Here is a 144,179-nt window from a genome sequence, read left to right on the forward strand (position 1 = left end):
GTCTCTCCGACTCATGATCCGACTTTCCTCAAGACTTTCTCATCCTAGGGTCTTCTCTGCCATTTTTAAGTCTTCTAAGGTTCTGTACTCGTCTATTTCTCTCAGAGCTGTGACGTGTTGGGTCTTTAATAGACGTTTTAGGGCTTTTCCCCAAATTTTCTTTTCAAAATTTGTTTGAATCCAATTTTGGGGTTTCTGGAAAAACTTCTTTAAAGGTTTTCTAACTCTTTTGCTCTCTCCTATGTGTGTTTATGCTCGCTTGGTTATTTCTTATTATGTTCAAGATTGTTCTTATTTCTTTACTAATTTTGCAAGATTCTTTTCTGTTCTTTGTTCACGTGCTAACTTAGGTCATTGCTTCTCACTCTTTGCTATGTATGTTTAAGTTCGTGCTTTGATTTTGTTTCACTTTACTAAGTTTCGTTGATATTCCTACTCAGCATGTTCTTGCCTACCTTTTGTCTTAAAACTCGTAGTTTCTCTTGCTTCTATTTGTGTATGTCTGCCTCTCTCAATGACTTTGAACGACTTCTCACCTCTGTTTCCATTTGAAACCCTAAAATTTGGGGGTTTCCCTTCGAGTAGATGGCACTAGGGTTTCACTTTGGAACCCTAGGTTTCCAGACTCGTTGTGAGCCTGGAACTGAATTCGGAATCCTACTTGCCTGTGATTCTAAAATTTTCATTGTTAAGCTTTTCTTTTGTTTGAACTGTATGCTTTATATATGAGGAAAAACTTCCCTTTCAAAGATTTCACCCAGAATTGATTTTCAAATCCCTTTAATCATGTTAGTGATTCATCACTGATTTCTTTCGATTAAATCCCTTTTACCCTACTAGCTGTTTATTTTGATCCTTTTGCGTGTAAAATCATAGGCTTGTGATGTTTTCCTTAAATACTTGATCTTGTGTATCGCTTCTGTGATTCTGTACCAACGTTTGAATTATTTTTTCCTTATTTACCTGAGGTTCTTTGTGATTACAATTGGATACGGGATCCTTTTGACTGATTTTCAAACTGATACCTTATTTTTACTTTATAAAGAACACTACTATTCCATCTTTACTTAATTATCAACTATGTACTTGACCTTATTTGTGCACTATATGGTTTTCTTACCTTAATCAAGCCTTAGTAAACTAATATTTTCCTCTTTATTCCATCTTGATTAGCCATTTGACCTAGACCCCTTAATTAAAGGAGTCTAGTTGTTTTAATTGATACTAATTGATTGGTTTATATGTTTGTGCACTCTTTGCCTGCCTTACTTGCTTTCAAAAACTATATAAGGACCTAGTCCTCCATATTTCTATCATCAATCAATTCTCAAAAATCATAAACACACGAAAATACACCAACTCACACACTGAACTCACTCTTTCTTGCAATACCGTTTTTCTGATCCTGCTTTGCTTGAGATTTTTGGAACTGCTGTCTGCAATTTGGCTTTTTCAAGGCTACTTTTGCTTACTTATTTTCTTTAAAACTGGTATGTCCTTTGTTTAAATATTCTGCCTCACCCCCTATGTGTTTACTTCACAGCTTCAAGCTTCTTGTTTACTTTATTGCTTATATGTTGTAATTTGTGCTTCATATCTCCTTTCTTTGCTTCTGTTTCTGTTATGAATCCTCTACCCATATTCCCTTGTATGTGCTGAGTTAAGTTCTTGGCCTGACAGTATCCTAATTACTGTCCAAGCCTTGGCTTAATCCACAATGGATTCTAACTCACAATGCTTGACTAGCAGGCTGCTCAGGGGTGTGCTAGCATCCCAATTGTTGGGCATGACCACTAGTTTGCCCTGTCTCTCTCTAATTCCCTTCCCCTTGTGCACTTACACCTATTCCTAGAATCTTAAGTTCTGCCCCTCTCTTTTGAGCCTTGCTTTGGGACCTTGAGTTCCCTCTGAATTTGGACATCTGAGAGCTGGCATTTCCACACTGCACTATGTTCTTGATTCTGAAATATGTTTGGGGTGTAAGCACTGCCCTGAGTCCCTTTGAGGCTCTTGGGAACTCTTACACACCCCAAATATGAGGAAGTCTTTTGGAAATCTGATCCTCGAAGTTGGTTTATCTCATATTATTGGACTTTCAGTCGGAATTAGGCTGATTAGATGTAGTTGGAATGTTCTGATGTAATTTTCACTTTCTCCCTCTTTCTGATTCATTCAAGTTGTAATAATTTGTAATAACTATGGGGTATATAGTAAAAATGGGGGGAGGGTTGCTTATTGTATGCACAAGGGTAGATATCATGCTCATTAGGTATTACTTTCTGCAAATTATGTCAAGTTCTGCATTCTCCAATACTTGTCATATAGAGATCCTGCCTTAGATCCTGCATTTATCATAAAAAATCATGTTTTAGATTCTGCATATATTTTATATAGAAAACCTGCCTATATGACTGCATAACCTCTGCATTTTTGCATTTAGAAAATTTGCCTATAGGACCTTTTACAATTCTGCATTTCAGCATCTAGAAAGCATGCCTATAGGTCTTTCAGTGTTTCTGCATGCCTATAGGTCTTTCAGTATTTCTGCATGTATACGCCACTAGGCAACCAACTTTAGGCTTAATAATAACCAATTAATTTAGAGATCATGTCTATAGGATTATTGCAACTGTTAAAATCAATGACACTTAGAAACCATGCCTATAAGATCAATTAATTAAATCAGCCTCGTTTTGAATCTAAAACCCATCTTAAAATCTGCAGATCTCTTTTACTAAAATCAGTAAAGTTTTTCCTTAAAATCGGTATACTTTGCATTATTAGATATCCTGTCTATAAGTTTCACCTAGGCAAGCTGGTAGGTAATTGATTAACTGTATCAGTTTTGATAACTACATCTAGTCAGGGCTAATTTCCTCATCTGGAAAATATGTGATAAATCAGTCTGTCCTACACTTTGCTTAATTAAAGACCCAATCAGTATTTGCAAGTCATGCTAAACAATTTGCTACTTTGAATGAGGAGGCCTACTTGAGCCTTAACTGCTATTTGCTCCCTTTTAGATGTTATTTGTTATTGCCTGTCGTTTAGCTTTTTTATCCTTTTAAAATTATGAAAAGCCCCAACTCCCTCCCCTTTAGGATTAGTAGTCTCAATGCCTCCGAGACTGATAGGATTGGAGCAGGTAATAGCATGCAATAAGTAACGATACCATTCCGCGCTTTAATGCCTTCACGGGGTGGGAAGGGTAGATATGGATATGATGACCGGTGCGCTAATATCATGTGCGACCCCTCTTCTGAGGAGTGATTGCTGGATATTGCATTGATGTGATCCATATTAATTATAAACCTAGGACCTCTCCCCCTTTATTTGCTTTTCTTGTAAAACTATTCAAGTCTTTTATAAATTTCTACCTCTTTACCTTTCTCAAGCTTCGATTTATTCGCAATGTTGTATGTGAACCCTTTCTATTTGAGCCCTTAATTACCTACTTGATTATGTGAAGTCACAATATGACATGGCCGGGAACCACACTAGTGGATCTTGAGGGGTGCCTAACACCTTCCCCTCGAGATAATTTCTAGTCTTTACCCAAACTCTGGTTCTTCAAACTCAAATCCTTTATAGTGTCCTAATGCACTTAATCATTAGGTGGCGACTCTTCAAATGCAAACCCAATTCCCAAAGGGAACGAGTTGTCCTCCCAAATGTCATAAACTCGATTTCGCGAGAAAAATGGGGCATCGACAGCATGGCGACTCTGCTGGGGATTTCTTTAGGCTTTTATCATTTCGTGTTATTTGTGACTTTATTGCTTTTATTTGCCTTTATTTAATGTCTTTATCTTTTCTTCTACGAAACTGACTTGGTTTTTGTTTCTTTTTCTTTAATGCTTTCTTTTACCGCTTTCCTTCAATACTATTGTAATTATGAGCAATTATTGTGATCATTACTTTATGAACGCGCAAATACGTGACAACTTGTTTCATTCTTGTAATTGCATATTCAACATCATATTCCACTCGTGCCAAACAAAATATCATAGCAACACTTATAATGAGTGGTTGCGCTCTTCCGATATCATCACCCCCTAAATTTGGCAAAGGCATATTTGCGGTAAAACCAGTCGATCAGCGGTGCAGTCGACGGTTCTGTGCCTTTCCCTCTTGAGTTGTCTGCTCACGGGTACCAGTCTAATACCCCATAGAAACCTTACTCTGTTTAACTGTGCATGCATCATGGTCAAACCTAGTCGAGTTAGTTATGTTGTCCACGTAATGACTCTTTAAGATAGCCCTGTCCAAAGTCCACTGTGTTTCCTTGGAACCCAAACGGACACTACCACGTCTATGCATTTATTTGGAGAACTAAATACTTCTTATGCTAATTATTGATTTAAATAGTCGAGTCTAGCGGGGGATAAGGGCCTAACACTTTGTTTTGCAGAAAATGAGGCACGAAGTCCCTAGATTCGGCATGGTAACCAACATTCACTCAAGGTTGCTAAGCTGGTGGGAAGACCTTCACTCTAGTGATCAGATTCTCGTCCGCAAATATTTGGGAAATTTGCCTTCTCTTTTGGAAATCCAACCCGACAACAAAATCATAGAGGCTGCAACTTTATTCTAGGATAGCGACAGATCTATGTTTTGCTTCGGGAACCTTGAAATGACACCTCTGCTCGAGGAAATAGGAGGGTTAGCTGGTATTCCTTGGGAGACTCCGGGTTTGCTTATGCCAGAAAATCGCAAGGGTAGGGGTTTCCTCAAGATGACGGGACTAAAGAAAAACCCAGACTTGACCTGTTTGAAGGACTCTTACATTCCTTTCGACTATCTGTACGAGAGGTACGACCATAGCAAGTCCTATCGCACTTACCCAGATGAATTTGCCCTCACCTCATTGGGGCATATCCACATAAGAGTCTTCGTCTTTATGTTCTGTTTTTTGGGGATGATAGTATTTCCTATGAAGAAGGCTAGGATCCATACCAGACTAGCCATGGTCACCAAGACTCTAATGGAAGGTATTGGCGGGCAGCCTTTCAGCATAGTACCAATGATTGTCGCAGAGATATACCGAGCCTTGAAAAACTGTCAACAAGGGGCCAATCACTTTGAGGGTTGTAACTTACTACTCCAACTTTGGCTCATGGAGCACCTCCAAAAGGGTAAATATCGGCAAGAGATTTTGCGCAGAGACTGGGATGATCATATCGCCTTCCATCAGCCAAGGCGAATGAACTATATGCCTAACATGTTTGTTCAACCAGAAGATGCTAAAGGGTGGGTAGAGTTGTTTGAAAATCTGAAGGAAGACCAAGTGCGGTGGATGTTCGAGTGGTTCCCTACTGAAGAGTTCATTGTCTGATCTCGGGATGCATCATTTCTTATACTCATCGGTCTAAGGGTAACTTATCCTTATGTCCCTCTCCGAGTCATGAGGCAGGCAATGAGAAAGCAGGTTATACCAAGGGTCGACAAGATGAGTCACTTCAAGGCTGACTTTCAAGATGACGATAGCCCTCACAAGTGCCAGGCTCAGCACATGTGGCACTACAAAATCATCCTGAGAAAAGATTCCATAGAACCAGATAGGTATCATACTGGTTATACCCCATACTATCCAAGTTGGTTGGAAGACGATCATAGTGTGTTAGGACAACCCGAGTTTGTTCGAGGTCACAGGATCATCGATGAAAAGGCTAAAGTACAGGTTAAGTATAACCAATTGCGCAAGAGGATTCGAGAGTGCGAAAGTGAACATCGGGAAATTCAAGAAGCACATCAAAAGTTGATTGAAGAATGGAAATATATGGTTGTCAGCGCCAATAAACGACTGGGGTATTTGGAGCGGGGTTTGGTGGATTGGAAAGGAATTTCATCCAGAAGAGCGAAAACTGCCAGAATGCTGAGGGAAACGAAGGAGGACACTTGGCTAGAGCCTACTTGCTGTTGGGACTACGTGAGCTGGTGAAGCTGTTCGATGGAGTTAAAGATGCCAATTATGGGGAAGGTCCTTCTGGGACCAAGTAGTTAGAGTCTTTTCTTTTCCTTTAAAATGTAATAAGGTCAATGGCCATTAGTGACATTTTATTTTCTGCAATTTTAGTGTCGTTTTGGGATTTATCTTATTTTTATCATTAAAATGAGGCATTTAGCATTATAAGTTCTCCAAACTATTTGTCGTTAGGCCTACCTCGGGCACAACGAGGCACCAAAATTAGGACACGATTTATATTATTGCACTATGTGCTTAAATCGTTATGACATTTTCTTCTCATAATCCACACCAACTTGTTACCTTGTTTTGTTTTTACTTTTGTTTTATTCCCCTCCCCAAAAGGTTAGTTCGTGCACTCTGGCATCATCATCCTACTCCACAAGATCCAAGGGCCCTCCACCTCCTCCTCCTCTGAGTCCTATCAGAAACAAGAACAGAAGGAAAATAGAAGATTTGAACAACTCGGCCGAAAGGGTAGAGGTTCCTCAGGGTATTCAGGTTTTCAAAGAAAGTGTCGCGTAGCTTGAACATAAGTTATTGAAATTTCAGGAAGAACTGGACCAAGTTCGGAACTTGGCAAACTTATCATTTTCCCTCACTACCCCAGATGTCAACTTTCCCAATGCTCAAAATCCCGCACCTCCACAAAACATCCTAAAACCACAGAAACAACCCGCTCCCCATCAACACTGCAACACATGTCACACTTCAAACAACACCCCACTACTCATTCCTGAAACACTAAACTCTACAAATGATCATCCCCACAACACCCCCATCTATGTGGAAACCATACCACACTATACTCAACCTATTTCAAGCACACCAGAGTCTGATGATGAAGACTCTCTTATCAGGAACCTGGCCGCAGAACTCAAGAAGATGACTAGCCGAGTCCAGGGTGTTGAAGGAAACAAAGGTATCGAGGGGCTGAATTACGAGAACCTTTGTATTCAGCCAGATGTCGAACTGCCCGAGGGGTACAAACCTCCCAAGTTCGAGATGTTTGATGGCACAGGGGATCCCAGAATTCATTTGAGAACCTACTGCGACAAGCTGTTTGGGGTAGGAAAGGATGAAAAGATTCGCATGAAGCTCTTTATGAGAAGTCTGAAAGGGGATGCTCTATCTTGGTACATCAGCCAAGACCCCAAGAAGTGGACGAATTGGGTAGGTATGGCATCCGATTTCATGGACAGGTTCAGATTCAATACGGAGAATGTGCTAGATGTATTCTATATCCGGAATTTGAAGAAGAAACCTACAGAGACATTCTGCGAGTATGCTACTTGTTGGGGATCAGGGGAGGCTAAGGTCAGGCCGGCCTTAGAAGAAGAACAGATGAACAGGTTTTTCATTCGAGCTCAGGACCCACAATATTATGAGAGGTTGATACTGATTGAAGGCCAGAAATTCTCCGACATTATCAAGCTAGGAGAAAGGATAGAGGAAGGCATTAAAAGTGGTATGGTCACTAACTTTGAAGCATTTCAGGCCACCAACAAGGCTCTACAGTCTGGTGGCGCATCCAAGAAAAGGGATGTGAGTGCCTTGATGGTTGCACAGAGAACAAAATTCCCAATAAAATACCAAACCTACCCAATATCGCCTCTCACATATCAACCTACCCCGAATTACCAAGCACCCTCGCCTTCCTACCAAGCTCCACCGCCTACTTACCAATCATGTCCACCACCCACATATCAACCTACCTCACCAAGATATTCCCAGCCCACACCCGTCTACCAAGCCTATAATGCTCAGCCCTCTCACTATCAATCACCTCCTACCCACCAAAACTTCCCTAGACCACGACCTAACTTCGACCGTAGACCTCCCAAACAATACACCGCCATCGCCGAACCAATCGAACAGCTGTATGAAAGGCTCAAAGCTGCTGGTTATGTCACCCTTATCCCTGCCATAACTCCAGAAAATCCTTCCCATTGGGTCAACCCGAACAAAATATGTGCATACCATTCCGGCATGAAGGGGCATACCATTGATGAATGCCGCTATCTAAAGGATAAAATCCAAGATTTAATTGATAACAAGATCATCGTGGCAAAGGACATGCTCCTAATGTTCACAATAACCCTCTGCCTGACCACAAGGGTGGAGGCATTCACGTTATCGAAATAGAAGATGATTGGGACCCCAAAGGATCGATTGGATTGATTGCTGAGGGTAACGAGCCAAAAAAACCAACAACCACACTTAATCCAATTGTTGTCCAGATCCAGCCTTCCGGGGACGATGAAGTAAACATGTCTATACCACTTGAGTTCGAAGCACCTTCTTCTGCAAAGGCGCCCGGACCAATTGAGGTCGAGTTTGGATCCCCGAAAGCACCTGTGCCATTTGAAGTTACTGTGTTACCTCCCAAAACAAGGGTACCTATTCTTTTAGCAATGTCAGCCATAGAACCGTTCCATACGAAGGCCATCCCTTGGGATTACACCGCCGAGGCGAGAAGGAAAGGGAAAACCAAATCTGGAGAAGCAATTGCGGCACAGGGTATGACCAGAACCCGCAGGGTTTATACTCCAAACCATCTAGCTAAATCCAGTAAGCAAGTCTCTGGATGACCAACCGTCACTGAAAATGGGCATGATGACCTCTGGAGGAAGATACAAGCAAAGGAGTACTCAGTCATCGATCAGTTGAACAAGACGCCAGCTCAGATCACCATTTTAGCCCTGTCGCAAAACTCTGATGCACATAAGAACGCCTTATTGAAAGTGTTGAGCGAGGCATATGTGCCCAGTAACATAACTGGAGGAAAAATGGCGAACATGGTAGGACAAGTGTTGGAGAGTCATAAAATCACTTTTCACGAAGATGAGCTGCCACCAGAAGGGCTAAGCCACAATAAAGCATTGCACATCACTGTGCAATGCGAAGATTACTTCATCACCAGGATTCTGATTGATGGAGGGTCCAGCCTCAATATTTGTCCATTGGTGACTCTCGGAACATTGGGAAAGAGCATGCATGAGATCAAGGATGGGGTCATCAACGTCAAAGCTTTTGATGGTTCCCAAAGGTCCACTATTGGGGGAATCAGTTTGTGTCTGCAAATGGGACCGACTTGGTTCGACGTTGATTTTCAGGTGATAGACATCCGAACATCTTACAACTTGCTATTGGGACGGCCCTGGATTCATGCAGTCGGTACTGTAGCATCAACCATACATCAAGCAGTGAAATTTGAATGGAATCACCAAGAGGTAATTATTCATGGCGACGGTAGAAATCCCATATACAGTCGCCAGACCATCCCGGCAATAGGAGGAAGAAGGAAAATATGTGAAGAAACCACCACCACGTCGAGCGGGTCAACGCCATGGACAATGATAAATGATGGGACAATAAGATTGAAAGCATACTGAATTGGTGTGGATACGAGCCTGGCAAGGGACTCGGCAAAAACCTCCAAGGAATCGCCAAACCCATCAAGCTGAAGAAACATGGTACCACTTTTGGCTTGGGATATGAATACACCTGGAAAGAGTTTAATGAATGGTCCCCACTATGGCGCAGTCCCTACTACCCACTGGAGCATCCGATACCTCACCTAAAGCAGACTTTCCAGCCAGCTGATGTCATATATGGATCAGAAGAAGAGGAAGCGTTGGCGGCAATAAGGAATTTGTTTTTGGAGGATGACAATATGGACTGATGTGTCATTTTTGAGGAGGAAGGAGAGGAAGGCCCTTCCATACAAGCTGTGAGCCAAGAAGCACGCCTAAATAATTGGTCCTTCAGAACCACCAGAGCCCGGAGAGCTTCGGGGTAGCAAGGCTGAACAAAGCACCATGCATTACCTTTTACTTTTTTGCTAGTTGATTTTCTTTCCATATTTTCTTTAAAGAACTCTAATGTTCAAAACAATTATGAAATTTATCAAAGCATTTCAATTTCTTATAAATATCGCTCTTACTATTTTTCTATCATTTACTTTATTTACACAGCACTATTATTACATATCTTGATGAACCGACGATTGTGACATGCAACGAGACAATGCAACAAATGGACATAGACTCAGAAGAGGATGATATACCAGAAGAGGTCGTTAAAGATGTTGAGGATTTTGAGAATAGACCTAAGTCTAACTTGGACGAAACTGAGGTTGTCAACTTGGGGGATACAGAAAATGTCAAGGAAACGCGCATCAGTGTTCATCTGTCACCATCAGAAAAGAAAGAGTACGCGAAATTCCTAAGGGAATATGAGGACATATTCGCCTGGTCATATGATGATATGACCGGTCTTAGTACATCTATTGTGGCTCACAAATTGTCGATAGATCCGACATGTCCACCGGTAAAACAGAAGCTCAGAAAGTTCAAACCTGACATGAGTTTGAAAATCAAGGAAGAAGTTACCAAGCAGGTCAAAGCCAAGGTTCTTAGGGTAGTAGAGTATCCGACATGGTTAGCCAACATCGTGCCAGTACCGAAGAAGGACGGGAAGGTTAGAGTTTGTGTTGATTACCGGGATCTCAACCGGGCCAGTCGAAAAGATGACTTCCTCTTGCCAAACATACACATCATGATTGACAACTACGCTAAGCACGAGCTGCAGTCATTTGTTGATTGTTTTGCTGGATACCATTTGATATGGATCGACGAGGAGGACGCGGAGAAAACGCCTTTCATTACACCGTGGGGAATGTATTATTACAAGATGATGATGTTTGGGTTAAAGAATGCTGGGGCCACCTACATGAGGGCCATGACTACTATTTTCCATGACATGATACACAAGGAGATCGAGGTGTATGTAGACGATGTCATCATCAAATCTAAGAAAGCCATTGACCATAGGGAAGATATGAGGAAATTCTTCAACAGACTGAGAATGTACAATCTAAAACTGAATCCCGCCAAGTGTGCGTTCGGGGCCCCTGCTGGAAAGTTACTTAGGTTCATCGTAAGCCGCCGAGGAATAGAACTGGATCCATCAAAGGTTAAGGCCATTTAAGAATTGACACCGCCAAAGAACAAGAAAGAGGTTATGAGTTTCTTGGGGAGACTCAATTACATCAGTCGGTTCATAGATCAATCCACTATCATTTATGAGCCAATCTTTAAGATATTGAAGAAAGATGCTGCTGCTAAATGGACAGATGATTGTCAGAGAGCCTTCGACAGAATCAAGGATTACCTATCAACGCTGCCAGTTCTGGTTCCGCCCGAACCGGGTAGACCGCTATTGCTCTACCTTGCAGTATTGGATAGAGCATTCGGTTGTGTTCTAGGGAAACATGACGAAACAGGGAGAAAAGAGCAAGCCATTTATTACCTCAGCAAGAAGTTCACCCCGTATGAGGCTCAGTATTCTCTATTAGAGCGCACTTGTTGTGCTTTGACTTTGGTAGCTTAGAAGTTGAGGCATTATTTCTATGCCTATACCACTTATCTCATATCAAGAATGGATCCGCTGAAGTATATCTTCCAGAAGCCCATGCCCACTGGCAAGCTAGTCAAGTGGCAAATCCTGCTAAGTGAATTCAACATTGTCTACGTAACCCAGAAGGCAATCAAAGGACAAGCATTGGCAGATCATCTTGCTGAAAATCCCGTGGATGGAGAATACGAGCCTCTAAAGACATATTTTCTTGATGAAAAGATATCTTCCATAGGAGAAGATATTGCAGAATCCTATGACGGTTGGAGAATGTTTTTTGATGGAGCAGCAAATTTCAAAGGAGTTGGCATAGGAGCAGTCCTAGTATCGGAAATCGGCCAGCATTATCCGGTATCTGCCAAACTCAGGTTCTCGTGCACCAACAACATGGCCGAATACGAAGCCTGCATCTTAGGGCTCAAGCTGGCCATTGATATGAACATTCAAGAGTTACTAGTGATCGGAGATTCAGACTTGCTCATACATTAGGTCCGAGAAGAATGGGCAACCAAGAACACCAAGATACTCCCTTATCTGCACCATGTACGGGAGTTGAGGAAGAGATTCACAAAGACGGAATTCCAGCATGTTCCCAAAGTCCAGAATGAGTTTGCCGACGCATTGGCTACCTTATCATCTATGATTCAGCATCCAGATAAGAACTTCATAGATCCTATTCCGGTAAAAATTCATGATCGGCCAGCCTATTGCGCTCATGTCGAGGAAGAAGCAGACGAAAAACCGTGGTTCTATGACATCAAGGAGTATTTAACAATATGAGAGTATCCAGAACTTGCAAATGCTACTCAGAAGCGCACACTTCGGAGGTTATCTAACTACTTCTTTCAAAGCAGAGGAATCCTGTATATGAGAACTCTTGATTTAGGACTACTAAGGTGTGTCGACGCAAAGGAAGCATCTAAACTGTTAGAAGAGGTCCATGCAGGGACCTGAGGTCCACATATAAATGGTTTTGTCTTAGCAAAGAAGATACTCTGGGCAGGATATTTTTGGATGACTATGGAAACAGACTGCATCCAGTATGTCCAAAAGTGCCATCGTTGTCAGATACATGCAGACATGATAAAAGTGCCTCCAAATGAGCTTACTGCAACAAGCTCGTCATGGTCATTCGCCGCTTGGGGAATGGATGTTATCGGACATATCGAGCATGCCGCATCAAGCGGGCATAGGTTCATTCTAGTAGCAATTGATTATTTCACCAAATGGGTTGAAATAGCGTCATATAAGGCAGTGACCAAGAAAGTCATGGCAGACTTTGTTCGCGACCGTATCGTTTGTCGGTTCGGCATCCCAGAGTCAATCATTACTGATAATGGTTCCAATCTCAACAAGTGATCTGATGAAAGCAATGTATGAAACATTCAAGATCAAACACAAGAACTCTACAGCCTACATACCTCAGATGAATGGAGCTGTAGAAGCGGCCAACAAAAATATCAAGAAGATACTAAGGAAATGATAGAAAAGCATAAGCAATGGCACGAAAAGCTATCATTCGCTCTATTGGGATACCGTACCACAGTTCGCACATCAATTGGGGAAACTCCTTATATGCTGGTTTATGATATAGAAGCGGTCATTCCTTCTGAGGTAGAAATTCCCTCCTTAAGAATCATACAGGAAGCAGAACTTGACGACGCAGAATAGGTAAAAAGTCGCTACGAGCAGTTAGCTCTTATAGATGGGAAAAGAATGAATGTAGTTTGCCATGGTTAACTTTATCATAACCGAATGTCTAGAGCCTTCAACAAATCAGTCAAGGCAAGAAAGTTTACACCGGGGCAGCTGGTATTGAAGAAAATATTCTTGCATCAAGATGAAGCCAAAGGGAAATTCTCTCCCAATTGGCAAGGTCCGTATATGGTTCATCGGGTTCTAACCGGAGGATCCTTCATACTCGCAGAAATGGACGGAGAAGTCTGGCTGAAGCCAATCAATTCAGATGTAGTGAAGCGATACTCTGTGTATCCATTTATGATTTCTTTATGATGTAATTTGAACTACGCTTGACCTTATTCTTGTTTAAGAGGGGATACGTAGGCAGCCCTATGGGTTCGGTCACAAATCAATGAAATTTTCATTTCCCCCGCCATTGGAAACCGGGGCAGAATTTTGAGGAGGACCTTTAAAATTCTGAAGTTGATTTTCAGCCAGTCATTGCACGCAGCCGTCAGAAGCACCATCCCAGTAAACTGGGGCAGAATTTTGAGGAGGACCCTCAAAATTCCGGAGCGAGAGAGGTTGCAATGTCTTGAACCGCGTCGCAGTCATCGGTTCATCTAAAGAGAACTATTTTCAACTATGTATTCATATTACATTTTTACTAAATCATGCATGTCTACTATCAAATTGCTTTGTTTAGCGATGCTACCCCAATGATACACAACGCCAAGCATGACGAGCAAAGTCCATGGGCATACGAACTAACCTTCCCCTCTTTTATAAAACTCACGATTTTTTCTTTGGATGCAGGCACCCAAGACATAAAATCATCATATACGATTACACACTCATACTTTTTTAGGAATACAGCTCTCAAAATCATCACATATTTACAATTGCTATCCGTACGCGACATCCCCTGCAGCCGCAATATAGCAATCAGCTATCAGCTGTCACCTGTCAGCTAAGAGATTTCATTACTATTCGCCTTTTATTTTCTGCATTGCATTAGGCTACCTTTCTGCCTTTCGAGACTAAGCATTGTCTCTATCTGCATTTCTTGTATTGTATAAGGCTACCTTTCTGCCTTCCGAGACTAAGCATTGTCTCCATCTGCATTTCTTGCATTGCATAAGGCTACCTTTCTGCCTTCCAAGAGACTAAGTATTGTCTCTATCTGCATTTCTTGCATTGCATAAGGTTACCTTTCTGCGTTCCGAGACTAAGCATTGTCTCCATCTACATTTCTCTACATTGCATAAGGCTACCTTTCTGCTTTCCGAGACTAAGCTCTGTCTCCATCTTGCATGGCTGAAATATCGCCACCTTATATTGCATGGTTGAAATATCGCCACCTTTATTCAAACCGTGCACCGGCTAAAATATCGCCACTTTATCTTTCTTGCACGACTGAAATAATGCCACCTTTTATTTACATTTTGCATCGGCTGAAAGATCGCCGCCTTTTATTTAAATCTTGCATCGGCTGAAAGATCGCCACATTCTGAATTTCATGGGCTGAAAGATTGCTAAATTTTCCAAAGGCGCCACTGTTCGGAGGCACCATTTTCATAGCCCGAGAACGCCGTGCCATGGCCTGAGGACCTCATTTTACCTTTTGCATATCATTATTCAAAGGCATTATGGTTCGGAGGCATCATCCCCATAGCCCGAGAATGTCATTTCATAGCCTGCAAATCCTTTATCGTACGCTTCATGGCTCAGGACGTCATGGTCTGAGGACGTGATCCTAACCGTCCAAAGGCAGCATTCATGGTCCAATGGGAACTTGCATCACGTTTAAATTTATGCACAATATATGTTTGTATTGCTCACTTGCAGGTACGCCGGTTATCAATGGCCGTCTCAGTAGGAGCGATCCCGCTCCAGTTCCCGCAGCCCATCAGACTTCAACCATCCTTCTCAACCCGAATATCTCGTCCGTTATTGTAAAATCCCCATCGGCATATTCCGCTGATGGATCCTGAACTACATATGACATAATTCCTGTAAAACCAGGGATATGTAAGCAGCTCAGGAACCAGGGCTCAGTCAAGACCTTTCAAATCGTTTCCTTCGGTCAGAATTGGCCATCATATCTTTACCCGACAACTCTTTCATCCTTTTCAGGTAAAGAGGGGCAGCTGTTGATACCCAATTTTTCCCTATGTATTTTTTACACTCAAAATGCTTTCAAGATAGCATGTGTATACATATATAAGAATACCCAAGAGTTTTGGTATTTTTTCCCCAATTTTTTTAAGATTCTTAAAATCAATTTATTATCTATTTTAACAATACAAAATCCAATATTTATTTCCAAAATTATTATTTTGGTGAATAATTTATTTCCATCCTTATATTTACACCAAAATATAATTAATATGATTTTTGCATATTTTTACAAATTTATTTGATATTTTTAAAGCTAAATTGCATAAAATTGCAATTATAGCCTATATTACGATTAATAGCGTTTTGCAATTATAAAATCATTCCCAGTATTTTTAGATTAATTTTTTATATTATTAATTAGTTCAGCACTTTTAATTTGTTTTTAAAATCATTTTAACTATTCTATATAAATTAAAAAAAGGAGAAATTGGTTATTTAACACATAGCCACTGTAATTTCAATTCTAGCCCAAAATTAAACCCCAATGCCACCCAATTAAACGACCCAATTTCATTTTTTTACCCGACCCCTTGACCCAATTGCTAAACCCATCCGATTTTTCTTTTAAATCCTGGCCGTTGATCATTTTTGATCAACGGCCATAACCTATCCTTTCCTTTTTTAATCCCTAACCCCCTAACCCTAGTTCATTTACCCAAAGACAGCCGCCTCCAAACTCCCTTCATCTCCCAAAACCTCTCTAGCCCTCCGAAACCCTAACCCTATTCCATCGATCTTTGTCTCATTCCCACCGAAATCCATGGCAACCCTGGCCATAGGTGGCCTGTGCTCACTCTCCCTCACCACTAACTTAAGTTACTCGAAGATTGGAGGCCTGACTTCCATGGTCTCCTTTAGATCTGTCTCAGATCTGCAAGATCCATGGCCTCTCCGGCCATTTTCCGGCATGTTCGAAGCAATATGAGTCTCTCCGACTCATGATCCGACTTTCCTCAAGACTTTCTCATCCTAGGGTCTTCTCTGCCATTTTTAAGTCTTCTAAGGTTCTGTACTCGTCTATTTCTCTCAGAGCTGTGACGTGTTGGGTCTTTAATAGACGTTTTAGGGCTTTTCCCCAAATTTTCTTTTCAAAATTTGTTTGAATCCAATTTTGGGGTTTCTGGAAAAACTTCTTTAAAGGTTTTCTAACTCTTTTGCTCTCTCCTATGTGTGTTTATGCTCGCTTGGTTATTTCTTATTATGTTCAAGATTGTTCTTATTTCTTTACTAATTTTGCAAGATTCTTTTCTGTTCTTTGTTCACGTGCTAACTTAGGTCATTGCTTCTCACTCTTTGCTATGTATGTTTAAGTTCGTGCTTTGATTTTGTTTCACTTTACTAAGTTTCGTTGATATTCCTACTCAGCATGTTCTTGCCTACCTTTTGTCTTAAAACTCGTAGTTTCTCTTGCTTCTATTTGTGTATGTCTGCCTCTCTCAATGACTTTGAACGACTTCTCACCTCTGTTTCCATTTGAAACCCTAAAATTTGGGGGTTTCCCTTCGAGTAGATGGCACTAGGGTTTCACTTTGGAACCCTAGGTTTCCAGACTCGTTGTGAGCCTGGAACTGAATTCGGAATCCTACTTGCCTGTGATTCTAAAATTTTCATTGTTAAGCTTTTCTTTTGTTTGAACTGTATGCTTTATATATGAGGAAAAACTTCCCTTTCAAAGATTTCACCCAGAATTGATTTTCAAATCCCTTTAATCATGTTAGTGATTCATCACTGATTTCTTTCGATTAAATCCCTTTTACCCTACTAGCTGTTTATTTTGATCCTTTTGCGTGTAAAATCATAGGCTTGTGATGTTTTCCTTAAATACTTGATCTTGTGTATCGCTTCTGTGATTCTGTACCAACGTTTGAATTATTTTTTCCTTATTTACCTGAGGTTCTTTGTGATTACAATTGGATACGGGATCCTTTTGACTGATTTTCAAACTGATACCTTATTTTTACTTTATAAAGAACACTACTATTCCATCTTTACTTAATTATCAACTATGTACTTGACCTTATTTGTGCACTATATGGTTTTCTTACCTTAATCAAGCCTTAGTAAACTAATATTTTCCTCTTTATTCCATCTTGATTAGCCATTTGACCTAGACCCCTTAATTAAAGGAGTCTAGTTGTTTTAATTGATACTAATTGATTGGTTTATATGTTTGTGCACTCTTTGCCTGCCTTACTTGCTTTCAAAAACTATATAAGGACCTAGTCCTCCATATTTCTATCATCAATCAATTCTCAAAAATCATAAACACACGAAAATACACCAACTCACACACTGAACTCACTCTTTCTTGCAATACCGTTTTTCTGATCCTGCTTTGCTTGAGATTTTTGGAACTGCTGTCTGCAATTTGGCTTTTTCAAGGCTACTTTTGCTTACTTATTTTCTTTAAAACTGGTATGTCCTTTGTTTAAATATTCTGCCTCACCCCCTATGTGTTTACTTCACAGCTTCAAGCTTCTTGTTTACTTTATTGCTTATATGCTGTAATTTGTGCTTCATATCTCCTTTCTTTGCTTCTGTTTCTGTTATGAATCCTCTACCCATATTCCCTTGTATGTGCTGAGTTAAGTTCTTGGCCTGACAGTATCCTAATTACTGTCCAAGCCTTGGCTTAATCCACAATGGATTCTAACTCACAATGCTTGACTAGCAGGCTGCTCAGGGGTGTGCTAGCATCCCAATTGTTGGGCATGACCACTAGTTTGCCCTGTCTCTCTCTAATTCCCTTCCCCTTGTGCACTTACACCTATTCCTAGAATCTTAAGTTCTGCCCCTCTCTTTTGAGCCTTGCTTTGGGACCTTGAGTTCCCTCTGAATTTGGACATCTGAGAGCTGGCATTTCCACACTGCACTATGTTCTTGATTCTGAAATATGTTTGGGGTGTAAGCACTGCCCTGAGTCCCTTTGAGGCTCTTGGGAACTCTTACACACCCCAAATATGAGGAAGTCTTTTGGAAATCTGATCCTCGAAGTTGGTTTATCTCATATTATTGGACTTTCAGTCGGAATTAGGCTGATTAGATGTAGTTGGAATGTTCTGATGTAATTTTCACTTTCTCCCTCTTTCTGATTCATTCAAGTTGTAATAATTTGTAATAACTATGGGGTATATAGTAAAAATGGGGGGAGGGTTGCTTATTGTATGCACAAGGGTAGATATCATGCTCATTAGGTATTACTTTCTGCAAATTATGTCAAGTTCTGCATTCTCCAATACTTGTCATATAGAGATCCTGCCTTAGATCCTGCATTTATCATAAAAAATCATGTTTTAGATTCTGCATATATTTTATATAGAAAACCTGCCTATATGACTGCATAACCTCTGCATTTTTGCATTTAGAAAATTTGCCTATAGGACCTTTTACAATTCTGCATTTCAGCATCTAGAAAGCATGCCTATAGGTCTTTCAGTGTTTCTGCATGCCTATAGGTCTTTCAGTATTTCTGCATGTATACGCCACTAGGCAACCAACTTTAGGCTTAATAATAACCAATTAATTTAGAGATCATGTCTATAGGATTATTGCAACTGTTAAAATCAATGACACTTAGAAACCATGCCTATAAGATCAATTAATTAAATCAGCCTCGTTTTGAATCTAAAACCCATCTTAAAATCTGCAGATCTCTTTTACTAAAATCAGTAAAGTTTTTCCTTAAAATCGGTATACTTTGCATTATTAGATATCCTGTCTATAAGTTTCACCTAGGCAAGCTGGTAGGTAATTGATTAACTGTATCAGTTTTGATAACTACATCTAGTCAGGGCTAATTTCCTCATCTGGAAAATATGTGATAAATCAGTCTGTCCTACACTTTGCTTAATTAAAGACCCAATCAGTATTTGCAAGTCATGCTAAACAATTTGCTACTTTGAATGAGGAGGCCTACTTGAGCCTTAACTGCTATTTGCTCCCTTTTAGATGTTATTTGTTATTGCCTGTCGTTTAGCTTTTTTATCCTTTTAAAATTATGAAAAGCCCCAACTCCCTCCCCTTTAGGATTAGTAGTCTCAATGCCTCCGAGACTGATAGGATTGGAGCAGGTAATAGCATGCAATAAGTAACGATACCATTCCGCGCTTTAATGCCTTCACGGGGTGGGAAGGGTAGATATGGATATGATGACCGGTGCGCTAATATCATGTGCGACCCCTCTTCTGAGGAGTGATTGCTGGATATTGCATTGATGTGATCCATATTAATTATAAACCTAGGACCTCTCCCCCTTTATTTGCTTTTCTTGTAAAACTATTCAAGTCTTTTATAAATTTCTACCTCTTTACCTTTCTCAAGCTTCGATTTATTCGCAATGTTGTATGTGAACCCTTTCTATTTGAGCCCTTAATTACCTACTTGATTATGTGAAGTCACAATATGACATGGCCGGGAACCACACTAGTGGATCTTGAGGGGTGCCTAACACCTTCCCCTCGAGATAATTTCTAGTCTTTACCCAAACTCTGGTTCTTCAAACTCAAATCCTTTATAGTGTCCTAATGCACTTAATCATTAGGTGGCGACTCTTCAAATGCAAACCCAATTCCCAAAGGGAACGAGTTGTCCTCCCAAATGTCATAAACTCGATTTCGCGAGAAAAATGGGGCATCGACAGCATGGCGACTCTGCTGGGGATTTCTTTAGGCTTTTATCATTTCGTGTTATTTGTGACTTTATTGCTTTTATTTGCCTTTATTTAATGTCTTTATCTTTTCTTCTACGAAACTGACTTGGTTTTTGTTTCTTTTTCTTTAATGCTTTCTTTTACCGCTTTCCTTCAATACTATTGTAATTATGAGCAATTATTGTGATCATTACTTTATGAACGCGCAAATACGTGACAACTTGTTTCATTCTTGTAATTGCATATTCAACATCATATTCCACTCGTGCCAAACAAAATATCATAGCAACACTTATAATGAGTGGTTGCGCTCTTCCGATATCATCACCCCCTAAATTTGGCAAAGGCATATTTGCGGTAAAACCAGTCGATCAGCGGTGCAGTCGACGGTTCTGTGCCTTTCCCTCTTGAGTTGTCTGCTCACGGGTACCAGTCTAATACCCCATAGAAACCTTACTCTGTTTAACTGTGCATGCATCATGGTCAAACCTAGTCGAGTTAGTTATGTTGTCCACGTAATGACTCTTTAAGATAGCCCTGTCCAAAGTCCACTGTGTTTCCTTGGAACCCAAACGGACACTACCACGTCTATGCATTTATTTGGAGAACTAAATACTTCTTATGCTAATTATTGATTTAAATAGTCGAGTCTAGCGGGGGATAAGGGCCTAACACTTTGTTTTGCAGAAAATGAGGCACGAAGTCCCTAGATTCGGCATGGTAACCAACATTCACTCAAGGTTGCTAAGCTGGTGGGAAGACCTTCACTCTAGTGATCAGATTCTCGTCCGCAAATATTTGGGAAATTTGCCTTCTCTTTTGGAAATCCAACCCGACAACAAAATCATAGAGGCTGCAACTTTATTCTAGGATAGCGACAGATCTATGTTTTGCTTCGGGAACCTTGAAATGACACCTCTGCTCGAGGAAATAGGAGGGTTAGCTGGTATTCCTTGGGAGACTCCGGGTTTGCTTATGCCAAAAAATCGCAAGGGTAGGGGTTTCCTCAAGATGACGGGACTAAAGAAAAACCCAGACTTGACCTGTTTGAAGGACTCTTACATTCCTTTCGACTATCTGTACGAGAGGTACGACCATAGCAAGTCCTATCGCACTTACCCAGATGAATTTGCCCTCACCTCATTGGGGCATATCCACATAAGAGTCTTCGTCTTTATGTTCTGTTTTTTGGGGATGATAGTATTTCCTATGAAGAAGGCTAGGATCCATACCAGACTAGCCATGGTCACCAAGACTCTAATGGAAGGTATTGGCGGGCAGCCTTTCAGCATAGTACCAATGATTGTCGCAGAGATATACCGAGCCTTGAAAAACTGTCAACAAGGGGCCAATCACTTTGAGGGTTGTAACTTACTACTCCAACTTTGGCTCATGGAGCACCTCCAAAAGGGTAAATATCGGCAAGAGATTTTGCGCAGAGACTGGGATGATCATATCGCCTTCCATCAGCCAAGGCGAATGAACTATATGCCTAACATGTTTGTTCAACCAGAAGATGCTAAAGGGTGGGTAGAGTTGTTTGAAAATCTGAAGGAAGACCAAGTGCGGTGGATGTTCGAGTGGTTCCCTACTGAAGAGTTCATTGTCCGATCTCGGGATGCATCATTTCTTATACTCATCGGTCTAAGGGTAACTTATCCTTATGTCCCTCTCCGAGTCATGAGGCAGGCAATGAGAAAGCAGGTTATACCAAGGGTCGACAAGATGAGTCACTTCAAGGCTGACTTTCAAGATGACGATAGCCCTCACAAGTGCCAGGCTCAGCACATGTGGCACTACAAAATCATCCTGAGAAAAGATTCCATAGAACCAGATAGGTATCATACTGGTTATACCCCATACTATCCAAGTTGGTTGGAAGACGATCATAGTGTGTTAGGACAACCCGAGTTTGTTCGAGGTCACAGGATCATCGATGAAAAGGCTAAAGTACAGGTTAAGTATAACCAATTGCGCAAGAGGATTCGAGAGTGCGAAAGTGAACATCGGGAAATTCAAGAAGCACATCAAAAGTTGATTGAAGAATGGAAATATATGGTTGTCAGCGCCAATAAACGACTGGGGTATTTGGAGCGGGGTTTGGTGGATTGGAAAGGAATTTCATCCAGAAGAGCGAAAACTGCCAGAATGCTGAGGGAAACGAAGGAGGACACTTGGCTAGAGCCTACTTGCTGTTGGGACTACGTGAGCTGGTGAAGCTGTTCGATGGAGTTAAAGATGCCAATTATGGGGAAGGTCCTTCTGGGACCAAGTAGTTAGAGTCTTTTCTTTTCCTTTAAAATGTAATAAGGTCAATGGCCATTAGTGACATTTTATTTTCTGCAATTTTAGTGTCGTTTTGGGATTTATCTTATTTTTATCATTAAAATGAGGCATTTAGCATTATAAGTTCTCCAAACTATTTGTCGTTAGGCCTACCTCGGGCACAACGAGGCACCAAAATTAGGACACGATTTATATTATTGCACTATGTGCTTAAATCGTTATGACATTTTCTTCTCATAATCCACACCAACTTGTTACCTTGTTTTGTTTTTACTTTTGTTTTATTCCCCTCCCCAAAAGGTTAGTTCGTGCACTCTGGCATCATCATCCTACTCCACAAGATCCAAGGGCCCTCCACCTCCTCCTCCTCTGAGTCCTATCAGAAACAAGAACAGAAGGAAAATAGAAGATTTGAACAACTCGGCCGAAAGGGTAGAGGTTCCTCAGGGTATTCAGGTTTTCAAAGAAAGTGTCGCGTAGCTTGAACATAAGTTATTGAAATTTCAGGAAGAACTGGACCAAGTTCGGAACTTGGCAAACTTATCATTTTCCCTCACTACCCCAGATGTCAACTTTCCCAATGCTCAAAATCCCGCACCTCCACAAAACATCCTAAAACCACAGAAACAACCCGCTCCCCATCAACACTGCAACACATGTCACACTTCAAACAACACCCCACTACTCATTCCTGAAACACTAAACTCTACAAATGATCATCCCCACAACACCCCCATCTATGTGGAAACCATACCACACTATACTCAACCTATTTCAAGCACACCAGAGTCTGATGATGAAGACTCTCTTATCAGGAACCTGGCCGCAGAACTCAAGAAGATGACTAGCCGAGTCCAGGGTGTTGAAGGAAACAAAGGTATCGAGGGGCTGAATTACGAGAACCTTTGTATTCAGCCAGATGTCGAACTGCCCGAGGGGTACAAACCTCCCAAGTTCGAGATGTTTGATGGCACAGGGGATCCCAGAATTCATTTGAGAACCTACTGCGACAAGCTGTTTGGGGTAGGAAAGGATGAAAAGATTCGCATGAAGCTCTTTATGAGAAGTCTGAAAGGGGATGCTCTATCTTGGTACATCAGCCAAGACCCCAAGAAGTGGACGAATTGGGTAGGTATGGCATCCGATTTCATGGACAGGTTCAGATTCAATACGGAGAATGTGCTAGATGTATTCTATATCCGGAATTTGAAGAAGAAACCTACAGAGACATTCTGCGAGTATGCTACTTGTTGGGGATCAGGGGAGGCTAAGGTCAGGCCGGCCTTAGAAGAAGAACAGATGAACAGGTTTTTCATTCGAGCTCAGGACCCACAATATTATGAGAGGTTGATACTGATTGAAGGCCAGAAATTCTCCGACATTATCAAGCTAGGAGAAAGGATAGAGGAAGGCATTAAAAGTGGTATGGTCACTAACTTTGAAGCATTTCAGGCCACCAACAAGGCTCTACAGTCTGGTGGCGCATCCAAGAAAAGGGATGTGAGTGCCTTGATGGTTGCACAGAGAACAAAATTCCCAATAAAATACCAAACCTACCCAATATCGCCTCTCACATATCAACCTACCCCGAATTACCAAGCACCCTCGCCTTCCTACCAAGCTCCACCGCCTACTTACCAATCATGTCCACCACCCACATATCAACCTACCTCACCAAGATATTCCCAGCCCACACCCGTCTACCAAGCCTATAATGCTCAGCCCTCTCACTATCAATCACCTCCTACCCACCAAAACTTCCCTAGACCACGACCTAACTTCGACCGTAGACCTCCCAAACAATACACCGCCATCGCCGAACCAATCGAACAGCTGTATGAAAGGCTCAAAGCTGCTGGTTATGTCACCCTTATCCCTGCCATAACTCCAGAAAATCCTTCCCATTGGGTCAACCCGAACAAAATATGTGCATACCATTCCGGCATGAAGGGGCATACCATTGATGAATGCCGCTATCTAAAGGATAAAATCCAAGATTTAATTGATAACAAGATCATCGTGGCAAAGGACATGCTCCTAATGTTCACAATAACCCTCTGCCTGACCACAAGGGTGGAGGCATTCACGTTATCGAAATAGAAGATGATTGGGACCCCAAAGGATCGATTGGATTGATTGCTGAGGGTAACGAGCCAAAAAAACCAACAACCACACTTAATCCAATTGTTGTCCAGATCCAGCCTTCCGGGGACGATGAAGTAAACATGTCTATACCACTTGAGTTCGAAGCACCTTCTTCTGCAAAGGCGCCCGGACCAATTGAGGTCGAGTTTGGATCCCCGAAAGCACCTGTGCCATTTGAAGTTACTGTGTTACCTCCCAAAACAAGGGTACCTATTCTTTTAGCAATGTCAGCCATAGAACCGTTCCATACGAAGGCCATCCCTTGGGATTACACCGCCGAGGCGAGAAGGAAAGGGAAAACCAAATCTGGAGAAGCAATTGCGGCACAGGGTATGACCAGAACCCGCAGGGTTTATACTCCAAACCATCTAGCTAAATCCAGTAAGCAAGTCTCTGGATGACCAACCGTCACTGAAAATGGGCATGATGACCTCTGGAGGAAGATACAAGCAAAGGAGTACTCAGTCATCGATCAGTTGAACAAGACGCCAGCTCAGATCACCATTTTAGCCCTGTCGCAAAACTCTGATGCACATAAGAACGCCTTATTGAAAGTGTTGAGCGAGGCATATGTGCCCAGTAACATAACTGGAGGAAAAATGGCGAACATGGTAGGACAAGTGTTGGAGAGTCATAAAATCACTTTTCACGAAGATGAGCTGCCACCAGAAGGGCTAAGCCACAATAAAGCATTGCACATCACTGTGCAATGCGAAGATTACTTCATCACCAGGATTCTGATTGATGGAGGGTCCAGCCTCAATATTTGTCCATTGGTGACTCTCGGAACATTGGGAAAGAGCATGCATGAGATCAAGGATGGGGTCATCAACGTCAAAGCTTTTGATGGTTCCCAAAGGTCCACTATTGGGGGAATCAGTTTGTGTCTGCAAATGGGACCGACTTGGTTCGACGTTGATTTTCAGGTGATAGACATCCGAACATCTTACAACTTGCTATTGGGACGGCCCTGGATTCATGCAGTCGGTACTGTAGCATCAACCATACATCAAGCAGTGAAATTTGAATGGAATCACCAAGAGGTAATTATTCATGGCGACGGTAGAAATCCCATATACAGTCGCCAGACCATCCCGGCAATAGGAGGAAGAAGGAAAATATGTGAAGAAACCACCACCACGTCGAGCGGGTCAACGCCATGGACAATGATAAATGATGGGACAATAAGATTGAAAGCATACTGAATTGGTGTGGATACGAGCCTGGCAAGGGACTCGGCAAAAACCTCCAAGGAATCGCCAAACCCATCAAGCTGAAGAAACATGGTACCACTTTTGGCTTGGGATATGAATACACCTGGAAAGAGTTTAATGAATGGTCCCCACTATGGCGCAGTCCCTACTACCCACTGGAGCATCCGATACCTCACCTAAAGCAGACTTTCCAGCCAGCTGATGTCATATATGGATCAGAAGAAGAGGAAGCGTTGGCGGCAATAAGGAATTTGTTTTTGGAGGATGACAATATGGACTGATGTGTCATTTTTGAGGAGGAAGGAGAGGAAGGCCCTTCCATACAAGCTGTGAGCCAAGAAGCACGCCTAAATAATTGGTCCTTCAGAACCACCAGAGCCCGGAGAGCTTCGGGGTAGCAAGGCTGAACAAAGCACCATGCATTACCTTTTACTTTTTTGCTAGTTGATTTTCTTTCCATATTTTCTTTAAAGAACTCTAATGTTCAAAACAATTATGAAATTTATCAAAGCATTTCAATTTCTTATAAATATCGCTCTTACTATTTTTCTATCATTTACTTTATTTACACAGCACTATTATTACATATCTTGATGAACCGACGATTGTGACATGCAACGAGACAATGCAACAAATGGACATAGACTCAGAAGAGGATGATATACCAGAAGAGGTCGTTAAAGATGTTGAGGATTTTGAGAATAGACCTAAGTCTAACTTGGACGAAACTGAGGTTGTCAACTTGGGGGATACAGAAAATGTCAAGGAAACGCGCATCAGTGTTCATCTGTCACCATCAGAAAAGAAAGAGTACGCGAAATTCCTAAGGGAATATGAGGACATATTCGCCTGGTCATATGATGATATGACCGGTCTTAGTACATCTATTGTGGCTCACAAATTGTCGATAGATCCGACATGTCCACCGGTAAAACAGAAGCTCAGAAAGTTCAAACCTGACATGAGTTTGAAAATCAAGGAAGAAGTTACCAAGCAGGTCAAAGCCAAGGTTCTTAGGGTAGTAGAGTATCCGACATGGTTAGCCAACATCGTGCCAGTACCGAAGAAGGACGGGAAGGTTAGAGTTTGTGTTGATTACCGGGATCTCAACCGGGCCAGTCGAAAAGATGACTTCCTCTTGCCAAACATACACATCATGATTGACAACTACGCTAAGCACGAGCTGCAGTCATTTGTTGATTGTTTTGCTGGATACCATTTGATATGGATCGACGAGGAGGACGCGGAGAAAACGCCTTTCATTACACCGTGGGGAATGTATTATTACAAGATGATGATGTTTGGGTTAAAGAATGCTGGGGCCACCTACATGAGGGCCATGACTACTATTTTCCATGACATGATACACAAGGAGATCGAGGTGTATGTAGACGATGTCATCATCAAATCTAAGAAAGCCATTGACCATAGGGAAGATATGAGGAAATTCTTCAACAGACTGAGAATGTACAATCTAAAACTGAATCCCGCCAAGTGTGCGTTCGGGGCCCCTGCTGGAAAGTTACTTAGGTTCATCGTAAGCCGCCGAGGAATAGAACTGGATCCATCAAAGGTTAAGGCCATTTAAGAATTGACACCGCCAAAGAACAAGAAAGAGGTTATGAGTTTCTTGGGGAGACTCAATTACATCAGTCGGTTCATAGATCAATCCACTATCATTTATGAGCCAATCTTTAAGATATTGAAGAAAGATGCTGCTGCTAAATGGACAGATGATTGTCAGAGAGCCTTCGACAGAATCAAGGATTACCTATCAACGCTGCCAGTTCTGGTTCCGCCCGAACCGGGTAGACCGCTATTGCTCTACCTTGCAGTATTGGATAGAGCATTCGGTTGTGTTCTAGGGAAACATGACGAAACAGGGAGAAAAGAGCAAGCCATTTATTACCTCAGCAAGAAGTTCACCCCGTATGAGGCTCAGTATTCTCTATTAGAGCGCACTTGTTGTGCTTTGACTTTGGTAGTTTAGAAGTTGAGGCATTATTTCTATGCCTATACCACTTATCTCATATCAAGAATGGATCCGCTGAAGTATATCTTCCAGAAGCCCATGCCCACTGGCAAGCTAGTCAAGTGGCAAATCCTGCTAAGTGAATTCAACATTGTCTACGTAACCCAGAAGGCAATCAAAGGACAAGCATTGGCAGATCATCTTGCTGAAAATCCCGTGGATGGAGAATACGAGCCTCTAAAGACATATTTTCTTGATGAAAAGATATCTTCCATAGGAGAAGATATTGCAGAATCCTATGACGGTTGGAGAATGTTTTTTGATGGAGCAGCAAATTTCAAAGGAGTTGGCATAGGAGCAGTCCTAGTATCGGAAATCGGCCAGCATTATCCGGTATCTGCCAAACTCAGGTTCTCGTGCACCAACAACATGGCCGAATACGAAGCCTGCATCTTAGGGCTCAAGCTGGCCATTGATATGAACATTCAAGAGTTACTAGTGATCGGAGATTCAGACTTGCTCATACATTAGGTCCGAGAAGAATGGGCAACCAAGAACACCAAGATACTCCCTTATCTGCACCATGTACGGGAGTTGAGGAAGAGATTCACAAAGACGGAATTCCAGCATGTTCCCAAAGTCCAGAATGAGTTTGCCGACGCATTGGCTACCTTATCATCTATGATTCAGCATCCAGATAAGAACTTCATAGATCCTATTCCGGTAAAAATTCATGATCGGCCAGCCTATTGCGCTCATGTCGAGGAAGAAGCAGACGAAAAACCGTGGTTCTATGACATCAAGGAGTATTTAACAATATGAGAGTATCCAGAACTTGCAAATGCTACTCAGAAGCGCACACTTCGGAGGTTATCTAACTACTTCTTTCAAAGCAGAGGAATCCTGTATATGAGAACTCTTGATTTAGGACTACTAAGGTGTGTCGACGCAAAGGAAGCATCTAAACTGTTAGAAGAGGTCCATGCAGGGACCTGAGGTCCACATATAAATGGTTTTGTCTTAGCAAAGAAGATACTCTGGGCAGGATATTTTTGGATGACTATGGAAACAGACTGCATCCAGTATGTCCAAAAGTGCCATCGTTGTCAGATACATGCAGACATGATAAAAGTGCCTCCAAATGAGCTTACTGCAACAAGCTCGTCATGGTCATTCGCCGCTTGGGGAATGGATGTTATCGGACATATCGAGCATGCCGCATCAAGCGGGCATAGGTTCATTCTAGTAGCAATTGATTATTTCACCAAATGGGTTGAAATAGCGTCATATAAGGCAGTGACCAAGAAAGTCATGGCAGACTTTGTTCGCGACCGTATCGTTTGTCGGTTCGGCATCCCAGAGTCAATCATTACTGATAATGGTTCCAATCTCAACAAGTGATCTGATGAAAGCAATGTATGAAACATTCAAGATCAAACACAAGAACTCTACAGCCTACATACCTCAGATGAATGGAGCTGTAGAAGCGGCCAACAAAAATATCAAGAAGATACTAAGGAAATGATAGAAAAGCATAAGCAATGGCACGAAAAGCTATCATTCGCTCTATTGGGATACCGTACCACAGTTCGCACATCAATTGGGGAAACTCCTTATATGCTGGTTTATGATATAGAAGCGGTCATTCCTTCTGAGGTAGAAATTCCCTCCTTAAGAATCATACAGGAAGCAGAACTTGACGACGCAGAATAGGTAAAAAGTCGCTACGAGCAGTTAGCTCTTATAGATGGGAAAAGAATGAATGTAGTTTGCCATGGTTAACTTTATCATAACCGAATGTCTAGAGCCTTCAACAAATCAGTCAAGGCAAGAAAGTTTACACCGGGGCAGCTGGTATTGAAGAAAATATTCTTGCATCAAGATGAAGCCAAAGGGAAATTCTCTCCCAATTGGCAAGGTCCGTATATGGTTCATCGGGTTCTAACCGGAGGATCCTTCATACTCGCAGAAATGGACGGAGAAGTCTGGCTGAAGCCAATCAATTCAGATGTAGTGAAGCGATACTCTGTGTATCCATTTATGATTTCTTTATGATGTAATTTGAACTACGCTTGACCTTATTCTTGTTTAAGAGGGGATACGTAGGCAGCCCTATGGGTTCGGTCACAAATCAATGAAATTTTCATTTCCCCCGCCATTGGAAACCGGGGCAGAATTTTGAGGAGGACCTTTAAAATTCTGAAGTTGATTTTCAGCCAGTCATTGCACGCAGCCGTCAGAAGCACCATCCCAGTAAACTGGGGCAGAATTTTGAGGAGGACCCTCAAAATTCCGGAGCGAGAGAGGTTGCAATGTCTTGAACCGCATCGCAGTCATCGGTTCATCTAAAGAGAACTATTTTCAACTATGTATTCATATTACATTTTTACTAAATCATGCATGTCTACTATCAAATTGCTTTGTTTAGCGATGCTACCCCAATGATACACAACGCCAAGCATGACGAGCAAAGTCCATGGGCATACGAACTAACCTTCCCCTCTTTTATAAAACTCACGATTTTTTCTTTGGATGCAGGCACCCAAGACATAAAATCATCATATACGATTACACACTCATACTTTTTTAGGAATACAGCTCTCAAAATCATCACATATTTACAATTGCTATCCGTACGCGACATCCCCTGCAGCCGCAATATAGCAATCAGCTATCAGCTGTCACCTGTCAGCTAAGAGATTTCATTACTATTCGCCTTTTATTTTCTGCATTGCATTAGGCTACCTTTCTGCCTTTCGAGACTAAGCATTGTCTCTATCTGCATTTCTTGTATTGTATAAGGCTACCTTTCTGCCTTCCGAGACTAAGCATTGTCTCCATCTGCATTTCTTGCATTGCATAAGGCTACCTTTCTGCCTTCCAAGAGACTAAGTATTGTCTCTATCTGCATTTCTTGCATTGCATAAGGTTACCTTTCTGCGTTCCGAGACTAAGCATTGTCTCCATCTACATTTCTCTACATTGCATAAGGCTACCTTTCTGCTTTCCGAGACTAAGCTCTGTCTCCATCTTGCATGGCTGAAATATCGCCACCTTATATTGCATGGTTGAAATATCGCCACCTTTATTCAAACCGTGCACCGGCTAAAATATCGCCACTTTATCTTTCTTGCACGACTGAAATAATGCCACCTTTTATTTACATTTTGCATCGGCTGAAAGATCGCCGCCTTTTATTTAAATCTTGCATCGGCTGAAAGATCGCCACATTCTGAATTTCATGGGCTGAAAGATTGCTAAATTTTCCAAAGGCGCCACTGTTCGGAGGCACCATTTTCATAGCCCGAGAACGCCGTGCCATGGCCTGAGGACCTCATTTTACCTTTTGCATATCATTATTCAAAGGCATTATGGTTCGGAGGCATCATCCCCATAGCCCGAGAATGTCATTTCATAGCCTGCAAATCCTTTATCGTACGCTTCATGGCTCAGGACGTCATGGTCTGAGGACGTGATCCTAACCGTCCAAAGGCAGCATTCATGGTCCAATGGGAACTTGCATCACGTTTAAATTTATGCACAATATATGTTTGTATTGCTCACTTGCAGGTACGCCGGTTATCAATGGTCGTCTCAGTAGGAGCGATCCCGCTCCAGTTCCCGCAGCCCATCAGACTTCAACCATCCTTCTCAACCCGAATATCTCGTCCGTTATTGTAAAATCCCCATCGGCATATTCCGCTGATGGATCCTGAACTACATATGACATAATTCCTGTAAAACCAGGGATATGTAAGCAGCTCAGGAACCAGGGCTCAGTCAAGACCTTTCAAATCGTTTCCTTCGGTCAGAATTGGCCATCATATCTTTACCCGACAACTCTTTCATCCTTTTCAGGTAAAGAGGGGCAGCTGTTGATACCCAATTTTTCCCTATGTATTTTTTACACTCAAAATGCTTTCAAGATAGCATGTGTATACATATATAAGAATACCCAAGAGTTTTGGTATTTTTTCCCCAATTTTTTTAAGATTCTTAAAATCAATTTATTATCTATTTTAACAATACAAAATCCAATATTTATTTCCAAAATTATTATTTTGGTGAATAATTTATTTCCATCCTTATATTTACACCAAAATATAATTAATATGATTTTTGCATATTTTTACAAATTTATTTGATATTTTTAAAGCTAAATTGCATAAAATTGCAATTATAGCCTATATTACGATTAATAGCGTTTTGCAATTATAAAATCATTCCCAGTATTTTTAGATTAATTTTTTATATTATTAATTAGTTCAGCACTTTTAATTTGTTTTTAAAATCATTTTAACTATTCTATATAAATTAAAAAAAGGAGAAATTGGTTATTTAACACATAGCCACTGTAATTTCAATTCTAGCCCAAAATTAAACCCCAATGCCACCCAATTAAATGACCCAATTTCATTTTTTACCCGACCCCTTGATCCAATTGCTAAACTCGTCCGGTTTTTCTTTTAAATCCTGGTCGTTGATCATTTTTTATCAACGGCCATAACCTATCCTTTCCTTTTTAATCCCTAACCCCCTAACCCTAGTTCATTTACCCAAAGACAGCCGCCTCTAAACTCCCTTCGTCTCCTAAAACCTCTCTAGCCCTCTGAAACCCTATCCATATTCCACTGATCTCCGTCTCATTCCCACCGGAATCCATGGCAACCCTGGCCATAGCTGGCCTGTGCTCACTCTACCTCACCACTAACTTAAGCTATTCGAAGATTGGAGGCCTGACTTCCATGGTCTCCTTTAGATCTGTCTCAGATCTGCAAGATCCATGGCCTCTCCGGCTATTTTCCGACATGTTCGAAGCAATGTGAGTCTCTCCGACTCAGGATCCGACTTTCCTCAAGACCTTCTCATCCTAGGGTCTTCTCTGCCATTTTTAAGCCTTCTAAGGTTCTGTACTCGTCTATTTCTCTCAGATCTGTGACGTGTTGGGTCTTTAATAGACGTTTTAGGGCTTTTCCCCAAATTTTCTTTTCAAAATTTGTTCGAATCCAATTTTAGGGTTTCTGGAAAAACTTCTTTAAAGGTTTTCTCACTCTTTTGCTCTCTCCTATGTGTGTTTATGCTCGCTTGTTTATTTCTTATTATGTTCAAGATTGTTCTCTTATTTCTTACTGATTTTGCAAGATTCTTTTATGTTCTTTGTTTACGTGCTAACTTAGGTCATTGCTTCTCACTCTTTGCTATGTATGTTTAAGTTTGTGCTTTGATTTTGTTTCACTTTACTAAGTTTCGTTGATATTCCTGCTCAGCATGTTCTTGCCTACCTTTTGTCTTAAAACTCATAGTTTCTCTTACTTCTGTTTGTGTATGTCTGCCTCTCTCAATGACTTTGAACGATTTCTCACCTCTGTTTCTATTTGAAACCCTAAAATTTGGGGGTTTTCCTTCGAGTAGATGGCACTAGGGTTTCACTTTGGAACCCTAGGTTTCCAGACTCGCTGTGAGCTTGGAACTGAATTCGGAATCCTACTTGCCTGTGATTCTAAAATTTTCATTGTTAAGCTTTTCTATTGTTTGAACGGTATGCTTTATATATGAGGAAAAACTTCCCTTTCAAAGATTTCACCCAGAATTGATTTTGAAATCCCTTTAATCATGCTAGTGATTCATCACTGATTTCTTTCGATTAAATCCCTCTTACCCTACTAGCTGTTTATTTTGATCCTTTTGCGTGTAAAATCCTAGGCTTGTGATGTCTTCCTTAAATACTTGGTCTTGTGTATCTCTTATATGATTCTGTACCAACGTTTGAATTATTTTTTCCTTATTTACCTGAGGTTCTTTATGATTACAATTGGATCTGGGATCCTTTTGACTGATTTTCAAACTGATACCTTAATTTTTACTTTATAAAGAACACAACTATTCCATCTTTACTTAATTACCAACTATGTACTTGACCTTATTTGTGCACTATATGGTTTTCTTACCTTAATCAAGCCTTAGTAAACTGATTTTTTCCTCCTTATTCCATCTTGATTAGCCGTTTGACCTAGACCATTTAATTAAAGGAGTCTAGTTGTCTTAATTGATACTAATTGATTGGTTTCTATGTTTGTGCACTCTTTTCCTACCTTACTTGCTTTCAAAAACTATATAAGGACCTAGTCCTCCATATTTCTATCATCAATCAATTCTCAGAAATCAGAAACACACGAAAATACACCAACTCACACACTGAACTCACTCTTTCTTGCACTACCGTTTTCTGATCTTGCTTTGCTTGAGATTTTTGGAACTGCTGTCTGCAATTTGGATTTTTCAAGGCTACTTTTGCTTACTTATTTTCTTTAAAACTGGTATGTCCTTTGTTTAAATATTCTGCCTCACCCCCTATGTGTTTACTTCACAGCTTCAAGCTTCTTGTTTACTTTATTGCTTATATGCTGTAATTTGTGCTTCATATCTCCTTTCTTTGCTTCTGTTTCTGTTATGAATCCTCTACCCTTATTCCCTTCTATGTGCTGAGTTAAGCTCTTGGCCTGACAGTATCCTAATTACTGTCCAAGCCTTGACTTAATCCACAATGGATCCTAACTCACAATGCTTGACTAGTAGGCTGCTCAGGGGTGTGCTAGCATCCCAATTGTTGGGCATAACCACTAGCTTGCCCTGTCTCTCTCTAATTCCCTTCCCCCTTGTGCACTTACACCTATTCCTAGAATCTTAAGTTCTGCCCCTCTCTTTTGAGCCTTGCTTTGGGACCTTGAGTTCCCTCTGAACTTGGACATCTGAGAGCTGGCATTTCCACACTGCACTATAATCTTGATTCTGAAATGTGTTTGGGGTGTAAGCACTGCCCTGAGTCCCTTTGAGGCTCTTAGGAACTCTTACACACCCCAAATATGAGGAAGTCTTTTGGAAATCTGATCCTGGAAGTTGGTTTATCTCATATTATTGGACTTTGAGTCGGAATTAGGCTAATTAGATGTAGTTGGAATGTTCTGATGTAATTTTCACTTTCTCCCTCTTTCTGATTCATTCAGGTTGTAATAATTTGTAATAACTATGGGGTATATAGTAAAAATGGGGGGAGGGTTACTTATTGTATGCACAAGGGTAGATATCATGCTCATTAGGTATTACTTTCTGCAAATTATGTCAAGTTCTGCATTCTCCAATACTTTTCATATAGAGATCCTGCCTTAGATCCTACATTTGTCATAAAAAATTATGTTTTAGATTCTGCATATATTTTATATAGAAAATCTGCCTATATGACTGCATAACCTCTGCATTTTTGCATTTAGAAAATCTGCCTATAGGACCTTTTACAATTCTGCATTTCAGCATCTAGAAAGCATGCCTATAGGTCTTTCAGTGTTTCTGCATGCCTATAGGTCTTTCAGTATTTCTGCATGTATACACCACTAGGCAACCAACTTTAGGCTTAATAATAACCAATTAATTTAGAGATCATGTCTATAGGATTATTGCAACTGTTAAAATCAATGACACTTAGAAATTATGCCTATAGGATCAATTAATTGAATCAGCCTCGTTTTGAATCTAAAACCCATCTTAAAATTTGCAGATCCCTTTTACTAAAATCAGTAAAGCTTTTCCTTAAAATCGGTATACTTTGCATTATTAGATATCTTGTCTATAAGTTTCACCTAGGCAAGCTGGTAGGTAATTGATTAACTGTATCAGTTTTGATAACTACATCTAGTCAGGGCTAATTTCCTCATCTGGAAAATATGTGATAAATCAGCCTGTCCTACACTTTGCTTAATTAAAGACCCAATCAGTATTTGCAAGTCATGCTAAACAATTTGCTACTTTGAATGAGGAGGCCTACTTGAGCCTTAACTGCTATTTGCTCCCTTTTAGATGTTATTTGTTATTGCTTGTCGCCTAAATTTTTTATCCTTTTAAAATACTGAAAAGCCTCAACTCCCTCCCCTTTAGGATTAATAGTCTCAATGCCTCCGAGACAGATAGGATTGGGGCGGGTAATAGCATGCAATAAGTAACGATACCATTCCGCGCTTTAATGCCTTAACGGGGTGGGAAGGGTAGATATGGATATGATGACTGGTGCGCTAATATCATGTGTGACCCCTCTTATGAGGAGTGATTGCTGGATATTGCATTGACATGATCCATATTAATTATAAACCTATGACCTCTCCCCCTTTATTTGCTTTTCTTGTAAAACTATTCAAGTCTTTTATAAATGTTTGCCTCTTTACCTTTCTCAAGCTTCGATTTATTCGCAATGTTGTATGTGAACCCTTTCTATTTGAGCCCTTAATTGCCTACTTTATTATGTAAAGTCACAATATGACATGGCCGGGAACCACACTAGTGGATCTTTTGGGGTGGCTAACACCTTCCCCTCGAGATGATTTCTAACCTTTACCCAAACTCTGGTTCTTCAAACTTAAACCCTTTATAGTGTCCTAATGCACTAAATCATTAGGTTGCGACTTTTCAAATGCAAACCCAATTCCCAAAAGGAATGAGTTGTCCTCCCAAATGTAATAAACCCAATTTCGCGAGAAAAAAGGGGCATTGACAAGCGTCCCCAAGCAAAAAGGGACGCCAGTACGAGTAATGTACCGAGTATGTAAGGCACATAGATAAGTACATAACAGACATGGAAGAAATATGGGGTAAATGAATCAACCTGGAAGTCTCTATAATTCTATAAATTATGAAATATTTATAGTATCATGCATATGTGTATGAATGTCATGTTGTGAATAGGTACATGTGTTCATAACATCATCAAGCCTCTGAGGGCATCCCATCATATCATTTCGGCCACTGTGGGCAAATCACCAACGTTACCAGCTGATTAGGTGGTGATGTGTATATAACGCCATAACCTTTCCCATATCCCATATATATATATACGCGTATATAACGCCATCCGGTCATGGGTCAATATGCATGTATAAATGCATGAAATGCTTATGAAATACGTTAATAAAATCTCTCTGTCTGTCATAAGACCATTATGCCTCTAATGCATATCATGAAATAAACTTTACCAACTTACGTATTTTTGAGACCCATGAACAAATGATAAAATAATATGACACATGGGAGAATAAGAATATAGACATCTCTAGCATTTCTACGAACAGAGTAAGTTATGGAAGTTGTGCATTTGCTCGTTTTGTTCGTGTCGTACAGAGCATGCCAAAAAGAAAGAAGGGATAGCCTAAACATACCTGAACCAATTCTCTTGACAATCCCTTTAACACATGTTGATTGCTACAACACATAATGGCAAGATCGTAGTGAAGAAAAATTCATATGATATTCTTGAGAAAGATTGCACCGCACTTCTTTAGAATCGCAAAACCTTACGCTTTGAAGTTTTGATCACCTTGCAAATATTAGCATCTTGCTAAATTCATGAACCATATTACTGATAAAGAATGAGATACTTATTTTCAAGAATGGAAATGACCGTACCCTTTTGTGGATCTTTGATAACACTTCTCCACCCAAAATGATATAATGTAGTTATCACTTAAGATAGTGCCACTTTTTCCAAGTGAGTTAAGAGTAATCACATATAAGATGTATTGCTGCCACGTAAATCTTCAAGACTTATCCAAAATATATGAGGTAATTACCAATTTCTTTATTAACTTGGTAATTCCTCACTAATCAATAATTAATCAATTACCAGCATATTTGAGAATTATTTCAAATTACATAAAATGATAGTCACTTTTAATTACACTTTATACACCTTACTACCATGGCCATGGGGTACCTTGTATGGTACTAGTCCATAAATACCGGATATTTTAGCTCGGACCGTATTTTATCCCAAAATGCCATACTTCGACGAAAATCTTTTTCTTCAATTTGCTTACCTTTTCACCTTCACGAATTTACTCATTACTTGTTTGAAATAGCATAATATTCTTATAATCTTAAAGTAATCTCATTCCTGAACTTACGTCGATTAACTTACGATGAAACTTTAACGTACGAAAAATGCGGGATGTAATATCTCATTTTCGAGATTTCACCAATTTGCTTATGGCATACTTTATGTATGAAAACATGAGGTGTAACATCATTCCCCCCTTTGGAACATTCGTCCTCGAATGCTAACTGATGCACTTATCATTATCATAACTTATAGCTCTTGCGAATACTTTAATACTCTTCTTGCTATTTAGGCAAGTGTTCTGTGAATGAATCCCAAAGGCCAGGGCATTCCCCCCTTTAAGACTCTTTCTCACACTACGACTTGTAGTCGGACTCCTTCTAATCTCGTAACTGTTGCTACCTTCTATCATGCGACCTTTACGACTCTAACTTTGTATGTGCGCCTATACGACTCTTTTCTTCTCTCCCCTCCAACTTTTAGCCAATCTCTAGGCTTCACTTTGTGAACATATACAAAGTTATGTCAAGTTGTCCATCTGGGCGTCATTAGCTTTACTACATCTAAGTAGGCCATACTATACCATAATTCTTACTTCGATTTATCGTTACTGAGGTCTGCAACCAACTCCAAGTTACTCTCGTTGCTTATCCTTAAGACTGATGGTCTAATCTCATCTCATGTTGAACTTTCATCCATCTATTTTTGATTCACCTTATGGTTGATTCATCATCTACCATCGATAACTTTATCTCTTATGTAATACCGCCGCTAGGGCTCACGTCTCATCGGGGACATCCGGAGTAATTAGATTGATCCATCTAGCGGTGATACTATACTTCCATAACCGTACTTTATAGTATCCCAATGTCACTCACTTTATATGGGTATTTTAGCCCCTTACAATTCATGCAATGCACTTCAAGTCATTACTCAATCGAAGTTCCAAACGTCATTCTTTATCTATCACAATTACACTCTTATTCCACTACTAGGGCTTCTATCTCATCTAAATGCTACTAGTCTTAGACTCCTTTGAGTTTATTCTGGCTATACTGAGCCTTCTATAACTTAGAGAATCCATCAACTCTCTTATTTTAACTGGATTAACCTCGAGAACTTATTCATTCTTGTCACCTTCTCACTCATCATTTCTTGTTCTTACTCTTGTCTTCCTAAAACCTTGTCGCTTTATCATACTTTAGCTTGCGACCTACATATATCCATTTATAATGCTCGCAATCTTGCTTTACCATAGATTTCCTTGTATTATTCTAGAACATCAAGCGAGACATCTCATCGTCCCTATTTCTTCTTTACTTTCTTGGCTATATCTCTCGGTACCTAGAAACCATAGGCTGGAAAATATACCATTGATGATGATGCTATCGTTCCTGGATACTGAATACCTGTGCTTCTAGCATTCTATCCGAAGTATGGACTATTCACACCCTTCTGCATTTGAGTATCTCGTACGTTGTTCACCTTTACCTTACTTACCTTAAAATCTCGCACCACATCTTGTATCTCTTTCATAACCTTCCTTCCACATAGGTATGATTCACATCCAGAACTTGGAGCTTTATTACAATACTACAATCCAGTAGGAGCTTCATACTAACTTCTTAAGAGGCTGTTACTTTTCTAACTGGCTTTATCGAAGAGCTGTTATAGACTATGGTTGTTGTACTATCTCTCTTGTACCTTTGATATTAAGGTTGGACCTGCAATGTTCTCGACCACGATTTCAATAATTTTCTAGGTCCAATAATCAGACTCTTGATTTAATTAGTTGATGTAACTCTTTTGTTTCCTCTTCCCTTTGATCAACCTTCGTGTAGGCTTAAGCTATCTTCCGAGTTGCGGCCCATGGTATTAGTTATTACTTTAGTCCTGCATGGACGCTATAGAATATCCAGGATATAATCTTCTAACAACTCAATTCTTTGTTTATAACCTGGACTCAATTCTTCCTTTTAACTTATACCAGAGTTTTCTACGGCTGATCATTAATCGAATAATTCCTTTCGTTCCATTTTAGCTTTCTTTAATTGCAAGTTCTGCCACTGTGTTGCGTGCATACTTGGCTTATCTTTTTTCCCACGCATGCCGGAATTTTCGTGCAACTCATATAATCTCGAATAGTACTTTTGATTTACTTCTCGTTCATTAGCCACGATAGGGGTCACTTTCTTATGGAGTGAATACTTTTTGTAGTGAGACTATTATTACACGGCCATTTCCTCTTTAGGGCATTGTGCTTAGGTTGAAGTTTTTTTCCTATTTTCTCAACTAGTCTTTTATTGTAGTACTTAGGGAGGACCCTCTGACTCTTGTAAAGCTGCAAACTTATTACGTTGTATGCTCGACGGATTTTTTAATGTCCTTCCTCGCCTATAATTATCCGTAATACTTACCTCAACGTTCTTGTACTTGTAAGGTTGCTTCTGAACTGATATTTCGACTATCTTTCCAATGGCGTTCTCTTTTATTTCCGTAATACTCATACGGTACCTTTTTAACTTCCTCAATTCTTATATGAATATATCTCAAGCATTACAATGTCATAACTGCGAGACTGGATTCCCTATGTTGGGTTCCCTACGTTTATCTTGCACTGATATGTTGACTCGTCTATAACTTCATATTCAACCATAACTAGGCTCTTCCTAATTCAATTACTAACTATTCGTTGGCTCATTCTCATATCAATATTCTGCGTAATCTTTCTTGGGTTATTTCCTTGTCTTAACTTATCTCTTGCACTGGATCCTTATTTATCAATAACATTCCGGGCAGGAATCCTTACTTCCTTTCTTTGACGTCGCATTTGCATAATGTTCTGGAATCGTAGCATATCTGTAGGATGTGAATAAGTTCAATTTCATCCCTTTCTCATATTTATCGCGTTCCTTTCTTCACCACTCCATAGTTACTAGAACTACTTAATTTTAACTTAATAACACATCACTCCATATTCCCCCCTTTAAGGAAGTACTAAGATTTAACGCTACGACGATCTATCTATAAATGTTTTACCTCTTCATCATTGGCATCTTCTCACATTATCGATGACCCTTACTCGCCTTGCGGTAATCCTTCTATACCAAGGATAACGAAATTCCTTACTGTCACACCTCCTTTTTCCGACCCCGCGAAGGGCGTAGGAGTTTTTTCCAATTAAAGGACAATCGAAACGGGATTTATTTATTTATTTCAGAGTCGCCACTTGGGAGATTTAGGGTGTCCCAAGTCACCAATTTTAATCCCGAATCGAGAAAAAGAATGACTCCATATTACAGTCTGCGTACCAGAAATCCGGATAAGGAATTCTGTTAACCCGGGAGAAGGTGTTAGGCATTCCCGAGTTCCGTGGTTCTAGCACGGTCGCTCAATTGTCATATTTGGCTTATTTATCTGATTTTAATACAATTATGAACCGATGTGCCAATTTTAACTTTTTATCCCTTTATTATTATTATTATTTATTTAAAAAAAAAGAATTGTGAACATCGTTTAAAACATGTCTTTGGATTACGTCACATGAAATGCACCCGCAATCCGGAACACATTTTTATTCAATGTTTTAGGATTTAGATTTGGGTTGCATGAAATGCGCATCCGAGTTTAAGAAGGTAAAATTAATTAAATCGCGCCTAAAGAGTCTAGCGCGTCATTATCTTTGGGGAAGGAAGTGAAATTCACTAAACAATACATCCCAAATTCTAAGTAATTTTTTTAAAATAATTAAATAAATAAATGATATTGGAGAATCCTGTAAATTTTTGTATTATTTACATCTATTTATTTTTAGCGAAATTCTTCCTTATTTTAAGAATATCCTTTAATGACTACCTTTTTATTATTACTAAGTTTGTCTATAAATATAAAATCAATATCTACATTCTTGAAAATAACATATTAAATAGAAGAGAAAAACAAATATTAACAGAAAGTAATAAAAATTATAATCATAAATACAACATGGAATTGTCAAAAAATAAAATAAAAAAAAAACTAATTATCCCATAGTTGGATTAAAATTCAAATTGTTAGTAAGACTTAAGCTTATTGAAACTAATTATTTACAAATACTGAAAATTGAAAGAAAAAAAAAACTTGATTACTAAATCATATTTCTAAAAAATTAAACAATTTAACCTTAACTAACTTTGTTTTAATTCACATCATGTCCTAATACTTGATTCACAAACTAATTCATGCTTTAACTGAAATTAACTACATGATTCCGATTAACTTATCGTTGACAAAAAACCTTATGAATAAGGAACTTAGTCAATTTTTGCCAAACTGATTCAATAACGCCATTTTTTACGTTATTTCTTCTATTTTTATTATTAAACAGTTTTAATTAGTAATCAGGCTTAAATATATTTCCTAATAATCTGGTTAAGGCGTTATTTAATATGTCGCTATAATATGCCTAGTTATGCCAAATGACAGTGATTTACAGAATGATAATACATGAATAACCTAAATACAATACAAAAAAAAATTAAACTAAATTAAAAATTTAACACTCCATTCTTCATTTCAGCTTACAAAATGCCAAAATTACAGTTGTGTACCTCATATTGTCAATATAAGAAGAAGAAAGTCAGCAACGTAATACGTAACACAACAACAGCAACAATAACCAGCAATAACCAGTCAACGAAAATCCCAGTGACAGATTTGAAAAATTCAAAATAAAATCCAGGAATGCCGAAAATAACGGACAGAAACCAAGGGAAATTTTCAGATTTTTGAAAGGCTAGTTAATCTTCAACCCTTAATTTCTACACATGTATACCAGAATATTTATCAGGTGTGTACTACTTTCTCTTCTAATTTTCAACTTTTTTTTTTATTTTCTTTGTAGGTTTTTTTCTTTTCTTGAGAGTTTCAATGTTTTTCGGAATAAATGTTCAACTCCTTTTTTTCTCTAATCTCTCTTTTTTTTTGTCCGTGTGTCCCTATATCTGATTTCAAGACTTCTACTTATATCCCATCTCATAAATTTTTTAATCAATTAAAATCAACCCATTTTCTCTACCAAACCCATTATCTTCCCACTCATCCCATTACATTAAATAAACATATCACACCATCCCATTATATTTTGTCCCCCATGCCTAACATAAAATAATGCAAGATTCCCCCCACTAAATTTTGTCTTGTTCCCCCTTTATATTAAAAAATCATATCACAACCCACCCCATTTCATTTTGTCCCCCATGCTTCAAATAAACAATTACAAAATGTACAATTCCTAAACTACCCATCCGACCCTATTACAAATTACTATTTTACCCCCGAAAGTACTATAAATTACCAAACTACCCATCAGCTATAACACATCAATTAATCAAACTTAACCAAAATATAGACAATATGATTAATTTCTAACAATGTTCAAACAACAAATTTCATGAACATGAATTCTTCAACATTTCAACAACAAATCACATGAACATGATTTCTTCAACATTTCAACAACAAATCACATGAATACAAATTGAACAACAAAGAACAACTAAAATTTGATTGAACAATATTTTAGCAACAAACAATCCTATTTTCGGATTCAACAACAACAACAAACAAGTATATTTAGATTTCTAAATTCAATCATATTGAACTTAAAATCCACTCTAACAACATTACAACAAACAATTCTTATATTAAACTTTAAACAAGATTATGAGACCAATTCAAGAAATAATCACAAATGGTAAACAAGAAATCAAACTATAAACATTTCGGATTCAAAATCAAACAAACATAATATGAACATGAATTAAATCTAAAAATAAAAACGACGGATTCAAATGACTAAAACCAACATACTTCCCTTATTACAACTAAATTCTTTTAGGCAAATGACAAAACAAAAACTAAGAAGAAACAATTATGAATTTAAACTTGAACTTAACAATATTAACAATTTCCGGAAAATACATCAAATACATGAAACAAATTGAAGAAACAATTAATTAAATTTCAATTTGAATCTAACAAATATTAAACTAACAAATATTCACTTAAACAATAATACAAACATGAAATAAACATGAAAACAACTAATTAAACTTCTATTTTGAAATCTGAAAATTAATTTTAACAAAGCACATGAACATGAACAAACTAGAAAAACGATTTCAACGATGAACAACGAACAAAACAAAAATCAAATATTTAACGATTTTAACTTTGAGAAATATAAAAACGAAAATGGACAAAATAAAATTCAAAACTACTAACCGGATTGAAACGACGAACGACTAACCAACGACGAACTCGAACTTAGTCTTCAACGAAAACCCACCTTCCTTTAAACTCGACGAACTCACAACGACAAACGACGACCTCGACGGATTGAAACTGAGGAACGACGAACAGCAGCCATGAGAGCTCGAGCTCGAGCTATAATCAATGGCGACGACGAAGGGCAAAGCAGCAACAAAAACCATGGTAACCACGCTGCTCAACTGTAGCAAGAAGACCACTGTAGCAGCGGCGAAGAAACTGGAAGGAGAGCAGCAGCGACGGAGGAGCTGACCACGCTGCTCAACTGTAGCAGCAACACTACTGTAGCAGCGGCGAAGAAGCTGGAACTGGAAGGGAAGCAGCAGCGACATGGAGAAGAAGACGACGCAACAGTGAAGCAATTCGTCGAAGGTTGCTTGGTTGAAGGAGGAAGGCGACGCAACAATGTGTGTGTGTGTCGTGAGAGTGACGGGGTGAGGGGAAGGGCTGGAGGGGTCTGTTTGGTGGTGAGGATGGAGGGGAGGCCATGGTTGGGGTCTTGGTGTTTTGCTTGAGGAAGAAGAAGAAGAGAGATAGAGAGGGGGGGCGGGTAGTTAGTATAGTTTTTAGGGTTTTTTTTTCATTTTTTTTTGTTTTCTTTTGTTTTATTTTTTGAAATGCAAGATAATAGGGTGTTGGGTTATGGACCGGGTTAACCCAGTTCGAAATGGGCTGGGTCGTAGGGAAGATTGGGCCATTTTTTGGGCATGTGGCTTGAAATTGAAGACGAGGCTCAATTCCGACTTTCTTTATATTTTCGCTCTCTTTTCTTCTTTTATTTTTCTAAAACTAAATTATAAAAATACTTAAACTATTATTAAGAACTAAATTAAGTTATAAAAGCGCAAATTAATTCCCAATAACAATTAACGCACAATTAAGTATTAATTAAGCATAAAATTGTATATTTGGACATTAAATGCTAAAAATGCAAACGATGCCTATTTTTGTAATTTTTAATTTTTGTAAAACAAATTTAATTACTATCAATTGTAGAATTAAATCCTACATGCAAAATGCGACATATTTTTGTATTTTTTATTAATTTAGCAAATAAACAAGCACAGACAAATACAAATAATTATTCAAAATATCACAAAATATCACAAAATTGCACACCAAAGAAAAATCATTTTATTTTTGAATTTTTTGGGAGTAATTCTCACATAGGGCAAAAATCATGTGCTTACACTTACTCGCGAGGGTGACACTTAGTGTAATTGGAACACATAGTCCCGTAAGCTTAACTTTGCTCACATTGCTTGCTTTAGGGAAGCGTCATCCTGAATTACCATTCTCTGAATTTCTCATGAATCTTCTTTTATTCTCCATTCTATTATCGCTGGAGCAAAATCTAAAATTCTTATGATGCCGACTATTATCAATCACTCAGTCCATAATTCATGTTTAGTTTATCATGTTCACCAGCCCATACTGATTTCTATCATTCTGAGGTCTAACATTTCCTTCTGGTAGTTGCGTTGGAGTCCCAAACCTATTTCTCAAAATGAGGGTATACTTTATAGCTTATACTCTTTTGTTGTCTCAAGGCATGTCACCACTCGTATTTTCCTTCTTGAGTATATACTCTTTAATACTGTCATCTTTTTGATCTACAGTTGTCATCCATGTATCATATCTTACTCATATTGCTTCATTTACTCTATTCTTATTTCCCGCTAACATTTATGTCTATCACTTTATTCTGAACTCGAACAAGACATTCTTTTACTATTAGCTCCCCTTGCTTTATCTACTAGCCCTTCGGGTTGTCTAACATTCTTTCTCTACTAGGGACGGGAGCCACACTAAAGTAATATTTATCCGTTCAAGGCTTCTAGTGCCTATCCTTGTAGTACTCATATCCAGCTGTACTATTTTAGAGTGCACCATGTGGGTCTCTCACGAGAAAATCTATTAGCACATTTGTAATATCCTTCGGAAATATCAACTAACACAAACAATCCATTCATTATTTTGGGTTACTCTAACCCCAACCAGAGTAATTAGATTGATCCATCTAAGGGTGATACTATACTTTCATAACCGTACTTTATCGTGTCCCAATGTCATTCACTTTATATGGGTATTTTAGCCCCTTACAATCATGCAATCCTCTTCAAGTCATTACTCAATCGAAGGCCCAAACGTCATTCTTTATCTATCACAATTACGCCCTTATTCCACTACCAGGGCAGCATTCCATCTCTTCTAAATGCTACTAGTCTTAGACTCATTTGAGTTTATTCTGGCTATACTGAGGCTTCTATAACTTAGAGAATCCATCAGTTCTCTTATTTTCATGGGATTAACCCCGAGAACTTATTCATTCTTGTCACCTTCTCACTCATCATTTCTTGTTCTTACTCTTGTCTTCCTAAAACCTTGTCGCTTTATCATACTTTAGCTTGCGACCTACATATATCCATTTATAATGCTCGCAATCTTGCTTTACCATAGATTTCCTTGTATTATTCTAGAACACCAAGCGAGAGATCTCATCGTCCCTATTTCTTCTTTACTCTCTTGGCTAGATCTCTCGGTACCTAGAAACCATAGGGTGGAAAATATACCATTGATGATGATGCTATCATTCCTGGATACTGAATACATATGCTTTTAGCCTTCTATCCGAAGTATGGACTATTCATACCCTTCTGCATTTGAGTATCTCATACGTTGTTCACCTTTACCTTACTTACCTTAAAATCTCGCACCACATCTTGTATCTCTTTCATAACCTCCCTTCCACATAGGTATGATTCACATCCAGAACTTAGAGCTTTATTATAATACTACAATCCAGTGGGAGGTTCATACTGACTTCTTAAGAGGCTGTTATTTTTCTAACTGGATTTATCGAAGAGCTGTTATAGACTATAGTTGTTGTACTATCTCTATTGTACCTCTGATATTAAGGTTGGACCTGCAATGTTCTTGACCACGATTTCTATAATTTTCTAGGTCCAATAATTAGACTCTTGATTTAATTGATGTAACTCTTTAGTTTCTTCTTCCCTTTGATCAACCTTCGTGTAGGCTTAAGTTATCTTCCGATCTGCGGCCCATGGTATTAGCTATTACTTTAGTCGTGCATGGACACTATAGAATATCCAGGATATAATCTTCTAACAACTCAATTCTTTGTTTATAACCTGGACTCAATTCTTCCTTTTAACTTATACTGGAGTTTCTACGACTGATCATTAATCGAATAATTCCTTTCGTTCCATTTTAGCTTTCTTTAATTGCAAGTTCTTCCACTATGTTGCGTGCATACTTGGCTTATCTTTTTTCCCATGCATGTCAGAATTTTCGTGCAACTCATATGATCTCGAATAGTACTTTTGATTTACTTCTCGTTCATTAGCCACGATAGGGGCCACTTTCTTATGGAGTGAATACAATTTTGTAGTGAGACTATTATTACACGGCCATTTCCTCTTTAGGGCACCGTGCTTAGGTTGAAGCTTTCTTCCTTATTTTCTTAACTAGTCTTTCATTGTAGTACTTAGGGAGGACCCTTTGACTCTTGTAAAGCTGCGAACTTATTACGTTGTATGCTCAACAGAATTTTTGATGTCCTTCCTTGCCTATAATTATTCGTAATTACTTACCTCCATGCTCTTGTACTTGTAAGGTTGCTTCTAAAATGATATTTCGACTATCTTTCCAGTGGCGTTCTCTTTTATTTCGGTAATACTCATACGATACCTTTTTAACTTCACCAATTATTATATGAATATATCTCAAGTATTACAATGTCATAACTACGAGACTGGATTCCCTATGTTGGGGCGTTTATCTTGCATTGATATGTTGACTCATGTGTAACCTCCTATTTAGCCATAACTAGGCTCTTCCTGAATCGTTTACTAGCTATTCGTTGGCCCATTCTCATATCAATATTCTGCGTACTGGATCCTTATTTATCAATAACATTCCGGGCAGGAATCCTTACTTCCTTTTTTGACGTCGCATTTGCATAATGTTCTAGCATCGTAACATATCTGTATGATGTGAATAAGTTCAATTTCATCCCTTTTCTCATATTTATCGCGTTCCTTTCTTTACCACTCCATAGTTACTAGAACTACTTAATTTTGACTTAATACCACATCACTCCATATTCCCCCTTTAAGGGAAGTACTAAGATTTAACGCTACGACGATCTATCTATTGATGTTTTACCTCTTCATCATTGGCACCTTCTCACATTATCGATGACCCTTACTCGCCTTGCGATAATCCTTCTATACCAAGGATAATGAAATTCCTTACTCCCGAGGGTGACACTTAGTATAACTGGAACACATAGTCCCTTAAGCTTAACTTTGCTCACATTGCTTGCTTTAAGGAAGCGTCTTCCTGAATTGCCATTCTCTAAATTTCTCATGAATCTTCTTCTATTCTCCATTCTATTATCGCCGGAGCAAAATCTGATATTCTTATGATGCCGACTATTATCAATCACTCAGTCCATAATTCATGTTTAGTTTATCATGTTCACCAGCCCATACTGATTTCTATCATTATGAGGTCTAACATTTCCTTCTGGTAGTTGCGTTAGAGTCTCAAACTTATTTCTCGAAATGAGGGTATGACTTTATGGCCTATACTCTTTTGTTGTCTCAAGGCATGTCACCTCTCGTATTTTCCTTCTTGAGTATAGGCTCTTTAATACTGTCATCTTTTTTATCTACGGTTGTCATCCATGTATTATATCTTACTCATAATGCTTCATTTACTCTCTTCTTATTTTCCGCTAACATTTATGTCTATCACTTTATTCTGAAAACTCGAACAAGACATCCTTTTACTTTTAGTTCCCCTTACTTCATCTACTAGCCCTTTAGGTTGTCTAACATTCTTTCTCTACTAGGGACGGGAGCCACACTAAAGTAATATTTATCCTTCAAGGCTTCTAGTGCCTATTCTTGTAGTACTCATATCCAGCTGTACTATTTTAGAGTGCACCATCTGGGTGTCTCACAAGGAGATCTATTAGTACCTTTGTAACATCCTTCGGAAATATCAACTAATGCAAACAATTCATTCATTATTTGGGCTACTCTAACCCCTGTCGGATCCTGATATCCGTCCTTCTCTTATACTACTTCTGTTAGCCCCCATTGGGCATAAATGAGACGGGTGTGGCCAATTACACATACCTCTGTTATTGTTGAAGGTAACTCAAAAGGCTTATATTCCTCTGCATGAATTGTAAATACCGACAATCTTCATTAACTGGGCGCCTCGTACCCTTCTTCGTCTTGCTTTTTTTTTCTTGTTGAAACTTGTATCCATCTTTTGAATCTCTTTATTGCCTTTCACCATAGGGGTGGATAGATATTCCTGCCTTAAGGCTCCTTATCAAAAGACTTACCCGTCTTAGTACACCCATGTTCTGATGGAAACTCCATATTTATCCAATATAAGAATGATACAAAATCGAGTTCCTCTGACTCAGCTCTTCCACAGCTATATCTCTTACCAACCGTATTTTTGGATATAGGCATTATCGTATTATGAATAATATAGAGTTTAGGAAATTGAGTTCTTACAAATGAGCTCTACCACATGATCTAGAGTAAGGAGAAAGAGTGACAGTCCTAAATGCTCTGTTGCCTCCTCCTTATAAGTGTGGTGCACGACACACCCATAAATAAGACTCTACTAAACATGGCTTGTAGACTCCCTAGGATAGAACTGCTCTAATATCACTTTTGTTACGATCCAAATAGATGGGTTGCGACGGGCACCCAATACCTTACTCAGTCGGGTACCAACGTAACGAATCTTTCATATTATTTTATCATAGGTAAGTGAACTGGAGTAAAGCATGAGTGAATATAAACTTATACATATGATAAGACCCAAATAACCATTCGTGTACTGAATATAGGCTGATAAGGCCATACAATCTTTTACGTACATGACATTTGTTTACAAGCCTCTAAGAATACATAATTTTCATAAAGATCACGAAAAAGGGATGCCAGTACGAATAATGTACCGAGTATGTAAGGCACATAAATAAGTACATAACAGACATGGAAGAAATATAGGGTAAATGACTCAACCTGTAAGTCTGTATAATTTTATAAATCATAAAATACTTATAGTGTCATGCATATGCGTATGAATGTCATTCCATGAATAGGTACATGTGTTCATAACATCATCAAGCCTCCGAGGGCATCCCATCATATCATCTCGTCCACTGTGGGAAAATCATCAAATCATATACCAACTGATTAGGTGGTGGTGCGTATATAACGCCATAACCTTTCCCATATCCCATATGCATATATATATATATATATATATATATATATATATATATATATATATATACACACACACATATATATATATATGCGTATATAACGTCATCTGGTCATGGGTCAATGTACATGTATAAATGCATGAAATGCATATGAAATACATTAATAAAATCTCTCGGTCCGTCATAAGACCATTATGCCTCTAATTCATATCATGAAATAAACTTTACCAACTTACGTATTTTTGATACCCATGAACAGATGAGGAACTCTGGCTCTAGTTGATCCCAATTATCAATAGATCCCGCCTAGAGGTTTGTATACCAATCAAAAGCATTTCCTTTTAGCAAGTGGACAAACTATTTGACGAGGTAATCTCCATAAGTCCCAGCGTTGTTGCATGTCTCAACGAAGTGCGCCATATGTTGCTTTGGATTGCCTTTACCATCAAACTGTTAAAATTTTGGAGGTTGATAGCCAGCAAACATCTTCAATATATCGATCCTTGTAGTGTACGTCTTTGCGTATGTAAGGGAGGGCTTGACAACAACTTCATACTTATTATTAATAGTTACTTCAATGAACTCCTTCAGTTGATCGATTGGAATCATCCCTTCAGATGAGACAGGGATAGCCTAAGCGGAAGCTACTCGTCTTGGGGGAGAATCAATCTCTGGAACTTCTGGGAGCTTGCTAGGTGCATGGGTGGATTCTTCTTCCATCAAGGTTCCTACCTTGTTTGTTATCTTGTCAATTCTAGCATCTTGATTTTGCATGCACTTGGTCAAGCCAGTGATTGCTTCCGTCAAGTTTGCCAATTGCTCCTCCACATATGAAGAGTTTGTCATAATGGCTTGCATGATTGTTGTGGGCGATAGAGAGTAACATGGATTGTCACATAGATTGATCCTCGATTGGCTCACGTTATATTGTGTAAGTAGGGATGATCCATCACTTGAAGCATTATCATCTTCCTTTATAACAGAGTTCTTGGATCTGGAGAGGTCAAGCAGAGCAAAAGTTTTCTTAATCTTTTCAGCAATATCGCTTCCTCCTTCAGGTGTGTTTGTGGAAGATCTTGCTCCTTTTGAGATTGAAGATCCGACTAAAAGGGTTGATGCGGACGGCATTTGGAGTGCTTGTTGTCCTAAAGAGAGTGCCTTGCTCCTTGTAGTTGTTCCAAAGCTTCCAAATGTAACGTTGAGGATACTTTCCACATCAACATAAAACCTAGAATAAGCAGTCTTGGTGGAAGTTGATCTGGAGTTAACCTTCTTTGAAGCCATTTCGATGTTCTTGAACTTTGGTGATTGAAAAGTTGAGATGAGAGGTAGAGATTGTCCCACTAGGCGTGGCAAAATTTGTAGACAATAAATTTGCGTCGAGAAAATAAAATCAAGACCGAAAAATATTGCAACACATTATTTGATTTCAAATAATATGAGTGTACAATCTCTATGAATCATCTGATTCTTTTTTTCAATAGTAAATAAATTCAAGGGTCTTTGAGCTTGATCTTGAATCTATATTTGCTGCCACGAACGTTGATCTTGAATTTAACTAGCCGAACTTTGATTTGAACTCGTATTTCTTGAACCTTGATTTGTTCTTCGTTTTGAGCTTAAGCTTGATTGCTTGAACTTGAACTTGATTTGTTCTTCGTTCTTGAGCTCGAACTTGATTTGCTCTTCGTTCTTTAGTTTGAACTTGATTGCTTGAACTTGAACTTGATTGTTTGAAGTAGGGCTATGCATGGATCAGATTGGATCGGATTTAGCACATTTCAGATTCGGATTCGGATTCTAAAAAATGCAATCTGAATCCGATCCGAATTAATATCGGATCGGATCGGATTTTAAACTTTGGATCGGATCAAATTTTTGAATTTTCGAATCAGATTATTATGCCTCAAAACTGCAAACTCATATGTATATTTTCTTTGTAAAAGAGACAATACAGTAAGAAAAATTTACGTTTATGCAATTATGAAAGTATTATGGTGCCAATATAGCTAAATCCAATAATTGCAAAGGTAATAACTTGGAGGAAGACGTAAAGGAAGTACCGACTATTCGAAATTAAAGTTTAGTATACATGCCCTAATAATTTCGAATTTTGGATCAGATTAAAATTATACCAATCTGAATCCGATCCGAAACTCGAAATTTTTTATAAACACAATATGAAATCCAATCCAATCCAAAATCCGAATTCCGAAATTGAACGGATCGGTTCGGATTTCGGATATCCGATCCAAATGAACAACCCTAGTTTGAAGCTTGAAACTTGTGGAGGAATTTGCAGCATTTGATCCACGAGCTCTTTCTTGCTTCTTGTTATAACTTCTGGTGTCTTTTATGGGTTATGAAGACCCCTATTTTTAGTTGTGGGAGGGAAGGGTTATGATAAGAACAAACTCTTTCCGACCAATCAAACTGAAGTGTGACAAGGCCGCATTTGATTGGCCAAAACATGTCACTTGCACATGTGGCACATTTTCATTGGCCTTTTAATTTAGCTTGGCATGCCTTGTCATTTTGACACATGGCACGATCCTATTGGCTCTTTTGTTTGACTTGGCGTGCTACGTCATTTTTCATGTGGCACCAAAACTGGGCCTCTAGGAAGATGACTTCTTGGGCTCAATGAAGTGAGCTCATTGTCTGTAGCCCAATGAATTTTAAATGCCTACAGGTATATTATCATATTCTATGAATAAATAATTATAAATCTTGAATCCTTTTAAAATCGAAAGGTTTTTGTTATAACTCATAAATACGTTCTTGTGATTTGAATATCAATATTACAAGATATTACTATTAACAAATGATTAGTAAGTATGAGATAATTAGCGAAACAAGTACGAAGTGGTTTTTGAAAGATGAAAAACAGTAAGTGAAAGAAAAATATAAAGAAAAAATGATCAAATTTATCTATGAACTTTTTGAAATAATATAAATATATCATTCGTTAATCCATATATATATCTATATCTATCTATCTATATCTATATTATTATAAAAGCACAAATGTTAAAAGCTAAATGTTGAGTGACTAAAATATCCTTGAAATTTTGAGAGACTTTTGTGCCCTTAAAAAGTTAAAGTATTTATTTACTTAATAATTTAAAGGTGGATATAATTGTAATAAAATATTAATGGAACTCTTTTCCGATTTAAAGTCAAGTTAGCAGTAACTAAATACCTATAAAGCTGCTAGAGAATTGCTTCCTTCTAATTGTAACGTGAATCAAATATATCTCTATAATGTATCAAATTGTCGATTCCGCCAAAGTTAATGTGATTAGAGATTCCGCCAACAAGCACTTCGCTGGAGATGTTATCTAATACTATTGAGATTTTGTTTTGTGAAACTTTATGAAACTTTCTCTTTTCCTTTTTCTTAATTCGAATTATATTTACAATATAATGAGATATAAACTTATTGTAACGAGATAAGCCAAAAACTTCTATAAAAGAAGTTATTATTCTACAAGCTCCATCATAAATTTTTTGAAGAGTATTAATCATAAGTTGTCTATGGACTGTGGGAGAATGAAGGAGTATTATTAGTTCTCTATTGTTTTTTCTTTTTTGAAATTGAGGAATATTTTTATATTTCGTCGTATAAATGAATTACACGTTAACTGGTTTGAAAAAATTCTAGGGTGATGGAAATTTTTGATAAGAAATTGGGCATATATTGCTTGGTTTTGCTTTATTATTACTGAATTATGAATACTTTTAAATTGATTTTGCATAATATTGTTCTTTCATCAACGCGTAAATCTTTTATTGTCCGTTTCTGATTCACAGACGAGGGTTGTAATCTTAAAATATGGTACTATAACTCTCTATATGCATTGAAGGTTACCTATAAAACACAACTAAAAAAGAGATCGCTATAGGATTCGTTATGGCTCCAACTTTGAGAAGGTAAATTATTCTTCCTTAGATTCGTTAGGGTTCCAGCTTTGAGAGAAGGTAAACATTGTTAGTTTATAATTTAAGCTAACTTTCATTTTTCATCTTGCTTTTGTAATTATTATAATTTTGTTTTCTACATGTTGATTGGGATAGTCTGTGCTCTTTATGAAACGTTTATATATTGAGTTTTCTTACGAGCCAACGAGGTACAAACAAAATATACATGTTTACATGTATAATAATAAACGTTTCACTATAAATCGTGAATACAACAAAAAAATCTTGCATATCAAGAGTAAAAATTATTTTGCAGCTTTGTCTTTTTTATTATAGGTCCTTGAAGAATGGCAATGAAATCATATTTGGAGAAAAAATGTATCCCTATAAGTAAAATTTTTGGCAATCTGATTTTCTTTTGTACAATCAAACAAATGTATGTTTAAAATATTATTGATGATTAAGAATTAATAATATGTAAATATAAATTTGTAAAATTAAAATAGGATAGCGTGCAATCCTAAAACAAAAGATAAGGACATGTATTTTGATCTTGAGATATGACTTGTAAATACCTAAATCATTTAAGGCTTTAACTTTTTGTTTTGGTTAAACGTTTAAACTGTATTAACCAAGTAAAAATATTTACATCCGCTAGTTCTTTTGGACTCCAGAACTAGACCTATCTACATAGCTATCTGACTAATCAGTTAACAAAATTCCTATCACAATTACATTGTCCTATATGAGCTAAGGAAAATTCTTCAACTTTTCTAACTCTTTATGCCACTTTGTTTCTCCTTGCCCTGCTATATATGTAATTCCATCACAATTTCTTTGATTCTCTGATTACTGACAACTATTTCCCCTTGAAATCTTCTTTTGTTTCTCTCTACCCAGAAATGATACACCATTGCTGTGAATAGGAATATCAATATTTCCCCTCGAGTTTTATTAGCAGTCCTTCTTCTCAACCATTCAATTTCTTCTTCCCAGCTTCCAATCTGATGCTTCTCATTGAGCCATTATAGCAGTATAGCCCATATTGTTCTGGCAGAGTCACATCCAAACCATATATGCTCCAGTGACTCATCTTCCTTTGTTGCACATAGTACACATTCCTTTGCTACTGTTATTCCCCATCTCTCAAGTCGATCAACTGTAGCTAGTTTCCTGTGTACTGCTAGCCACAGTATGAATCTGTGTTTTGGTATTGCCTTTGATCCAGTTAATACTTTTTTCCACAAGCTTTTCTGGAATTGAGGTCTCATAGCATTATATAACTTTTTAATGCTAAATTTGCCATTTCTATAGTACCTGTGTAAGTCAGCACTTGTATACTTTTCCAGAAACCAATATCTGATATCAAAAATCTTACTAACAAGCCAACATGCTTGTTTAGGAGTATCCATCCTCATGTTGTCTTGCCCTTTGATATAGTAGCTATGTATCCATTGTATCCAAAGAGTATCCTTCTTTTCACTAACAACCCATAGAAGTTTACACAATGCAGCTTTGTTTCATATATGAATGTCCAGTACATTTAACCCACCTGCTGAGAAAGGCATACACACTGTATCCCATGCAATTAGAGCTCTTCTTGATGGCTCACCCCTTCCTGTCCATAGAAAAGTTCTACAAGCTGAAATTATTAGCTTGGAAATTTTCTTTGGCAGTAAGAACACTTGTGCCCAATAAGTCTGCATTTCAAAGATAACAATTTTCAGCAATTGGAGCCTTCCACTGTATGATAGTAGCTTAGCAGTCCAGCAGTTGATCCTAGCTGTAATCTTCTCAATCAATGGCATACATTGTTGAACTGTCAGCTTCTTAGAGGATAGTGGTACTCCAAGATATTTGAATGGCAGTTCCCCGAATGAAAATTGCATCTCTTCCAGAATCATCTCTTTGAACTCCTTTGTAACACCTGCAATGTATAAAACACTTTTCTCCATGTTAGCTTTCAGGCCTGAAACTTCTGAGAAATGATTGAAACTATCTATCAGCAATTTGATGTATACCTTATCTTCTCTACAACACATAATAAGATCATCTGCAAAGCATATATGAGTAATGTTATTTCTGAAATACTTTGGGTGATAGTTAAAGTCAGGATTGTCCTTCAGCTTCTTCAATACCCTACTCAGATATTCCATCACTAATACAAAGAGGTAAGGAGACATTGGATCTCCTTGTCTTAGCCCATTTTTTCCTTGAAATTTAGCTGTTAACCCTCCAATTAGAATCAATGAGTAACTGACAGTAGAAACACAATTCATTTTTAGCTCTATAAACTTGGCAGGCATACCATACTCCATCAAAACCATTCTTAGAAAAGGCCATTCTACTGAGTCATATGCTTTCCTTATGTCCACCTTTATACAACATCTTGGTGAAACTCCCTTCTGAGTATATCCCTTAACCAGCTCATGTGCAATAATAACATTATCAAGTATGTTTCTCCCTTCTATAAAAGCTGACTGAAAAGGTCCTACAATTGAGTCCACTACCAGCTTCAATTTTGCTGTGAGAATCTTGGATATGATCTTGTACACTGTAGTGCAGCAGGCAATAGGTCGAAACTCTTTGATAGAGTTTGGGCTAGCAACCTTAGGTACTAGTGTAATTGTTGTACAATTAACACTCTTACGCAGCTTCCCAGTGTTGAAGAATTCTTGTACAGCTTGCTTGACTTCTCCTCCAATTATGTGCCAGTATTCTTTGAAAACTCTACTGGAAAGCCATCTATCCCTGGTGCTTTTTTATTTGGTTGCTCTTTCACTGCCATATCAATCTCTTATGTAGTTACTGGGGCAATAAGCAATTGTTGTTACTCTTTTGTAAGGCAGTGTCCATCTCTAGTTGTTGTAATATTAATACAGTGGATCTCCCTTGCTGAAGTGCCAAGTAAGCTTTGGAAGAAGCTTATGAATTCTTGTTCAATCTGCTTTGGTTCTGACACTCTCCTCCCTTGTTCATTACATATAGATGAAATTTTGTTCCTTGCCTGCCTATTTTTTAGCTGAGCATGAAAGAATTTAGAATTTCTATCTCATGCTTTTATCCACACTGCTCTGGACTTTTTTCTGAGTACCTGTTCATTCACCCCTTCCCATTTTTCAGTCTGTATAATCAACTCTCTTTCCTGCTCAATCAACTGTTGGTTGAGAGGATCATCATCTAGCTTTCTTTGAGTATTCTGCAGCTCCATTCTTAGGTTACCCAGCTTTTTCTCTAATGAGTTCATCTCCTTGTTCATCTGCCTGGTTCTATTCTACAGTCTTTGTAGCTTAGTCCACACATAGTACATAGTATACCCCTCAATTGTTTGGTTCCAGATCTCATTCACACTGTCTTTACACTCCTTTTTATATAGCAGGACATTGTAAATCCTAAAAGGCCGTTGTAAATGATTCTTTACCACTTCAGTGTTAATCACAATAGGTGAGTGGTCAGAAATCCCTAGCAGTTCATATATAGCTTCAAGGCTGCTATACTTTGTAAGCCAAGAGGCATTTCCAAACACCCAATCTATATTGCTATAGATTCTATCTCCTACATCCCTTTTATTGCACCATGACCATTGGCAGCTTTTTCTATTCAATTGCCCCACTCCAATGTCTCTTATACAGTCTTGAAAATCCACTAATTTAGCCTGATGTATAGGTTGCCCATTTATTCTATCATTAACAGACAGAACACTATTAAAATCTCCTATGACCAACCAAGCCTCATGCATTGTACTTTGAATCTGCCTTAGTTGATCCCATAGCTCCCTCCTTTCATAAACTTTGTTCTTTCCATATACAAAAGTGATGTGACATGAGAATTGTGACCCTATTTCCTTCACTTGGCAATAGATCAATTGAGTAGTAATCATCATCATTTGGACCTAGACCATACTGTCCTTCCAAAATAACCATAACCTCCCAATAGGACTTATATGCTCATCTGAAAACACTTGCCAATCCCTACAAAACTTACTTTTTACTTTGCTAACACTTCTAGGCTTTATCTTTGTCTCAAGTCAACCTAGTAAAGTAATTTTATGTTTCAGCAGAAAGGCCTTGAGTTCTCTCTGCTTGTAGGGCTTGTTCAGCCCTCTTATATCCTTGATCATGGTGGATTTTCCTCATTGAGGTCAATCCCTTCAGTCACATTTGTAGTGTTGCAAACCTCTTGTATTCTCAGAGAGCTATATTTATTAGTCATTAGCAGCTTCTCTATCTCATTGTCATTTAGGGTTCTCTTATTTTGCATCTGTACTTTCATCTTCTGCTTACCTTTAGATCTTTGTTGTGGCTGGAATGCCTCTTCTTTTCAGCATTTTGTTCTGTATTCTCCTGCTCTTCCTATTGCTTTTGCAGCTTCTCACTTGTCTCTCCATTCTGTTCTTTCCCTGTCTCCTGTTGTGCTATTTTTCCTTTCTCAACAATTTGTGCTATTTCTGATTGTTCAGCAGTAGTATTTTTTACTTTCTATTGTGTTTTCCTCTTCTGTTGCTTGAATGGTTTCCCTTGTTTTTGTTGTTTCTCCTCCTTGGGCTGCTGCTTTTCTGTTGGTACCTTCTCACAGTTGAATTCATGTTATCCTATTTGGAAACACACTCTACAGAACGAAGGTCTCCATTCATAGTCTGGGATTTGCTCCATAACTTTGCCATCTGCCTCCTCAATTAGCATTCTGTCCGGTAATTCCTGAGAGACATCCATTTCAATTAACATTCTCGCATAGGATATTCTATCTCCTTCTGTCGTTAATCTATCAGAACATATAAGTTTCCCTATATAGCTTGCTATTCGACCTAGATTTTCCTTTGTCCAATATTCAACTGGTAACCCTGGAAATAGCACCCAAATTGGGACATTTCGAGTCATTTCTTTACTCATCTGAAACCTAGGTACCCATTGTTTCAATATCATAGGTCGATTATGAAATGTGTATGGTCCTCTTTGAATAACTTTGTTCTTATCATCTTCATATTCAAATATGAAAACAAAGTATCCATCGTCATGAAGAAATACATGCGGAGTTGCTACAAAGTTCCACACACCATATACGAATTTGAGCATTTCTTTGAAGGATGGATTTCCTCCCAGTACATACCCAATTAGTGCTGCTTGCCATTTCTGGGTTTTCTCCGCCACCTCAACTTGATTCAGATGAACTACCTTTACTCCTTCTTTGATAATTGGGGGATAGTACTCCAATTGCATCCCATGTTGTTGAAATCTGTTGCCTTGAACCACCTCAGCTAGTGTCGCCTTTGTTTCCTCCTGGTTTGAGTGTTGATTTGAGAACGTGAGCTTCCTAGTTGTTGTGTTGTTATCTACCTCTACTGGTTGAGGCTTCACCATTATAGCACACTTTGAAACTTGCATGACAGTTGGTGCACTTCCCATTCCAGTCATCCAGTGTACTAATTGCATTTGACTTACTGATTGTTGGATCCCAGACTTCAGTGTTACCATTCTTTCTCCGTCTGTCGCCTCCGGTTTAGCTGGCGGTGCCATTGTCTATGATTTCTATCTAGTCATCGTGATGTGCGTACGTTAGCTATCCCTACGTAACGTGCGCCTTCAGAGAGAGCATGACCTTATTTCTTAGGTACTAAGGCTTTGACTAACTTAAACTATTGCGTCACAAAGAATATTAAATATTGTTGCCTTTTTTTTGGTATACAAAAGATATTCGTGCAAGGCACGGACATAGAGACTAGTTATTATAAAAGCACGAATACAATGCTGGTTGACAGAAACGTCCTTATAATATTGTACTTAATAACTCACCGTGAAAGGACATTTCGAGTCATTTCTTTACTCATCTGAAACCTAGGTATCCATTGTTTCAATATCATAGGTCGATTATGAAATGTGTATGGTCCTCTTTGAATAACTTTGTTCTTATCATCTTCATATTCAAATCTGAAAACAAAGTATCCATCGTCATGAAGAAATACATGCGGAGTTGCTACGAAGTTCCACACACCATATACGAATTTGAGCATTTCTTTGAAGGATGAATTTCCTCCCAGTACATACCCAATTAGTGCTGCTTGCCATTTCTGGGTTTTCTCCGCCACCTCAACTTGATTCAGATGAACTACCTTTACTCCTTCTTTGATAATTGGGGGATAGTACTCCAATTGCATCCCATGTTGTTGAGATCTGTTGCCTTGAATCACCTCAGCTAGTGTCGCCTTTGTTTCCTCCTGGTTTGAGTGTTGATTTGAGAACGTGAGCTTCCTAGCTGCTGTGTTGTTATCTACCTCTACTGGTTGAGGCTTCTCCATTCCAGCACACTTTGAAACTTGCATGACAGTTGGTGCACTTCCCATTTCAGTCATCCAGTGTACTAATTGCATTTGACTTACTGATTGTGGGATCCCCGACTTCAGTGTTACCATTCTTTATCCGTCCGTCGCCTCCGATTTAGCTGGCGGTGCCATTGTCTATGATTTCCATATAGTCATCGTGATGTGCGTACGTTAGCTATCCCTGCGTAATGTGCACCTTCAGAGAGAGCATGACCTTATTTCTTAGGTACTAAGGCTTTAACTAACTTAAACTATTGCGTCACAAAGAATATTAAATATTGTTGCCTTTTTTTTTGGTATACAAAAGATATTCGTGCAAGGCACGGACATAGAGACTAGTTATTATAAAAGCACGAATACAATGCTGGTTGACAGAAACGTCCTTATAATATTATACTTAATAACTCACCGTGAAAGGACACAACCAAAATATTGTACCTTAGCCCATGAATAAACCTATTATTTTTTTATCTATGTTTGACAGTAAAAATTGCACTGGGCGCCTTATTTGGTCACCCCCATTTAATCTATACCCATTTTTTTAAAAAGTTTTAACTTGCACCCACTTTTTAAACAAATTCAACCCCTTTTTGTCCTCCTCATTCGTTTCTTCTTCCTATTCTTCTTCTTCTTCTTCTTCTTCTTCTTCTTCTTCTTCTTCTTCTTCTTCTTCTTCTTCTTCTTCTTCTTCTTCTTTCTGTTGTTGGTGCTGCTATGAAACTTTAGTTCATGGGATGATTGGCATAAATATGTTTATCAGATTATTTAAAAATAAATTATAAATAATTACATAAGTTAGTAGACAATAATTTGTGAATATTTCCACGTATGTAAGTTAGTAGACAATGATAATTCTGTTTTTTCACGTTTATTGTTTCCAAAATTTATGATTTAGATATTGTTGGCAATCTGATTATTTATCTAGTATGTTAGAAAGCTTTTTAAAAAACTTCAGCTTATATAGTACTGAAGTTTTTACAAATAAACTAAATAGCTTCATCATCTTCTGCTGAAGTTTTTGAAAAAACTTTATGACAAAACTAATGAATCCAGGACAAAAAAACTTCAGCTTTTAGTGCTGAAGTTTTTACAAATGAACTAAATAACTTCAACATCTTCTACTGAAATTTTTGAAAAAGTTTATCCAGGACAAAAAAACTTCAGCTTATTTAGTGCTGAAGTTTTTATTAATGAACTAAATAACTTCAGCATCTTCTGCTGAAGTTTTTGAAAAAACTTAATGACAAAACTAATGAATCCAGGACCAAAAAACTTCAACTTATTTATTGCAATTACAAATAAAAACTTCAGCAAATAGAGAACAAAACTTTAGCTACTATGCTTAAGTTCATCAATTACAAACAAAAACTTCAGCAAATAGAGAATAAAACTTCAGCTACTATGCTTAAGTTCAACAATTACAAACAAAAACTTCAGCACACTTGGTTCGGCACGTTTGCTACTTCAGGTCCGTCTACTAGAATGCTGAAGTTTGCGTGATTGCCTTTGCTACTTCAGCCCCGTATACTGAAGTTACGCGAAAAAGTGAGTACGCTTGCAATTTTTTTTGCAAAGAAGGCACAAGTTAAAATGTGACCCAAAAGTGGGTATAGATGCAAATGCTCCTTTTTGACAATATACGTTAGCCCATGTGTAATCCTATACATGTTAGGCGGCCATATTACATTTTGGAAATAAACCTACTTCTTTTGGACTACATATGTCTATAATTCAATTTATGTTTGAACAACAACGATGAAAAGTACCCATATTAATTTGAATAATTTGATCTCCTCCTCTTAATAGTGTTGAACCATATTCATAAAATAACTCCATATCTCATATTAATTTAATTATTTGATCTCCTTTCTCTTTTTATAACAATGTTGGAGGATAAAAGTATTTTTGAAATAACTCATATTCCATAAAATTTATAAAGTCTAGACTTTGACTAATATTTAGTACGTTGAAACTAATTAAAATTCAAAATACTATATCTCTAATATCTCTCCAAAATATCCAAGAATTTTTCCTTTTCAACTTTGTATATTTTTTTTAATCTCCAAAAAGGTGGTGTTTTCATATTCATATTTTTAAAGCTATTTTTTAGTGTTGAATCTTGACCAAAGCAAGCATGATAGTACGTTCCTTTAACGTTTTAATCTTTTTATTTTTTATTTTGTTGTTGTTGTTGTTAAATTTTTGTTTTAAACCTTAAGAGAATAAAGTAATGTCTTTAATGCATGTTTGCTGGTACTTTTATATCTTGGACATATTGTAAAATTCTAAGTTGTAGGGACATTATATGAGCCCGTTTGGATTGACTTAAAAAAAGTAGTTTTTCAGTAGAAATAAATTTTAAGCCAAAAAACAATAAGTTAGGATTGCCCAACTTATTGTTTTTGACTTGTTTTAAGCAGTTTTTTAATTTATTTTAAGCATTTTTTAGTTTTGCCAAACACTGAAAAAAAACTTTAAAAAACTTAAAAGCTGATTTGACCAGCTTAAAAGTGAGAATAACAATTTTTCTTATCCCATTTTCTTAATTGATGTTGAAGGGTCAACTGAGAGCGTGGGATTCAAGGTACTCCTAGAAGAAAATTATGGTAACTTTAATTTTTTGTTCTAGATGTTATATGGTGTTATTTTAGTACACAAAGTATTGGTTCTTCATATATAGTATACTCTTGTGTTGATACTGATTTTTTTGGAGAAAAATTTCGCTTATGATATGGATGGCTATGTTAATAAAATACTACTAATATAAGATAAACTATCGAGTTTGTCCTCACATCATATTTTATGAGTTGTTATCTACATTCTACTCTTTTTATTTGATAATTATTGAAATTGTACTTAAACTATTAAAGCATCAAGAGTGAATAGTTTCAATGTCAAGGAAAAGTAGAAGATCTTTCGAATTTTATTAGTGCCACTTTGTTTTAAATGACGTAATAGCACATTTAAGAATGAATACCCATACGAATAAAGGGAAGAAGCCCTGCCAAAAATAATTACAAATTGATTTTATAATTTACCTGCACTTATCAGCAACGTAAGTTGTGAGGATGCACTATTTGTGCAAACTATAGAAAAGCTTAATTAGAAATTAAAAAAGGACTAACTCTTTTGCATAAGAGGATATTTTCGAGAAAAAAATGATGCATACGACTTGGACGTGACCTTCAGTTGTCTTTAGAATCCAACAACTACAATCACCAAATTACATGCAACGAGATTATTGTCTATATATACTCACACATATTAATGTAGTTTACGACATAACTACAATTCACTTAACTATAATTAATTTGAGCAAATATCCTGACATAATATACACGTAAAAATTTGTTACTACAATCAACAATATAGTAGTTTTATAGGAAACTTAATGAAATATTTTGTTTTGAAGGCTGATATCAGCTTTAGCTACAACTTCTTACAAAGAATATTTTTTTTAGTCTTTTTTTTCTATATAATTTTTGCAATAGTTTTGGGGTCATATACGTGACATAAAAACTACTAATTAATTACATGGTAACACGTGGCAACCTTAGGCACTACTCAAATATTTTTTATGTTACTTAGATCCAACTAATGCTCTACGTACTAGTACTTTTGTAACTTGAAAGGCACACTTGACTCAACTATTAATGGAGGTATATTTTAGACAATTTTCCCATTGTTCATAGGCAATTTTCCTTCTCCGTAGTTAATGTAAAGTCCAGTTATATCTCCTATTTTCATCTTGACTTTTGACATTTGTAGTAATTTTAAAGCGTCACGCCGTCGTTGTCCTCGAGAAAACGTCCTCTATCAGGCAGGCGGCAGCAACAACAGCGACACGTATTCTCTCTTTTACTCTTCTTCCTGGGTACTCAGTTGAAACTCTCCCTCAATTTGTTTCGCCGAGCATTATAACAGCTACATATACAAAAAAAAGCCTACACAAATGTCGCAGGATCAATCCTTGGAACAGAATTCTGGGTTCATGTCCATCGACAAGTTGGATCGAATGGCTAATTGGGTGGGGACAAGCGTGGCATCGGCGTTCTTCGCCTCTCTTGAACGCTGCTCCTGCATCCACCTTAGCACCGCTCAAGACGACGGCGATGAATATGATGACGAGGATGAGGCCAAGGATCGCCCTCTTATGCTCAACAAACCCCTCTCTCACGATCACTCTTCTTCCATCACCATTAAGCTTCCTTCTTCTTGATTTACTTATGTGTTTGCTACTTGTGTAAAGATGAAAAAAGAATACCTTTTTTTTTCTGTGCTTTTTTTGCTTGTAAATAATTGATGGGCGTGTGGTAATGTCTGGCATGGTTTTGTAAATTGTGACAAAATTTGAAGACGTAAAGTTTGTTTTCTATGTTACGAGCTTGTTGTTTCTGTAACTATTTGTGTTCTGTAGTGGACCTCTTAGTAGGGTTCAAATTCAGATGAAGATCTCACCATCTATCAGAGAAAAAAGAATGAAAGTATCTTCATGCCCTAATTCGTGTTACGGCAATAGAATCACCAATTAACTTGAGTTTAATTATGGTGGAACTAAAAGGAGCTGGATTGCGGAAATAGTAGCTGATTCATCATGGTTTGTTATGTTGCTAATACCAGATAATACATGATTCATCATGGTTTGTTATGTTGCAATACCTAGATATATTGCGTTCTGTAACATTAAAATTATATTGACCACGGGGCTTCAATGATGTTGAAAAAGTATCATACCTCTTAGATTTATAAATTTAAATGCAGTGTAGCATGTATGCTGGGGGTGGGCCAAACGGTCAACCTGATAAAAAGAATGGCATAAAATGAAGTAACTCCTTTGTAAGAGATCACATTTTTAAAAATAGATTTGGTTAACCATATTTTTCATGTTTACTCGGTGAGTGATGCTGTAATTTTGGAGGATCAACGATGAGCTACTACTGTTTGTAGTGGCGGTTTTCACTTTGTAGATTAATCTTCTGTTCAAGGTGGCCTTTGATTTCTTGCTGCTTTTGAGATATTGTTACAGAATGTATTTCGTTGAATTCTAAGCACGCCCTTCTTCAATCCCTGTGACTTTAGTAACCTCATAAAAATCCTTTACCTCTATTGCCAACATAGATAATGCGACTTCTCAATTATTGGCTGTAGCCAAGGTTAAGAGGATTTTGCATATCAGTAACTTTGTTGGGAAGTCCTGTAGCCACGCACAAAATGAAGCTTAGACTTATTGATATTCAGCATTCTGGATTTAGAGTCTTGCTGATTGATTTGTTCCTCTGTCAACAAACAGTTCATGTTGCTTCCTTTATGAAGCTTATCTCTTAACTCCTTTGTAGTTCTCCATATCTTCTTTGCTCCCAAAATATTTTAACTGGTTTCTTTGATCAGGAATATTTTTACTGTTTTCACCCCTGCATTGGATAAATTAATGAGCATTCTTGAGTTTAATAAGCTGATTTAAGCAACTACTCTTCATGCTTAATCAAATTTTCTATGGGTTCTATGATCAGAACTAGACCCCAGATAAGCATGCATACTACCCAACAGAATGTGTAATGCTTATGCTTTATGGGGATAAAGTGTGACTGCAACTTTGTCATCTTTTGGCATACATCAATCTGATGATATTTGAGGATTGACCTCTTCAACTGTGGCAACTCCACTTTGTGACAACCAACCTTTCAGTTTCTAGCATGTTCGATGAGGATTGCAATAACCAAGTTGCTCTATGCAATTAGGAACCGCTTTTTGGATGATAAGCTTGTATCATGAATTGGTAGCATTATAGATTCTCTAGAGTCAATGGATAAGAATGGTTGGTTGGTTAGTAAACACTAATTTTTACTTACATTTTTGGGTGGTTGAGTGTCAGGGAGTGTTCTCACTTCTCTGCGCTTATGCAGTTGCTATCTTGTGGATTTTCATTTAGTTTTACTTTTCCCAACAGGTATGGAAGGCTTCCAAGACCAGGATTAATGTGCCCTGTCAGGCATAAAATTTAGAATGAACGAAACGCTAACCATAAAGTTTAGATAACATGTCTTTCTGGCACTAGGATGGATAGGATCATAGGAGATTCACTACTAACAGTGTTACTAGTTGAAAGAAAAGCAAATTATGTCTAGTATGTCAAGTAACTGGACCTTCGTTGATTGAATTACAGTGACAGTTTTGTGAAATCCTTCAAATGTTATGACTCTATTCTATGATTCTTTTTGTCTTCTTGAGCTGAAGGTCTTTCGGAAACGCCCTCTCTACTCCTTCGGGTAGCGGTAAGGTCTGCGTACACACTACTCTCCCCAGACCCCACTAGTGGGATTTTAATGGGCCGTTGTTGTTGTTGTAGCAGAGAAAACATTTGTAACTTGCAGAGAGGTAAAATCAGTTTCTATCTCATATGATTCTTAGATAAATGATTCTTGACATTGTCATCGCTTCTGTACTTGAGATAATTAGCTCGAGTTCATAAGATATGTTTGCTTTGGTTTTGCCCAAAACTTTTCTATCTAATCGTAATTCTCCCTTGTTTCCTCTTTGAATTCATTCATTTTGTGATCATGTCTGCTAAGTACTACTACCAGAGATTATATTATTATATGCTTTACTAAAATCGAAGTGCTATTTGTTAGAGTAAGTGTAGTAAAGGCTTGAGATGAGAATGATCCTGTTCCAGTATCATGGATCACAATGCAGGTTTAGCATAGTCCACATCAAGAACTAGCAACTACAAAGGAGCAACTAGACAGGTATGCAAAAGTCTGACTGATTTATTATTTGAATGCTCACATTAACAATAAAAAATAAAAAAACCATTTGGCTTTCCCATCTCCAGTAATGCTGCCATTGATCCACAGTTAATGGTAGATCTTATTACTGTGAAATGCTGTACTTTTCACTCTCTATTGATAAAAGTCCAGTTACTAATACCAGTTATGTTGCTAATACCAGATAATACATGATTCATCATGGTTTGTTATGTTGCCACTCAAAAACCAAACCACCACCCCACACTTTTGCATAATTTCAATACCATTCAAGTGCTTATGGGAGGTAAATGGGTTCAAACAGATGTCCATTCAAACAATTGGGTAAGGTTCGCAATATGGTTGACAAGGAAACAGGCTTATAGGCTCAACGGAGTTGATTACGATGTATTACATTTAGGTGGGTTTACTTTATATGTCTGGCTCAACAAAGAATTGTCTATATCACTTCTAAGACTGAATGAAACTACTATTTCGCTTTGCAAACACACGGGGCAAGTTCTAGGCATCAAATGTAAAGCATGGAATACAGTATATCTCACACACACATGGCACATGACTCACTCCAGATTGGCTTATCAAGACACTCTCGTCTGAGTACTCAAGTCAGTGACAAACATACAATTTAAGGCACTTTAGCAAGAATCAACCATTGAGACTAAGCGTTACACTCTAGTATCTATACTTTTCAGGTGTATCAACGCAAAGGGTTTCTCTTCGATTTCAGCTCGTGGCCCATCAATACTAACTAAAAAGTAAAAAAACAAAAACAAAAACTACCTATACCCGGTTCAAGCTAAACCCTTGGAAAAGAATCGTGGCCCAAAGAAAAACCAAGGGGGAATTACTACACTACCTAAAAAAAAATTTGGTCTTTTCTCTAGACTTACTTCCCTCAAGAAAATTGTCTAAAGGATCCGTCATCAGGAAGAGTCTCCATATTCCCTTTTTTTTAGTTGAATATCGACTTAGTCCCTCAAGAACCCCGTCGAGAGAGATCCGTCGTCGAGACCAGTCAACTTACCTACTTTAAACTTACCTAAATTAACTATCACTCAAACCACAAAAACAAAAAAAATCAAGAAGAAGAAAACATCAAACAACAATTTGTTACATGTACATACACACATTGAAGTATCCCCCACCTCACACTTAAAAGGTAAGTCATGTCCTCATGGCATAAAAATTATCGGAGACGGTGTCTGGGTTCAAGTTGCAAGCACGACCCAGAGCTCTCAACCAACCTAAGATTTTCTTCTCCGACTTTACCTGCCGGTCAGCCACCGCGTCAACACGGGCACCCAAATCAATGACTGAGGTACGCAACCCAGCCACCTCCTGCTCCAAAGCAGTGAAACGGGAAACTCGAGCAGCTCCAGAAGGTGTTGCAGTCCCAGATGGTGCTACAGCTGCTGCAAATTGCTCATGGGCCTGTGGCTCGGCCCCCCTCCTGCTCAGCCTCCTCATCCTCCAAGTCATCAGAGTCACTACTATCCTCACCAGCTGCCGCCAGCTCCTTACCAGTGGTTACTTTGTCTGCTCGAAACTTGCGGTCATTTTGGTACTAGCCCATCCACAGCCAGATTTTCGGGCACCCGAGCTTCCCTGCAAAGTTTAGTAACCAAAGAAGGGAAAAATAACCCATACTTTTTGACTGGACAGCGGGTGAACATCTCCTCATGAATCAATCCGGCCACGTCGAAGTTGTGACCATTAATGAAGCACCAAATCAAAGTTGCTTGGGGGCCATTTACCTCCGTAGTGTTGGATGACGAAATCAGACGGTTGTTGATAAGATACAACCAACACTTCCCTTCAAAGGTTAGTGCCGAGGAGTGAAACTTCTCACCATACTTCATCCAGACCACCTCCTTTTCAGGTACACAGATCATCTCAAAGAACCTCGCCCACTGCGTGTCAGATCGGCTATACCCCTTATAATATTCATCATAATGATCCACCAGAGGGGGCAGCTGATACGTCGTCCGAATAGCCTCAATAGAGGCATTCACTGCCTTTCTGCGCACCGTGACTACGCCATCGACATGCTCCTTCACATTGGCGTAAAATTCTCTAACCATCATTACATTGCCCTCGCCCGACTCGTCAATGAAAGTTTACAGCCCCCGCCTCACCAGCTCAGTGTACATGTGAAGGTAGCCCAGCTGGACCGATCCTATATCAATTCCCTTTTCCAGTATCGGCTTTTTAGAAGCCTTATCCGCAAAGCGGTCCTGAGCCTTGGCGGAGACAAATCTGTTACTATCAAAGGGGCGGGCATGGGCTGCCCCGCGTGCCTTGAACGAGCCAGCTTGGCTGCTAGAAGAGGCACCTGTGGCACGACGTTTCCGAGATGGAGCCATAGTGCCTGAAAAACGAGAGCACATTAGCACAACCCAACACAAAATTGTGACGCAATGCGGTTACTCAGACTTCACACGCATACGTGGTCACAACTACACAATTACGTTCACTGAGGCCTTTCCACAAACACCTTGTGGGCATTAGGCACTCACGCGCCATTTCACACATGTTAGAACCTCAACACCACTATAATATCCACCAAAATCACATACCAAGTGAGTCTACACTCCACCAATCTTACCACTCACAAACACTACAACCTATGTTACCAATTTTACTAATAAAAAAAAGAAAAACAACTACAAAAATGCAACACTACAAACCAAGAAATTCTGATAAAAAATTGAAAGAAAAAGGAAAAATGGAACAAGGAACACATACCTGCAGTAATAGATTGTGGGAAGAAGAGAAGAAAGAGAAGAAAGTGGGGGGGATGTGTCTTGAGACTTGGGGAAATTGAGGGTGGTAATTTTTGAAGAAGATAGGAGTTGAAGAAGAAGGGGGGTCGTTGAAGAAGAAGAGGTTAGGGTTGGGGAGGGTTTGCTGATTTGTTTTGATTTGGGCGTTGGGTTTGGGATTAAAGAGGGGGGATGGGGTTATTAGAAGGGGGGGGGGGTAATTTAGGCTACATTAAAAAAAGTAACATAAAAAAAAATACAACACAAAACTCACAGATGTGGGCGGTACTAGCGCATTCGCGCTAGCCCAGGCATAACACAAGCCTATAAACGCGGCCACTAGCGCGATCGTGCTAGTAGCGCGTTCAATAGCGCGGTCGCGCTAATATTTTTGAGCTGAGGTAGAATACTTGCCCATATGCGCGGCCTGTAGCGCGGGCGTGCTCCTAGGCATAATTTTTTTCATGTTTTTCACCTGTTCTTACCACTTCTGATGGCCTTATCACCCGCCCATTGTCACCTGCATTGGTTAGCATTTCCTAAAAACTCACAATTAACAACTACTACTATCGTTGGGTTGCCTTCCAACCAGTACCTTAGTTAATGTCGTGGCATGATGATTACAACAATTCAATGGGTTGCCTCCCATGCAACGCCTGATTTAACGTCGCGGCACGACGCATGCTCGCAGCATCACTCCTCATTCACGTACTAGGGCTCTTCCAATATCTCCCTGTCCCCTTTCTCGTTTGCCATTCCAAGATAATGTTTCAACCTCTGAGCATTCACTGTGAACTTATTCGTCCCATCCTCTAATTCAATTTCAACAGCTCCACTTGGGAACATTTGCACCACTCTGAAGGATCCTGACCATCGGGACTTCAACTTACCCGGAAACAATCTCAATCTGGAGTTGTATAACAACACTAGCTCTCCGGATTTGAAGTTTCGGTCCACGATGTGCTTGTCATGCATCAATTTCATCCGTTATTTTGTATAATCTAGCACTCTTGAATGCCTGAAACCTGAATTCCTCTAGCTCATGTAACCCAGTGACTGTTAGTGCCTGTTGTCTCCATATCCAAGTTCAACTGCCGCAATGCCCAAAGTGCTTTGTGCTCAAGCTCTACCGGGAGGTGGCATGCCTTTTCAAACACCAACTTGTACGGTGACATACCAATTGGAGTTTTGAAGGCTGTGCGGTACGCCCACAATACATCATCCAGCTTCTTTGCCCAATCAGTCCTTGTTGCATTCACTGTTTTTGTAAGGACACTTTTAATCTCCCCGTTGGACACTTCAACTTACCCGCTCGCCTGTGGGTGGTACAGGGTGGTCACCTTATGATGAACTCCATACTTTTCCAGCAGCCGTGCGAACGCTCTATTGCAGAAATGGGTTCTGCCATCACTGAGTATAGCTCTTGGGGTGCCAAAAAGTGTGAAAATGTTCTTCTTCAGAATGCCTGTTACCCCTTTAGCATCATTGGTCGGGAGAGCCACTGCTTCGACTCACTTGGAGACGTCGTCAACTGCTACCAATATGTACTTGTTACCATACGAGCTGACAAATGGCCCCATGAAGTCGATCCCCCACATGTCAAAAACCTCCACGTCTTGAATTATGGTCATTGGCATCTCGTGTCTGCAATATATGTTGTTGTCCTTTGGCATTCATCCCAACTTTTGACCCAAGCATAGGCATCCTTGAACAGAGTTGGCCAAGACAAGCCCGACTCCAACACCTTAGTTGTTGTCCGACCTCCAAAGTGTCCACCATATGGTGAAGCATGGCAAGCCTACAAAACAGAATCTTGATCTTTCTTGGGGATACACCGTCGGATCATGTTATCTACACATATTTTAAATAATAAAGGTTCAGCCCAATAATAAGATCGACAATCACGAAAGAACTTTTTCTGAGGAGAGTTCGGTACAATACCACTTGCTAAATAATTAGCAATGTCAGCATACCACGGTGCCTCCTCCATTGTCATTGCTAGTAACTGTTCATCCGGGAATGTCTCTGTGATATCCTCAACCTCTACCTTCTTTTCAGCTCCTTCCAACCTTGAGAGGTGCTCCGCTACTTGGTTCTCTGTCCCTTTTCTGTCACGTATTTCCAGATCGAATTCTTGTAACAGAAGAACCCAGTGAATCAAGCGTGACTTTGACTCCTTTTCTATCAGGTACCTAATTGCTGCATGGTCAGTGTAAATAATAACTTTCGAGCCAATCAAGTATGACCTGAATTTGTTGAATGCAAAAACGACAACCAACTTCTCCTTTTCCGTCACGGTGTAATTGAGTTGTGCACCACTTAGCGTTCTGCTTGCATAGTAAATCGGGTGCATCAGTTTATCCTTTTGCTGCCCCAAGACTGCTCCTATAGCATAGTCACTTGCGTCGCACATGAGCTCAAACGGTTGCTCCCAGTTGGGTGCAACAATGATGGGTGCAGTCACCAATCTATTCTTCAACTCCTCAAATGCCAACCTGCAATCATTAGAAAACACAAGGGGTGATCCTTTTCAAGGAGTTTGCATAACGGGTTAGGCCTGATTCCTGAAATATATCAAAAGACTGTAAACTTTAACTTTTATGCTACAACTAGTACTTATTTGGAACCTGAATTGAGGAAAAAGATTGCATTTATAACATCTATGTTAGAATTCTAATTATGTCAGGTCTTAGTTTTCTTGACAAAGGTGCCAAAACTGGGTGCGCGCCTAAGAAGCTAGACATGTAATCAAGGCAATCTAATGGCTTTTCTGAATACGAATCAATTTGCCTAATGATGAGGAGTCAGCATTTTGCAGTGTGCGATGTGGAAAGGACTAAAGGAACATATTTGGAACGAGCAGCAATTGCTTCCTTTTTTGTTACTAAATGGGTAGAATAATGGGGATGATAAATCAACATTCATGTTTTCCATATGAGCCTAACCAATGTTGACATGAAAATCAGCCATCTTTTCTTGGTGTATGCCCGAATACTTATTCTCATCTTAATTGTGCTTATATATCATATTATGGGTAACATCAATTTTCAATATTATTGGGACTTTGTTGAAATTAAAAACTTATACTACTGGATCCTGAAAATTTTCATAGGCATATGGTGGCACCACAGAAGGTAGCGGTTTGGGTGGTGTGTTTGATTCACTTGTTAGCCATCTAACAAATGCACATACTAATTTTCTTCAAAAATGGGATCAGTTGATTGACTTGGAGGCTAAAGAAGATGAGGTACAATACATTGTCGACTGTAAATTAAGAAATCACTTCATGGCAATTGAATATCTCTTTGCTTGTTAATTTTTTTTTCCAGGTTGTAAAGAAAGAAATTTGGAGTTCACAAAGTTCAAAGAATGACCTTTACGCTCCTTACTTATCTTCTCTTGTCCTTGATACATCAGAACAAACCACACCAACAAACTTTTGCAAAGGAAATCAATTTACTTATCACTTTGTACATCGAGATTGGACTTCCTTGGGCACTCACCAACAGGATGGAGATGCTCTTAATAGTTATGATTTTCCTATGAAAAAGTTTGAATCCTCGCTTAGGAATGGGGATTATGTGGTATTCTTCTTTCTCATATTCTTTTTGTTTTATGCACTCCTGAATGTTCTATTTTCACAGCAATCAGCTGAAGCAAGAATTACTTGTCCATAGGTGTAAATCTGCCTGCCTCCAAGAGAACAGTAGTGAGACAGAGCAGTTATATGCATCTATAGCAAACTGCATGATCCTGTCCCTGTGAAATATAGTAATCGGATGGCTTGAACTAATGGTTCAGTTAGTTATTTTGGTGAAGTAATGAAGCTTCTTAGAATTCAATGAATCAACTATGCCTTGATCCTGAATTAGTTGTGGTCAGCTACAGGAATCCTCTTATTCATTCCACTCTATCTAAGAACACATGCCTTGGTGGCTCTGGGATCATCCCACAAATTTAGTAATTCTCTACTAGCGTCAAACCCTCGGGCTTTACTTGGGTTTGGGACCACTAGGCTTCGTGAAGCTCATAGAGGACAGGGAGTTCTCACTATTCAATAACAAAAAAAAAAGAATAATAGTCAATTATTTTCTGAAAAAATGGCGTAATTTCTGATTTATCTTGGGCCATGGCTTATGTTTGTATAAGTTGCCTGCAAATAGAGTAATTTCTAGTTTTGTTGAGCCTCTCAATAGCTGAATTGTTTGTTTCGTTCCTGCACTTTCAGCTCACAGTAGTGTGTGAGTTGTGATCATTTGAATTGAAAGTGCTGTCTTATAAGCGCAATATGTTTGGTTCTATTCATGGTCATAAGCAATTGACGGTATGACAATATAAATTTTAAACTATTCAGATATTGAGCACTGAACCTGGTGGTATACTAATAGCTACTGGAGTTGTTGTAGATATGAGTTGCTCTCGCATCTCGGTGAGTATTAGATCTTTATTTGGTATTAATTCTTCAATGCAAGGAGTTATTACTTTATAGTGTTTGTCATTGCTGCAAAATGCCTAGAATGCACGGATATAACTTAGTTTCAGTTCCTTCTTTTCATTCTCCTTAGGTGGAGCAACCCGAACTTTTCAAATAATCTCATTTGTTCCAATGAAAAGTAGGAAACTTATATTTCTCGTCTGCCAATTATCTTCGTTAATGCTGTTAGATCTCACTTTGGTCCCTTTCAACAGCTGAAAAGCTTTTGCCTTTCTTTAATAGATAAGGTAGCTCCAAACTATATAAGTAGATGATATAAGAATGAAATAGTTTGATTTGTTGAGACAAAACAGAACAAGAGCCCTGACCATTAACAAAACTAAAGCTTCACATGGCTCTTCCTTTTTATCCCACTTTCAAAAGAAAAACTACTTCAGGACCTGGAAAGCATTTTCCAAAATGAAAAGTTAAAGAAGTCCATACACGGAAGTCTTCTAAACCAGTGTTCGTCTTAAGAAATAATTACAACTAAAGCATACTAGTGTTTAGCTTACTGTATTTAGCTAGGGCTAAAGCATTCTTTTGTTAATATATCTATATCTATACAAGATTTTACGACCTAACCTGTCTATCTTATCATAGTATTGTTTTCAAGTAGTAGAGGTCCATTGTCACTCATTCTGAAGTGAGCCAGGCTACATTCCCTTGTATGTCTTTGATTTTCAAAAAAAAATATTTGTTGATTTGTCTAATTCTTTATGATAATTCTGGCACTAATTAACAAGTTTGGAATATAAAATGCCCTGGGTACTCCTTTTGATTTTGGGTCCAATAATATGTAAAAGGAAAAAGCCTGCGCAGATTTTAACTTGTAATATTTGCTTTCATAATTCAGGTATCTCTTTCCAAACGCTTAAGGCTTCCAGGTAGCAGCCGGACTTCACAGGCACAAGATCTTCATCAGCAGTTGTGGCGAATTCATAAAGATGAGTTTATGGGTTCATTTGCAATTATGAGGTATTCAAATTTTTTCATGCGTTATTATCTCCATCTGAAGTACATATATTTGTCCAAGCTTAATTTGCTCCTGCTTTGATTTTGAAGATTCAACCTCATACAACTATTTCTGCAAAATGAGCAGAGTTCTCATCTGAGGAAGATGATAGTTGATCTGGAGGTGAATGCTCTACTTATGTATGAAATTTGATTTGCAGCTCCTCAGCCACAGCCCTCTTTAATGAATGAGAAGAAAATCTTAACTGTGAAATTCTGCAGGTGCCTAGGTTTGATAGTGGATGTCAATTTAGTCAAGACCCCGCCATCTCATACATTTGGTCGGAGAAAAACTTGAATGACGATCAGCGCCGAGCCATACTTAAGGTGAAGAGTTATTGAAACTCTCTATAATTGGGTTTATATCTGCACCTGCAAATCAGAAGCATTGTGAATTATCAGAATCTTAATTGGATAAACCAGATACAAAGCAAAACTTACAGCATTCGAGTTGTCAGAACTCTCAGCCATATCAAACTGTCAGAATTGTATTGTGAATTATCAGAACAGCATCATATATAATTGTCACTACTGCAGATACTTACGGCAAAGGATTATGCGCTGATACTAGGAATGCCAGGGACAGGCAAAACATCCACTATGGTCTATGCTGTGAAGGCACTGTTGATGAGAGGTTCATCCATTTTGCTTACCTCCTATACAAACTCAGCTGTTGATAATCTGCTTCTCAAACTGAAGGCTCAGGTCATCTCCATCCTTGATGCTTCTATTAGAAACTTATTGTTTTGATCTTTATTTAACTACTATGCTGTATCTCAAAAACTTAGAAGGTATAAGCTGTGGAACTGGTGTCAACATAGTATAAAATTCTTGCTTTAAATAGTCTTGGGAAAGCTAGATTTAGCAAACTGAAGAAATCTATATTCGGTGCAAGGTACGCATAGGAGTTGATGTGTAGCATTAGATGAAACTGGTTGATTTAAGAAGGGCCTACTATGACAACTACATTCCCTAGCTGCTTCTACTGGTATTAGTATTACATCATTAATTTCCTCTTTATCCTTCAATCATTTAGAAGCTACATACATTTTTTATTTTACTACCTCCAAACTCCTGAAATAAATTCCAGCATAAAGCTGCTTGGTGGTGACTCCATCGAATAAAATCCTTTTTGAATCACCAAATTGTCACATTCATTGAAATCCCTTCCCCCACTTGTGAGAATTTGTTGCATATGTAATGTGGTTAGTGAATGGGCGTTAAGGAGGATCTCCACCTGCCATTTGAAGCTCTGCTGGAAGTATGTGCTCTCGCATGGAGTAAAGGGTTGAAGGACCATCAAGGAATTGGATATCCCTTTAAAAAGGGTGGAAGACCTTTTTAGATGCGAAATTCTTCGTTTTTTTTATCACGTGCTTCCCATTGGTCAATGACCAACCAAGGTGCTCTATACTTCACTACTTGTAAGGCGTGACGTATGATTCATTGACTTTTAATTTAATAAAAGAAGATATTCAAAATGCGAATGTCTAGCTATTTAATGGATAAGGGGATAGATTATAGCTGTTCAGCTTAACTCAGTGCAATCTTGTAGAAAGAACAACTCAAACTTAGGCATTCAACTGTTAAATATAAACCCTAAACCTATATTTTTAAAATATATAATTAATAACAACCTTTAAAGTTTAAACTGTTTTGTAACTTGAAGCATTTTCAAGGAAAACTAACAAATGCCTATCAGAAATTCTAAACAAGGGATATCTTGAGTCCAAATTGATAAACACAAGTCATTTACTTCGAACTTTGATTCCTCCATATTGTAGATCATGTATAACTTGGTCTCACCATGAAAAGTTTTAGATAGCGCTGTTAAGCTGTTGATGAATTAGTAGACAAGCTATTCTGATATATGTTAGTGGGGCTTAGGCGAAGGGGAAAACAAATCCAATCTATTAGCTTCATGGCAGAAAACCAAAATTCTATCCTTATAATCCTTGTCCTAACATACATTTAGATCAAATCCAGAGCCTGCTGATTTCTAAGGTAAAAAATAACGCAACTACCTCTTCGTGTATAAATGTATCAAGTTAAAGATCCTTCTTTTTATCCATTTAGATATTCAACTATATGCAGCCTCTCTGCAAGTAAAATGAAGCTGATTGACTGACATGCAAGCGTTATCGAGGAAAATCTCTCTTTTCTTCTTCCTCTAAGGGCATGATTTTCTGAAATGTCCTGCTAGGAATGATTTCTCGACATGCTTCACCTACATATTACGGAGTATCATTTATTTTTCCTAGTGCTTTCATTCTCTGGTATGCTTCTGCTGATTGGCACTGCCAACCACAAGACACAAGTAATGTAGTGCTTTTACATTTACATACAAATCCTACTGCATTACCACTTCAGTGGACATTGGGACTAACATATATACTGTTGCAGGGTATAGATTTTATTCGTATTGGAAGATATGAGGTTGTACACGAGGAAGTTCGAGAGAATTGCTTATCAAGTTGGTTTCTGGTAACTTTGTCAAAGAGTTTGCTTCATGATTGGCCCACAGAATACTAATTTACTGCTGGACTTTCTCCTACAGTGATGGACACTCATGGTCTTGAAGAGATAAAGCAAAGGATAGAGCAAAGCAAAGTTGTTGCTGTTACGTGTTTGGGGATAACTAGCCCATTGCTTTCAAACAAGAGATTTGATGTGTATATCATGGATGAAGCCGGACAAACTACGTTGCCGGGTAAGTTTCTATAGTTTATGTTGTAGTGAAGCATTTGAACATTTTGTTGAATAGAGGTCTTGAATGAGGTTAAACTTGTCAAAGTTGCTATTGCTGATTGCAATTGTTCTATATATCTCAATTAACTATGTTTGTATTTTTTTGATAAGGTAAAGTTTTATTAATGAAGGTACCAAGATGGTAGAGTTACACCAGACCAAAAACTGCCATAATACTTATCAACTACAAACCAGCTATCTCCTCCAAGAAATCTATGTATTATTCTAGATTTTCAATAACACTCCTTTTACACCAAAAAAAACAAATTCAAAAGACATCTATTTTTAATCCTGGATACATGCTGTCTTATCCTTTCAAAGAACTCTGTTTCTCTCCAACCACATTGTCCATAAGACACAGGGGGATTGTTCTCCACACTGCCTGCTGACTTCTTGCTACTTGTTGATGTTGCCATGTCTCCAGCAGACTTGATACATTTTGTGGCATAACCCATTTGATACCATACAAACCAAGGAATAGCTCCCAACACTGTCTTGCCACTTTGCAATGAATGAGGAGATGATCGACTGTTTCTAATTCTCCTTCACACATATAGCATCTATTAATTAAAATAGTTCCTCTCTTCTGTAGATTATCCTGACTTAAACAAGCTTCCTTTGCTGCCACCCACCCAAAACATGCTGCTTTAACAGGAGCTTTTGATTTCCTTATTGCTTTCCATGGCCAATCAGATTCATACCTCCCTTGTTGCTTCTGTAAAAGAGTATAACCTCTGCTAACTATGAATTTCCCATCATTACTTGCTGCCCAAATCATTGAATCTCTCCTATTGCCCTCCAAACTGACACTGTCCAGCAATTGCATTAACTGAGCGAATTAATTTACTTCCCAGTCATTAAGGCCCCTCCTGAAGATCAACTGCCAGCCATTACTTGAGTAAAAGCCTGCTACCTTCCCATTGTTGTCAGAGAAGCAGTGATATAAAACTGGAAATTGTGATTTGAGACTTTCATTCCCCATCCATACACCAGTCCAGAATTGGATATTTTTACCATTCCCCAGCTTCAACTTTACAAACTGACTACATTCCATAGATTACTGATAGTGCTCCAAAGTCCCCCTTTGGAAGAGGATTGGACTGCATGAGGAGTCCAAAAATCTTTCCTGCCATGTTTGACATCTATGAGTTGTTTCCATAACCTATTGCTTTCATCGTTATATCTCCAAAGCCACTTAAATAATAGGCTTTTGTTGTGCAGCCTTAAATTCCTTACCCCCAAAACAATCTCTTTTGCTTTTCCGTTTCTGTGTTTTTAGAGCTAGTTATTTTTATGAACTACATTTGTCACCAGATGACAAGTCCTTACTTGAAAAACAAATGACAATATTAGATTTACAATCCAGGTATCATTGGGACCATTGACATTTGCATCAAAATTTGTTCTAGTTGGGGATCATTACCAATTACCACCACTCGTCCAGGTAATCTTGATTCTCTCTGCGTTGAGCTCCAATGCTTGTGTAACTTGTGATACCAAAACTTCGAACTGTTTCCATATTAGAGTGCAGAGGCTAGAGAAAATGGAATGGCAGTAAGCCTGTTCTGCAGACTCTCAGAAGCTCATCCCCAAGCAATTTGTCACTTTGCAAAGCCAGGTATCTTCAAATTTCAATAAGATGTTTCTTTCCACCTCTGAAGTTCGTTTGGGTTAATATAGTTGCCACTACTATGCTACAACTTGCAGTACCGCATGTGTGCAGCCATAATGGAATTATCAAATGCCTTGATATATGGTCACAGATTGCGATGTGGTTCTTCTCAAGTAGAAAAAGCCAAAATCAAGTACACAGCATTGCCATCTGGACCTACGTGGATAAAGGAGGTAATAGTCAGTGATTACATTGCTTCCAAGTACAATGCTGCTTTATTTTAGTAATGATCCAAACATAAGAGGCCTGCCCAGCTAGAAAAAATGATCTTAGGATGGAAAATAGATGTCGCTTCCAAGTATGATACTACTTTATTCTATATATTCCAAACTATAGAGGACTGCACCTTCTATAAAGAGATTGATGCCTGGATGGACAATACACCTGGTGAAACTTGTCCATTTCTTGAGCACTCATAAGTTCTTCCCTGTATATAAGTTAAACGTTTGAGCTGCTGGTTCATTTCCGCAAAGTTAATTCCGGCAATAAACCACTCAAATCTGCACTTTCTACTTGCTTCTCAAGGAGCAAGTCTGCTCATATTTTCATGTCATAACCACAGTGATGCTTTTTCTTCTTAGAGTGATTTACGCTTTCATTTATATATACTTTTCCGATGTACTTATTTAGGTATATGCACTCAAATTAAAGAGGTGTCGTGTAAAACCTAGTGCACTTTTTAGTTTTTAGTGTTTCCGTTTGGTAACTAGACACAATATAAGACATCTTTTGCCTGTCCGTTCTTTTCTGTCCGGACCCTCGAGAAAATAGAAAAATCCAGTTTCTAACTGAAGCTCTACTACTTGTGAATTCTGAGGTTTTTTATTGGTTGATCTAATAGGTTTAGACTACTGAGGAAAAAGTCAAAAACAGAATAGCCTAAGGCCATCTCCAACGCTAGCACTATTTTTTGCACCAAATTTCACACTAAAATGGTGTAACACCAAATTTACTCCAACCATTACACCATTTTTTACACCAAATCTTCTCTCTCTTCTATATTATATTATTATCTTCTATTTACTTTTCATTTTTTATTTCCTTCAAACTAATACTATCTTTTTTCTTTTTTCCATATTCATTATATATAATTCACATTCCCCACTTATATAATCATTTATTACAAAATTATTTTAAAGGATAAATTAACAAAAAGTGAAATCATTGATAAAAGATAATTAAATAAATATTACATCAGTCAAATTTAATTTAAGTACCACATAAATATTTAAGTTTCGCCTCTATTCTCCCATAAATGCTCGATTAATGTATTACGAAGTGCGAAATGCGCATCTTTATCCTTAATTTTTTTGTGTCGAGTTAATGGTTATATTTCTTTTTATACAATTATAATAATAATAAAATTAACTTATAATTTTATATAAATATAATATATATAAAAATTAATATATCAAAAAATAGGATATAAAATTAAAATTATAAAGATCTTAATATAAAAGTTAATTATATACACAATATATGATAAATAAAAAGTCCAAAAATAAAAAAATTGAATAAAATAATATTAAACCAAATATAGAGTGATGAATAGTGTTGCACCAAATTTGGTGCAACACTATTCATGCTCTATAATAGTGCAAAAAATGGTGTTGCATTGGAGCAAAAAAAACACCATTTCTTGCACCAAATTTGGATTTGGTGCAAGATTTAGAGTGGCGTTGGAGATGCCCTAAACACATGTTCTTCACTACCCTTGTATTAATGAGACCGAATTGTTGGTTGATCTCTTGTGTTTCAAAAAGTATAATTTGTCTACCTGCTGTCCAAAGTTTCTCATTGCACAATCTTAAAGGTCCTTAGAAAGGATGATTCTTACCATAGTAATGATTCATACAAAGTTGTACATAACTGACAAGGAGGAGTTCAACTTTGTATACAAAGGTAGTGATGGGAATGTAGGAAAACAGTAGGAGAAATTTTACAAGGGAGAAATTTAGTGCAGTTACTTGGTGTGATCATTATCTGACAAGGATGATCTCATCTTAAGCAGTTATATTCCTTCCAGAAAAATATGTTGTATGACTTGTGAGGGTTAATACCCCAACTGCTTGTCGTCTTATTCTGTGAAATAACCTGGTATGATCTGTCTTGACAGGCTTTGAATCCAGACAGACCTGTCGTCTTTATAAACACAGGTCAGGCGAATTTCCATCTCAAATCAAATTATGCAGGCTTGTCAAATGCAGTTTAAACGTTCTTGTCCTAAGCTGTTGACTTATCTGTTTTTCCAAACTAGATTTGTTGCTTGCATTTGAAACAAATGACCGTAAAGCTGTAAATAACCCAATGGAAGCAAATATCATTGCTGAGGTATGAATGCCTCTTGCTTCTTCCATGAATGTTAATGACCATTGGCATCGGATCACAAGAAATATATTAAGCTGTAATTTCTGTATAATGATTTTGGCCTACAGATAGTGCGTAGGTTGTTGAGCAGAGGTATATTGGAGGAAGATATAGGCATCATTACACCCTACAACTCTCAGGCAGATCTTATCCGGCAATCTGTTTCCACATCAGTGGAGATACATACCATTGATAAATACCAGGTAATATATGTTGATGTAATTACATCCTTGAAAAACATCTTAAATTTGCAACTTTTCTTATTTTTAAAAAAGACAGCTCCTTTTTGGCAGGGTAGTAGAAGGGGAAAGGAAATCACTAGACCAGCCTTACTAGAAACATATCTGTCTATGGTTATTCTCTGACACGTTTGTAATTGTCAACTATACACATAGGCGACCTAGTACGGTTTTGAACTATAGGGTCCTGAATGCCAGCTGGAAGTAGAGAGCAGAAAAATGGTTGGCTTTCCGTTTCTGAAACAGAAGTTCAAGAAGCCTAAAACTTCTCAATACCGTAGCCCAGAACAAGAAGTCTAATCCCTCGCATCTCACAATGCTACTTCAGAGACACTTATGTTCACCTGACTTTGCCTAGAAAAAAGCCCTAAGTCCTTGTCCAGTTGTTCGTTATCTATCCTCAACCGTTTAGGATTATATATGCCATCTATTAGCCCCACGAAGCTCGTTTGGCAATTCACGAATGATCCAATCTACACGATTGTTTGCTTTTAGAATCATTTTCTGTGGCTCATGGTGGTCTTGCAGTTACATCAAATTACTTGATTAATTAGGTAGAAAGGACTAAGAGATCGGTACATTCCCTAATTGTTCTAATGTAATCTACTCTTTGCAGGGAAGGGATAAAGATTGCATTCTGCTATCCTTCGTAAGGTCAAGTGAAAATCCAAGAAACTATGTTTCTTCATTGCTTGGAGACTGGCACAGGATTAACGTGGCTCTTACACGTGCTAAGGTTTAGATACTGTTCCTTGAGACATTTGACTGAAAATTTTGCTCTATTTGAGACCTTATGAAGTTACTCAGATTATATAGAATAATGTACTTACTCTTTTGATTGAACAGAAGAAGTTGATAATGGTAGGTTCATGCATTACACTGTCAAGCGTGCCTCTGCTAAAACTTCTCATAGAAAAGGTGGAAGAACAAGGTGGCATTTTGAGCGTTTCCAAGAAGGATATTCATAAACCGGAATTGAAGAGATGTTCCAACCTGAGATGATGGTGATGGTAAAGATGTGCCCCCCCCCCCCCCCTTCCCCCAATTTTGCTATATCTTAAATTATTGCTAAATCCAGCCCTTTTAGGGGTTGCATTTTTGTATTCTAATGCAAATGTAAATATTAATCTCTGCGACACCAAGCCATCCACTCTTGTGTGAATAATAGTAAAAGTTCCTGGGTGAAATGAAATTGTTCAAGGTTAAACTTCACATTTCACGAATGTCTGTATATGAGGTATCAGATTGCAATTCCAATGCTGGTAAAAAATGCTAGAACGTTTTACATTGGGTGACCTTTCATCAGTAACCGAATTGGCAGGCATTGGTAAATATAGCCAATTTTAATTTGCACCTTCAATTTCGCTGCATTATGTTGTCATAATCCAACGAGCAATTTTGTTCGTAAAATAAATAAAGGACTAACCATAAAAGCAATCTCTTTATTGCATTTAGCCAATGAAGTGAAAAATGGTATTATTAGATGTAATGAGAATTCTCGAATTGATTTACAGGAGGTGCCGTCATCATGTTTAGAAAGGTCAAGGTAAGAATGAATATCACACGTTTCACACTTCGCATTCTACACTCACGCAGAAAATTGGAAGCAAGATAAGTTCCCACTGGTATAATCAGATCTCTCTAAAACAGAATTTGAAATTTAAGTGTTATTTAATTATTATAGACAAAATTTTCCAAAGAATCAATTTTTTTATTTTTTTTAAAACTTATAGTAAAAGATATAAAAAAATTACTTAGATTTAAGACCTCTAAAGATAAGCGTATTTCACTAAATAAAAACTGGAGAAATCTAATATATTATTAACAAGTGCATATTGATGTAATTTTCTTTGTCAAAATTGGTGCTGTATTGAATATTCAAAATATATGTGGCTTTATGACAACAGAGCATTAGTAGTGCTTTCTTTATTATGAAAATAAATGACAATTAACATAAGTGAAAACAATAATTTCAATTAATATTTGAGCAAAAGTTATTATAGAGGGATAATTTTACATAGAGTGTACTGTTAAAATGATAGTTGTTATAGATAAAAAGGTTATTATAACACCCCCACCCCCTCCCCCCCCCCAAAAAAAATTAACTGTTAATAGCGGAATGTTATTATAAAGTTGTTATAGAAGTCTTGAGTCTGCTCCAAAAATTGGTTTATTTCCCCTGAAGTGCAATCGAAATGTAGTTTCTGAAGTAAAATCACCGAAAGCAGATACAAAAACACTGCCATAGCTTTATCACAGCCTTCCTCCACAGAAAGGATTTTTTGGAGTAAGTGGACATTCACATGCTTGCTGCATACAGAGTTCATGTACAGTTGAAATAGCTGCTTAAGTTGGCATGCGTTGTAGTTTTGTCGAGAGCAAAACTCACCAATATTTGCACAAGTGACCTATTTGTGTACGAGATATTTGCAGATACCCAACAAAATAATCAAGTCTCTGTAATCAAATTCATTGCCCATTGTAAAAGCAATTTTGGGCTAGTCTAGTTAACAGACAAAACTTCGTATAGTATAATCAACAAAGGAAATAAAAGAAAATGAGTTGGAAAAAGAAACAAAAAGAAAACAAAGTTTTTAACCAAATATCCTACCTAAAGCTCTCAGTTCGCTTCTCCTTATAGCAGGCTCTCGCAGAAAATGTTGGACAGGGCTTCTCAAACTCTTGAATTCACTGTTGGCTCTCTTCAAAAGGAATAATCTCCTCAGTAACATTTATTATTTCCTCAACTTCAACTTCCTTTGCCTCGTATTCCTCCTCTTCGTCACTGGCTTCTCCATCACGCAACTTCTCCCTCTCCATTTTCTCCTCTTCGTGCAGCCGCTTCCACTCGTTAATCCATGCTTCCCATTCTTCTTTCAACTTCTTCCGCTTTTCACGATCTTGCTCACTCAATTGCAATGAAACATCCTGATCCTCTGCCTCATACTTCTTGCTGTATCTCTTCAAGTTCTTAGCGATCTCTTCCTCTTTCTCCTTGCTCAAGAAAGATGGTGGCCTGGGGCGCCACAAATACTGCAGCAAACAAGAAGCATTTGCTATATTGATGAGTATCCAGTAGGTCATGTAATGAATATAAGCATGTTCCTTCCAAAAAACAGGCGTAGCCAAGCAGAGCATACAACCACATAGCAAATACGAGACAACAGGGAAATTGCGTCAAATATACATTAGCAGCATTCGAAAGATAACAGAAAATCAGTAATTGCCCGTTCTGCGACTGCATAGTAAAAGCTGCAGCGAACCCTTAGTACTGAGATTACACAAGTCCTAGAACATCAACTAACACAAAACCAGCCCTAGAGCATCAAATATAGCATGTAAGAAACGCATATCCGCGGGGAGAGGGGGGGCTAAGGATCAGTAACCATCCCAAACATATAGTAACAATTTAGGAGGCAGAATAATTCGAGCAGTGTGACCAAGTCGCTTATAGGCCAAAGTAGGAACAAGTACAGCGAACAATGTATGGAAAGACTGTTACCTGGAAGAAATGATCCTTAAGTATCCTATACAACAACTTTCCATTGAAAGACCAAATGTTGAATCCATTTTCCATCTCATGAACTGAGGTAACAGATGTTGCTACATACCTTGAAATGCCCAATAAAGCAAAAGTATAAGAACCAAAATAGGAAGGTGTTTCAGGGCAAAACTAATGAAAGAGCAAATTCAATACCTTCCAGTAGGATCCCATTCAACATCTGTGGCCATAAAATGCTCAGCAGATGCCATGGTTTCAAGCTCATCAACATCAAAGAATTCCAACTGCCCATTGAAACCTTTCAGTCCAGCCAAAATAAGGAAGCGGCCTCCAGGTGACCAGTAGAGAGCATTAGCCTGCTTTCCCTTAAGAGTTGTCAGCTTTGAAACACGGCCCGTGTTAGTGCCAGACCGCACGGAGTAGAAACTGATGTCTGGCCTAGGGTTGTCGCCATGGATAACAGCAAATCTGTGACCCTTTGGCTCCCAGGCAAATGCAATGATTTTGTCGTTCTTGTTGTCAAGCTCCAAAACCTCAATCGGAATGTCCCGTTCTTTGATTCTGAACAGCTCAAAACCAGTGTAAGTGCTTTTCTTAGTCTTCGTGTACCGGTCAACTTTGACAGCAAGGTAGTCTCCATTGCTTTGCCAATACATTTTGCAATCACTAACACTGAAGAGATTCTTCTGCCTCAACTCCTCTTTGCTTGGGATTTGCACAAGACTGACCTGTCAATTTAATACAGGTTTAATTCAAATGCAAATACAAGTAGTTCCTCCAAATTAGTGATGACTTGCATAAAAGTTTTAGCACAAACCCTGGCAGGTTGATTTCCGCATTCAGGAACAAAAAGTGCAAGAATTGGATCTGCTGGCGACCAGCTAAAATCCATAACATTTTCAACCTTGATAGATTTCTTGTCAATAAGAGAGAAAGTCTCTGTTTCATAAACAGAGATGACATTCTTTCCTATTCTTGCAAAGTACTTGTCTTCTTTACCACCACTCCACCTGAAATCATCTCAAAAAGAAAGTTAAGAAAGTATTCCAGCCCCACTTTTCATTATATTTCTGACGAATCGTGTATGCACTCAAGCATGCAAGAGTTTGCAAATGTTAGGTATAACTTTAACAACAGGTAGCAGAGAAGGATAGAAAGCATCTCTTACAATAGGATCAAATCTCACCTAAAAACTGGCCACGACACACCAGTAACACCTCCAGTTCCTCCAACTGCAAATTCATCGGCACTTCCCTTGAAATCTCTCATCACTTTCCCAGTTCTCACATCAAAAATATTTAGCACAACCCTCTGAAAGAAAACTATATTAGAGACAATCCAGTATGGCCACAATCAGATACACAAACACAATAAAGCTCAGACTTACATGAGTGTCACGGGGGTTACTTGGTTCGTGGCTGCTGTATGTCACCAGATATCTCTCACCAGGGGAGAAATCAATCAGCTTTACCTGAATTTAAAGCCAGCAGAGGTAAGTCACAAAAACCTGCAAAGGTTCATTAGAAAATAAACAGAAACTAACCTGTGGATGTGCATAGCGCATCAGACGGTTGAAAGTGGTGGCACCACCCCAAATTGCAGCACCTTGTCTGTGAACTGTTGCCAAATACGTTCCCAGAGGGGACCATTGAACAAAACTCTCAGTCCAGAACTGCACTCAAAGGACATCGTTAGCAAAAGTTTAGTAATTACCCATCTTCATAAAAGAAAAAAATATCTTTTAAAGAAATAGTTTCTGTGCAAGACCCATTTCGAATTCTGAAAATATGAGACACTAAACAGTACCAAAAAACCCCATGAATGGATAGCTAAATGAGCACAAAGAGGAAATAAGTTCACTTACAGAACGTTTGTAAACAAGCTCAGGCTTCAACTGTCTTGCATCATTCCAGAGGACCTCTGTGTCATTGCCAGCCCGAATTACAAACTGGTCTCGAGCTTTCTCATCAGTAAGCCACTGTTGCAGATTCTCCTGCCAGGATACAAACATCTCAATGTTAGCAGATGAATGAAAAGCTAATATTTAAGACACAGTGCTCGCCGGAGAAAAAAACAGCTGATGAAGAGCCTAACCCCGGGAACATAAGGCTTGATCTCTGGTGGAGCCCACTCATCGGGAACTTTCAGGAATTTCTCAATGTCATCAAACATGTTAACAGCAAATATATGCGACCTATCTAACTTGTATCCATGTGTCTTCTCCTTACTCAGCTCAGCTTCCTAAAGCAGAAAAACATAGCAACATGACACTGGTTAACATCTTCCACAATTCAGTTACAAGTCTCACACATTGTCTAAAGAAATGAGATACATTGTAGCTGCTAAGGAGAAAAAAATTGGAGTACCTGAGGAGTATTATACTCGATGAAGCAGTACCCAAGGGTTTTCTGAGTCTCAGGATCAACAGGCATCCAGAGACCATCCTCCTTAATAACACCAAGTTGGCTGTAAATTTTCCGAACTACTCCTTCCAACTTCTCAAATTTCTCTTTAGGCACCACAGGAAGATTGTCCACCACCAGTATGTTCCCAAAACCAGCATCAAACTCCAAGGGGTCCTCCTCCATTAAGTCATCATCATCACTGATAATATCCAAATAACATACAAATTCAAAACCAAAGGAAAAACTACAAAACCCATTTTCATGGTATATGAACCAAAGAGAATTTAAACTCTACAAACCCTTTCTTTATCGGTATGAACCAAAACCACAATTACAAACCAAAAGAAACGAAACCAAGCAGAAACACATAAAAATTCATATATAAATTAAGGTATTACCAGTGTCTGAAAATACAAATGGAGATGTCAAATCCCCAATAGAGACGCTAAAAATATCTTATCAACATATGAACAGAACGCAAGGAGAATGCAAAAACACATAAAAATCCATATATAAATCAAGATTTTTTAAATGGTAATGGATCTATAACTCAACATATTCAAGACTCGCAAATGCAAAACTCAACATATTCAAAATCCAACAACAACAACAACAATCCAGTGAAATAGCACAAGTGAGGTCTGGGGAGGTTAATGAGTACGCAAAACCCAAGAAAACGCTAAAAGTCTAATCTTCACAACATATTAACAAGCCTTGCACACTCAATAGAAGAACATTGACAAAATCCAAACTTCACATCATAGAAAAGAATCCCAAACATATACGTCCATAAAAAATTTAACATATTGAACTGAATATAAACATAAAATAAAACTAACAAACTCAAAAACCCAACAAAACACTAGAAATTTCTAATCTTCAAAGCATATGAACCAAACAATAAACTCAAACTCAAAAAAAAATAAAAAGACCCAGACTTTACAGCAAAGAAAGGAAACCCATAAGCATCACCACATAAAAAGCGCATATATAAATCATAAAAATGCAGAAACACAAAAAAAAGAAAGAAGGGAAAGTCAAGATTTAAGACCTGGGTATGCCACAATCTTCACCAGGAGGAAGATGGATGGAGTCAAGATCGATTTGGGAAAGTTCCACACCAATCCTAGCGGCTATGGCTGTGATTTCTCCCATAGACGTAACGTCCGCCATGATTGGAACTCTCATAGCCACCTTTGAAGCTGAAAGCAGAAGTGTGAGCTTAGCGATAGAGGCAATGTGCACGCATACGGGTTTTTCTGTAGCTCTTATTTAGGGGTGTACGTGAGGCGGTTTGGTTCGGTTTTTTATTAAACCAAAATCAAACCAATTATGTCGGTTTACTAAATTGATAATCAAATCAAACCAACATAAACTCGGTTTTTTCGGTTTCGGTTTTTGTCGGTTTCTTCGGTTTATTTTCGGTTTTCCTTTTTAGTTATATTATGCTTGGCAAGAGAACCTTTTAACATTAAGCAGTGACAAGATGTAAGTGCAATATTTCAGGACCCAAATTTAACCAAGCATACCATTCACAATATTTTAAGAGTTGTTCTACTACTGCAAAAAGAGATCACAAGATGCCTCGTCAATGCTACTGAAGCCCAATGGGCAGAGTACTCCTATATAATACAACACCTAGTAAGTTTTAATTACCACCTTCCATTTAGTATCCCAGGTTCTGCAGGAATGTTCATACACTGTTCACAATCTAAGATAACAATTATACCCAAATTTAAAGGGACAAAATAAAATAATTGGTTTAATCAAATACTTTAGCTTACCAAATTGTAATCGAGCAGTAAGGCAAATATGTGATTATAAACTTGAACAGTGGCTCGGAATTGCAAAGAAGGAACCTGGCGGCTGGCGTACACCCCTAAGTGGATGGAAGGGTTTTCACTATTGGGGTTTTTTTGATTTTGGAGTTGGTACATGGAAAGATACGGGAGAGTGAAGACTAAAGATTGAAGACATTTCCTATTTTATTATCTTTTCTTATTGGGTTTTAGTTTGGGCTTCAAATTTAGGTTGTGTAGTTAGAAATTAGAATATAGAATCTATTAAGTGGATAGTAAATTTACAAGCCCACATAGAAATAATATCTCAAGACATTAAAAACTATAAAATAATTTAGAAAATACTTACAAATTTGATTTATATATATATAATGTCGGTTTGGTTTAGATTCGGTTTGACTTAATTTTTATTAATACCAAATCAAAAGTGATCGGTTTTTTATTTTCCAACACCAAACCAACCCAACCAAAAGTGATCGGTTTTTTATTTTCCAACACCAAACCAACCCAACCAAACCACAAGTCGGTTTTTTCTTCGGTTTGACTTGGTTCGTCGGTTCGGTTTGGCTTGACGGTTTGGCTTGTACACCCCTACTCTTATTGGGGTTATGTTGTTCTTTTATTTTTTTTAATTCCGGGTAATTGGGTCGGCTAGGGCGGATCTCCCATTGGATCTTTTTTGAAGAATTAATCAAAATAATTGCTTATCCAATAATCTATCTATATATATAAATATATAAAGCTGGGAATTAGCAAGCTTATGTGCCATCCCTATATGGCCACTTTCATATTTATTTATTTTCTGGTTTTTTGAGATTTTTTTCTAATTTTAATACAAAAAAATCATTTACTACCTAAAACTAATAACAAAACTGATGAGGCTTATGGATGGGGAGATTTTAGTTATGGAATATACAAAAAAGTGTAATTATTATTTTCTTATGAAGAGAATTCAATTATGGAATATAAAAAGACAAAAATTAATTAATTAAATTGTAATCGGTGTTTTAAAAGGCGAGGCGTTTTGTATTTGTCTCAGCAGGGGCGGGCACACCTTGTACGAAGGGGTTCAATTAAACCCGCTTCATCAGAAAAATTCATTATTTTTACTTGTGAATTTCAGCAAAAAATACATAAAAGGGATAAATACTAAGACTTGAACCCACTTGGCACAAACAGAAGTTGCACAGCAACGGTCAAGCGGGTTCAAAGTAAGTCTAGAGTTGCCAGTTAGAACCCCCACTAAAACGTTGTATTGAAGCATCATTTCTTTTTAGTTTTGCTCCTAAACGTATATTTTTGAATACACATTTGAATTCATTGTCCACTTCATCATTTCTATTATAATATAATTGTAGAAGTATATTATTTTGCTTATTGTTGCTTTGTTGTTCCTTTTCTTGTCCTTGTTTTTCTACTTCTTATGATTCCTTGCTATTCTTATTAAACTTCATTTTAGTTCAAAAAAACTTAAAGCTTTCCACAAAGTGAATTTTGGTTCTCTTTCTCGTAAGTATTGCTAAAAGAATGCGAGTGCTTTATTGAAATTACTTGTAATCTTTTAATTTAATTTAGTTTAGATTATATTAAAATTGTTAATTTGTGTTATATTCAAAATTTTATTTTGGCGTACAATATCTTTTTCTTTAATAATTTTGCATTTGTTAGTTTAGTTTGAAAAACTTGTTTGCCGTGTTTTGTTTGTAACTTTGTACGTTATATTTCTTAGAGTTATAATACGATGTTTAAGTTGGTTAAACACTTTTTGGTTAAAATTGCTAAATTTTCTAAGATAAATTTGTTAATTTATATAGATAAATTTCAAACATTTAAATCAAATAGACTTCTTCTTTTTTTTAAAATAAAAATTTCCCGAACTTTCAAAAAAAAAAATACTTCCTCCGTTCCAATTTATGTGAACCTGTTTGACTGGGCACGGAGTTTAAGAAAAAATGAAGACTTTTGGAACTATGGTCCTAAACAAGTCAAAAAGGGATCCAGAGTATTTATGTGGTTATAAAAGCTTCTTATTAAATGTAGAATTATAAGTTTAAGCTAAATTATTTTCAAATTTAGAAAGGGGTCATTCTTTTTTAAACGGACCAAAAAGAAAATAGGTTCACATAAAGTGAAACTGGGAAAGTATACGACTTCATTTTGAAGTCATGTCATGGACAAAAAAAGAGCATTGTGCAAATGGTGTTTATTGGTGCACTTATACAATTGACTATCGTGATTCCACACTGAATCCGCTTGTACAAAATTCTGGGTCCTCCACTGTGTCTCACCGGGGCGTAAGCCCCATGGATATTTAATTTTTAATATTTTATAAAATAATATAATTATAAAAAATATTATTAAATAGGTAAAATTGCATAAAATATTTAAAAAAACTATAAATAAGTGATATAATATATATATATATATATAAATCCCATATTATCTAATGAAATTATATAGAAGTCCCAAATAAAGTGAAATTACATATAAATCCCAAATAATTATATATAAGTGAAATCCCATATTATCGAATGAAATTAAAAATCCCAAATAAATAAGTGAAATTATATATAAATCTAATCAATACATATAAAAGCACGCATACATATAATCCTATATTATATTTTGAAAAAGAGCAAGAGAAGCACTGAACTTAAAAAACTAATTACTTACATATTTACAAACTAACAGTGAAATATAAAAAGAGAGGAAAGTAATGAGTTCAAAATAATAAAGTTTTTACATGGAGGAAGGAACAAACCTGTTGAATTTGACTTACGGAGAAGAATGAAGTTTTATGTTGCAAAAAAGTGATAAATCATTGCTCTTGGTAGAGGCAGACTAGCGGAAAGAATTAGGAAAGACTTCTAATTTAGGGCTTTTAGTAATATTAAAAAGTTTACTTTTAAATTTAATGTTTTTAATTCCTTTTTAAAAAGATGTCTCTTGCGCTTACGCCTCAACCAAAAAACTCGCCCGGGCGTACGCCTTACAGGACTTTCACCCCCACCATCCCCTTGGGGCATTTTTGGTACGCCTCGCCCCGGGGCTCGCCCCAGGAACGCCTTTTAAAACACTGATTCTAATTGAAGTGCATATTGTTTGTACAAGCTGCCATATGGCAGTTCATAATATGAGATGTAATTGTGACATGCTACATCATCCATCAGTTGCCTCGCCCGTTCCTTCTTATTTATTTACTAATTATGCTAATAAAGAAAGCAATGAAGAGTTGTATTAGTTAGGGATATCAATGGATATTCGAAAACCAACCGAACTGAACCGTACCGAACCGATTTTTAGGTTTCGATTTTTATATAAATCTATAACGACACCGATAATTAGGGTAGGTTTTTTATTTTATAAAAATAAACCGAAAAAATACCTAACCGTACAGAATAAATTTTACATGTGAAAAATATATTTATATAGTAAGTTTAAAAATAATAATGCATTAAACTTTTTTTTGGGCCTTGGAATTATGAAAAGTGTTACAAACCAACAAGTAATTAAACTCAAAATATTAATTCCTAAAACCTATTATGTTACTTCTACTTAAACTAACTTATTTCACGTATCTTAGCAAGACATAAAATATTCTAGCGATTATGAGTAGCAAACTACAATGTAATGAATATGTTTCGTTTCATATAATTCAGATTTAGCTTTTTGAATATGTAATCTTCTATAAACTTTATTCTTGAGTCTTAACTTTGTTAATATCTTTTCACTCGTATAATTTATATTTTCTTTGCTTTTGCTTGGTTTCTTTTACGCTGTTATAGAATAATTGATGAATCTATACTCTAGCCATCTTTCATTTTTTTAATTCATCACCATTGAAACAGTAAAAATTTCTAGAGAGTTTTGTTATGTCCTATAGAAGAACATATGTTATTGCATTCTACTTCAACTGGTGAATTTACATAATATTTAAAAAAAATACCGAAAATTAACCGAACCGTACCGATACCGAAGAGAAACCGATATGATTGGGATGGTTTCGAAAAGTCTAATTTTGGTAATATATAATAGAATAACAGAAAATTGGTATGATACTAATTTTATAAAATAACCGGCCGAACCGAACCATTGACACCCCTAGTATTAGTGATAATGAAGAGGGATAAAAAAATAGTGAAGAGTCACAATAAATAGTAACGGCCTTGCTTTTTTGGCTCATATAAGCCCCTTTACTTTGCTGCCTCCAACAATGCGAAGCATATACAAATTAGGTCATCGAAGGTATTTAGCTTTTCTTTATTTTATATTTTCCATTTTCACCTAAATTATGGTTTACCTAAGTTTTTGAAGCCCTAATGTCCCTAAAGTTATAACTATTCAACTTTTTTCCTTCTATAATTATTTATTTACTTCTTTGAATATGCATTTGTTAAAAGAAATAACTATAGAGATGACTCCTCTCCATTATTAAAGTCTCATTTTTTCAATATCTTTTGGGAAGAAAATGGAGCCGAAAAGCTGCCAAGGAGAGTATGTAAAACAATGGTAGATCCCCTAGCTTATCATTTTCGGCAAATATTTGTGAGAATTGAATATTTGAACATCATTAGATTTTGTGCTCCTGATTGTTGTTAAATATCAACATCATTTTCTATCAATAATGTTTATTAGTCATATGTGATATTAAAAAAATATATTGCTTTCAATGCTGAGAGTTTGTGCTTCTCAAGCTGAAGGAACAAATATTGACGGGCACAAATATGATAACCACCAGGTAAAAAGTCATGGCCAATTAGAACTTCTCCATAAAAAATCCACATAAATAATGCAATGCAGAAGAAATTCAAAGGTCAATTTGGGAGGAGAAATGGTTAATATTTGATGCAAAAAGATGAACTAGTATATGTGAATATTTCTAATGTATTTGTAGCCGATGGTCAATTTTGATATCCGTTTGTTATATTTTTTCTGTGGCATGTTATGAATATTTGACTTGTATGTAAATTCAAACAAAAACTTGAATAGATGATTCTTTTGGGTTTATTATGATGAATTTACTTGATACTTACTTAGTAGTATTAATTTACCTTTAGCATAGTATGCATTCTAAGTTTGAATCATATATACGCATAAAGAGGAATCTTAAAGATGATTTTATTTGGCCATATGGGAATTTAAACAGAAGATATTTTTTTTTATTTCTTTTTTTTGTGTGTTTTTATCATGATGGTTATCTGCATGATATTTTTTCCTGACATTTTATAGAAGCTGAATTTTGGGCACATTATGGACCTTGGAAGCTTATTTTATGTATCCTACTATCTTAGATTTATGAAGGATTAGGCATCGAAATTATCACGGCCCGCATTTCCCACCCTCGGGAGTCGTGATGACGCCTACTAATGAGAGATAGGCAAGCCAAACTTTAACTAACTGCTAACCTTTTTCATATTACTTCTTTTTAGCAACCATGGAACGACAATATAATAAAAGCGAAACTTTAAGAACTAAAGTGTAAGTCATCAATTATAATCAAACTGCGTCTATTACAACTTCAAAACTCAATACCCCAAAATCTGGTGTCACAGTATCACAGACCGTCTAAGAGTCACTAAATACAAAGTCCGAAGGAAATACACAAAACTGTTTATGAACAAGAGTAAGGGAAACATGGATGGGATAGAGGGGGACGCCAGGGCCTGCGGACGCCTGCAGGTCTACCTTGGGTCTCCGAGTGGACTGAAGGAAGCCTTCCAACTAATGTCCGAAAGCTGCTTCGGGATCTGCACACAGTGCAGAGTGTAGTACCAGCACAACTGACCCCATGTGCTGGTAAGTGTTTAGCCTAACCTCGGTGAAGTAGTGACGAGACTAGGACTAGACCAACAAATAAACCTGTGCAGTTTAAATATATACAGCGAAACATGAAATACAGAAATAGTCTAACAATGTGGGAAAGGGAACATGCTGTGGGGAGGTAATAGTTTTGAATAAAAGCAACAAGTAAGGATAGAAACAACATAACTCGAATACAAATGAGAAATCAGTAAAACAATAGTGGCACGACACCATCTTTCGTGCTTTTACTCTCGTCCTCACCAAAATAATACACGACATCACCCTTCTTACTTTACACTCTTACCTCACAAACAACAATGCAAGGCATCACCCTTCGTGATTTATCATTCTTTCTCACCCAAACAACAATCACAAACAGTGGGGCGAGAGAATAGACAAGATTAAAATAAGAATCCCGGCAAAGGAACAACAATTAATAATATCAACCTCCCGGCAAGGGAACAATTTATACCTCTTTCTTTTTCTTTCACTTTTATTTCATAACTTACTCTAACACTTGAGCCAATGCTCCAAGGGTTCGATCAACCCACTTGTTTTCACAATTTCATAATATAACTTGAGCTATTGCTCCTCGATGTTCAAGAACCACAATTACTTCATTAACTTTCCACAACAAGTAAACATCATCTTTAAGGCATAGATTATTCAACAAAATCATGAAGTTCACATTATAAGACTCACGGTCATGCTAGATACCAACGTATAGATACTCGTCACCATGCCTATACGTCGTACTCATAATTAGCACATAACAAATAAGACTCACTCCTGATCCCTCAAGCTAAGGTTAGACCAAACACTTACCTCGATGCCTTGAACATCACTCAAGTCTAAATTATAGCTTTACCTCTTGATTCCACCACCAATCCGCTCAAATCTAGTCACAAGTTACTTAATTACATTAATAAATGCTAAGTGAATCAACCCCAATGCATGAAAATAAGTTTTTCCAAGTTTCACCCAAAAAGGTCAAAAATGCCCCCGGGCCCACGTGGTCGAAACTCGAGATTCGGATCAAAACCCGATTACCCATTCCCCCACGAATCCAAATACATAATTTGTTTTGAAATCGGATCTCAAATTGAGGTCCAACTCCCCAATTTTTAGAAACCCTAGGTTCTACCCAAAGCACTCAATTTTCCTCCATGAAAATCTTTGATTTGAAGTTGAAATCATGTTAAAAGATGTTAAGGAGTGAAGGAAATGAGTTATAAATCACTTACCAATCGTTTTGGAGAAGAAAGGTTGTTTGGAAAATCGCCTCTTATGTTTTGGGGTTTTGAAAAGTGTAAAATAACTGAAATTTCCGTTTATTTGTACCCCTTTGAAACCCCCTGTGCGGACCGCACAAAAAGGACCGCGGCCGCACAGGCTTACCTAAAGACCTGCAATTCAGTTCCCTGTGCGGACCACACAAAGATGACTGCAGTTGCACAACCTCTACCGCGGACCGCACTAAGGCGACCGCGGCCGCGCTGGCCCCTCCGCGGTCGCACGCGATTTCTCGCGGACCGCATCAACGGGTTCAAAGACTTGTAATATTTTCTGAACCCGCAACATCTGATCTTTTAAATCTAAGGCATCCCGGAACCTACTCGAAACTCACCCGAGCCCTCAAAACTCCAACCCAAGTATGCACACTACCTCAAAACACATCTTACGAACATATTCGTGTGATCAAATCACCAATATAACCTCATGAACATCGAATTAAGCCTCAAGATCAATGAAATTTCTCAAGATTCCTTTAAACATCAAATTTCCCAATTAGGGTCTGGATCACGTCAAACGACGTCCATTTTTATCAAACTTCGTAGAAACTACTCAAATCACAAATAAGACGTGTACCTGGCATCAGAACCAAAATACGGGCCTGATACCATCACTTTCTAATCTGTTTTCATTTCAAGTTTCCTTAAATAATTTCAGAAAACAATTTCACTTAAAAAATTCATTTCTCGGGCTTGGGACCTCGGAATTCGATTTCGGCCATACGCTCAAGTCCCATATTTTCCTACGAACCCTTCGGGATCGTCATATCACGGGTCCGGGTCCGTTTACCCAAAATATTGACCGAAGTCAAATTTATTCATTTTAAAGTCAAAACTTAACATTTTTCACAAAATTCCACATTCAAGCTTTCCGGCTACGTGCCCGGACTGCACACGCAAATATAGGCAACTCTAAACAAGGTTTTCAAGGCCTCAGAGACACATAATTTGATTAAAACAGGTGATGACATCACATTCTCCACCTCCAAAACAACCATTCGTCCTCGAACAGACCAAAAAAAAGTACCTAAATCGGGGAAAAGATGGGGATAACGGTCCCGCATAACGGACTCGGACTCCCAGGTCGATGCCTCAGGAGGCTGACCTCTCCACTGAACACGAACCGAAGGAAAACTCTTCGACCTCAACTGACGAACCTGCCGGTCTAGAATAGCTACCGGCTCCTCCTCATAAGACAAGTTCTTGTCCGACTAGACAGTACTGAAATTTAACACGTGGGACGGATCGTCGTGATACTTCCGAAGCATGGACACATGAAACACTGGATGCACGGCTGATAATCTAGGAGGCAATGCAAGTCTATAAGCCACCTCTCCCACTCTATCAAGGATCTCAAATGGACCAATGAACCTTGGGCTAAGCTTGCCCTTCTTCCCGAATCTCATCACGCCCTTCATAGGCGACACTCAGAGCAATACCCGCTCACCAACCATAAAAGCCACATCTCGAACCTTGCGGTCTGCATAACTCTTCTGCCTGGACTGAGCCGTACAAAGCCTATCCTGAATAATCCTAACCTTGTCCAAGGCCTCCTGAACCAGATCCGTACCCAACAACCGAGCCTCCCCCGGCTCAAACCATCCAACCGGAGATCGACATTGCCTACCATACAATGCTTCATAAGGAGCCATTTGGATGCTCGACTGGTAGCTGTTGTTGTAGGCAATCACTGCTAAAGGCAAGAACTGATCCCACGATCCTCCGTAGTCAATGACATAGGCTCAGAGCATATCCTCCAAAATCGGAATGGTCCGCTCGGATTGCCCGTCCGTCTTAGAATGAAACGTTGTGCTCAACTCAATCTGAGTGCCCAACTCTCACTGAACTGCTCTCCAGAATCAGAAACCATCCCAAACATATAGTAACAATTTAGGAGGTAGAATATTTTGAGCAGTGTGACCAAGTCGCTTATAGGCCAAAAGTAGGAATAAGTACAGTGAACAATGTATGGAAAGACTGTTACCTGGAAGAAATGATCCTTAAGTATCCTATACAACAGCTTTTCATTGAAAGACCAAATGTTGAATCCATTTTCCATCTCATGAACTGAGGTAACAAATGTTGATACATACCTTGAAATGCACAATAAAGCAAAAGTATAAGAACCAAAATAAGAAGGTGTATTAGGGCAAAACTAATGAAAGAGCAAAATTCAATACCTTCCAGTAGGATCCCATTCAACATCTGTGGCCATAAAATGCTCAGCAGATGCCATTTTTTCAAGCTCATCGACATCAAAGAATTCCAACTGCCCATTGAAACCTTTTAGTACAGCCAAAATAAGGAAGCGGCCTCTAGGTGACCAGTAAAGAGCATTAGCCTGCTTTCCCTTAAGAGTTGTCAGCTTTGAAACACGGCCCGTGTTAGTGCCAGACCGCACAGAGTAGAAACTGATGTTTGGCCTAGGGTTGTCACCATAGATAACAACAAATCTGTGACCCTTTGGCTACCAGGAAAATGCAATAACTTTGTCGTTCTTGTTGTCAAGCTCCAAAACCTCAATCGGAATGTCCCGTTATTTGATTCTGAACAGCTCAAATCTAGTGTAAGTGCTTTTCTTAGTTTTTATGTATCGGTCAACTTTGACAGCAATGTAGTCTCCATTGCTTTGCCAATACATTTTACAATCACTAACGCTGAAGAGATTCTTCTACCTCAACTCCTCTTTGATTGGGATTTGCACAAGACTTACCTGTCAATTTAATAAAGGTTTAATTCAAATGCAAATACAAGTAGTTCCTCCAAATTAGTGATGACTTGCATAAAAGTTTTAGCACAAACCCTGGAAGGTTGATTTCCGCATTCAGGAACAAAAAGTGCAAGAATTGGATCTGCTGGCGACCAGGTAAAATCCATAACATTTTCAACCTTAATAGATTTCTTATCAATAAGAGATAAAGTCTCTATTTCATAAACAAAGATGACATTATTTCCTATTCTTGCAAAGTACTTGTCTTCTTTACCACCACTCCACCTGAAATCATCTCAAAAAGAGAGTTAAGAAAGTATTCCAGCCCCACTTTTCATTATATTTCTGAGGAATCGTGTATGCACTCAAGCATGCAAGAGTTTACAAATGTTAGGTATAACTTTACCAACAGGTAGCAGAGAAGGATAGAAAGCGTCTCTTACAATAGGATCAAATCTTACCTAAAAACTGGCCACGACACACCAGTAACACCTCTAGTTCCTCCAATTGCAAATTCATCGGCGCTTCCCTTGAAATATCTCATCACTTTCCCAGTTCTCACATCAAAAATATTTAGCACAACCCCTTGAAATAAATCTATATTAGAGGCAATCCAGTATGGCCACAATTAGATACACAAAAATAATAAAACTCAGACTTACATGAGTGTCACGGGGGTTACTTGGTTAGTGGCTGCTGTATATCACCAGATATCTTTCACTAGGGGAGAAATCAATCAGCTTTACCTGAATTTAAAGCCAGCAGAGGTAAGTCACAAAACACCTACAAAGGTTCACTAGAAAATAAACAGAAACTAACCTGTGGATGTGCATAGCGCATCAGACGGTTGAAAGTGGTAGCACCACCCCAAATTGCAGCACCTTGTCTGTGAATTGTTGCCAAATACGTTTCCAGAGGGGACCTGTAAGCACGTGATTTTTACCCTATATAAGAATTACTCCCAAAAATTCTCAAAAATAAAACAATTTTTTGTTTGTTTGCAATTGTTGTGAATTTTGTGTTATTTTTCTTGTATTGTTTGCTAAATTAATAAAAAATACAAAAATACATCACATTTGCGTTTAGGATTTAAGTTTACAATTATGAGTAATTAAGTTTGTTTTACAAGAATGAAAATTACAAAAATAGGCATTTTTTGCATTTTTAGCCTTTAATGTCCAAATTGTGTGATTGTATTTTAATTGTCATTTCATTTTATATGATAATTGTTGCTAGGAATTAATTAGTATTTTTAATAAGTTAATTTAGTTTGTGACTTAATTTAGAATTTTAGTTTTAGAAAGTAAAAGAAAAGAAGCAATAAAAGAGGAAGAAAATCGGATTGGGCCACCTTCTAATTTAAATCAACCATGGCCCAAACCAAATAAACTCCTACCGGGTCGACCCGACCCAGTCCGCCCCATAACCCCAAACAAATCCCAACCCCCCTACTTCCATTTTTTTTTTCATTTTTTGAAAACCCTAACCTAAAAAAACCTAACCACCCCCCTCTCTTCTTTTTCTCCATCTCCAAACCAAGCTCCCTCCCATGGCTTCCCATGCTGCATCGTCTTCTTCCCCGAGCTCCACCTCCCATGGCTGCCTGCCCCTTCTACCTTCGTCTTCAACACCCAGCAATACACCCCCTCTCTTCATCTTCTTCGTCCAAACTCCCCGTCCGCCATTGAAACCCAACGTCCAAACAACCATAGCTGCTCTCTCGTCGCCTTCACCCACCAAACCAAGTGACGAACGTTGTTGTTGCCGATGTTTCTTCTTCTTCTTTAGTCGCTGCTCAACAGCCTCCTCATCGTCGTTCTTCGTCGTCGAGCTCCAGCTCAAAACCACCCTCCCATGGTTGTTGCTGCTTCACCTGTCGTCGTCCACCATGACGACCAGCGACTCCATCAGCTCTCCCACCACCCCCACGTCCAGCTCCACCATTATGCCCATACGATGACCATCTCCCATCATCGTACGACAACACCACACCAGTCGACCACTATCATCGTCCTTTTCTCCACCAGTATGTCGCTTCAAACAGCCCCATCCCTCCACCTTCGTCGACCAGCCTCACGCTGCTTCATCGCCGTCTTCGTGGTCGAGTTCTTGGTCGTCTTCGTCGTCCAGCTTCATCGCCTAAAATCAACCAGAAAACATATAAAAAATTTCGGGCAGATTCGAGTTATTTTGGTTTCAAAGTTTCCGGGCAGATTTGTTTCCGTTCGAGTTCGTCGTTGTTCCGAACCGGTTAGTTGGTTTAAGTTTCATTTCTGTCTGTATTTTGTTTGATATTCTCGGATCTGAAATCAGTATATGTTTGATTCTTTTCTTGTTCGTTGTTTATCATTTCTTGATTATTTCTTCAGTTTGTTTTTTATTCATTTGTTATTGTTTAGTTTTAATATAGGAATGTGTTAGATTTAATTCGTGTTCATTTTTTTGTTTGAAGTTTGTTAGTTTTTCATCAAGTGATTTAATGTGAGTGTTTATGTGTTGGTCTTTAGTTTTTGATTTAGTTTGAATCATTCATCTTTGTTATGATGCTGTTTGATTTAGTTTGAGTTCAACTGATGTTGAGTTTAGTGATTTAAATCTACTTGTTTGTTTTGTTAAGTTTGTTGATATGAATCTGACTCTGTTAGTAATTCATGAATGTTGTTAATTTGGCAAGTTTATTATGCAGAAGTTGATTACTTGTTGATGAAATTTGATTAGGAATTGGTTATAGCTGCTATAGTTTGGTTAATTGATTCAGGAGGATTGGATATAGCTGATGGGGGTAGAATGGTAAATTGCAGTATTTTCAGGGGTAGAATGGTAATTTCAGTATTTTCAAGGGCATTTTCGGGATTTTAAAGGAGTCTTAAAAATAATTAATAAATGCTCTGTCCACTAAGTATTAAATAATATTTAAATAATATTAAAATAATACGTAGTGGGGGACAAAACATAATGGTGGAGAATTTATACATTGTTTAATATAGTGAGGGACAAAACATTAGGTAGTGGGAAATTAAAGGGGGATGGGTAGAAGATAGTATGATTTAATTTTAAAATGCTGGAAGTTGGTAAATAAATGGAGGAGCTGGACACAAATAAAGGGGGGACAATTCCGAAAATATAGAGGGGGAATTCCGAAAATATTGAGAGAACTCCGAAAATATTGAGAGGATATAGGAGATTTTCTGAATATTAAGAGAGATTTGAGGATTTTTCGGAACAGAAAAACATTCTGGAAATTTAAAGAAAGAGTAGTATACACCCTATATACAATCTGAATACACTGGATATACGGATTCAGAAATTAAGAGTTAAACATTAACTGGTCTTTCAATCTGAAAAGATTCACTTTGTTTCTATCCGTTGATTGTTGTTGGTGTTTATGGATTTTTTCATTTGGTTTGTTCCATGAGTTTGGTTGGTTATTTGCTACTACTTCACTGGTTGTTGATGGATTTCTGCTCGGTTTTTAAATCTGGTTCTGGGTGTTGCTGTTGTTGTATGCTACTGCATTCCTGCTGATCATCCTTTTCTTTTGCTTCCAATATCAGGTACACAACTAACACGCTGGTTACTGTAAACTGAAACATGAAGCATGAATATGAAATGAAGAGTTGAAGTTCTAAATTATCTTAGTTATATTCTGAATTTTATTTGTATATATACATTATTTAGCTTCCTCTAAATCTGAATCATGTAGTTGTTTAATACATATAATGGAACATCTGACAGTAGCTTAGTGGACGAACTGCCTATGTATTTCCTAAAATATAAATAAATGGTGTAGTATCTCTATCCATATTGTGTTTTCACTCTGATTTAACAAATCGCGTTCGGAACCCGACTATAACAACTCATAAGCATGTAAATAAATTAGGACCTTTTCTCTTTCATTTTTTAGAGACAAATTTAATAGAAAAAATGTAGGCACTTTAGGATTATCCTTTTTAAAATAAATGAGATGAGCCTCACCCAATAAAACGCACAAGTTGCGAGGCCCTCAATAAATGGTTAATAATTGTATAGACTTCGGGATCGGTCGTTTAGCAAATTTCACGGTCTTACCCAAAATAATGATACGCTAGTCGTTTTAGGTGCGCCTTTAACAATTTATTTTCTTAAACTCGGGTGCACATTTATGTGACCCAAATCCAAATCTCAACAGAGTCGAAATATGTCGATAACCACGGGCACATTGATGTGACGTGGTTTGAGATATATTTTTACGATGCTGCAATTCTCTGTTAAAATAATAATAATGATAAAAGCGGTTAAAAGTTAAAATTCGCACATATGTTCAACATGTATTATATCAGATAATCAAGCCGAATATGACAGTTGAGCGACCGTGCTAGAACCACGGAACTCGGGAATGCCTAACACCTTCTCCTGGGTTAACATAATTCCTTATCCGGATTTCTGGCGCACAGACTATTAAACATAGTCAATATTTTCCTCGATTCGGGATTCAACTGGTGACTTGGGATACCATAAATCTCCCAAGTGGCGACTCTAAAATAAATAAATAAATCCCGTTTCGATTGTCCTTTAATTGGAAAAAACTCCCTTCCGCGCCCCTTCGCGCGGGCGAAAAAGGAGGTGTGACAGCTCTGGCGACTCTGCTGGGGACGGTAACCCAGAATCTCTGGTTCAGGGTTCAAAAATTCGAGCTTAGAATAATTGTTATTATTTGGGTTCATTTATTATCTGATTTTATTACATGTTTTAGCCTAAATGTGCAAAATGTTACTCTTACCGCTTTGATATTATCTGAATCGTATATAAAAACTGCTACGAAATCCCTCTCTTCTCTCTCTTGGGGAGTGCACGCTGGTCGTGACTTCTTTCTGTTAGTGTCCTATTCCAAAATAGAACGAGGACTCGGAGGAGTTGCAAAATCAGATGATCTTTTGGTTACCGGTATGCAGTTCCCATCCTCGGCTCGAGTTGTCCGCTCGGGTAAGCCAGGTCTAGAACAAACACCCAGGATAAACCTAATATAGCAAAACCTCATGCCGGATCCCTAGTAGGAACGCTTGTTTGCATCATGTTGCATTTGATTTAGGGGACTCAACACAGGGGTTGGGTCCGTTTAGGACTAGCAACCTGAAATGAAAAGACCATCCTGATGCATCCTATTTGTTTTCCATGCATTTATTTGTCCCGCGCCCGCATGCTGACCGATTTTTGAATATCAGGAATATTGTGAAATTGAGGAAAAGAAAAAAAGAAGAGAAATAGCGCTTAGGGAGTTAATTGTTTATTTTTGAAAAATCCAATGCCCAAATACTGTCGAAACTCTGCCGAAATTTTGAGAAAATGAAAAAAAAAATGTTTTATTAGTTTGTTTTACTAAAAGCAAAGGAAAAATAGAAAAAAAAAGTCGTTGTTCTGTCTTGTTTTCAAAAATAGAAAAGGAAAATAGTTTATCTTGCCATGAAAAATGAAAATGAAAAAGAGTCTTATTTTTAAAATAGTTTTTTATTTGTTTATGAAAATGCCAAAAATGAAAAGGAAAAGAGTCGTGCTTTGAAAGTGGTTTTGTTATTTGCTGCCAAAAATGAAAAAAAAAGTCATGTTTTAAAATAGTTCAGTTAATTTGCCCGAACTACGCCGGTTTGATTTTCACAGGATGTGAGATACGTATGTAACCCTCATCGGGTCCAACCTCCCCTTTTGCAAAAATAGCCGTAAAAAAAATGTGTCAAAAACTTCAATTTTAGACATAAATAAATCGGGTGATGCCGTTTTTGTCAAAAATAGCCGAATGTTCCCGAAAGGGACGCCGGAAGGTTGACTTTGTATAAACGACCACCTTTGGTCATTTTTTAGATGTTGACCAGTTGGCCCACACAACCCTGAAATCTTCGTCCCTGAGGCGCTGAAAGGCCGTATTTGCAATATCGGGTCTTCTATTTTGAAAAACAATAAAAAGAGTCATAAATAAGTCGGGTGATGCTGTTTTTGTCGAAAGTAGCCGAATGTTCCCGAAAGGGACGCCGGAAGGCTGACTTTGTATAAACAGCCACCTTGGGTCATTTTTTAGGATTTTGGCCGGTTAGCTAACGCAACCTTAAAATCTTTGTCCCCGAGACGCTGAAATGACGTGTTTGCAACACCATATCTTTTATTTTAATTTGAGAAAAAAAACACAAAGAGTCAGCGGTCAGGTGAATACCGTTTAGATTTTTGGTCAAAATAAGCCGAGCCAGCTTCGGCAGTGTCTTAAACCGTTCTTGCCGAGATAGCCTTAGAGTATCTTTCAGTTGTCGAAAGACTATTTTCGTAAAAGAACGGACAAGTTTGTAAAATGTCATAAAATTATCCTTCCCGGCCTCAAAATTCATGTGAAATTTGGAAGGGGCCACGTTTGCAAAAATAACCGTTTGGTTGCATTTGTCAAACAGGGAAAGGAAACTGGCCGTTTGTTTTTGAGTTTGTAAATCTTTTGATTAGAATATGTGGGTTGTTTGATTTTCGAGTTTGTAGGTCATCTTTAAACCTTTGAAACCCAGTTTGTTTTATTATGAAAATTGAAAATTCAAAAAAAAAATGTTTCATTGTTGTTACCTTTCATTTAGTCCGAACTACGCAAGGTCTGATTCATGCGGGGTCATGATACATAGGCAATCTCTATAAGATTCGACCACACCTAAAAAAAATGTTGAAATGAAAAAAATGTTGTTTATAATGAGGACTGACTGAGTCCATTCTAACCTGTTTTGCTTTGAATTGTGAAGAAAAATTGAGGTGGTCGGTTTGTGGTAAGATGGAAACACAAGATCCAAGGAAAATGATAACTGACATCGAAGTTGTTACAAGTGCTCAAGAGACTCAGGGTCAGAGGATTCAACAGGAGTCTACTGTGCCGGAGAAAAATAGAATACTGACACAGCAAATGACCGAAATGTGTCAAGCATGGGCCAGTGGTCAAGAACAGCCTCGTCATGAGTCACAATTTGTGACACAACAAGAGCAGTACCACTCCCATGAATACCACTCGTACTCGTTTGATGTTCCTGAAAAGATTGAGAAGCCTGCCCGAAAGATGGTACAAGAAGAAATGACCCAAAGAGTGAAAAGCTTAGAACAATGGTTGACAAATATGCAAGGGTCGGCAGGTCAAAAGAGTGTTGCCTTCAAAGATCTGTGTATGTTCCCCGATGTCCACTTGCCGCCTGGTTTCAAGACTCCCAAATTTTAAAAGTACGATGGACATGGAGATCCCATAGCCCACCTGAAAAGGTATTGCAATCAACTGAGGGGTGCGGGAAGAAATGAAGAATTGTTGATGGCTTATTTTGTGGAAAGCCTTACGGGAGTAGCCTCCGAGTGGTTTGTGGATCAAGACACGTCTCGCTGGTATGTCTGGGATGATATGGCACAGGCCTTTGTCAAATAGTTCCAATACAGCATCGACATTGCCCCAGACCGCATTTCCCTTTCAAACCTGAAGAAGAAACCAAGTGAAAGTTTTCGGGAATATGCCATTAAATGGAGAGAGCAAGCAGCTCGAGTTAAGCCACCCATGGATGTCCACGAGCTAATAACTGTCTTCCTTCAAGCGCAAGAGCCAGATTACTTTCAAAACATGATGTCCGCAGTTGGCAAATCCTTCTCGGAAGCAATCAAAATGGGAGAAATGATAGAGAATGGTCTTAAGACGGGCAAAATTATAAGTCAAGCAGTTTTTAAAGCCGCAACTCAGGCTTTCCGGGTTGAGTCTGATAATTTTAGCGACACAAATGACAAGATTGAAGAAATCATGATGACATCAGGGTCGAGAAGAGGTCCCATGAGAACATCTCAAAAGTATGAGCAGCCTCCTCAAGTTTTCCATGAATCCCCCGAGCAATATTATCCCCCTCAGAACCCACAGCACTCTGTTGTTCCACCTCAGTATGTTGCCCAGCCACCAAAACACCCTAGAAGGCGAGCACGAGCATCACAAAATCTCCGGAAGCCTCCACAAAATTTTCAAGTGCCCTATAACCCACATCCAAGCCAGAGGTATAAAGGGGAACGAAGGTTGAAAGATAATTTTACAACAATAGGAGAGTCCTATGAAAGCTTATTTGAGAAGTTAAAGTATTATGACATGATTGCATCTATTCCTCCAAATCATGTGGACCTACGTGCAAGAAGCTTTGACCCTTCTAAAAGGTGTGCATACCATTCCAATGCCCAGGGGCACAATGTTGAAAGCTGTCGGGATTTGAAAAGAGAAATAGAAAGGATGATCCAGGAAAATCTGATTGTGATCCAAGATAGCGACGCCCAGAATATCGCGCAGAATCCTTTACCGGCACATCATGATGCACACTTTGTGGGGAAGATGCCTGGTGACATGGAGTTTGAGAATCATCACGGGAAACTGCTAACTGATGATAATGATATTGAAGTTGGTAATGGTCTTGGAAATGATGATGCAGAACTCAGTGGCTAAAACTAATTGGAAAGGCACTCCATCTCTTGGTCAGCCAGAGAAGAGTTTTGGTGGTTTATTTTGTTGTCATTTCTGTCGTCCGGATTATTTCAAGGTTGTAATCCGGATATTGTCTTGTGGTCAAACCCCCTTATCCTTTTATTTGTCTAGTACCTAATATGGTGTTATCTGGGTTGGTTTTAGGGTTGTAACTGTTTATTTTGTTGTTCAAACAGTTCCGCCGTTTGTCTAAATGCAAATTCCGGTCTATTATCTCCAGTCATCTTCTTTGTTTAGTTTTCTTTACCCTTTTGTTTTGCTTTTGTTCAACGCCGATTCTAGTGATATGACATGCGCACACAGTTTAGGCCTAATCTTAAAAGTTGATCGTAAAGCCATTTGGGGATGATCGGGACCCTTTTGAAAATAAGAACAGTTTGAGATCATTTGAAGCCCGAACCGTGTGAAACTGGGGTGAGGTAAAACATAAAGAAAACCGTAAAAGCAAATTGGCCATATTGACAAGGGGGCCATTCGTGGTGATAAAAGTGAGAGTATTGCCCATCGGTGCTTTAAAAATGACAAATAAAAAGGCGAATTTGTGGATATGGTTATCAAGTCTGGCACAATCAGAAAATGTTGCGATGTTTAAGTGTGTTGTTTGCACTTGGCCTGTTTTGAAGACTGGAATGACGAAGGCATTTTGTTCTGCTACCAACACTTTATCCTTCGTTACCCCTTTTGAGCCTTATTTATTTTCTTTCATACCCCTCATTCGGAATCAGTAGCAAAGGTTAGAAACACAAACATGAAAGAAAAAAAGAAAAAGAAAAAAAAGGAAAAGAAAGCGACAAAAACAACAAAAAACAACAAAAGAAAAAAAATGAAAAGAAAAGAAAAAATGATAACAAAAACAAAAGAAAGTCAGAAGAAAACAAAGGAATTGGGAACTACGTTTGACCTGATTCCTCAAAGAGGATACGTTGGCGCTTCAGGGCTCGGTCATAGTGTGCATGGTGTGCATAGTGTAACAGAGTGTAAAAAATAAAAAATCCCCAAGCAAGAAACTGGGGCAGAAGTTGTGCTTGATGTAGAGAAAGCCGGTTCCGAAGGTTGTAAATTTTGAACCCAAATTGATTCATTTTGAGCCGCTAATACCCTTTCTTTCCAGCCCTATCCAAAACCCCACGTTACGGTCCAAAGAAAGACCTTTTGACCAGTCTTTGAAAGATGCCAAGTCATACAAACGGAAGTCGGGGATAGCACCCCGATTCCCAACAGAGAAAAGGATCATGGACTGGAAATGAATTGATAGCCAAAAAGAATCCCCAGCAGAGAGAGTCATATCAGCAACACTCCAAATCCCCAGCTGGAAAGTGATACAAATGAGAGAGTCTTATCAGTGAAAATCTTCACGGGGACCATAAGGCGATGAAAGCTGAGAGAAAAATCAAAATGAGAGAGGCTTGACAGTGAAAACCCTTCGGGCACTACAAGTCGAATAAAGATTGAGAATCAGATGGAAATCACCAGACAAAAGTTGTGAAAGATGATTAACGACGGAGGATAGGCCATATGTGCATGTCATGACCATTAGAGTTGGTATCTGCATTTGATAGGTTTTTATTTTTTCCTCATTAGAGAGTCATCTCTTTCCTTTGTCTTTTATTCTATTCCTTTTTATCTTTCTCCTTTCATAGAAAAATTCCCCAGTAGAGTCTATTTGGTCAGAACAAGTGAGAAATGACTTCAAAATCTGCCATCAGCTTTCCAATTATGCAAGACGAGATCTGACTAGTACATCCAAGTGGTATAGTCAGCAAGAAAGAAGCGCGAGGCCAGTGTCAAGAAAGATATTCCCAGCAAGAGGGAATTGACAAAAGGATGGATGAGTGTCAAGAGGGATATCCTCGCCGAAATCAAAGGTTATAGACCTCAAGGCCAAGGCCCGTGGATAAATCAAGAAAGAACAACGCGGGGAGAAATGAGCATGATTTGGGAAATTCATATGAGACTAAAAGGTCGGGGAAATGCCAGTTTTCGAGCTATGCCACAAAAGAAAAGGGATATCCCCAGCAGAAAGGGATCATCCCCAAGCAAATAATATCATCCCCAGCAAGTTTTTTGGATCGCAGAGCAGGGAAGGAGAAAGGGAAAAGTCATCCCTAGTAGGAGTATCACAACCAACCAACACAGTCGAATCTTAAAGGAAATGACATTGATGGCAGAAAGGCATGCCATAAAGAAGATTTTCAAACTGGGGCAGAAAATTTTCTTTTCATTTTGAAAATTTTCTGGAAGTCAGGTATCCACATGGGGAAGAAGAAAGATAACACCAGTCTTAAGGAAAGTGGGTTTTGAACCAGTGTTATCCCCAGCAGACAGAACAAAGAGATGAAACTGGTGTTTCGAAAAAGCAAAAGCCATTATCATCCCCAGCAGCTTCCAGAAGAATGAAGCACCGATTTGAAGGAATAAAATTCCCCCAACAGCGTTATCCTCAACAACGTTATCCCGAGATGATAACACTTTTATCCCCAACAGTGTTGAGAGAAAATAAAAAATTTTGAAGGAGGGGAAGAAAGGAGACTCCCCCAGTGGTATTATCCCCAGCAGGTAAGTAAGTAATTCCCCAACAACATTATCCCTAATAGTCTCGTGGGAAGACAACACGAGCTTTTAAAGGAGGAAGCCATCTCCAGCAAGGCTACAAATCGGTCACCATTTTAAAACTGATAAATGTTTCTTTGCTTGAGAGTTGAAACAAGAACAAAGTAGCGCAAGGGAAAAAGAAAAGAAAAGAAGAAATTACAAAGGTAAGTTTCTCAAATCTTTGATCTTTACATTTTCCTCCTAGGATAAAAGTCCTAGTCTGATGGATTTCCCTCCCGATGAAATCTTAGTCCGATGAAATTTTCTCCTAAGATATTAAATCTTAGTCCGATGAATTTTTCTCCTAAGATAGAAAACTTAGTCCGATGAAATTTTCTCCTAAGATATCAAATCTTAGTCCGATGAATTTTTCTCCTAAGATAGAAAACTTAGCCCGATGAAATTTTCTCCTAAGATATCAAATCTTAGTCCGATGAATCTTTCTCCTAAGATCACAACAAAATAGACCTAGTTTGATGATTTATCTCCTAGAGTCAAAATCTTGGTCCGATGGAATTTTTTTCCTCCCAAGATAAGATATCAAATCTTAGTCCGATGAATCTTTCTCCTACGATCACAACAAAATGGACCTAGTTTGACGATTTATCTCATAGAGTCAAAATCTTGGTCCGATAGAATTTTTTTCCCAAGATATCATAACAAAATCTCAGTCCGATGAATTTTCTCCTAGGATCAACGTCTTAGTCTGATGATTTTTTCTCCTAAGATAGAAAACCTAGTCTGATGAATTTTCTCCTAGGAAAATTTGAAAAAAAAAAAGAAGAAGTTTGAATTTGAAAAAAAAGGGAGTCATTTTTTTAGTTTTCTTAAGATTATCAATGTTCGGTTGTTGTTGAGGTCTGGAGCCCCCCCGAAGAACAGAATGACGATTTATTTTTAAAGTTGTTGTCGAGGTCAGGAGCCCTCCTGAAGAACAAAATGACGATTTATTTTTCGAAGTTGTTGAAATCTCGCCCGCCTGAAGAAAGGAATGGTGATTTATTTTTCAAAATTGTTGTTGAGGTCAGGAGCCCCCCTGAAGAACAGAATACAGCCGAAATCCCCAGCAGGAAACAAAAAAAATTCCCAGCAGAGGAAGGAAGTCCAAGACTCGATGGAAAAATAATGCGAAGCTCCCGAAAAGGAAATAAGCAGTTCGAGATCGGCAGTCAAGGGAGAATACAAGACAAATCGAAAGTAAAGAAATACCAGAGAAGTCACCGAGACATCAAAGCAACAAGAGACACAAGAGCATGATCTAGATAAGATTTTGTAATTCATAGACTATGGTCTAGTCTAGCTTCTTGTTTTCTTTCAGCATGGTGTAATAAGGAGGTCGGCAAGCAGTAATAACAGCATGCAACAGTAGTAACATTGCAGTCCCATGGTAGTCCCAGCTACCAAAACTTCCCGAACTACATTAACCTGATTCCCTTCTAGCCAGGGATATGTAGGAAACCTTTGAAGCAAAAGTTCGGTTAAATATTTTTCAAAAAAATGCTTCACACGGAGTACTCGGATGGGCAAAAATCGCTCACTTTATCTTTGCACGAAAACTCTTCGTGTCTTTGGACAAAGAGGGGCAGCTGTAAGCACGTGATTTTTGCCCTATATGAGAATTACTCCTAAAAATTCTCAAAAATAAAACAATTTTTTGTTTGTTTGCAATTGTTGTGAATTTTGTGTTATTTTTCTTGTATTGTTTGCATTTGTCTGTGCATGTTTATTTGCTAAATTAATAAAAAATACAAAAATACATCGCATTTGCGTTTAGGATTTAAGCTTACAATTATGCGTAATTAAGTTTGTTTTACAAGAATGAAAATTACAAAAATAAGCATCTTTTGCATTTTTAGCCTTTAATGTCCAAATTGTGTGATTGTATTTTAATTGTCATTTCATTTTATATGATAATTGTTGCTAGGAATTAATTAGTATTTTTAATAAGTTAATTTAGTTTGTGACTTAATTTAGAATTTTAGTTTTAGAAAGTAAAAGAAAAGAAGCAATAAAAGAGGAAGAAAATCGGATTGGGCCACCTTCTAATTTAAATCAACCATGGCCCAAACCAAATAAACTCCTACCGGGTCGACCCGACCCAGTCCGCCCCATAACCCCAAACAAATCTCAACCCCCTACTTCCATTTTTTTTTTCATTTTTCATTTTTTGAAAACTCTAACCTAAAAAAACCTAACCACCTTCCCCCCTCTCTTCTTCTTCTTCTCCATCTCCAAACCAAGCTCCCTCCCATGGCTTCCCATGCTGTATCGTCTTCTTCCCCGAGCTCCACCTCCCATGGCTGCCCGCCCCTTCTCCCTTCGTCTTCAACACCCAGCAATACACCCCCCTCTCTTCATCTTCTTCGTCCAAACTCCCAGTCCGCTATTGAAACCCAACGTCCAAACAACCATAGCTGCCCTCTCGTCGCCTTCACCCACCAAACCAAGTGACGAACGTTGCTGTTGCCGATGTTTCTTCTTCTTTAGTCGCTGCTCAATAGCCTCCTCATCGTCGTTCTTCGTCGTCGAGCTCCAGCTCAAAACCACCCTCCCATGGCTGTTGCTGCTTCACTTGTCATCGTCCACCATGACGACCAGCAACTCTATCAGCTCTCCCACCACGCCCACGTCCAGCTCCACCATTACGCCCATACGATGACCATCTCCCATCGTCGCACGACAACACCATACCAGTCGACCACTATCATCGTCCTTTTCTCCACCAGTATGTCGCTTCAAATAGCCCCATCCCTCTACCTTCGTCGACCAGCCTCACGCTGCTTCATCGCCGTCTTTGTGGTCGAGTTCTTGGTCGTCTTCGTCGTCCAGCTTCATCGCCTAAAATCAACCAGAAAATATATAAAAAATTTCGGGCAGATTCGAGTTATTTTGGTTTCAAAGTTTCCGGGCAGATTTGTTTCCGTTCGAGTTCGTCGTTGTTCCGAACTGGTTAGTTGGTTTAAGTTTCATTTCTGTCCATATTTTGTTTGATATTCTCGGATCTGAAATCAGTATATATTTGATTCTTTTCTTGTTCGTTGTTTATCATTTCTTGATTGTTTCTTCAGTTTGTTTTTATTCATTTGTTCTTGTTTAGTTTTAATATAGGAATGTGTTAGATTTAATTCGGGTTCATTTTTTTGTTTGAAGTTTGTTAGTTTTTCATCAAGTGATTTAATGTGAGTGTTTATGTGTTGGTCTTTAGTTTTTGATTTAGTTTGAATCATTCATCTTTGTTATGATGTTGTTTGATTTAGTTTGAGTTCAACTGATGTTGAGTTTAGTGATTTAAATCTACTTGTTTGTCCTGTTAAGTTTGTTGATATGAATCTGACTCTGTTAGTAATTCATGAATGTTGTTAATTTGGCAAGTTTATTATGCAGAAGTTGATTATTTGTTGATGAAATTTGATTAGGAATTGGTTATAGCTGCTATAGTTTGGTTAATTGATTCAGGAGGATTGGATATAGTTGATGGGGGTAGAATGATAAATTGCAGTATTTTCAGGGGTAGAATGGTAATTTCAATATTTTCAAATGGCATTTTCGAGATTTTAAAGGAGTCTTAAAAATAATTAATGAGTGCTATGTCCACTAAGTATTAAATAATATTAAAATAATACGTAGTGGGGGACAAGACATAATGGTGGAGAATTTATACATTGTTTAATATAATGGGGGACAAAACATTAGGTAGTGGGAAATTAAATGGGGGTGGGTAGAAGATAGAGGGATTTAATTTTAAAATGCTGGAAGTTGGTAAATAAATGGAGGAGCTGGACACAAATAAAGGGGGGACAATTTCAAAAATATAGAGGGGGAATTCCGAAAATATTGAGAGAACTCCGAAAATATTGAGAGGATATAAGAGATTTTCTGAATATTAAGAGAGATTTGAGGATTTTTCGGAACAGAAAAACGTTCTGGAAATTTAAAGAAAGAGTAGTATACACTTGATATACAATCTGAATATACTGTATATACGGATTCAGAAATTAAGGGTTAAATATTAACTAGTCTTTCAATCAGAAAAAGATTCACTTTGTTTCTGCCCGTTGATTGTTGTTGGTGTTTCTGGATTTTTCATTTGGTTTGTTCCTTGAGTTTGGTTGGTTATTTGCTACTACTTCATTGGTTGTTGCTGGATTTCTGCTCGATTTTTAAATCTGGTTGCTGGGTGTTGCTGTTGTTGTATGCTACTGCATTCCTGCTGCTCTTCCTTTTCTTTTGGTTCCAATATCAGGTACACAACTGACACGCTGGTTACTGTAAACTGAAACATGAAGCATGAATATGAAATGTAGAGTTGAAGTTCTGAATTATCTTAGTTATATTCTGAATTTTATTTGTATATATACATTATTTAGCTTCCTCTAAATCCAAATCATGTAGTTGTTTAATATATATAATGGAACATCTGACAGTAGCTTAGTGGACGAACTGCCTATGTATTGCCTAAAAAATAAATAAATGGTGTAGTAACTCTGTCCATATTGTGTTTACACTCTGATTTAACAAATCGCGTTCGGAACCCGACTATAACAACTCGTAAGCATGTAAATAAATTAGGACCTTTTCTCTTTCATTTTTTAGAGACAAATTTAATAGAAAAAATGTAGGCACTTAAGGATTATCCTTTTTAAAATAAATGAGATGAGCCTCACCCAATAAAACACACAAGTTGCGGGGCCCTCAATAAATGGTTAATAATTGTATAGACTTCGGGATCGGTCGTTTAGCAAATTTCACGGCCTTACCCAAAATAATGATACGCTAGTCGTTTTAGGTGCGCCTTTAACAATTTATTTTTTTAAACTCGGGTGCACATTTATGTGACCCAAATCCAAATCTCAACAGAGTCGAAATATGTCGATAACCACGGGCACATTGATGTGACGTGGTTTGAGATATATTTTCACGATGTTGCAATTCTCTGTTAAAATAATAATAATGATAAAAGCGGTTAAAAGTTAAAATTCGCACATATGTTCAACATGTATTATATTAGATAATCAAGCCAAATATGACAGTTGAGCGACCGTGCTAGAACCACGGAACTCGGGAATGCCTAACACCTTCTCCCGGGTTAACAGAATTCCTTATCTGGATTTCTGGCGCGCAGACTATTAAACAGAGTCAATATTTTCCTCGATTCGGGATTCAACCGGTGACTTGGGACACCAAAAATCTCATAAGTGGCGACTTTAAAATAAATAAATAAATCTCGTTTCGATTGTCCTTTAATTGGAAAAACTCCTTTCCGCTCCCCTTCGAGGCGGCGCGGGCGAAAAAGGAGGTGTGACAAGACCATTAAACAAAACTCTCATAAAAGAAAAAAAATATCTTTTAAAGAAATAGTTTCGGTACAAGACCCATTTTGAATTCTAAAAATATGAGACACTTAACAATACCACAAATAATCCATGAATGGATAACTAAATGAGCACAAAGAGGAAATAAGTTCACTTACAGAACGTTTGTAAACAAGCTCAGGCTTCAACTGTCTTGCATCATTCCAGAGGACTTCTGTGTCATTGCAAGCCCGAATCACAAACTGGTCTCTAGCTTTCTCATCAGTAAGCCACTGTTGCAGATTCTCTTGCCAGGTTACAAACAACTCAATGTTAGCAGATGAATGAAAAACTAATATTTAAGACACATAGCGCTCGCCGGAGAAAAAGACAGCTGATGAAGAGCCTAACCCTTGGAACATAAGGCTTGATCTCTGGTCGAGCCCACTCATCGGGAACTTTCAGGAATTTCTCAATGTCGTCAAACATGTTAACAACAAATATATGCGACATATCAAGCTTGTATCCATGTGTCTTCTCCTTACTCAGCTCAGCTTGCTAAAGCAGAAAAACATAGCAACATGACACTGGTTAACATCTTCCACAATTCAATTACAAGTCTCACACATTGTCTAAAGAAATGAGATACATCGTAGCTTCTAAGGAGAAAAAATGGAGTACCTGAGGAGTATTATACTCGATGAAGCAGTACCTAAGGGTTTTCTGAGTCTCAGGATCAACAGGCATCCAGAGACCATCCTCCTTAATAACACCAAGTTGGCTGTAAATTTTCTGAACTACTCCTTCCAACTTCTCAAATTTCTCTTTAGGCACCACAGGAAGATTGTCCACCACCAGTATGTTCCCAAAACCAGTATCAAACTCCGAGGGGTCCTCCTCCATTAAGTCATCATCATCACTGATAATATCCAAATAACATACAAATTCAAAACCAAAGGAAAAACTACAAAACCCATTTTCATGGTATATGAACCAAAGAGAATTTAAACTCTACAAACCCTTTCTTTATCGGTATGAACCAAAATCACAATTACAAACCAAAAGAACCTAAACTTCAAACAAAGCCACAATTACAAACCAAAAGAGCCTAAACTTCAAACAAAAGAAACGAAACCAAGCAGAATCACATAAAAATTCATATATAAATTAAGGTATTACCCAGCGTCTGAAAATACAAATGGAGATATCAAATCCCCAATATAGACGCTAAAACTCTATCTTATCAACAAATGAACAGAACTCAAGGAAAATGCAAAAACACATAAAAATCCGTATATAAATCAAGAAATGGTAATGGATCTATAACTCAACATATTCAAGACTCGCAAATGCAAAACTCAACATATTCAAAATCCAACAACAACAACAACCCAGTGAAATAGCACAAGTGAGGTCTGGGGAGGGTAATGAGTACTCAAAACCCAAGAAAACGCTAAAAGTCTAATCTTCACAACATATTAACAGGCCTTGCACACTCAATAGAAGAACATTGACAAAATCCAAACTTCACATCATAGAAAAGAAGCCCAGACATATACGCCATAAAAATTTTAACATATTGAACTGAATATAAACATAAAATAAAACCAATAAACTCAAAAACCCAACAAAACACTAGAAATTTCTAATCTTCAAAACATATGAACCAAAACAATAAACTCAAACTCCAAAAAAAATAAAAAGACCCAGACTTTACAGCAAAGAAAGAAAACCCATAAGCATCACCACATAAAAAGCGCATATATAAATCATAAAAATGCAGAAACACAAAAAAAAGAAGAAGGGAAAGTCAAGATTTAAGACTTGGGTATGCTGCAATCTTTACCGGGAGGAAGATGAATTGAGTCAAGATCGTTTTGGGAAAGATCCACACCAATCCTAGCGGCTATGGCTGTGATTTCTCCCATAGACGTAACGTCCACCATGATTGGAACTCTCTTATCTTTGTTTATCTTTCTTTCTGTGTTCTATATGGAATGGTGTGTATAGGAGAGAGATAGCCACCTTTGAAGCTGAAAGCAGAAGTGTGAGCTTAGCGATAGAGGCAATGTGCACGCATACGAAGAGTGGAACGGTAAGGTTTTTCTGTAGCTCTTATTGGGGTTACACTGTTCTTTTTTTTTCCCCGGGTAAATGGGTCTCTTTAATGGGTCGGTTAAATGGTTCGGTTTGGGAGGACTCTCCCATTGGATCTTTTTTTTTTGAAGTAGTATTTACGAATGTACCTTGCACGTTAATAATGACACGTGATGGTTTAACCATTTAAATCATTTGAAAGTTGAAAATATTATTGTATTAGCATAATACATGAATTCAAGATAAAAGGACATCATCATAACTTACACAAACGATTAATTTAATCATGTTAGTTAGATAACTATGTATTATAGTTTAACAGTATTTAATTTGATGGTATTTTACCGAATATTTTTTTGTAGATGATTTTTTGTGTGTATGTTTTCTTCTAATACTTTGGTTGATATGTCATAACCAGAACTCTTATTGTCGATATTGATATTCCTCTTGAAAGTACAACATATAGTTGTTCGTCCAAGAAAATATATTTGCAATAAATATAGTCCAATATTTAGGATGTTTATCCTTGTGCTTTATTTATTATAATTGCAAAATATAGACATATCGAAAATTATTTTCACACAAATTTAAAAGAATATTCTTTAGTTTCGAAAGACAAAAATTGAATTCAGGGATAAAATATATTTAGAAGCACATTGACTAATATCATAATTTTTGCACGTATGACGTTATTGTCAAAACTTCTATATACCATCTATGTGCTTACATAAGCTATTCAGCTGATCTAAGTTTTTCAGTAGCATGATGGGCATAGTTTTCTTCAAAATCAATCTATACGCAATTGAAGATGAATTTTAACTTAGTCTATTACATATACAGTGACACTGACATATATAAAAAAAATAAACTTCACAACATGAATGATAGAAGACCATTTGGTATTAAATTATTTGATTATTCTTCTTTGTAGCAATTGTTGGTATCATATTATACTGAATCAAAAACTAAAACATATATTATTTTTACCATAAAATTTTACAATCAACCTTTTATTTAGTTGATCAACATATTTATTTCTGTTAGCTAAGATAGCTTTTTAATTTCTATCGCGCAAATTACCTTTTAATCTATTGATAGAAATATTTTTCTTATTAAATGCACTACTATTACAATAGGGATTGATAACTAAGTGTTCTGGAAGAACCAAAACATCTTTTATTAGATGCTCTTCTTCGTTTCTGACACAAAGCAAGAAGTTACTGACTATTGGATCTGTTCTTATTTTATATTTCTTGTCAGTTGAATGTTTTTCATTTGAGGCTATAAGTATAATTTTGACAAGCTAGTTTTCAGTCTCTGCTTTTGTCGATTTTGTAACTATTGATAGTACTTGACGGAAATCACCTTCCAAGCCATTAGTTTTCCCCTAATGATTCACTGGTATTCAATATATCTCTAGGGCATAAGAACTTTATCCCATATTATCAATTTTGTTTTTCTTATAAATTTAGAACTATTGCTTTGCTTTGATATATTTATGATGGTTATTTAAGATATTTGAAGAGATATATCAAATCTATTTGTTATTATTGCTAACAGTATCATGCCTCTTGCTTTGACATTTGCAAGTAATGCATGACATAAAAGTATTATTTCTATTCTGTCGGAGGCATCTACAAAGGATAATCCCATTATAAGAGTCGATTTTTATAATATAGTCTTGAAAACTTGTTCTTGTTCAGGATTTAGCTTTGATTGTGTTTCAACATACACATGTATGACCATTTGATTCTTTATACTATAATAACATTTTTTACTTTGTGTTTTAATTTTTTTAATCTCTAACGCTCTTTTTATGGAATAAATTTATGTACCCTAATATTTTTCTAAACTTGAAAAATAATTTTACTCATACGATAAATTTAAAAATAATTGAATTGGATTCTTTTGATAAATAATTAATTGAAAGATTTAATTATTTGGTCTTAATACAAAAAATAATTTATTTTATGTTGATTCAGATTCTTAATATTAGTTCATCTCTTGATTTGAAGATTTAATCTTGATTATAAATTTATCCACCATAAATTTTCTTCTTTAAAATTAAAAAGATCGATCTAACATTCCACTTGTAGATCTTTATGTGTGCAGAATTGATCACGCCCAATTATGCCTTCTAAAAGACAAAGCGATCGTTACAAATATAATCTGATTTTAAGTCTGGAGTCGAATCCTCACGAAACTAACCTATCTATTACAACCCTTTGGCAATGCTATTATTAACTCAAACAATTTCTAGATGCAAGATTTTTATCAATCAATCTTGGGTTTTTATTTAACTACTTCAAATGATATTAAAAATAACAATAAACTAAAGCAAATATAATTCAATGGTAAAAAGGTCTAGGGTGTTGATTTTCCCAATTGCTAGTTTAAGTCTTAACTCTTTTGCTATAATCTCGCTGTAATACTCTATGAGGATTAAGAAATATGAGTTCTCGTAATTATCTCTCGATCAACTACGATAATTTACTAGAGCATTCTCTCGAACTACTTTAGCTGACAATATGTGCAACTCTAAATTATCCCACCAAAGCTTCATTATATCTAAATACACTTTTAAGTTAAAGTAACGAATCTCTTCAATTACCCAAAAGTAGTGTTGTTCAACAATAGTCTAACCTAATATTCTTTCTCAAGCAATACGAGGTAATTAGACACGATTAATCAAGGTCTCATTCAATTAATCACCATACAAAACGTAGTTGAACAATCATATCATAAATCTGGCTCGATTATAACAAGTTGAGTCAAAACTTCAACCAACAACTGGTTCCATCAACCCTAGATTAATTGTTTAGAGACTCATAATAAAACAAGACAAAACTACAAATTTGTTCATAATATTTGATTGCAAGAAGTAAAAGGAGTTATAAAAACTCTAATGTTTGGTAGATCTTCACACCCTTGTTCTTCCTCCCCCGTAGTCTAAAAAGAAGCCTTGAAAACCTTCATAATGATCCCTTGGGCGAGCTGGACCTTCTATAGGTTAAGTGGATTACCCCATGTGAGTACGTGATTTTTGCCTCATACAAATTACTCCAAAATAATTCCTGAAATTAGGTCTTTCTTTAATTATGTGTTATTTTTAGGAAATATTGTACGAATTTCCTGTTTGTTTGCATATGTATATGTGCGTGAGTAATTTTATTAATGCATTTAAAAATATAAAAAATAAATAAATAATATAATATGTGCATTTAAGATTTAGTTTTTCAACTTAGGAATTAACAGGTTTGTTGTACAGAAAGAAAATCACAAAAAATATGCATATGTGTTTCTTGCCATTGTGTTGATTTTATTTAAATTTTTAATTTGAGCATTAATTATTATAGGTGTTAAATAATATGTGTTTAATTTTACTTTTTGATTTTGTACAATTTATTTAGAATTTTTGTCTAATTTTTGTAATTAAAGAAAAATAGAAAATGAGTCATAAATGAGAAGGAAAATCGGACCTGGACCGAAATCCAGGCCCAAACCAAATTAACCCCCCTCACAGCCCAATTCAAACACCCTTTTTGCCCGGTCCAAATCTCATAAGACATCCGAACGACGTCGTTTCAGCAAGCGATCAATCACGACCATTGATCCTGCATGATCCAACGGCTCAAAGGCCGTCTCCTTTACCCATTCCCTGGCCCGACCCGTTGCCCGGTTCAAACCAACCCCCAATTAAAACCAAGCGACACCGTTCCCCTCAAAGGAATTGATCCAGGCCGTTGATCTCGCATGATCGAACGGCCAGGATTCATTTTCCCCCTAGTATATATAATTAAACTCATCACCCCACGCCCCCTAGGCCATACCCCCCCATTTCCCCTTTGTCTCTGATATTCAGAGACCAGATGAACCCCACCGTGCACCACCGTGCACCACCCACCGGAAATCGCCTCACGGCGGTTCCGGTGGTCCAAATGACCCCATCTTAACAACATAGCTTCCCCACGACATCCTCTTGACAGATCTGGTGTTAGTTTCCCTCGAATCAGGCCCCAACATCTCAAATCTTCGATCAAAGTTTGGTCTAAAAACCCAACTTTCTCCGATGGCTTCCTAATTAACACCATAGTTTCCCCTGTTCATCCTCGTCATGAACCTGTTAGTAGCATAGTTCGAATCTTCTTGGAACTACTCGAATCTTCATTTAAAGATTCGAGTAAAACCTAACCCTACCCCAACCTACCCCAAACTCACACCAGTTATCCACCTGACCTCCCTCGTGCCTAAAACACTGTTGGTTTGGTTCGAATATGTCTAGAAATGTTCGAATTTTAGATCAAAGAATCAGGAACCCTAAAAATCCAAATCGTGGAATTTTTCCAATTTAAATGAGAGATTGAGGTCTAAGAGACTTTAATCGAGGTATTCTCAATTGAGAATACTTCAAATAAAGTCTGTTCAACCTCAAAAGGTCCGAATCCTAGTTTGAGCCTGTGTCCGTATGAGTTCTGAAGGTTGGAGGTATTTTTCCTTTTTCTTTTCCTATGTTTATGGTTTTTGTTTATCCGTGTATTTGTGTAGTTTAGTTTTGATTAATTGTCCACATTCTTTCAATTCATCTTTTCATTCCCAGTATCCCTTTTATTTGGTTGAATTTGTTTATGTTCTTTGTTGTGAATAGTTATAGGATATGTAATCAATTCGGATAAGTTCGTCGATTAGTTGTTAAAACCTCTGTTCTTGTCAATGCCGATTGAAATTGCCTGATTATTTATAAACTGATTGTTGACAATTATTGTAGGTAATCAGTTGATTAGTACTCGTCAATTAAATCGTTCTTGTTTGTAAAACAATAAGTTCGTCAAATGGATGTTGTGTATGTTGATCTCTAGGCAATTAGTTTCAGGGCATTGTCAATATGCTGACAATGTTCCTACATTCATGTTGATCTTAGTTCGATTTTCAATTTCAGTTTAAATGGTTTTGCTGAGTTCTGTGTGGTGTTAATATGTTTTTATTCAAGTTCAGTCTGCTAGTTCCAGTTTGAATTCAGCCTTTGTCAATTAGTTATTAGAAATTTGGTATGATGGATCGATCATAGCTATTGCAGTTCCCTGTTTGGCACAATCTGTGAGGATATGATGGTTGTTTGATTTATTTTAGGAATTGGTTGTTAGCTGTTAGGCAGATTAGGAATTGTTAAGTTTGGTTAGGGCAGTAATAGTAAGGGAATTTCAGGGGTGTTTGGGGAATAAAACAGTTAGCATGATACTTTATTGCTAGTGCTTTATCAGTGGGGTATTAATTAATCCTAATGGGAAACCAAAGAAAGGGGAAGGGGCTGAAATTAAGGGAAAAATATATCCTTAGTGGTTTGATTAATTGAAAATCCAGACTTAGTGTTATTTGAGTGGAAATTTCTGATTTTAAAAGGGGAAAAGGGGTCCGGGCAGTAGGCTGAAAAGAAGGAAAATAAGTTGTATAAGAAGAGGTGTTAGGGACTGATTTCAGGGGCAAAACAGATAGAGAGGAGAGATGAGAGAAAAGATACAAAAATAGAGGAGAGACAGAGTATACACACAGAGAAAAAGAAAGGGAGAAAAATCAGAACAGTAAAAACAGAATTTTACATTAGAAGCTAGTGTTAAGGTTGATTTTTGGAGATTGAGAGTTTCATTTTGCTTTTTCCTAAGTTTTAAAAATCAGAAATACTGTTTACTTGAATCTGTCCGGGTTTGTTTGTTGATATTGTTTGGTTTGAATCTGAAATTTCCTAAGATTCCTGCTACTGTGTGTCTGGTTTTCACGGGTCTTGCTGTTTTTGCTCAAATCTGTTGAATCATTGGCATTTTTCTGCTGTTGGGTTTCTGTTTGCTGCTATTGCTGAAGTATTACCTCTTTTACCCTCATTTCCAGGTACATATCTATTGACTCATGTCATGAAAAGTTTCAATATTGCAAGTAAATGAAGTTTGGAATTGTAATTATGTCCTCCACTCATTTAAATCTATTAGTTAAGTTTCAGTTTTGTTTTAGTTAGTTAATATAGTATTATACTTGACATGAGAGCTATTAGCCAATTGGCCTTTTGAAGTAGTATAAATTCTGCGGTAATCTTATTTATTTTGAAGTTTAGTGATAACATTTATTTTCGAATTGTCAAGATAGGGAACATGGCAGAAAGCTGACCATTAATTAAATTTTGTAATCTTGTTGGCTAAGTATAGGATAGTATGGAAATACCAAGAGACCACATTACTAGTATATCTCGTCAAACATCCGATTTTTGTTTAAAGCTAGATGATGTAAGTTGTATTTTGTTCGTATATGGCATGATAACGGTTATGTGTATAACCATAGGTGAGAGGTGAATTGATATAATCCGTTACGTTTACGATATTGGAATATTATGGATGGTTCAGATGTATAATTACCTTACATGTAATGTCATTTTATTAAATCAATTTGTAGATTAGTTTTTTTTTCTTAATAACAAATGGCCCATTTATTTTAGGAATGCGATTAACCCATTTCTTAAAAATAGTACATAAAATAATGTCAATGATTTTACAAAGTGTAGATTTAGTATTTGTAAATAGCTTGCATAAGCCGAGATAAAGAAAATTGGTTTAATTTTATCTATCCCAAATTCGATCATCGTAAGCAAATTAACCAAATAATTTGACCTTTGGACTAAAAACTAGTTGTGTAGAAGAAGGTCGGATCTATAAATACTAAAATGCAACATTTAAGTCAAAGATATACAAAATAGAGTTCGCTTTGAATAGAATAATGAAAATTCTTCGAAAACTATTAGTTTGTTTATCAATTAATTCTTTCCTAGTTTTGCACATAATTCGCTTTTTGGTAAATTTTCAAACATATACACTTAGTCTTAAGCCTAGGAAAATAACAAATAAATTGTGCATATAATTATCAAGTACTAAAAATACATAAACAAAATACGGATACTGTATTCACGAATAAAATGGTAAATTTAGTTTCACATTATTTATTTTTCATATCATTAATTCTTTAAATTTAAATAGTTTTGAGGTATATAATTAATACGTTTAAAATATAACATGTGGTCAACACCTAATAAATTTTGAATTCTTCTCAAGAAATTTGGAGGCGTCCCAATCAGTGATTTCCCATGACTTTCATATTTAAAAATAGATGGATATAATAAACATTTGTAGAAATTTATATTACCATCAAGAATATTTTGTGAAATTAGGGATACGTTCGCGTGACCTAATTACATTTTCTAAAGGCAGTTCGGATTATGCGTTCGCACAACTTTGAGCAAATTTTTAATAAAAGGGGGTTCTTCGGAGGATATTAAATTAATTTCATATAACCCGAGATGTGCAGTTCACTATTTAATCATACAAGAGTGACGAATGTTCTTAATTTTATTTTAAGCACAATTTCGAACATAAGTTTTTTTTTATAATAAAAATATAAAAAAATATTATCAATCTTATTGTGTACACGTATGCGTGACACGATTCTTTACATTTATAAAAAATATATAATACGAATATACATATGCGTGATTCGTTTCAAGGAAGGTCTATAATTGTAAACAATCTAAACAAAAGCGGTAACAAAATCATGCAACAAGAAAAAATGTATTTAGTAAATCGAGATAATTGAGCCAAGTATAAAAATGGTTAAGCGACCGTGCTAGAACCACGGAATTCGGGAATGCCTAACACCTTCTTCCGAATTAACAGAATTCCTTACTTGGATTTCGGGCTCGCAGAATGACAAACAGAGTCATATTTTCCTCGATTCGGGATTAAAACCGGTGACTTGGGACGCCATAAAATTCCCAAGTGGCGACTCTGAAATAAACAAACAAATCCCGTTTCGATTGTCCTTTAATTGGAAAGAACTCCTTCACCCCTCGCGGGGGCGGAAGAAAGAGGTATGACAGCTCTGGCGACTCTGCTGGGGATTTTTAGACCCAGAACCACTGGTTCAGGGTTCAAGAATTCAAGCTTAAAATAGCTGTTATAGTTGGCTTTGTTGGTTATCTGATTTGCCCACATATTTGTGCGTTTTACCGCTTTAATATTATTTGAATTATGTATATAAAACTGCTACGAAATCCTCCTTCTTTCTGAGTCTTCTGAATTTATGGTGCACACGTGCGCGTGGCCCACCTTTCTGTTAGAAGTCATACCAAATAAGACGAAGTTGGGACAAGTAACTAGGCCGGGTAAACTTTCGTGCTCCCGGTACGTTGCCCCCATTTCGGCTCAAACTGTTTGTTTGGGTAAGCCAGGTCTAGAACAATCTTCCTCAGGTTTTTCATTTAGAATAACTCAACCTCGTATCGGATCCCTAGTAGGAACGTCTATTTGCATAATGTACATTTGACCTTGGAGACTCAACACAGGGGTTGGGTCTGTCTAGGACAGGTGAACCCGAAATGAAAAGACCATCCTGATGCATTCTACTTGCTACTTGTGCATTCATTTGCCTCGGATTTGCATGTTGACCAGCTTAATTGAAAAAAAAATCATTGTGAGAGCCGAGAAATAAAATGGGCTGTTTTAGAGAATTCCCAAAATAGTTTTACATTTTGAAAAAAAAAAAGAAGAAGAATTGTTAAATAAATAAAAAAATGATTTTCTTTTTATGAGTGTCTGTTTTCAAAAGGAGCACCACCCAAAACCCACCATTCGAAAATGTAGATGAGTTTCTATTTCGGCTTCAGATATGGTGGCATGAGTTAGGAGAAGATGGTCAGAAATGGGTCGTTAAGCATTTGGGAACTCTTACAAATATTATGAAAGTTAAGCCACGTGATGATTTGATTGCGGCGTTAGTAACCTTTTGGGACCCTGTTCACAATGTCTTTCGTTTCTCGGATTTCGAGCTTACTCCTACATTAGAAGAGATAGCTGGATATGCTGATTTTGACGGAGATTTAAGAAATCAAAATCTGATATTCCCAAAGGCTCCCTCGGTGCATCGATTCTTCGGCCTTCTAAACATCAGTAATCAAATCAGAAAAAGCAATGTTGTCAACGTGTGTTGTTCTTTAAGCTTCCTATATTCAAGGTTCGGAAAGCCGGGCGGATTTGAAATTCATGAAAAGGGCCTTACTAACAAACAGAACAAAAACACCTGGCAGATTCACCGTCGCTTCGCTTTCATGGTGGCTTTTCTGGGAATCATGGTCTTCCCAAACAAAGAACGAACAATTGATATTCGTACAGCGAAAGTCGTACAGGTCCTCACTACCAAGGAAAATCACACCCTTGCCCCGATCATTCTCTCAGACATTTATCGGGCGTTGACTTTATGTAAATCAGGGGCAAATGTCTTCGAAGGGTGAGAAATTTTGTTGCAAATGTGGATGATTGAACATCTCCAACATCACCCCAAGTTCATACAGTATGGTCCGAGCAATGATAATTTCATCGAGAGTTATGAAGAAAGAATAAAAGATTACAAGTCTCCAGAAGGGGTGGAAGCCTGGGTATCTCATCTAAGATCTTTAATGGCAAATCAAATTGAGTGGACTTTGGGATGGCTCCCGGTAAGGGAAGTGAGACACATGTCAACCTTGAATAGTTATTTGCTACTATTGGGATTGAGAAGCGTCCAACCATATGTGCCACAGATAGTTCTAAGACAACTAGGGAGATACCAAGTGGTGCCTGATGATGAGGATTTGAGTATGCAAGTAATCGAGTTACATCTCGAAGCCACTCTTCCCGAGGCTTTAATTCAGCAGATGTGGAATGGATGTCGATACTTGAAAGATGATACTCAAGTTCCAGATACTACAAAGGGAGAGATAAATCCAGGATATACAAGGTGGTTTGAGAAACGATCCCGCGTGGATGATGCACCAGAACCCGATCTGAAAAGGCCTATAAAAAGACCCCATATTCAAACCTTTAACGATAAAATCCAAGAACGATTGATTTGGGGAGAAAAGGAAAAGGGATACAAAGCAACTATTCATGCCTTAAAGGAAAATTTGAGGAACCTCAAATTGGAGAAAGACTTACAAGCACAAGAAGTAGAAGGTGAAAAGAAGAGTCTGGCTTGTGAAAATAAAAATCTTCACGCTCAATTTCAAAAAATGAAGAAAGCTTCTGAAACACCAATGAGAAGTTGGAAAGATCAAAAAATCATCGCCAATCTTTTAGAAAAAAATGCAAGATTATGACTCCATTTTGGCAAAAACCGAAAAGGCGTTAGGCAAATCTAAAGAAAGAATCATACAATTAAACGAGGAGGCCAAGTCTAAAAAGGAACGCCAAGAAATGCAATCCGAAGAAGATAGGGCACAATTCAAGAAAGAGAAAGACCGTTGGATACATTCAGAAGCTCAACTCCATGCACAATTGGAAGAGGCAAGAAGGTACAAAAGGGAACATCAGCACGCGGACATCGACAGAGAAAGAGCACAGGCAAGACTCGATCAGGCCAGACTCCGAGCTCAATTAGAGTCAGCTCTAGATCGCGAAGACCGTATAAGAGAGATATCCACCACTCGCCAACAGCAACTGCAAAACCAAGACCAATGTCTCCAAGATTTCAGGGCCCAAATCCATGATTTAGCGGTTTACACCTCTCAAAGTTATGTGAATTGTCAAGGGATGGATTATGAAAGGTTTATAGAGCATGCACCTATTTTTGCCCGTCATCTGGCAATGGAGTTAGAAAGAATGTATTGTACGCTAGGAGGTCATCCGGGTCAAGCCCCACCGTGAGCAGATGATCCAATGATTGAAAACAAAAGTGGGGAATGGAGCATGTTCATAACTGCTAAGAGTTATGTCTTTTATTTGATTTGGGTTTGTGTCGAGTTTTTAAATCATTTTCTTATAACGTTTTCCAAATGTAATGTCTGTTCCATCTTTGTATTATTTCAAGAATAAATAAAAGTGTTGACAATTGCTTTACGTCCGAACTACGCAAGGTCTGATTCATGCGGGGGCATGATACGTAGGCAATCTCTATAAGATTCGACCACAAACACAAAAAGGAATAAAATAAAGAGTGAGTGACAATAAAAAAAAATATCAAGAAAAGCTGGGATGACACAAGCAGTCGAGCAAATGCATGATAGAAAAGGGTTATTTGTCTAGGAACATTGCATCTCAACGTGTAATTATATATGTGTTAAACTCTCAAAACTAACAAGTTTGCTCATTTCCAGAATTCAAGCAGTTAGTTTTTCTAAGAGTATACTAGAATATTATCATTATCACACCAGATCAAAAGGACCGATATCCGAAAGCATGTCTATCCCGGATGTCGACACAGGTATTGAGATAGAGGAGATGGACGTTGTAAGCACGTGATTTTTACTTCACAGACAGTCGCTCAAAAAGAAAACAAAAATAGTGACAAATGACTTCGCTGTACAATTGTTCGAGTTTTTCGTGACATGTGTTAGTCATTTGTGGATCTGTCCATTTTTGCATTTAATCATTAACAAACAAAATACAAAATATGTATGCCAGGGTGATTAAACCATAATTCGGTCGGTAAAAGAAAATTCAAAAAAAAAAAAACCATATATGCATCTTTTAGTCTAGGTTGTGATTTAACCATTTAGATTTTTAGTATGTGTGTAAATAATTGTGTTAAGTATTGATTAGTTGGATGTGGCAAGGTCATTTTTATTTAATTGTATTTTTAAGAAATTTTTTTTGGAAAAACAAAAGAAAATGCATATGATGTAGCAAATCGGACTTGGGCCTATTTTGAATCGAGGCCCAAGTCCATCCCCACTTCAGCCACAACCAAGGACCCGGTCCAGACCAGGCCTGCCCAGGCACCTCCCGAAACGATGCCGTTTCAGGCAAATCAATCTGAGCCGTCCGTCCGGGCCGATCTAACGGTTCAGGACCTCTTTCAGCAACCCGTTTTCAAACCCGACCCAATAACCGGTCTGACCCAACCCCTCACTTAAACCAAACGACCCCGTTTTACTACCAAACGACCCCGTCTCATTTCTCACCATCAGATCCAAGCCGTTGAGATCATCTGATCTAACGGCTCAGATCCAATCCCCTACTCCGTATATAAACCCTCTATCACTCCCCACGCCCCATATCCGAACCCCCCCCTTCATCGTCCCCAAGCTCAAACCTGAAACCCCAAACCCTAGCAAGCCGCCCTAGCTTCCCTTTCACCAGAACCCGGCGGCACGAACGCCGGTGACCACCTCCTGAACACCCTAAGTCCCCCGCACTCTCCTGAACATGGATCTGCTATCCATTTGCCTCGAATCACTTTCCTTCGTCTCGAATCTTCATTTGAAGATTTGAGTCGAACCCGGACCTATGCCAAATTACCCCATCTTCATACCAGACACTCCCCTGACCCTCCTCGTGACCAAACCAAGCTTGGTTTGGTCCAAATCTACCCACAACTCCTAAAAAACCAGATCTGAAAATCCAGACCTTAAGACACATGCACCTGGGGAATCCGGCCAGTCTTAACAGGGGTTTGAGGTCTAATAGACCTTAGTCAAGGTGTTCTCATGTGAGAACACCCTGATTAAAGTTTGTTCGGCCTCAAGAGTTCGAAGTTGAGTCATATTTGGGTCATTTTGATTTCAAACTTTTTCGGTAAGTTTACCTTTCCCTTGTTTAGTTCTAATTAAGTTGTCAGCATGATTTGTTGTTGTGAGTATTTGTTATGGTCTGTTACTTTTTCTGTTTTCTTCCATCTCTAGCAAAGACCTTTTATTTGGTCGATTGATTTTCTATGTGTGTGTTCTGAATGTACTCTGTGATAAACATGATCGTCGATTAGATTAATCGTCAAATAAGTTAACTTATATAGGTTCCCGGTGATTGACCAAAGTTGTCCGAAGCCCTTTAGGTCCCTGAACGTATTATTTATATGAGCGACTGATTATTACTTGTTATAATTAGTATAGTCGACCTGATAAATGTCGTCGATTAACTTCCTACGACTGAATGTTCAAATGTTCTGATATGTACAACCTCACTTGACTGAATGGACCTGTATTGTGAAATAAATATTGGACATTATCTGTGAATGCTAGTTTGTAACTACATTGTAAAAAAGAAAAAAAAACAATTAAAAGGATCAGGTTAGGGCAAGATTTCCAATTTCGATTTGGAATTGTTGAGCAGTAGGTTAAAGATAACCTCCTTTGAAGTACCCTGTGTGGATCCGGGGGCTGCTTCTGCGCTGGCTTTGCTAGTGAATCGATTTAAACTAGTAAATAGAGTATGTTTTTGTTGGCAGTGAGTACATCTTTGATTCAGAGTCAGCGTATAGGCCGACAAAAAATGCTTTCCCGTTCAGAAATCTGAATCATTGAACTTTCAGAAGTTCAAAAATGCCCTGATACTGCAATGGGCAGGGCAGTAATAATCAAGGGCTAACAAGGGTATTCTGGGGTTTGAAAAGGACAGAAAAGATTAGTTTAAATGAACTGACAAATAGGGTACTAATTAAAATTAAACTAATGCCAATGGGGAACAAGACATAAGAGCATGGGAGTTTAAAATGAATACTAAAATGAGCCCATAACTCTTGATTAAAGAAAACCAGGCGTGGGGAGCAAAGGGCTGGCATCAAAAGATGCTTAAGGATGGGTTTAATAGGGATGGGCAGACTGCAAGTTGCAGGATGGAGGCAACTTGACTGCACTGGGTTATTAGCTTATAAATAAGCTGTTTCAGAACATAAAAAGGGGGAATTTTTAGTCTTGAGGCTGGAACTTTTAGTCTGAAGAGAGGTTTAGAGAGTTTAAAGAAAACTGAAAAACATAAGGTGGTTTCCAATAAACATTATAACCAAACATTGCCTGAAAGTGGTATAAGAGTGCATATGGGTCAAGCTGTCTTGGCCAAGTTCTTTGTTTGCATTGACTGAGTTGTTTGTGGTTGTTGAATTGGTGGTGTTGCTGCATTGAACACTCTGTTATTGCTATTGTTTCTCTACTCTTTCCTGGAATTGCTTGTTTGGTGCTCGACTATTTGCTGGTTTTCTTCGTTTTCTGGGAAATATTGCTGGTTGTCTGTGGGTTGTGGAAAACATTTGATTGTTGGTTTGTTGCTGTGCTGTTGCTGTGTATCTGCTGTTGCTGTGTTTACTGCATACTGCCCAGCTGATCACTCCTTTCTTCTTTGTCCTCTATACCAGGTACACAATTACACTACTAATGTAACTCGAAAGTTTGAGCAATGAATGTAAAAGAGAAGATCTGCAGATGTTATTTATATACATGTACTGTTGTGTTGAGTGTCATGTAGTGTCTAATAGCTCACATTTTTGGATACTGAAGGTAGCTTACAAGTCTAGTTGATGTCAATGTAGGGGATCGAATGATAGTTGTATATGTATGCTGTTAGATAAAAGTGTTCTCAATGAATTAGGTTGCATCTCAGATTTAGTTTACTTTGCAGTATATGCTGTAACGTATGCCAAGCATGAAAACTGTACATCATGGGTTGAGCTCTTCCTTTTCTGATTAATGGTCTCATATAACTAGTAAACCACCTGTTAAGACAAAGAACATAAAACTTGCAATATCAAACCCATGAAGGTCGAATTCGGGTCAAAACAGGCCAAGCAGGCCTGCTTCGAGCAAGCAGTGTGTCACGACCCAAACTGAAGGGCCATGACTAGCACCCGACCACACTTGCCGAGCACCAACGTACATTTCATCTAACCTTCAGTATTATCTTTTAAGGCTGACGAGATCAATATAAATGGTAGACCTAGATCATGGACAACCAGCAATAAAATATGATGGCATGAGTATACATAGCAGGGGATGACCAGACAATCAAGAAACTACATATAAGGTATGAGCTACCACGCTTCTATGAAAGACTATACAACAAAAACTAGCCGACAAGGCATACCAAACTATACATGAGCCGACACCTGTCTATGAGCCTCTAAAAGAACATAAGTGTTACAACATAGCCGGAACAGGGCCCCGACATACCCATAATGTCTATAACAAAAATTGCATACCAAGACCAAGGCAAGTCCGGAGAAGGGATCTCGCCAATCACCGCTGAACTGGACAGTCTACTGTGGTGGGGGAGCTGCACCTGTCTGTCTATCAGGACCTGCAGCACGACATGCAGCGTCCACAAATAAAAGGACGTCAGTACGAATAAAGTACTGAGTATGTAAGGCAAGGAACCATAAATACGATCAGTAATGTAAGCAAGGATAAAGAATATACCACCTGTAACATCTTAGTACCTCTGAGGGCTACTTACATGAAATGCATGATACATATGTATAAATACATAAACCTTTAAAGCATTCGCCTCTGTGGGCATCATCATCATAATATCGTACCCGGCCATAATAGGCTCGGTAGAATCGTACCCGGCCACGTAGAGCTCGGTAAAACCCAACTGATCAGTGGTTGCACAATAGGTGCCGTACCCGGCCAACTATAGCGTGGCTCGGTAGAGTAAAATAGATACATATATATATAATGCATGCTCGACTCATGGAATCACATTCTAAACCTTTCGGAGTGACGTAAGGTCGGTATCCTCTATACACGTTATTAGGACTAACTCTTCACTATGAACCTTATAAGATTTAGGAAGTACGAACAACATTGATAACATAAGAATAAGAGAAGTAACATTAATATCAATCGTTCCATAAGAGGGAAAACAATGTAAGTACTGCTAGCTTCTAAGAGTAGAGTATCTTGGGAGCTCGTTCATTACATTATGTACAATCGGAGTCGTGCAAAAGAAGGAAAGGGATAGCCTCACATACCTTGTATATACTTCCCCAATCTCAAGCTATGCAATTGTCAAAACTCCTTAGTCTTTATACAGAAAGAACAACTCCAATTTGACCTTAAATTTCCATGAAATATCCCTCCAATGTAGCGCCACGGAATTCCCGACACTTGATTTGTGTTGTTTGCCCTTTGTTTGGGTCTTGAATCTTGAGAGAACCTTGAGAGGATGTTCCTAGGGTTCTAAGGTCTGAAAATAGTGAAAAGAAATGACTTAAAATGGGTTGTAGTCATCCTATATAGGTCCAAATATCTTAAACCGACTTAGTGGGCCCCATAGAGAGGTGCTTGGCGCAGTCTCGCGAAAACGCGAATATCTCTCTACTCCGAGATCGTATCGATGAACGGTTTAATGCGTTGGAAACTAGACTCATAGATATTTAATTTGGTGGGTAGATCACCCCGTAATTCCTTGTAAATTATGAGAAAAGATTAGAAACATTTGACCTAATGTTTAAGTAAAATTATGAACCTAAGTTGCGACAACTTTTGTCGACTTTTGTTTCATAACTCGTTTGACTTCAAGACTTATGATACGGATATTATATGATTAAAATACCTTAATAAATGACCTCTTGAGTGTATTAAGCACCGCTAGATTACCTGAAAATACGAGTTACAACATCCTTGATTCGTTTAACTTCTAATACTGGTTAATCACCCTTATACACTCTTGTATCACTTAAGACCAATAAGATTGACTTATTATCATCTCAAAGATAATTCCTTCTTGGATTTATGTTAACTAATATATGTCATGAACTAACACATGTGGATATGGGTTGTAACACCCTCCCCCCTTAGGAACATTCGTCCTCGAATGTAAGGGTTTATGGGGAGTTTAAATCATCGTGGATTCCAATGGAAATTTCCGATCAATTTTCCCCTATAAAATGGTCACTAGCAAAACTTGCAAGTAATTAAGCCCAACATATGGTTTCACAAGTCTACACAAAGCATTATACGTATTTACATTATCTACATATCACCATTTTGTATTAAGGAGGAGTATTCTCAAATTATTGCTTACCTTATAGAGCCGTTTCTTCTTTCAATGTATCCTGTCTTCCACCAGCATCCTTGTTATCTTCATTCTGGAATAAGTAAGGGTATTTTGACTTCATCTCCTTTTCTGCTTCCCATGTCATTTCTTCCATATTTTTGTTCCTCCACAATACTTTGACGGAAGCTACATCTTTTGTTCTCAGCTTGCGGACTTGCCGATCTAATATCGCCACTGGCACTTCTTCATATGATAGGTCCTCTGTAACTTGTACATCTTTGATAGGGACGACTCGAGAAGGGTCTCCAATACATTTTCTCAACATAGATACATGGAATACCGGGTGGACAAATTCCAATTCGGATGGCAATTCTAACTCATAAGCAACCTGTCCAATCCGTCGAAGAATTTTATACGGCCCGATATACCTTGGACTCAGCTTACCTTTCTTCCCAAAATGCATAATACCCTTCATTGGTGAGATCCTCAGGAAAACCCAATCACCAACCTCAAACTCTAGATCACGACGTCGGACATCAGAATAAGATTTTTGCCTGCTTTGTGCCGTCCTCAATCGCTCCTGTATCACTTTCACCTTCTCAATAGCTTGGTGAATCAAATCTGGCCCATATAATTCTGTTTCACCGACTTCGAACCATCCAACTGGTGATCTACATCTCCTCCCGTATAGTGCCTCGTATGGGGCCATTTTAATACTGGAATGGTAGCTATTGTTATAGGCGAATTCTATGAGTGGAAGATGATCATCCCAATTCCCCTTAAAATCTAGAACACATGCTCGTAGCATATCTTCCAGTGTCTGAATGGTACGTTCAGCCTGTCCGTCAGTCTGCGGATGAAATGCAGTGCTGAGATTTACCTGTGTGCCTAAACCCTTCTGGAAAGACCTCCAAAAGTTAGCCGTAAATTGAGCTCCTCGGTCTGATATAATAGATATGGGCACACCATGAAGCCTAACAATCTCCTTGATATACAACTTTGCATAATCTTCAGCCGCGTAAGTTGTCTTCACTGGCAGAAAATGGGCACATTTTGTAAGTCGATCAATTATCACCCAGATGGAGTCAAACTTATGATAAGAGCGAGGTAATCCAATAATTAAGTCCATATTAATCACCTCCCACTTCCAGGTCGGAATCTCTATATTTTGAAGCAATCCACCGGGTTTCTGATGTTCTATCTTTACTTGTTGACAATTGGGACACTGGGCTACAAATTCAACAATAGACTTCTTCATATTATCCCACCAATACTGCTCCTTGACATCATGATACATCTTTGTCGAGCCAGGATGGATGGAATATCGGGATTGATGAATCTCATTCATAATCTTCTCTCGCAACCCTGCCACATTAGGCACACACAATCGGCTCTGGTATCTCAGTGCCCCATCTTTTCTGATCCTAAAAGCCATACTTTTACACATACCTTGTATATACTTCCCCAATCTCAAGCTATGCAATTGTCAAAACTCATAGAGAGGTGCTTGGCGCAGTCTCGAGAAAACGCGAATATCTCTCTACTCCGAGATCGTATCGATGAACGGTTTAATGCGTTGGAAACTAGACTCATAGATATTTAATTTGGTAGGTAGATCACCCCGTAATTCCTTGTAAATTATGAGAAAAGATTAGAAACATTTGACCTAATGTTTAAGTAAAATTATGAACCTAAGTTGCGACAACTTTTGTCGACTTTTGTTTCATAACTCGTTTGACTTCAAGACTTATGATACGGATATTATATGATTAAAATACCTTAATAAATGACCTCTTGAGTGTATTAAGCACCGCTAGATTACCTGAAAATACGAGTTACAACATCCTTGATTCGTTTAACTTCTAATACTGGTTAATCACCCTTATACACTTTTGTATCACTTAAGACCAATAAGATTGACTTCTTATCATCTCAAAGATAATTCCTTCTTGGATTTATGTTAACTAATATATGGCATGAACTAACACATGTGGATATGGGTTGTAACACAGTGGCCCAGGTTTGGCCCATCACACATGGGTTGGATTTGGGCCCGTGATTATTTATTCGACTGACTGTGCACGCAGCCTCGGTCCTGATTTTTTTAAGCATTTCCGAATTCCGTTACAAACAACTTGCAAGCATGTAATTAATTAGGACTATCTACTGTTTTCAATTGATAGAGACAAACACGACAAGAAACGTAGTTGCTATAGGATATCCTTTTAAAATAAGAACGAGATGAGCCTCGACGAAAATAAACAAAACGCGCAGATGCGGGGCCCTTGTTAAATGTATATTATCGAAGCATTTAGTTTCCAGGACGGGTTGTTTAATGAACCTTCACGGCCTCTTCCTAAAATAACAATACGTTAGACTCTTTAGGACGCGCCTTAATAAATCTTACCTTCTTAAACTCGGGTGCATATTTATGTGACCCAAATCCAATTCTCAACGGAGTCGAAATGTGTTTCTAATCACGGGTACATTGATTGTGAAGTGGTTCGAGATGCGTGTCTATGACGTTGTAAATTCATTTTAAAAAATAAGAATGAGATGAGCCTCGCCAAATAAAATACAAATTGCGGGGCCCTCAGTAAATATTTGCTTTAAAAAATTTGTTTAGACTTCAGGATGGACCGTTTAGTAAAATTCCACGGTCCTACTCAAAATAAATACGCTAGTCGCTTTAGGCGCGCCTTTAATAATTTAATTTCCTTAAACTCGGGTGCACATTGATGTGACCCAAATCCAAATCTCAACGGAGTCAAAGTGTGTCGACGACCACGGGTACATTGATTGTAACGCGGTTCGAGATACATTTTCACAACGTTGCAATTCTTGATAAAAACAGTAAATGATAAAAGCGGTTAAAAGTTAAATTTTGCACATAAGTTCACACTTGTATAAAATCAGATAATCAAGCCGAATATAACAGTTGAGCGACCGTGCTAGAACCACGGAACTCGGGAATGCCTAACACCTTCTCTCGGGTTAACAGAATTCCTTATCTGGATTTCTGGTACGCAGACTGTAATATAGAGTCATTATTTTCCTCGATTCGGGATTAAAATTGGTGACTTGGGACACCCTAAATCTCCCAAGTGGCGACTCTGAAATAAGTAATCCAATCCCGTTTCGATTGTCCTTTAATTGGAAAAAACTCCCTTGCTCCCTCGGGTATGTAAAAAGGAGGTGTGACAGACGTCGGTAAAATGAAAGAAGAGATGCTTAAACTTAAGCAACAAATTGCTGAGATGTATCGGGCCTAGTCCACAGGGCAATCACCCCCATCTTACCCAGCTAACCCTGCCTCCACCCCATCACTAGCCCAAACTCAGGATAGTCCTACCACTGAACTATCCCCGAGTTTCCCCATCTACCAGCACTACCGAGGCACCACCTCTCATACATTGTACTATGTACCTCCTAAACCAGTTCCATACCCTCCTCCACCAGTAACTCCTGTCTTCGTGGCACCTCCCACAGCTACATTCCACAAATCTCCTAGTGAGCCTATATTCCAGGCCCAGGACAACCAATACTACCCCCCCGGAGCCCACTTTCAAAGCCTCCGAAATCCATTCATTTACTCCCCGTTTTGACCTCCCAACAGAAGTTGACAAACCAGTCAAAAATACCGAACAAGAAGAGATGTTCAGGAAGGTCAAAAGCTTAGAACAATCGTTCCAAGACATGCGAGGGTTAGTAGGGCAGGTCAGTGTGGCCTACAAGGACTTATGTTTGTTCCCAAATGTGCAATTACCAGTTGGTTTCAAGATGCCCAAATTTGACCTATACAACAGGCACGGCGATCCAGTAGCCCACTTGAGGGGTTTCTGCAGCAAGATGCGAGGAGCTGGGGGAAGAGACGAATTATTAATGGCTTACTTCAGTCAAAGTTTGAGCGGATCAGCTCTGGAGTGGTATACCCGCCAGGACCATGGGAGATGGTACACCTGGGATGACCTGGCACAGGCATTTGCTTGTCACTTCCAATACAATCTGGAAATCATCCCAGATCGACTATCCCTGACAAAATTTGAGAAAAAGCACAATGAAAGCTTTAGAGAGTATGGTTTCCGGTGGAGGGAATAGGCAGCAAGGGTGGACCCTCCAATGAAGGAAAGTGAGATGGTAGATTATTTCCTACAAGCCTTGGAACCTACTTACTACGCCCATTTGGTTTCAGCAATAGGAAAATCATTCAACGAAGTAGTGAAGATGGGAGGTATGGTGGAAGAAGGCCTCAAGACGAATAAAATCATGAGTTATTCGGCTATTAAGGCAACTACTCAAGCTATTCAAGGCGGAGTAGGAGGGACTTGGTCGGGATCCAGAGGTTCACCTCATTACTACAATCAACATCGACCCCACCAACCAACTTATCACCACAATTCACCCCAATACTACTATCACTCGTCGGAACCTCATTTTTCCGTTAACCATGCGCAAGCATACAATCAGCCACCTGCCCACGTTCATTGGCGTGCTCCTGTCATACCAAGTACCTACCCTTATCTGCGAACCTATCCCGGACCAGGTTTCAGGCCTAATCAAGCATTCAGGGGTGAAAGGGGGCAGAAAAAGAAAACCTTCACTCCACTGGGAGAATCCTACACTAGTCTGTTCCACAGGCTAAGACAGCTAGATATGCTAAGGCCGATACAATCCAAGCTGCCCAATCCTCCTCCAAAGAATCTGGACTACACCGTTAGCTGTGAGTATTGTTCTGGTACACCAGGCCATGATACAGAAAAGTGCTGACATTTAAAGAATGCAATACAAGAGCTGATTAATACTAATAAAATTGAAGTTCAAACCCCCGAAGCTCCCAATATCAACAGAAATCCAATGCCAGCCCATCAGGAGGCCAATATGATAGAAATAGTACGGGCTGACGGGGAAACAAAGAAGCCATCACAAACCGTCATGATAATTTGGTCTCATGAAGCCAAGCCAGATGAACAGTTAGCAGAGGAGAAGTCGGTACCTAAGCAGAACAAAAATGGTGATGAGCCATCTGTGGTAGTTGAGAAGGGATCTTCGAGCAAAGTTGCTACGAAGTAGGAAGGATCAAAAGTGATTGTACTAGGGGTCGCCAGCAAACCCATCATAGTCATGGAAGGAGCCCATGTGGATCGGGTTATTATCAAGCCAGTAACCCAGTTACCAGTGATCAACAACAAGGCCATTCCATGGAACTACGAACGGGTGACGGTAATGTACAAAGGAAAAGAAGTCTAGGAAGAAGTCTGTGAGGTGCAAGGCTTGACTCGCTCGGGAAGATGTTTTACTCCCGAAGAGTTAAGAAAAACTAAAAATAATCCAACACCAATGAAGAAAGCTGTGACGGAAGAAGAAGCGGAAGAATTCTTGAGAAAGATGAAGCTCCACGACTATTCTATCGTGGAACAATTGAAAAAGATGCCCGCTCAAATTTCATTATTGTCATTACTGATCTATTCAGACGAGCACCGTCGAGCTTTAATGAAGATCTTGAATGAGGCACACATTCCTGATAAAATCTCCGTGAATCACTTGGAAAAAATAGCCAACAAAATCTTTGAGGCAAACAGAATCACATTTTCTGATGACGAATTGCCTGTGGAAGGTACTGAGCACAACAGAGCTCTTTACCTCACCTTAAAATGTGAAAACTCCGTAGTGACCCGGGTGTTGGTTGACAACGGGTCAAGCGCAAACATCTGCCCTCTCTCCACTCTGAGCAAGTTGAAAATAAAAGAGGAGAGAATCCACAAAGAACAGTATTTGCGTACGAGGATTTGACGGTGGTAGCAGAGATTCATTTGGCGACATAGTGCTGGAAGTGACAATAGGGAAAGTTGAATTCACAATGGAGTTTCAGGTGTTGGATATAGCTGTTTCTTATAATTTACTGTTGGGTCGACCATAGATCCGTGCTGTTAAAGCAGTCCCATCAACACTACACCAGGTGGTCAAGTTTGAATGGGATAAACAGGAAATAGTTGTGCAGGGGGAAGATAGTTTAAATGCTCATAGCAGTGCCATTGTACCGGTCGAGGGAATAGAAAATGACCAGGGACCATGGGTTTACCAGGTTTCCGACACAATATTGGTAGAGAAAATTCGGGAGGGGAAATACATTCTAAATCCAAAGATAACCGTTGCATCAGTCATGGTAGCCTATGAAATGTTGAAGAATGGTTTCGTACCCGGCAAAGGTTTGTGCTCATCTTTGCAAGGCATATACAACCAGTATCTCTTCCCGAGAACTGGGGAACATTCGGATTGGGATTCATACCCACTATTACAGACGTGAGAAAGACCAGAAAGCCAAAACAGAAGGCATGGGTACTTCTGAAGCCAGTCCCACATCTATCAAAATCTTTTGTCAAGTCCGGTACCAGAAATCACCCGATAACAACAATTCCTAAATCCATAATTAATCCTGAGGAGGAATTAATTGAAAGATTTGAAAAGTTGTTTGACGATGTGAACATGATGGAAAGCGGTGAAGTTTCTAGCAACGCAAAAGTTCAATTCGTCGAGCCAGAGACAAGGCTTAATAACTGGAAAGCCACTCCTCTCCCCATTCGAAAGGAGTCTTGGTAGTTTATTTTGATTTTCCTTCAGTTTGTTTGGGTTACTTCAGGGTTGTAATCCAAATTTTTATCTTACAGTTTGTTTGAAGTGTGCAAACCTTGTTATCTTTCATCATCCAATGAAATACAGTTTCCTTTTCATTATCATTCCTGATAGTTTTCTTTTCTTTTTCTTCTTCTTTCTGTACAGTCCTTTTTACGCTGGCTCTAGTGATATGGCATGCATAAGGAATCTTCAGCCGAGTCTTAAAAATCAATCTGGTTCCGAAATAATAATTCAAGAAGTATATTGTGATTATGAATCGGAATATGATGAGGATGAGGCTTTCGAAGAGATTAGTAAAGAGTTAATTCATTTTGAAGAAAAAACCAAACCTAACCTGAGTGATACCGAAGACATCAATCTAGGAGATACAAATAATATCCGAGAAACTAAAATAAGTGTCCACCTCGAACCAAAGATCCGGGAGGAGTTAATTAAAACACTCATCGAATTCAAAGATGTTTTTGCATGGTCATATGATGACATGCCAGGCTTGAGTACTGATTTAGTGGTTCACAAATTGCCCACTGATCCAATGGTGCCTCCTGTCAAGCAAAAGCTGAGGAAGTTCAAGACTGATATGAGTGTGAAAATTAAAGAAGAAATCACCAAACAGTTGGATGCAAAGGTCATTCGAGTCACTCGGTATCCTGTTTGGTTGGCTAATGTTGTTTCTGTGCCAAAGAAAGACGGCAAGATTAGAGTATGCATCGATTACCGCAATCTCAACAAAGCAAGTCCGAAGGATAACTTCCCATTACCCAATATCCATATTTTGATCGATAATTGTGCCAAGCATGAGATGGGATCTTTTGTGGATTGTTATGCTGGGTATCATCAAATTCTAATAGATGAAGAAGATGCAGAAAAGACGGCATTCATCACACCATGGGGAACTTATTGCTACCGGGTAATGCCATTTGGTTTGAAGAACGCCGGGGCAACTTACATGAGAGCAATGACCACGGTGTTTCATGATATGATACATATGGAGATTGAGGTATACGTGGACGATGTGATCATAAAATCAAAGCATCAGGCCAACCACGTTGGGGATTTGAGGAAATTCTTCCTGAGACTTCGCAGGTACAACCTCAAGCTTAACCTTTCCAAGTGCGCATTTGGTGTTCCATCTGGAAAGCTGTTGGGATTTATAGTCAGTCGGCGAGGCATCGACCTAGATCCATCAAAGATCAAAGCCATCCAAGAATTGCCACCTCCAAGGAACAAGACTAAAGTAATGAGTTTGTTAGGGAGGTTGAATTACATCAGCAGGTTTATTGCTCAGCTCACAACAACCTATGAGCCTATTTTCAAATTGTTGAAGAAGGATGCTGCGGTCAAATGGACCGATGAGTGTCAAGAAGCATTTGATAAGATAAAAGGATACTTGTCAAACCCACCCGTGCTGGTTCCACCAGAACCAGGAAGACCTTTGATTCTTTACTTGACAGTCTTGGAAAACTCATTTGGTTGTGTACTGGGGCAACACGACATCACCGGCAGAAAGGAACAGGCCATCTACTACCTTAGCAAGAAGTTCACAGCTTATGAGGTTAAGTACACTCATCTGGAAAGGACATGTTGCGCCCTAACTTGGGTAGCTCAGAAATTGAAACACTATTTGTCATCCTACACTACTTACCTCATTTCGCGTCTGGATCCGTTAAAATATATTTTTCAAAAGCCTATGCCAATAGGGAGACTTGAAAAGTGGCAGATATTGCTCACAGAATTTGACATCATCTATGTGACTCGGACTGCAATAAAAGCCCAAGCATTGGCCGATCATTTGGCCGAAAACCCGGTCGACGAAGAGTACGAGCCATTGAGAACTTATTTTCCCGATGAAGAAGTAATGCATATCGGTGAGATGGAGCAAATTGAAAAACCTGGCTGGAAACTTTTCTTTGATGGGGCTGCTAACATGAAAGGAGTCGGGATAGGAGCTGTGATTATTTCTGAAATCGGGCATCACTATCCTGTTACGGCTCAACTTCGGTTTTATTGCACTAATAATATGGCTGAGTATGAAGCTTGTATTTTGGGGTTAAGGCTAGCTGCAGACATAGGTATCCAGGAAATCTTGGTCTTGGGAGATTCGGATCTTCTGGTACATCAAATTCAAGGAGAATGGGAAACACGAGACCTGAAGCTCATACCATACCGACAATGTTTACATGATCTTTGTCAACGGTTTCGATCAGTGGAGTTCAGGCATATTCCAAGGATCCATAACGAGGTTGCCGATGCATTGGCTACCCTGGCATCAATGTTGCACCATCCGGACAAAGCTTATGTGGATCCACTGCATATTCAAGTCCACGATCAGCACGCTTACTGCAACATGATTGAAGAAGAATTTGATGGTGAACCATGGTTCCACGACATCAAGGAGTATATCAGAATGGGGATATATCCAGCGCAAGCCACCGGGGATCAAAAGAGAACCATTAGACGGTTGGCAAATGGATTCTTCTTAAGTGGAGGAGTTTTGTATAGAAGAACACCAGACCTTGGATTATTAAGATGCATAGAT

General features: G+C 38.1%; 2 protein-coding genes, 1 long non-coding RNA gene and 1 pseudogene across 3 annotated transcripts; 1 reads left to right on the forward strand and 3 right to left on the reverse strand.

Annotated features, from left to right (window-relative positions):
- Window positions 1–41,884: 41,884 nt before the first annotated feature.
- On the reverse strand, window positions 41,885–44,311 carry LOC142182584 (uncharacterized). Its single transcript, XR_012711396.1, has 2 exons — window positions 43,650–44,311; window positions 41,885–41,974 (listed from the first exon to the last, which is right to left on the reverse strand). It is a non-coding gene; the product is annotated as an uncharacterized LOC142182584 (long non-coding RNA).
- Window positions 44,312–63,915: 19,604 nt separating this feature from the next.
- LOC107759114 (DNA replication ATP-dependent helicase/nuclease JHS1) lies at window positions 63,916–83,472 on the forward strand. The gene is given in 19 exon segments (XM_075217822.1): window positions 63,916–66,966; window positions 72,859–72,993; window positions 73,076–73,330; window positions 74,101–74,175; window positions 75,077–75,198; window positions 75,286–75,358; window positions 75,457–75,561; window positions 75,772–75,939; window positions 77,638–77,707; window positions 77,792–77,948; window positions 79,336–79,426; window positions 79,507–79,584; window positions 79,586–79,600; window positions 79,690–79,827; window positions 81,771–81,810; window positions 81,912–81,985; window positions 82,090–82,224; window positions 82,877–82,996; window positions 83,107–83,472. Coding segments are annotated over 17 exon segments (1,659 nt in total). The 5' UTR covers window positions 63,916–66,966; window positions 72,859–72,993; window positions 73,076–73,288; the 3' UTR covers window positions 83,263–83,472.
- A 1,222-nt stretch (window positions 83,473–84,694) lies between these two features.
- LOC142161872 (eukaryotic translation initiation factor 3 subunit B-like) lies at window positions 84,695–90,130 on the reverse strand. Its single transcript, XM_075217823.1, has 12 exons — window positions 89,952–90,130; window positions 89,219–89,369; window positions 88,129–88,366; window positions 87,857–88,003; window positions 87,627–87,755; window positions 87,306–87,434; window positions 87,150–87,233; window positions 86,949–87,073; window positions 86,580–86,772; window positions 85,958–86,490; window positions 85,763–85,871; window positions 84,695–85,293 (listed from the first exon to the last, which is right to left on the reverse strand). The coding sequence occupies exons 2-12, from the start codon at window positions 89,353–89,355 to the stop codon at window positions 84,949–84,951; spliced, it is 2,169 nt and encodes a 722-aa protein (XP_075073924.1). The 5' UTR covers window positions 89,356–89,369; window positions 89,952–90,130; the 3' UTR covers window positions 84,695–84,948.
- Window positions 90,131–98,919: 8,789 nt separating this feature from the next.
- Window positions 98,920–118,094, reverse strand: LOC107779113 (eukaryotic translation initiation factor 3 subunit B-like; annotated as a pseudogene).
- Window positions 118,095–144,179: the final 26,085 nt, after the last annotated feature.

Source organism: Nicotiana tabacum, chromosome 7 (genome assembly GCF_000715075.1).
Source record: "Nicotiana tabacum cultivar K326 chromosome 7, ASM71507v2, whole genome shotgun sequence".
Classification (NCBI taxonomy): domain Eukaryota; kingdom Viridiplantae; phylum Streptophyta; class Magnoliopsida; order Solanales; family Solanaceae; genus Nicotiana; species Nicotiana tabacum.

Excerpts from the sequence above, each read along its gene's own strand:
- LOC142161872 (XM_075217823.1), bottom strand. The coding sequence starts at position 89,355 with ATGAGAGTTCCAATCATGGCGGACGTTACGTCTATGGGAGAAATCACA. Across the intron at positions 87,435-87,626 it reads AGCTTGTTTACAAACGTTCT|TTCTGGACTGAGAGTTTTGT; the intron begins GTAAGTGAACTT and ends CTTTGAGTGCAG. Across the intron at positions 86,773-86,948 it reads GTGTCGTGGCCAGTTTTTAG|GTGGAGTGGTGGTAAAGAAG; the intron begins GTGAGATTTGAT and ends AGATGATTTCAG.